The sequence below is a fragment of the Taudactylus pleione genome, unplaced genomic scaffold (genome assembly GCF_031769625.1).
Source record: "Taudactylus pleione unplaced genomic scaffold, aTauple2 ptg000108l, whole genome shotgun sequence".
In the NCBI taxonomy this organism is placed as follows: Eukaryota; Metazoa; Chordata; class Amphibia; order Anura; family Myobatrachidae; genus Taudactylus; species Taudactylus pleione.
This window is the reverse complement of record NW_028284510.1, coordinates 1,597,973-1,740,503: the sequence shown is the minus strand read 5'-3', so window position 1 is coordinate 1,740,503 and position 142,531 is coordinate 1,597,973. Positions and strand designations below refer to the sequence as shown.

Genomic DNA, 142,531 nt, shown 5'->3' with positions numbered 1-142,531 from the left:
AGTAAACCTGGGGCACAGGGTACAGTTAATTGTTAGCACAAGATAAGCATGCCTATTGATAAACATTCAATCTCCCCCCTGTAACTGTTTCTCAATATGTACGTATATGTTAGCGCTCATTATCAAAATTGTGGCAAATAAAATGATTTTAAAAAACTGCAGCGCTGTATTTAATCTGAAGATGAAATAAAAATATATTTTATTTAAACAGCAAGATAAACTGTGATTCTTCAACTTTATTTGTTAGTTAGCAGGGTCGGAGCTAAACTTTCTTTTACTCAGGGCAACTACCCCTCCATATAATCCCTTACAGACTGTAAATAATTTAAGACCACTGTTAGAACCTATATATATTATATGCCTAATGGGTGCAAAAATAGAGTCATAATATATTATATTTCATATAAACATATAAATATAATGTTGTCAAAAGTTTTATAAATACAGTACATCCCAGATAAATTGACATAATGTGTTAGTATTAGGGATGTTAGGGATCCATCCTATGGGATTCACCTTGACACGATGGTTGGTCAAACATTTTTGGCCAAACATGTACTAAGAACCTCATTTATACTCCATGTTAATTGTCGAGTTTATCAGGATTATTTGACTATCATTGCTCTTAGTACTAAGAGTGTGCACCTGTATTCTATGTCCCCTGCACTGCACAGTATATACATAAAGTGTATATGGTAGTATTGTGAAGTGTCTGTAAATAAACACGGCTCCATTATATTTCTACCCTAGAACAATATATAATAACAGTCATCCAGAGATGGATAAGATCCCACAGGAACTCAGGAACTCCAATTTCCAATATTATACAACAGCGTTTTCCAGGTCTGACTTGCTAGTAATATACACACTGGGTATATATATACATGCTGGGAGATGTACTACAGTTGTATAGCAGATGAGAAGGCAGAGGCTGCTTACTGTACCATGACAAAGGAATGCATTGCTTCAGAACTGAACACTAGAGGCACAGCCCTCTCCACACTGCCTGTCTGCGGACTGCTGCCCTGTAACCTGTGAAAGGAGCTCACCTTATTATAATCTTATTAAAGTCAGACTGAGCTTATACAAAGAGATAATGTTATGCTTTATGTTTTACACTTTTCTTCCAGTTTCAATAAATTGAATTAACCAAACTAACTGGTGTTAAAAGCAACTTTATGATAATTTTATTATTCAGCCCAGTTTATTGCAACTTTATGATCAATTTTTTATTCAGCCCAGTTTATTGCAACTTTATGATCAATTTTTTATTCAGCCCAGTTTATTGCAAATGTAAAATAAATTAAGAAAGCAAGGGTAGAAAATTACTAATTTCTGATTAATGTTGTAGTAAAAAAAAAAGGAAAAAGCAGGATCAGGATATCATTAGTATAAAACACTTCAGGCTGCAAATCTATGGTAAAGATTGGTTCAAGATACATTCATCAGAGTGTGCAGCCTACAGGGAAGTGGAGTGTGACACCTGCCCGTTGGATATAGTTTACTCACACAGGTGATTTCAGTTGTCTCCACCCTGAGAGACGATACACTATGGGCTGCCTAATGGGTGTGCAGGCACAACTCATGTGCACACCTATGGATCTACGGGGGTCTTTCAGATCCGGTCGCAAGCACCGATGCGCTCTCAAAACCGGGTCGATGGGTGGCCCTGCGCATGCGCAGCGGCCGCGCTGCTCGTGCGCAAGCCCTGGAGCGAGAGAGAAACTCTTTTGCTCCGGAGCTCGCTACAAGAGGGGCGGCTGTCGATGTTGATCGACAGCTCGCCCCTTTTTGTAGGCGGGCCGCTTCCAAAATGGAAGCGTTCCTTTAGGTGCGCCTACCGTTTTGTGGGCGGCCGCACTGACATCATCGGTGATGTCAGTGGGGAGATTCCTGCTCGATCAGAGCAGGAAGCTCCCTGGGGCTTGCGAGTGTCCAGACCCAACCTTAGGGTCTCATTGCAAGCCCCGATGGTCGCGATGGTGAACCACCACCATTTTCCCTGTAATTTTAGTTGCACTGCAGAGCAGCACTCTGGAGACTGTGGAAAGATAAGTATAACTAAATATGGTTGCAGGGTGTGTGGTGTGAGCCTCCCTGGACCCAGGGGCCCTGCACCCATTATAGATACACCCCAGGTTCTGTAGTAAATTAGAGTTAATATGACACATATTATAGGATAAGTATTTGTGCCATTTTGCCTAAAAGCCGAGGCCACTTCATAGCACATGGGCCATTGCCTCTCCCAGCCAGGAAGCCTCATTGCTCTTACTCATGTACATTACATAGCGGTCTCTTTGGCACCCCAGTTTCCAAAATAGTGATAGTAAGGGGCTATTCCATGAGAAGGTGAACCTGACCATTGTTTTTTCAGAATCATGTTCAATTTTTAATTATTTTGTTAGTAAAGATCTCAAATTTAATAGTCCATGAAAGAAAAGCAATTTATTGTTCTAAATTATGGTAGAAATTCATATGTATGTAGCTGCCTACTGAAGTCGTTTTGTTTCTAAAGTTGCCATCATTACATCTGCCTCAGCTGTTTATGTTCTGCAAGTTCTTAGGGAGTCTGGATATTATCTAAACTGTTTACTTCAAGTTTCATCTGAGAATTTGTTAGGTTTATGTATAGTATGTAACTTGCAAAACCAGAGAGATTTCAATCTCCTGGTCGTGACAAAAAACATACAAAAGTTTTTGTAGTGAGATAATGGTTTTGAGGTTAGGTGTATAGTTAGTTAGAATTAAGCTTTTGCTTAAGGTCGTTCCCTCTAAAAATCAGGAATTTAATTATACAGTTGCGTTATTGAGATTTTAACCTTGTTAAACTGTCCAACCCGTGACACATTGAACAACAAGACTGAGACCAACAGTTTTATTATCTCACTGGCTAAATTTATTGTCATGAAAGGAATTTGCCTTTTTATTTATTAATTCCTGCAAGTTAAACCTAAAATCAATACCATAGTTAATTAAATATCAGTATTGGTGAACTTAAAACTTAATTGTCGATTGCTCTTCATACTTTGAGGGTCAAAATCAGTGTTTGTTTTTGAACCAGAGACAGTGCCAATAAGCAGGCTGCCAGGCTATGGGGTATAGTTACTAAGCAGTGTAAGGAGACAAAGTGAAATGAGATAAGGTGCCAGCCAATCAGCTCCCAACTGTCATCTCACAGGCTGTGTTTGAAAAATGACAGTTGGGAGCTGATTGGATGGTACCTTATCACTTTTCACTCTGTCTCCTGACAGTGCTTAGTAAATAGACCTCTATGACTTTTATAAATACAACTTGGGGGTGATACAATGTTCTTTCTGGGACAGGAACACACACAAGGGAACTCAATGAGATAGCTACTAGGGCTGTCAAGGGAGTGCTACCTGATGGTGATAACACTTAAGCCATGCCTAGAATTTGGGAACAATATCAAGGAAGATATTAGAAACAGAGTTCAGGTCTGAGGCACATATTTAGTGTGTGTTTCCACTGTAGTGAATAAGATAATGGATGGTGGTGCACAGCGCCCTGAGTACAGAGAGACAATGACGAGTGCTATGCAGCACTGTATATGGGTTGGGTACGGGATGCCGGCCCTCAGAATCCCAGCACTCAGACTCCCAACACTGGTATCCCAACTGGGTTAGGATGCCAACACCTGCAGGTAAGTATCTTAACCCTAACACCTAATCCTAACCCTCCCTGCAGCCTAAACTGAACCCTCCCCACACAGCCTAAACCTAACCCTCCCTACAGTGCCTAACCCTAACCCTCCCCCTAAACTCAATACTTACCATTTGGATGCTGGCTGTTGGGATGCTGGCACCAGGATTTCGACTGGTGTCGGGATTCTGGTGCCGATATTCTGAGTGCCGGCATCCTGACTGCCGGGTTATGAATTACGTTCCCTGTATATCAATGGTGAGCACTGTACTGAAGAACACTGTGTACTGATGGTGAGTACTCACTAAGGAACACTATGTACTGATGGTGAGTACTCTCTAAGGAATACTATGTACTGATGGTGAGTACTCACTAAGGAATACTATGTACTGATGGTGAGTACTCACTAAGGAACACTATGTACTGATGGTGAGTACTCACTAAGGAATACTATGTACTGATGGTGAGTACTCACTAAGGAACATAATGTACTGATGGTGAGCACTCACTAAGGAACACTATGTACTGATGGTGAGTCCTATGCACTGAAGACACTGTGTGCTTGACTTAGAGATGTATGTTCATCCGATGATTAATGTATATCTCCAATAGTTAAAGACCGGCACCTGCACAGGACTCATTCTGTGCATGTGCAGAACTGGCCCATGCAATTATGCTTGCAGACCCTTCTCCAAGACACAGCATGAATGACATGCTGCAGCATTTGTGATGTGGAGCAGTGGCATGTATGATCACCATTCCTGGAAATGGAGGTGTGTGGGACATTGCTAGGGTCTACATCGGTGGTCCAGATTCCTGGCATCTAACATGACCAGCACCTGGTCGTGACCAAAGAGCACCCATCATGACCATCAGTTGCAACGGTGCTGACAAATGCAGCATGAAGGTGTCTGATTCCTCCTTCTACATTTACATTATGCGTTTAACACTTCCTTCTGAATTTGCATGGTCTGTGGGATTCCCCAAAAAGTTGGATGTTTCAGCAGAGTGAATAAATATGCTTATTATATAATAATTCCATCTCCTTCTGTTTCCGGACAAATAGGCAGACAGATATAGAATTGCAGTGTAAAATAAAGCTACCCAGTATTTGCATACAAAAAGTAGACAGTATTTTACCACATTCACAAAAAAGATACAAAGAAAATCATCACATCCCCTATATTGGAACATGTTCTTGTCATAAGCAAATTTGCTACACTGTTTTGCTTTGATTCTAATGCTACTGAATTAATATTGATTTCATTCAGATTTTCATTCATTTTTATGATCCTCAGTTACACAGACCCCCTGCTGCGGCCACCAGCTGTGTTACATGTAGAGCATAGACTGACATACTGTATAATTTGTCATTTTTTTTAAATCTAGAATTAGTGATGTTTCTTAAAATGTGTTTGTAAAAAATTCAGGGCATATATATGTTTTGTTTTATTATGTTTTAACGCAGTGGGCAATACATTCCTTAATATCCGTTTGTTTTCTTTACACTAAAAAATACTTTATCTTGAAACCTAAAAACTACCATCATTATACTTGAACTTCTACTGTACTGATCAGTGATTGCGAGTAATTAAATCTACCCATTGGTCAAGTTTGTTTTTGATTATTATTTTCATATAAGTTTATTTTTGTACTGTATACCAAACGCTTGTTTTGCATATCCTATAGAGGGGGGGAGATGTACTAAGCTCTGGAAAGTGATACATTAAATTACCAGCCAATCAGCTCCTAACTGTCATGTTGCAGGCTATGTTTGAAAAATGACAGGAGCTGATTGGTTGTAGTTTATCACTCTTCAATTTAGCACTTTCCAGACCTTAGTACATCTGCCCCATCAGGCTGAGTGTGTTCCCGGTCAGTTAACAGTGATTTTAAACCTTGAAAACCACTAAGTTCATGTCAGTCATAACTGTAGTACAGAAGAGGTTATTAACTTATTTACAACAATTTATAACAGACATCAAGCTGTTATAGCACATTTACACTACAAAGAGAGTAAGGGGTCTATTTACTAAAGTGAGAGTTTTTAGAAGTGAGTTTTAAAAGTGATGTTCCCATAGCAACCAATCACATTCTAGCTATTATCTTCTAGAGGGTGCTAGTTAAATGTTAAGTAGAATCTGATTGGTTGCTATGGGCAACATCACTTTTAAAACTCTCTTCTAAAAACTCTCACTTTAGTAAATTTACCCCTAAGTCTCTCACTATTTTAAAACATATTAAAAAGAAAATGAAACAGTAAAGATATACTGGGGGAGATTTATCAAAGCTTAGAAAGAGATAAAGTGGAGAGAGACAAAAGGTCCTTTTTACGAAGCCTTGAGAGATAAAGTGGACGGAGATAAAGTACCAACCAATCAGCTCCTAAATGTCACGTTACAGGCTGTGTTTGAATAATGACAGTTAGGAACTGATTGGTTGGTACTTTATCCCCATCCACTGTATCTCTCTCCAAGCATTGATAAATCTCCCCCACTGTGAGCCAGCAGAGCAGTAATGTGAGTATTTGCCAATTTAAGAAGTCTTACACTTTCTAACAACATATCCCTGTCACAGAGCTACCAATGTAATATGCCTTTAGAGAAGGTCCGTTCTGGCATCACATGTTATCAGCAGGAAGCTTGGAGGAGAGCCACAGGAAGCAAAGCATATATTGTATAATTAATAAGCTCAGTGGCTGAGAACAAATGCACTCTTTCAAGAGCAAAGATTGATATGTTATGTGGGGAGAACAGGGCAGGAATATTATAATGTGTTTGGCAAAGGCTAATATATTATGCAGAGGAGAACTGGGTGAGTATTATTTATTTACTAACAATTATTAACAGTTATTTATATAGTGCACACACATATTCCCCAGTGCTTTGCAGAGAATATTTAAGTAATTCACATAAGTCCCTGCCTAGTGGAACTTACAATCTATGGGCTTGATTCAGACCCGGTCGCTAGTTGCGTATGCAAATTCGGCTAAGTGACAGCAAGGCAGGTGATCAAACGGCAAGGCATTAGCACGTCCACTATGTCATGGCGTGCGATCGCTATGTGTATGCAGACGCCCAACAGCCTGTCTTAAGAAGCCCACTTGCACGTCATCTACAGCAAGTGTATGCAACCATTGGTACCATCGGGTACCATCAGAAGCGAATGCAGCACTTGTGGTTGACCATAACCTACCACAAGCATGGCGAGCACTTCAGTGTAATATTCAGCCAGGTGACGTGTGCTATGACACTCCATCTTAATTATGCAAGCCTCTGAAACAGAGTTGGGACGCTCAGGCACGCCTGTGTTCGCACCTCCACTCCACCATTTTCGAAGACCAACCCCTGTCACCACCCAGAAACGGCTTCTCCTGTCACTCATTTAGCTGGGCAGTCTATGTGCGGTGAGCGAACGCTTCCCGATCACTCAGACTGGTTTGCGCACCTTGTACACATGCGCAGATAGTGAAAAACGCCCAACTGCGTGCGAACACTTCCTAGCGTGCGGGTCTGAATCGAGCCCTATATTCCCTACAACATTGAAGAATACTGTATACACATTAAGGTTCATTTAATTTTTGGTCAGAAGTTGATTAACCCAGCAGTATGTGTGTGGTGTCTGGCAGGAAACTGGAGCACCCGATTTCAGGTTTATCTTTTTCACCAAGACTATGGGGTCTATGTACTAAGCAGTGATAAGTGACAGAGTGAAAAGTGATAAGTCTGTGATAAGTGCCAGCCAATCAGCTCCCAACTGTCATTTTTCAAACACAGCCTGTGAGAGGACAGTTGGGAGCTGATTGGCTGGCACTTATCGCAGACTTATCACTGTTCACTCTGTCACTTATCACTGCTTAGTACATAGACCCCTAAGATTGTTATAATGATGACAGCTCTTTGAACAATCAGATTAATAGGAGCGGTGCATCTGTATAGACAACTACAACTCCTTCATACAGGGGAATATACACATTTAGTTCTGTGCATGCAGTGTGAGTGTAATTGGGGACAGTTGGATGCAACTCTAATGTTAGCTCCAGTGTGTGCAGGTACATAATATTCATCATTAAATGCCAACTCTGTTCTCTTATTCTGATTTATTATTTCCCTTCAGAAGTGTCTTAGTGACCTAGTGACCACATTTCACATACTGTAATCTAAATCACGGACTCTTTCTGGAAATAATATAACTTACAGTAGCACATGCACACACGCACACACACAAGCACATATGCACGCACACACGCATGCACGCACATATACACACACACACACACACACACACACACACACACAGATGAACTGTGCAGTTTCACAACTTTAAAGAAAACAAACATTGTCAAATTACTAAAAAAATTCCTGAAAATGACAGACACAATGCAATATACCTGTACTTTATTACATTAATTGCCACCATAGTAAATTGCATATATCAGTTTTTAATAATACACGATAATGATCTACATACCTGATGCTAATTGGTGAGTCAGTTGCGGTATATGTTGCAACAGAGGTCCATATTAATTGCTTCTGATTTGGACAAAGTGATGATTCTTTAGCAATTTTGCCGCTGGATTTACAGGTGCAATCTTTTTTTAAAAACAATTCCAAAAACTGCAGTTTGTATTAGTATCCCAACACTTGAGGTTTTATTTCGAGATTAGGAGTTGCATGTACCTTACGTTAGCTAGAAATAAGTAAAGCATATGGATAGTGTCCATAGCAAATATACATAAGTCATCTATCTGGCATAAAGATGTATCTGAAGCAAAACTGTAGTTATAACAAATGAAACCTCTTCTACTGTATGACTTCTCCTCTCTGACTGGCTGAAACGTACGGCAATAGCAGAAACATGGCTTACACAGTCAGTCACTGACTCGCTTCTAGCCCCTTTACGTAGTTGTCTTCTCTTCATCCACATCTATAAGCCATCACTCATTTTCCCTCTTTTGAAGGACATACTAGCCCGATCTTTAACCCTTTATCTCTGCACATTGCTGTCATATAACACCCACTCGGACAACACAATTCCTTTAACATCTCTCTACCTGGATCCTTCAATTTTTATTCTCTTACATATTTATGGGTGATTTCAATATCTTTGTGGATTATCTGCATTATTTTCGAGCCTCCAGTTGACTCTCTCCAACCTCCTGCCTTGGCCACTCTCAGAGGTCCTGCTCTTCTACACATCATGATTTGATCCCAAAAATGAAGAGTATGTATTTACCCTGTTCTTCTCCTCCCACTTTATTATGTTTCCACTGGACCTTTTTTTTGCAGTAAAATAAATTGTTTATCTATCCAAAAAATACTCTACTGTGTTTGAAGCTGCTGCGCCCCAGGGAGACCTCTTTGTTATGAGTTTTTCCAAGTTATATATAAAAAATTTAGCAAAAAATACATTTTTTTCTGTTTAAAAAAAAAATATTTGCACTCTTTTCTAAATGACTTTAAAAATTATATTGTGTGCGTTTCAAGACGTTTACTCAGACGAGTGACACAAAGTATATTACTGTTCTGCCTCCCCTTTATCTGCACCTCAAAACTATTCTCACAAAGTCCTATTCTTCCAAGAGCATGAAAACATAAAATTGCAAAGACATTATTTCAAAAACATTTAAATAATGTATTATCCATCCAGTGTAAGTGACGGTGTGTTAAACAATTCTCACAAAGACCAATGTATGCAAACAATTGTCAGTGTTTATAAAACTAAGCCATTAGCGCAATAATATTTGCATAGTGTGTAATCTTTGCAGTCTATGAGACAGTGGGCCTGATTTAGGTTGGTATTCAAAGCTGCGTTCGCATGCAGCCAGCCGATGTTTGCATTCTGCGCATGGGTATGCATCGCAGTGCGCAAACCAGGCAGTGAAATCAGGAATACGATCGCAGCCAGCACGCAGACCCATCACTCATTGATCGGCAGGAAGTGCAGTTTGTGGATGATGATGAGGGGGCGGGCGTGCTAACGCAGGCGTGTCAGTGCGTTTAAAAGTCGTTGCAGGGGCATGCATAAATTAGTCACAGCGAACACATATGCAGTCTGAGTATTCACTGGGTGCAGGAAGTTTAGAAATTTCTGCAGCAGGGTCATGTCAACCACAAGTGTGCGTTCAGCTCCGATGTTACCGATGATTTCACATACTTGCACGTTAGTATGGATGTGAGAGGAGGGTAATGGGGCTTCATTATGTAGTGCTGTGATGGCAGTGCAAATGCATTCATTAGCATATTTTCACAGCGGCCGGTTGCGTGCAAATGCAGCACTGCGATCCAACCTGAATCAGCCCCAGTGTGTGCAGTAGTGTCCCCTCAACATCTTCACCCAAAAACAATTCTCTCAAAGATAACACAACAATGTCTCCTGCTTCAATTTCTCTGGCAAATGCTGCTGCCAGGAAAAAAAAGACCTTTCCCAAGAGACCCACTGGTGAGGGGGAAGAGTCAACTCAGAGCACCAGAGTGAAACACCATTAATGACATCTGGTCAGGATTAAAAGAATTGCCCAAAATGTTGACACCTCTACCATGACTCAACGTGATACAGTAAGTATCACTACAATGGTGGAGGATTATTTTTATGACACTGTACAGTTTAGCATGTCACACAGTCCCTTTGAATAATGGGAAGAAAGGGAATTTGTACAAACTAGTTTTGCTTTACTTAACCTGTCCAGCCTCCAGTGTGTACTCTGAAAGAGTGTTTAGCACAGCCAGGAACCTTGGGAGGCTATTTACTAAAAATGTGAAAAAACTGTTGTTCATAAAAATGAACTACAAATTTTATGAGGAAGACCTTTGTCTCCAATTACAACAAAGTACACAGACTTATATAATGGTGGGTTCCAATGGGGATGAACAAATATTGTGTGATGATAATATTAAAAACACTGATGAATGTGCATGTAAGAATGAGGATGATAATGACATCTTCAAACTGTAGATATGATTAATAACAACATCGTTAGCTGTCTTAAACTCATTAGTAGCTTGTTTTGTGGGGGTTAAAACAAAAAGCACTTCAGCCAGAAAAGTGGCAGTCCCTGTCGCTGAAGTTCTTGGTTCATTAAACTGTGCTTATCCTTTTTAATATACAACATAAGGGTGCGTGGGAGGGCCAAAGAACAATTCCATCATGCACCATTTTTCATCATGGACTTTGCCAATATTGTTTGACAGGCAGTGTACTGTATTTACTCTACTTTACTGGGGCATTTATATTCTTTTGTATCTTGCAATGCCATCCATCATCAGATTCTCATCCAGGCAAATAGGCACTATTTCCTGTAGCTTCTCAGCAAATACAGACTAGTATCATAAAATCATATAATTAATAACTAATTATTCAATTTGACTAGGCTGTTACTCTGACTTAAATCCTGAAGAATCAATCTCATTGGGGTCTTAGATGCATGTTTTTAGTAGTGTTTTCCATTTCTCCAGTTTACTTTCTTTTATTGTTAAATTATTAACACTAATCAATCAATCAATCAATTATTTACCTGGCTTCCACTAAATATTATTCCACCTCCTTTTGCCTGTTCTGGCCTCTGATCTACAGCAGTTCTTGATTAATGAAAACATTCTAGAGCATTGTATGCCATCCTGTCTGTCACTGCTGTACCACTATGCTTCCTAGATGCTCTACTGTATATTCATTTTTAAACTGCCTTGTGTTTGTGCCACTGCCCTGTTGCTTAGTTTAGCCCATCAGCTTGCTGCAGCCTTTGGCCAATATGGTTGAAAACTGAAAACAATATTGTGTGCTGTGAGGTGGTCAAAATTGACTGTAAATGACTGGAAATTAATGTTATTGGGGCTTTTAATACTATAGGAACAAAAACAGGCTCAAATTACATGATTTTAGCTGTTTTTATCAATTTTTTAAGTTATTCAGATCCAAAACCAGAATATTTGAGGCTGGTTTTACTAAACCAAAACCAAGACCCTTGAGGGTGGTTTTGTAAAACCCAAAACACGGGGTCTGCGCTCATCTTTAATATATACACAGACATAGAAGTACACACAAATATTCCCCAAGATTTACGGGTTACAAGAAAAGTTGCAGCAGATTAGTGATGTGGGCTCTGTAAATAGAAAAGGGAAATAGATGACCAAAGGATAACACATGAGAGCTGCTAATGTTTCTGACAGACTGAAGATACAACGTACAGAAGAAGAAAGGGAGTCTGATTTGTGAGTAGTGCTGATTAAATTTTTAATCCCAAATTCCACATAATAGTATGGTGCCATTTAATCACAGTGATGTGTTTGCAACTTTAGCAAACCTGATCTAGTCCTTGCCCAATATGAAGCATAACTATCATTCTGATAATCTATTATCTTATTGCTAGAAGGGATCCGATTGTCCTGTTGAAGGAATTAGTTTGGAACAAGCTAAAGATGTGTGGTTTGGTTCTTTGTGAATTCGGATAGACCTGAGTCACGGTTCTAATCTCCTGAGGCAATCCAGATATATTCGAGTTGTGGTTCTTATCTTCCAGCAGTTCAGAATTCAGATTTTAAATCAAAATTTCGGGTTTTGGATGGCAAAATTGACACGATTTTAGCTGTTTATAAAAACTTTTTATTAGTTTTTTTTGTAAAAAAATAAAAATCCAGATCCAAAACCAAATGATTTGAGGGTGGTTTTGCAAAACCAAAGCCCAAACCAAAACAGAAAGATGAATCCAGATCCAAAACCAAAACATGGGGGTCAGTGCACATCTCTAGATCAAACAGACAGGGCAAAATGTAGGTCTGTAAAGGTGGATACACACTAGAATATATGTTGTGCAATCACGCGGATCAGGGCGACATATCGGGTACATCGTCTAGTGATATCATTAACAATCCGCGGAAGAGCCCATGATAAGCGCTCTTCCGCGGATCGTTAATGACATCACCCATTAGTCCTACTGCATGGCTGACAGGGTATGTCGCTAATGATGTCACATGCAGCATGACACGTCCCAACCCCCTGTCGGACGCGGCTTCGGCAAGTGTGTATGCACTCGCCGATGTTGGTGCCATCACTGGCGATATCTCACTTGGGTACACATTGGCACAAACAAGATGAACTCTTTAATTTTACATCAATAACACAATACTTACAAATCCTGTAAATGATATTACCAATATTTTTATCGCTGGGATAATTAGATTTGATAACACACTCCCAATATAGGAAAAGGGGCATCTTATAAACTACTCTATTGATTGGTTGCTCTGGGTAATGCCACTATTTCCTTTGCACCAGTTTTCTGAAATGTCCCCAATGCTGTACACACTTCTATTTATCTGTCAGACTTGCACCTATATAAAGCAGTGAAAGATTATAATTGTAAATATTTTTAGATTAATCATAATAATGGATATTAAGGAATGTTGGTGAGCAAAACAGTTTTGGCTGCTTTCTAATGAATAACACCAAAGTGCAATAACGTTACTTAAAAAATGTAGTAAGAGGTCATTTATCTTGGAATGTCTGTTTAACAATTGTTTAAAAGTGGAAAATAATAACATTAAATATTCACCCATCAATAGCTAAAAGCGTCAGGGTATCTGCTTTGCAACAGAGGGGGTGTCCTATCGCAGAAGACAGCTTTATTGTCATACAAAGGGTCTCTGGAGTGAGCAGTTAGTAAGATGTATGGGGACACTGGTCATTTGCCCTTTTGTACTGCCAGGCTGAGTAGCTTCCTACATGAGAATAATTGTGTGTCTCCATACAGTCATTAACCCCTGGTTGAAAGGACAGAGGTCTTGTGACAGTCACACCGAGAAGGTTAAATTACACTGCACAACAATGAAAATGTTTCCGATGTGAAAATAGTTACTTCTAATTGATTTCAGCATGCAAAGAATGAATATGCATTTAGAACTCTCAGCTAGCTCTGAGTTCCGAGATATAGCCCATTTATGACGATGTAGGGGTATTCCTAGTGACGTGGGCAGAATGGAGAGAATCTTACCAGCAATCTGCGTTCTGTGCAGAGGGGGTGGGGCCTAATGACCCAATTAAATGAATCAGTTATTTGTCCCCTCCCCTTTTGAAATATATGCGATTCACGGGATTACCCACACAAGATAAGTGTGGTGCACTGAGTGACAGCATAGGGAGCGATTCCACCAAGACATCTCAGCAATGGCACAAAGATATCAGGGGAGGTGATCACTACTGTTGGACAGTGACAAGAGATGCCCCAGAAGAGGAGTACAAGCAACAAGCAAAGAGAAAGCACCCCCATGAATAGGCCACTATATTACATAGTACTTTCCTATGCTGTATGTTTGTTTCGTATGCTGTATGTTTGTTTCCTATGCTGTATGTTTGTTTCCTATGCTGTATGTTTGTTTCCTATGCTGTATGTTTGTTTCGTATGCTGTATGTTTGTTTCCTATGCTGTATGTTTGTTTCATATGCTGTATGTTTGTTTCGTATGCTGTATGTTTGTTTCATTTGTGTTTTTATTTGTGATTGATTGAAATAAAACAACTGTTATTTATTTTCTATCAAGAAAATATCAGATTATTTTAAAATAGCTTTTCACTATGACTATATTACTAATGTACATACAGTATAGTGCAAGTAGTGTAGCTCAAAAAATACAACTAGTAAAAACATCAAATCATTTTAGTTTCTTTTGACCTCAAATTAGTAATGTATGACTGTTTTTAGAAAGGCAACAAATTAAAAGTATTAATTTGTTGTACAGTGTTATTTCTCACTAAGAGATGACCAACAAATAGGGTTTCAAAATATAAAGAAGCGCTTGGATTCTTGAAATGATGATGTAATGATATCTGTAATACACCATGATACTGACAATAAAATAAGAATAAATAAAAATATTATTCCCTGTAAATGAAAGTACAGAGTTGTAACTATTTGTATTCTAGTATGATAGTAATGTTTGCATACACAAAAACATTCAATACATAAATTAAAGCAACATGTTTATAGCTCTTTGTGTGTGATAATGAGTGTGTATTACTTGTTCCCCGGAACTGACCTATACGGCTGGTTCAGGAACGGCAATGATAGTCTCTTGAGGGGGGGAGAGGGGGGGTAGGGCAAGAGACTATCCTAAACCAGCCTTAATTTACATATTGAATGTTTTTGTGTATGCAAACATTACCGGTCTATCATACTAGAATACAAATAGTTACAACTCCAAACTTTCATTTACAGGGAGTAATATTGTTATTTATGCTTATTTTATTGTCAGTATCACGGTGCTTTACAGGTATCATTACATCATCATTTCAAGAATACAAGCACAAGAGAGTTTTGTCTTAATGTCTGCACACTGGTAGTGAGACAACTATTTACAAAGTAAATACAAAGATTTGGCACATAAGACAAAATGCCTGAGATTGCATATCAGTCCAATTGCAAAGTGCAGCAGAGTATATATACTATATATATAATCGCATGTAGATGGGCACTCCACATAATTGTTTAAATGCCGTGGTGCCTTCCAATATGAAGTATGTAGCAAACAAATCTTCCAAGGACAGAAGGAGGCGGCACTCATCCGGACTCATTTAAAAAATAAGGTGCATATTTAATAAGCCGACGTTTCAAAACCGGAATGGCCTTGTCATCAGGGTGTAAAATGTAACAGAGTACAGTGAAAGGAGCTTACCTTATATAGGTTATCAATCAACAATAATAAGGTGCAGTGATTCTCGTGTTCCCTCTAGCCGGGCGGCGCAGGACTCCGACATCATCAACCCGGGACCTAGCGCAGAGCTCTCTGGACTGGTTGCCAAGGACGCTGTCAGGTCCCGATACTGCCACTGCTGCATAGCAACACTGGCCAGTGCCACGGCTGTGGGATTAAGAGAAATAAAAATATAGATGTGACTAAAACCTGAATACTGTATACACTTATTCATAACAAAAATTAATGACAGTGACAATAATAAAACATGAAGCAATACATAAGAATCACACACATATATCACACTTGCATTGCTCTAAGAGGACCCATAGAAACAAATGATCTTATAACAGTTTTGTGGGACATAACACCTCAAATATGGGTGACTTTAATCTACAGCGCTAGAGAAAATGTACAAACTAAAGAAAGATTATCGCACTAATGGTTCAAGTCCATGTAGATCACAAGAAAGCAGACCATGTAATTTTATCATTAAGACCTTTCGGATAAGTGGTCTCTAGAAAAGAGATCCATTTAGATTCCATACGAAGAAGTCTGTTGGCTCGGTCCCCTCCCAACGTCAGGGGAGGTACGTGGTCTATGATCTTGTACCTAAGGTTAGCAAGTTGGTTTGCTTCTTTAAAGTGCCTCGCCACGGGTTGATCAGATTCTCTCCCTTGGAGAGCTAGTTTTATGGAGGAGCGATGGACAGCCATACGCTCCTTGAACATATTAATGGTTTGTCCAACATAGCTTAAACCACACAGGCATGTCAAAAGGTATATCACATATCTAGAAATGCAAGTCAATATGTGTCTGATGTAAAATTTCTTGCCTGTGTGAGGATGGTAAAAATGTGAACGTGGGTCCGGGTATCCGCATGTCACACAAGATGCACATCTATAACATGCCGTTTTTTTGTAAATAGTTCCTGTTTGATGTTGGAGCATGGGTGTGATATCCATCTTCATTAATATGTTCTTAAGATTCCTACCCCGTTTGTAACTAATAAGGGGGGATTGATCCTGGACTATTGGCAGGTCCTTGTCAGTCCGAATAACGGGCCACAAAGCTTTTGCAGCTTTAGATACTACTGGACTGGCCAATGTATATTCCGTAACAAAGGGAATCCTAAGATCCATGTTCCCTTTTGGTTTTGAGGCAAGAAGATGATCCCTTGGTATTTGTAATACCTCTTGTTTTTGTTGTAACAATGCCTGTTTATTATATCCCCATTGTAAAAATGTCCAAAGCTTTATCTACTTCCTCTGGTGTACTTATAATGCGGGCAGCTCTCATCATTTGTGATTTGGCTAGGCTCCTTTTTAGAGCTGGGGGATGGAAACTGTTGGAAGTAAGTAACATATTGCGATCGGTTTCCTTTGAATACAACGAAGTGTTAATTCTACCTTCTTTAAACGTAACTCTGATGTCCAAAAAATGTATTTCCTCCAAGCTATATTTAGAAGTCAGCTTAATTGGGGAGTCCATCTGGTTGATATTGGCAATTGTTGAGTTGAGGAGGGCTTCATCGCCTGTCCATATCAGGAAAATATCATCTATATAGTGAGTATATGTTAGGATATGTTGTGTAATATTTGTATCTAAAAAGAAGAATGTTTGCTCTTGATCAAACATATAAATGTTTGCAAAGTTCGGGGCTACATTCGAACCCATCACACATCCCGTTCATTGTCTATAAAATGACCCATTATAATAGAAGTGATTACGGATGAGTGTGAGACGTAATAGCTGCACAAAAATATCTCTGTCACACTCATGAAATGAATTGACCTCAAGGAAACGTACCACTGTTTGAAGACCTTCTTGTTGGGGGATCACCGTGTATAAGCTTTTAACATCTAAAGTGTATAGAAGTGCTTGGTGCAGGATATCAGTAAGATTTTTAAGTTTTAATAAAAAGGATGTGGTGTCCTTTAAAAACGTAGTTTGTTTCATCACATACGGCTGGATTAATAAGTCTAAAAACTTTGAAACTGGTTTGAACAGAGAACCCCTGGCAGAGATGATTGGCCTTCCAGGGGGCTTTTTTGGTCTTTATGTACTTTAGGTACTGTATATATAAGAGGAACTCTAGGATGCTCTGTGCGAAGTGCCTTTGATGTTTTTGCATCCAAGTGTTTATTTAATTCCATCCTATTTAATGTATCCTCTAATTCTTTTTTATATATCCCGGTTGGATCCTCTGTTAGTTTCTCGTATGTGGAAGTATCTGATAGTTGTCAGTCAAGTTCTTCTTTGTAATCTAACATATCTTGTACTACTACTGCCCCGCCTTTGTCGGCGGGGCGAATGATTATATCCGTGCGTTTGGATACATTTTTGAGAGCTATCTGTTCTTTAGGGAGCAAGTTATGGAATATCTTCGTTTGTGCCTGGTTGTACCTATACACTGAATCGTCCATGAGACGGGAAAACGTTTTTATGGATGAGTTCACTGATGAAGGATCAAAAGTTGATGAAGCTCCAATCTTGGAGTTAAGCAGTGTAGGGTCTAGAACACTGGCTATTGTTTTATATTGGAAAAATTCCTTTAATCTTAATTGTCTGGCAAACTTGTAATTTTCTACTTTCCACTCAAACTCTTTGTGTTTATTTGTAGGAAGGAATGTTAATCCTTTGTTTAAAAAAGCCAATTCAGATTCGGTTAATGGTTTAGAAGACAGGTTATACACTAAGTTTTCTTTTTGTTTGCCATTGTTGTTCCTTTTAATTTGGCCCCCATGTCTTGTAGGTCTACAGGTGGGGTATCCAAACGCGCTCTGGTGGCAACCCCTAAAGGGACTTGTCTTCTGGAGGAGGGGTCATCAGTCCACAACATGGAAATCACTGTCACTATAAGAAGTAGATCCCTCCTTATGAGTTGCTCTCTGAGATCTTATTGGCTGGGTACTGTTCCCCTCTGCACCACTCAACCATCTATAGACTGTATTGGTCTCATAGTCATTATCAACTTTATCTAGTTTATTTTTCTTAAAATTTAATTTTTTTGTATTGTTCATATTGGTTGGAAAGTTTGTTCCAATATTTTTCTTAAATTTTAACAGGTTTTTTTTGTATTGTTCACATTGGTTGGAAAGTTTGTTCCAATACTGTTGATAGGTTGTGTCCTCTAGCATATTTTCGTGAGTCATAGTGTATGCCTCAATCTTAGACCTGACACGTTACAATTCTTTACCTGCTTGTTCTATTACAAGGATCATTAAGTCCAGGCTGCACTTATTTAAAATCGCTATCCAGCGCCTACAGAAATCAGCATTGTTTCTGCCTATTGTAGGGCAATTTTTTACCCTAAACCCCCGTGGTACCATTTTTGATCGAAAGTAATCCGAGAGGGTGCTCCCATGAAGGAGATAATCTATCTCTATCTCTTTAGCTTCATTAAGCCATTATAGATATCTTCTACGGTATTGTATTCCAATGTGGGGTTCTCTGCATCTTTAAAAAGGATAGCAGAGATTTGGGCGTCTGTAAATGATAAAGTCTCTCCTTTAGGCAATTCTAGGTTTATAAATGACAAGGGGTCTGATCTTCCAGACCCTCCCTTCATTGTAAAGAACAAGTTAGAAATACTTATACACAACCATTAGTGCGATAATCTTTTTATAGTTTGTACATTTTCTCTAGCGCTGTAGATTGAAGTCACCCATACTTGAGGTGTTATGTCCCACAAAACTGTTATAAGAAAATTTGTATCTATGGGTCCTCTTAGAGCAATGCAAGTGTGATATATGTGTGTGATTCTTATGTATTGCTTCATGTTTTATTATTGTCACTGTCATGAATTTTTGTTATGAATTAGTGTATACAGTATTCAGGTTTTAGTCACATCTATATTTTTATTTCTCTTATCCCACAGCCGTGGCACCGGCCAGTGTTGCTATGCAGCAGTGGCAGTATCGGGACCCGACAGCGTCCTTGGCAACCAGTCCAGAGTGCTCTGCGCTAGGTCCCGGGTTGATGACGTCGGAGTCCCACACCACCTGGCTAGAGGGAACACGAGAATCACTGCACCTTATTATTGTTAATAACCTATATAAGGTAAGCTCCTTTCACTGTACGCTGTTATATTTTACACCCTGATAACAAGGCCATTCCAGCTTTGAAACGTCGGCTAATTAAATATGCACCTTATTTTTTACATGAGTCCAGAAGAGTGCCGCCTCCTTCTGTCCTCGGAAGATTTGTTTGCTATATATATATATATATATATATATATATATATATACAGTGCCTTGCAAAAGTATTCACCCCCCTTGGCTTTTTACCTTTTTTGTTACATTACAACCTGTAATTTATTAATTTTTAAAATCTAAATAGAGAGGGGGGGTTGGAAGGTGCACTCTCCCTGTGGGTGCAGTGGTTATGTGAGTGTCTTGGAATATGTTAGTGGTTGCTAGCGCGCTGGGTGTAGTGCGGTGAGGTGTGGGAAAAGAAGAAGCAGACAAGTATGGGGGGGGCAAATACTTTAATGGAGTAGTCACAGTGCTTCTCCTGTATAGTCCCGGGCACAAGGGGATGGAGTGATGGTGGGTGTGGGAGAGACTGGGGAGGTTGGTAGACCCTTTCATGGGGCTCCTTCTGTGGGGTTCAATAAACCGGCACATTGCCCCTGCTGGACCTTTGGTCAACAGTGTTAGGGAGTCTCAGATAGTGGGAGGGTGGTGATGGGAGGGCAGCAGGTGTAACGAGTGGGGGTGTGCAACCTGGCTGCGTCCCACGTGGTGGTAAGAGTATCGGAGTCAGGTACCTACCAGTGGGCTTTGGGGTGATGTTGGTGTGGCCAAAGAGGTATGAAAGTTGCTGCAGGTGGTGCTGCTTGAAGTGAACTGCTGCGGTTGCAGAGGTAGGTAGCTGCTGATCGTGGAGGACACGTGGCCCGTGGAGGTCAGCGACCGAGTGGTGCGCGTGGGGTGCTGGGTCTACTGCGGCTGTGGAGTCTGCTGCTGCTGCCGGACCACTGAGCTGGTGGGGGGACTGCTGTGGGAGCCAGAGGTGGGTGTACAGGTGGCTGGGTGGATGCCACCCCTGCACCAGGGGGTGGTCCGCATGGGATGGGCTGGATGAGGTACACTCTAGGGAATGCTGAGCTAGTGCAGAGCCGGACAGGATGGTGTGCTCGGTGCTGGAAACAGTGTGTGTAGGGGCAGGGAGCTAAGAATGGCTGTGGACACCGGTGGTCCCCGTGGGGATGGGGAGCATTGGTGGAGGCAAGCCGTGGTAAGGAGTGTAGGGGTCGCTGATGCGTTTCGGTAGGGGTTCTGCTTTCTTCAAGGAGGTGAGGCCCCTCACCTCCTTGAAGAAGGCAGAACCCCTGCTGAAACACTTCGGAGACCCCTACACCCGGTCCGGCTCTGCACTAGCTCAGCATTCCCTAGAGTGTACCTCATCCAGCCCCCTGGCAACTGCAGAAGCTCACTTCAAGCAGCACTACCTACAGCAACATTCATACCTCTACAGCCACACCAACAACACCCCAAAGCCTACCAGTAGGTACCTGACTCCGAGACTCTTACCACCACATGGGATGCCCCCAGGGTGCACACCCCCACCTGTTATACCTGCTGCCCTCCCATCACCACCCTCCCACTACCTGAGACTCCCTAAGACTGTTGACCAAAGGTCCAGCAGGGGCAAAGTACCGGTCTATTGAACCGCACGAAAGGAGCCCCCTGAAAGGGTCTACCAACCTCCCCAGTCTCTACCACACCAACCACCACACCATCCCCTGTTAGAGTGGCCAGAAAAAAGCCATTACTTAGTGATAAAAATAAGAAGACATGATTTGAGTTTGCCAAAAGGCATGTGGGCGACTCCCCAAATGTATAGAGGAAGGTGCTCTGGTTAGATTAGACTAAAATTGTACTTTTCCGCCACCAAGGAAAATGCTATGTCTGGTGCAAACCCAACACATCCCATCACCCCAAGAACACCATCCCCACAGTGAAACATGGTGGTGGCAGCATCATGCTGTGTGGATGTTTTTCAGCAGCAGGGACTGGGAAACTGATTTGAGTTGAGGGAAAGATGGATGGTGCTAAATACAGGGATATTCTTGAGCAAAACCTGTTTCAGTCTGCCTGTGTTTTGAGACTGGGACAGAGGTTCACCTTCCAGCAGGACAAGGACCCGAAGCATACTGCTAAAGCAACACTCAAGTGGTTTAAGGGGAAACATTTAAATGTGTTGGAATGGCCTAGTCAAAGCCCAGATCTCAATCCAATTGAGAATGTGTGGTCATACTTGAAGATTGCTGTTCACAAGCGGAAACCATCTGACATGAAGGAGCTGGAGCAGTTTTGCCTTGAGGAATGGGCAAAAATCCCAGGGGCAAGATGTGGCAAGCTCATAGAGACTTATCCAAAGCGACTTGTAGCTGTAATTGCCGCAAAAGGTGGCTTGACAAAGTACTGACTTTAGGGGGATGAATAGTTATGCACGCTGAAGTTTTCTGTTATGTTGTCCTAAATGTTGTTTAATTCACAATATAAAAAAACACAACTTCACAGAAGTAGGCATGTTATGTGAATGAAATGATGCACACCTTCAAACAATCCATTTTAATTCCAGGTTGTGAGGCAACAAAACATGAAAAATTGAAAGGGGGTGAATACTTTTGCAAGGCACTATATATACAACCTGCAGAGTAACGGCACTCAGAAATAGCAAGTAGGCAAAATAAGTAGTGTATATTAGATCAAACTTTTTCAGGGCCTCAGCCCCGTCATCAGGACCACACACATTACAAATACATCCTGATTCTCTACTATATAAAGGCGAATATTTATCCATCTGTCTTTCTATAAAAATCCACAGTTTACAAGCGAAGATCGTGAAATTTTACATGCGAGCGTAATAAAACACGGCCGAGGCAACTAAAAAAATTTGAAATCGAAATTAATTTCTGTTCATTTTTAATTAATTAAAAAACATAATTTTTGCTTACAGTGACTGCATTGGGAATAGCATTCGCCATCTATAGGTCAGGTACGGAATTAGAAAAGAATTTAGCTTATCTATCTTCTATCTCTTCTTTTACTATATAAAAGCAAAACTTTGTCCTTTTGTCTTTCTATACAAATCCACAGTGTACAAGCGAAGATCGTGAAATTTTACATACGAGCGTATTAAAACACGGCGGAGGCAACTAAAAAATTTTAAAATCGAAATTAATTACTGTTAATTTTTAATTCATTAAAAAACACAATTTTTGCTGTACGCTCATTGTGAGGCCTCACAGCATATGGGTAGGGCCTTGGAGCGAGCGTTTTGTGTTGTCATGTTTTGTCATGATCTTAATGTTTATTATCGAAGAGAGCTTTTGCAGGTTTTGCCAGCATTCTCAGCTCTCTGACTATACCAAATTACGCAACAACATTGACTTCTTTCTTAGAACTGTGTCAAAATTATTACTTTGCAAGGACCCTGCTGTACTGTGAGCTGCCAAAATATTACACATGGAATGGTTCTCGAAAAGTTTTTATGCACTGAAAACAGGGAGTCGCTGTAGATGGTCATCCTGGTATCAGAGCAACAGAAGCTCTTGGCCTTGTTTATACTGTACATCCAACAAATTTTGAATGCTTCTATCTCCAAAGTTTGCTTTACACTGTTACAGGTCCTGCTTCCTTCGAAGACCTTAGAACTGTTGATGGGGAAGTTTGTCACACTTTTCATGAGGCCTGCCTAAGGAGAGGTTTGTTGGAGGATGATGTGTAAACAAACATTCTTAAAATCCCGGGCAACGCCGGGTACTCCAGCTAGTATATATATATATACTCTATAGTGCATAAGTGTATTCATTCACATTCATATAATGGTTAAAACACAGTTAACAGCCAGTAAGGTGAACTCATACCAAACAGCAAACTGTTGTGGGTTGGTTGCCACATGGTAAATTACAATCAAATCTAGGCAAACTCCATCAGGTCTCTCCCACACTTCCGAGCACAAAACCTGCACCGCTGATCATCTCACGGTAGCCGCATCATGCCGGGTCCACCAAATTACACAAGAGCAAAGGGAAAGCCGGATCACTCAAACACAACTTGAACAAGCCAGACCCTGATGCATTTCGTCCTTAGACTTCATCAGAGGACAAATGTAGGTAGGGTGCTTGAATACTGTATATACAGTCCAGCTCACACAGACTGATACACAGTCACTTGTGGATTTTGCCCAGCACTAGAATCCATTTTCTTTATAAGAACCGCTGCTTCCCTTCTTTCACACTTCCTTTAATCTCACAGAAGAAGTGAAATCTGTCAAACAAAGATAAGGAGGGTGCGCTCTAGAGTGCATAAATGTATTTATTTACAATCATACGTACTGTAGTTAAAAATCAGTTAAAAGCCAGTAAGGTGAAGTTGTACTAGTACATTCTCCCACTAGATGTTATGGTGCTACTGTATAGCAGATAGGACTTAGGGCCTGATTCAGAGCCGGACGCTATTTGCGCTCGCTCGTTCAGAAAAAGGGGGTGCCTATTTAAATTAACCGTCCATTCTTTGCAGTCTGTTCACGCCTCTATGTCTGAACGAGCGAACAAAACATGCGAACGTAATTTTGAAAAAACGCCCCCTGGCCGCTCGCATCATACATCATGTCCGCTATTTATTAGATTAATCGAGTACATCGGACAGCGTATGAACTGCTCGCTATTCTTGTGGTTTGTTTTTCCTACCGCAATCATGCGAGCAGTTCTGACTATAAAACAACCAAGTGACGTGGTCGATGACGCTGCTTTATTAATTATGCACACCCTTAAAACACCCGTTTTGACATTTAGGCACGCCTGCGTTCTGATCTCCACTCCCCGTTTTCAAGCACCTTCCCCTGTTACCACCCACATACGCCTCATCCTGTTACTCAAAATAGCAGGCATTCGCTATTTAGCGAGCACACGATTTTCGGCCGCACTGACTGGTTCGCGCATGCGTATTACAATCCGTACGCATGCGCAGTTGTGCGAACATCGCTCGGAACGAACGAGCGGCCGCTTACGAGCGGCTCTGAATCAGGCCCTTACTCTTTTAATGCATAGAGTATACAATTTATGATATCAGAATTACTGTATGTTCTGTGGGTAGCACTGTCACTCAGCGGTGCTTTGGATCACATATACAGTATTTTCACATTGACAATACAGATCATGGTGGAAGGAGTATACAATTAGCTATTCATAGTTTGTAAACACTTACATTCCTTTCCATTTTTATACATTTTTACACTCAAGATTGCAATCAAGGTTTCTAGAAATAGATTACTATATAAAGTGGAAGCGCTAATATCCTGAATGTGTATATGTAAATAAAATGTATAAGCAGCAATAAAATAAAAATAAAACTGAATATGAAAATAAACATAAACAAAGCAGCAATAATGAATAATGCTTATAGATCTATTTTTAATAACTGGTGCCTGCTGGTCCATGCAGGTTAGCTCTGCCTACTATCTTACCCTTTTAACTGTCATCCATCTGCCGACTGCCAGCTTCCATTTCTCAAGTAAATATGAGCGGTGGTGCGGCTGGTGTGTGGTTCCTTCTTACAGTACAATTGATCCCTTTGAAGACCTGCAGATGTTACTTGATCTCCATGTACGCCAGTGTGTGGGCAGCAGCAGAAATATGTGCGGCACCGGCTCTCTGATTACCTTCAATGTAATAATAGTCTGATAGGCCGGTGACAGCATGTCTGGCCCCAACGCGTTTCATCTATTAAAGGCTTTTTCAAACATTTTGTTCATAGGGAGATTTGTAGAAAAATACCTCCTCACAGCTGGTTATAATTAAGCCCATTAGTCTGCTGACGCGTTTCATCCTATCCATAAACTGCTCATAATTTATATATATATATATATATATATATATATATTAGAGATGAGCAGTTCGGATTCTGTGGAATCTGAACCGCTCTGAACATAGGGGATCCGAGTCCACCCAAACCCTGTTCGGGTGTTCCCCACCTGACTCGGATCCCCGTTCGGGGCCGAACGGCGGCCGCCTGATGTTGGATTCTCGCTAGAGAATCCGACATCAGGGCTCCTCGAGTGTAGGCCAGACCGCTGTGATAGCGGTCTGCCCTACACAGAACAAACACACAGCCGCCAGCGGCAGCTGTGTGTTTGTTACAGCAGCCAATGAGAGTCACACAGACTCTCATTGGCTGCTGCATGGAGGGAGCCGGCTGGAGCTCACTCTGGAGCTCCGTCTTCCGGCTCCCTCCTCGTCGCGTGGCAGCAGAGCGGACGGTGGCTGGAGCGGGGATACAGGTATGTTTTTTTTGTATGTGTGTATGGGGGCCTACTACTGGGGGGGCCTACTACTGGGGTGGCCTACTACTGGGGGGCCTGCTAATGGGGGGCATACTACTGGGGGGGCCTGCTAATGGGGGGCATACTACTGGGGGCCTACTACTGGGGAGAATACTACTGGGGGCCTGCTAATGGGGGACATACTACTGGGGGCCTGCTAATGGGGGGCATACTACTGGGGGGCCTGCTAATGGGGGGCATACTACTGGGTGCCTGCTAATGGGGGGCATACTACTGGGGGGCATACTACTTGGGGCCTGCTAATGGGGGGCATACTACTGGGGGGGCATACTACTGGGGGCCTGCTAATGGGGGGCATACTACTGGAGGGGCATACTATTGGGGGGCCTGCTAATGGGGGGCCTGCTAATGGGGGGGCCTGATAATGGGGGGCATACTACTGGGGGGGCCTGATAATGGGGGGCATACTACTGGCCGGCATACTACTACTAGGGGGGGACACTGCATAGGGGACCCTACTACTAAGGGGACTGATAATGCTGGGGGCATTGTGTAAGGGACACCAGTGCTGGGGGCATTGTGTAAGGGACACCACTGCTGGGGGCATTGTGTAAGGGACACTATTGCTGTGGGCATTGTATAAGTGGCACTACTGCTGTGGGCATTGTATAAGGGGCATTACTACTGTGGGTTTTGTGTATAAGGGTCACTACTGTAGGCATTGTGTAAAAGGGGCACTACTGTGGGCATTGTGTAAAAGGGGAACTACTGTGTGTCATAACATAAATAATATACACTACTTTATGGTGTAATGTGAATCAGGGGCACTATGTGTGGTGTAATGTGAATAAGATTGTGCACTGTGACTCCTTGGGCCATAGCCCACTTTGTAAACAAATACTGTGATTCTGCTGGCCGTACCCCACTGGGTGGGTGCACTACTTTTAATTTCTGCCACTGCTGTGTGGCAATGTGTCATAGATGTGCTTTATACTGTGGTGTCTGTGTCATTATGCCGCTGCTTTGTCGCTTAGTAACCAGTCAGCTCACTGCAACCTTTGGCCAATAATGTTGAAAACAATATTATAAGCTGTGAGGTGGTCTAAATTGACTGGAAATTGAGGTTAATAATACTCTAGGAAGAAAAAAAAGACCAATTTATGTGATTTTAGCTTTTTTTGTCAATTTTTGTAAAAAAATCAAAATCCAAATCCAAAGCCAGACGACGAATTAGAACCAAATCCAAATCCGGCAAAAATGGTCCGGCGCACATCCCTAATATATATATACATATATAATATATATATAATATATAATATAATATATAATATATATATATATATAATTCTTGTTAAAATCTAGGTGAGTAAAGTTCAGTATTGATGAGTGAGGGAAACTAGCATCTTTCACAGCATTTACAAATGAGTGCTAACATTAGCATTCACTCCCACTCCCTTTAATTACATGACCCTTCCAGTCCTGATCAAATTCCCTTAGTCACAGAAAGTCATGAGTGAGGCTTGAGGGCTTGATTCAGAGGTGGTTGCAAGTCCTGTCATCACTGTACACAGTGGCTGTGAGAAAATATCTCAGCCTCTGGGGTTTGTATTGAGACTCCCACTAGCAGCATCTCAAAAACACCACCTGTGTACAGAGGTGCACCATCGGTCACACAATAGAACTTCTGAGCACCCCTATGCTTCCACAGAATGTCCACCTGAAGTAAGACACCGGGGCCAGTGAAGCTGCATTCAAGAACACTGTCACTGACTGCGATACACCTGAGTTGAATCTCCCCACTTCCCCCTCCCCCATTAACTCTCACTAACGGTAACTTCGGGGTATATTTACTAAAGAGCGGGTTTTTAACAGTGGAGATGTTGCCCATAGTAACTAATCAGATTTTACTTATCCTTTAGGTAGCACCTTCTAGAATATAATAGCTAGAACCTGTTTGGTTGCTATAGGCAACAACTCCACTTGTAAAAACCCACATTTTAGTACATATACCCCTTAATATCAATCAATCAGTGTCTAAATCCTCACTGTGATTGTCATCTCTAAGCTGTCGGGATGCATGCGCTGTGTAAATCAGTAGCATATACAGTACAAAAAAAATCAGCCAACTGCGCAAACACCGCTCTTGCGTCCACCTCAGAGACCGAATAAAAACACAGGGGAAAGAGGTACATGCCTAGTGCAAAATGTTGGAAGTTGAGACAGAAAAATGACTCCACTTACACTTGCAATTGGCTCTGACTAAGCCCAGTGTGTGATAAAGAGATACATTTAAAAATGGTTGTCATGGCTACAGACCAGTAATTTATGATGATATGTTCTAGTACGCCTGGTATTCTTTAAATATATACACGAGTGTTAGCGCCGGATAGAAGACCCAGCTTCAATCACCATTTATTTTGTTTGATAATAATGTATGTTTGATCTGTTTGTTATTGATTTTTTTGGAATAGTGGCGCCGCGTCACTTCCGGTTACTAGGAACCTTGTTGCCTTCCCCGGAACTTGGTCGTGGTCACATTGGTTCCGCCCGCCGGCGTCCAGCATGGCGATGAGCGGCTGCTGTGTCCAGACTTTGTGTCTGTTGGGAGCGGGTTTCCTTTGTGCCAGGTGACGCGATTATTTGGTGAGTCTCAGTGCTCATGTGTTGTCTATTTTGGTAATGATTTTTGGGTATATTTGCTGTTGGTTTGTAAGGGCATTTTACAGCAGTCCCCTGGGGAAGGAGGATCCGAAACAGCTGTTGGGGCTTCTGAATGTTGGGGTTCAGAGCATGGCACCCCCTATGCATATCGATACCTGATGCTAAGTACCATTATACTTTTTGAGTGTTATTTGATGGCTTTTCACCCCGCTATGGGATATTAAAAATAAATAATATTCTTTTTCAAACGGTGTGCTGGCTGGATTCCATTTCCGTTTAGGTAGTGGTTATATATCTGTTACGTTTTTTTGCCCTGCACCCATATGGCATTTTGACTGATGTTTTGTGTGCGGTTCATTTTCATTGATATATATATATATATATATTTTATTTTTTTCTCTCTATGCTTTACTTGACATATTTTGGTATTACTTGTCTGGACTACAACAATGACAGGCAATGTGTTTACACATGTGTTCAAAAGATGCTTGATGAGATCACATAGGTAAGGCTAATTTGTTTAAGCCTCAGACTTAAATACAATGGTTTATTTAGCTTAACCACATCAGATACCAGGCCTACAATGGCTAACGATAGCTTTAATGCCTAACAATTGTTTCCAAATTCACTCTGTCTGAGTATATTAGTGTCTTTTTGTATTCTTAAATATTTGTTACAGACAAATCTACAAAACCTGTCTTGTCATCACTGAATATTTAATGTAAGGATTTTTTTAGTTGTAGCTAAAATGGTGTTTTGCGACCAGTCGCAAAATGGCGTCTTGCAGATCTTGATTTTAAACAGATTCTGTCTCAGCCAATTATCCAGCTTCGACAGTCCACCCTTTGATAGCCAGTCAAACGCTATAACAACCTATTTTGAATCTGTTTAGCCATGCATGAGAATATACCGTTTAATGTTATTATGGTATGACACAGGTTGGTCATTTGAACCATTAGATAATGCATCTCAAGGAGGGTAAAACAAACCTTATACGCCATCTGTGGATCCTTAAGGGATCATTGGCAGGATGTGGGAATTCATCTAACCTATAAAGGAAGTTTTGAGGAGGAATTGGGACAGTACTACCTAGGATGTTTTAAAATAACATTATCGATATATATTCATGCACAACCATACAAAATCTGGATTACATTATCATAAGGTACATTCTAATTCAGGGTTGTAATACAGCTCTTCCTTAACCTTGGTATCCATATCTCCATCACTTACCACCAACATCTCAATTTCTCGGTCCGCCCTAGTACATTTCCTGCACATCAACACATTAGGAACACATCTGACACACAAGCCAATTACTAAGATGACACTGATTATGAGGATCAGAAGTTTACCCACTGTAGCAACCAATTTCTGGACCCACTCTCCTAGACCGAGAACCATTTCAAAGGGTTCAACCATGTGAACCACTCCTCTACCTGTTCCTCAACTTCAGTCAATGAAGCATTATGGTTCTTTCAGAATTCCCATTTTAACTGCAGAATTTCGTCCATCTTCCGGTCTATCACCTCCTTGGGATCACAGGTGTTATTTGGAAAGTACGTGCAACACTTTACACCAAACTGGGTGGCCTCCTGTGACAGCTGTTAAGTAATTTAACACTAGTCTATGTTGCACAAGTCCTTTCTTATAGGTTTTTAACTCTTTACCTGTATACCTAAATGTGTCATCATACATCTCGGTGATATTATCTATTAATTTTCTTGGATATATCTAAAATTTAAAGCACCCCGAGTGATCCTGGTGGGATCTAGCGCTACCAACACTTGGAAGCCAGTTCTATCACTAATCAACTGTGTAGCTGCATGTATGTCACCAGGTATCATGTTTCTTCTGTCACGATGTTCATAATGTGTATGAAGATATGGAGATGGGGTGATTTTGTGGATACCAAGCATTTCACCATGTGTAAGGGTCATAATTTCTGGAAGTATTCTTCCCAAATAACATAAACCTTCTGAACTCGGGGAGAGCCACTTATATGCTTTTCTTCCACATATAAAATATACATCGACAGGGAGAACATAAGGGATTGAAAACATCATAGTCATTAAACACATTTCTCTTGCATATAACCCTACTTCAGGTTCTCCCATCTGGTCAAGACATGTCTCTGGTTGTATAATCTTGGCACAATACCCTTCTGGTACCATACCAACCATCTCTTTAGTATCACAAAGTGTATACCGATAGCTAAAGTGTCTCCCGTTTGATCTAATTGTGCGTAACAGTTCATAATCCATTGGCTCATTATCAGCTCTTAGCGAGAAGGTCATCGTCTGGTTATTCCTCATCACTTCCCAACTCCCTGGTTTATTGGGGTTGGTTATGTTCAAACATAAAAGTGATCTATCTACTTGAAATTGATGGAGTTTAAAATGAGGCGGCTTGGATGAGAGGAATTTTCCATCCAGCGTTTTCCCTTTTTGCAATTCTAAAACTTCTGAAACATTCAATGGAAATGGCACCAACCCTACATTATGCTGTCCCTGAGGCACGTGTGAGCACACCCAACAATCAGTTTGATTTAAAACTTTGCCTACCATGTTATGATAAACCTCTAAAGGATACCCAGCCCAATACGGGTTATATTTAGGCTGGCACCGTTGGATACATTTTTCATCAACTAGGGACCCACAAAGTTCACAAATACAGAAATCTTCAGAAAATAAACCTTCACACTATCCCCGAGTTTCAGGTATCACAGATCTCTTAACAATTACTGTACTAAGATTGGTCAGACACTCCCCTGTTTGGCATAGCACTCCTCCTCTCGACTCCACTCCATCAATATTGCCATCAGCTCCCATCTCCTTTATCTGTCCTCCGTCACAGAACCCAGAAATCCCCGAACAAACCAGGATGATGGAAACTCTGGAAGAGAATACAAGAATGAACACAGCAGACCAGTCCATTGCTGTATCAAGGATCTACAAATTTCTTTACCTCAGATATCTCACTGCAACCTTTTAATCCTCCCGGAACAAGCTCGCGATCAACAGGTCCATGTTATCAGCCTCGTCTCCGCCTTTTATCTCAACTGGTTAGTTGACCTTCCTGCAGTGAGTGGAATGGACCCAGGTATCTCTCTCGGCCACCTTCAAGGATGTGGTACTCGTCAACAACACCTGGTATGGACCTTCCCACCGATCAATCAGACAACCTGAATGCAAGAAATTTCTGATCATAACAAATTCTCCAGGTTTGACATCATGACAGTTTGCATCAGACATGTTAGATAATAACACTTTCAATTTCTGTTGTTCTTACTCATCTTCGTGAGACACTGCACAGTACCCTCATTATCATATTTTCACATGAGGCTGCCTGTCAAACAGTATCTCAAAGGAGGACAGATAAAAAAATGGTCTGGGGTGATCTTGATATTATTAATACCCACCAACTTACACATGATTTTTTTTTAAAAGACATCACCTGTGAAATGAGTATCCCTATACTCTATGGATACCGTATCTGTATACAACCCTCTGTACAATTAAACACTGTCATTAATAGCTACTGCTCTAGTTAGTGACTTAGCCCCTTGGTTTGGACAGTATCCCAAGTACTTGACCTTAGCTTGGCATGGCTGCATTTGTCCTTAGCAACCTTGTGTCCTGTGTGTGAGAGATGAAGCACAACAGTTTAGTATCATTTAAACATGGCATAAATGAATCAGGGCACAACAATAAATTGTCCACATATTGTATCAGAACAGATCCATTGGCAGATTGAAAAGATTGTAAACAGTTGTATAAGGCCTGGGAGAAGATACTGGGGTTGTCTATGAAACCATGGGGCACTCATGTCCATGTGTACTGTACACCTCCCCCTATGTGAAAGCAAAGAGGTACTACAGTCAGGGTATTAGGGAACAGGGAAGAAAGCAGAACAGAGATTGGGTATCAGCTACATTAATTACCATTACCGGTTCTTCCCTAGTATCCCCAATTAACCTGGCTGGCTGTAGACTACAGGTGTGACCTAACCCCTAGAGCTGATTGTCTTCTTCTAAGATAGCATTCATGGTCATGGTGCTAGCAGGTGAATGTTGTGGGTGTCCCTCCTGTTTGTACATAGGGATTCCCTGACCTACTTTACAAAACCTAATTATGTGACCCTCCCTGTTACATCTAAAACACCTCCGTATGTGACATGTGTTGAAAGGTTATTGTTGTGTGGGGGAAGAATTATGAAAAGATTGAGGTTGAAAAGATTGAGGTTGAGTATGAGGATATGAGTTTGAAAGTTGTGTGGGGTTGTGTATTTTGGCCGTGTGTGTTAGAAGCATTGCGGTGGTTGTTGTATTACTCCTAGTGCTTGAATACTAATGGCCATTAGTTTCTCACTCTGCATTTCTCTCTTCTTAAGGATGTTTTTGTCATGCTCAATTGCAGCTTCCCTGAGGTCTGAACCCTGCTCTTAAGGACGTCTTTAAGACCATCCATAAGTACTGTGACTGTCATTTCCCTGTAATGGGTGTTATCTTTAATATCTTTTATGCCTGTATATTGGGTAATAGTCTGCAGGGCTCGGTTAAAATAGTCTCCTGCAGACTCACTCTCCTTCTGTTTAATTGTAAAAATTTTACTTGAATTAACTACTAAAGGGGAAAATATGGCCAGTTGATCTACAATATGAGTTATACTATTTTGGTTGCCTTCATCAGTTATGGGACATTCTCCATCCAATACACAGGCTGTGACAAACTTTTTCACATTGGTATTGTGTGGAAGACATGCCCGTAATACTACTCGCCAATCCTTGTTGGTTGGCTCATGAACATTACCCAATCCTTTACAAATTTTTGGCAACTTGTTAAATCCTTCCTAGGGTCTATCATTATGGAATGTAACTCCGCCCTTGTCCATGGACAATGCATTGCTACATCCCTTGTGACCACTACACCCTGTGTGTCCGGATTCCCATTGGGAACAGTTATTGTCCGGACAGGGTGAATGCCTAATGCACCACTACCTGTGATTTTATTACCTTGTGTAGGGTTCAGCCTCTGAATACTACATATGGGATTAGCAGTTTCTGTAGCTGCGGAAGTTACAACATGGGAAAGAGCGGACATTACAACATGTTCGTTATCTGCATCATAAACATGTTTCTTATAGTTACTCAGAAGAGGGTGCAAATTGCTTGTTACATTTTTATGATTTTTGTGATCGACTGTACCTACACCACTATCCTCATAGGGCGGCAGTGGTGCATGTGCATTAACAGTACTTTTGGCAACGCTACTTTGCAGTGCATGCATGCTGTTTTGCATTGTGCCAGCACTCCCTTCCGCCGTGCACGCGGCGCTGATTTGCATTGCATGCACTCCGCTTTGCACATATTCCCTTCACACTGCCACAACTTCAAACAATCATTGAACTTTACCCTTTTGTTTAGAGACCTCGCCAAGCAAATACTGTCTCCAACATTGTTCAAGACTTCCACATCAAAGCTACCTATCTTGGGAAAAGGCTTTCTACATTTCTTGGTAATTTTGACCCATATGTTACAATAAGCCGTAGCATAAGCACCATATTTTTTAAACATTACATACCTTGCCGACCCCTGCGGCCCTTCCATCAGGAGCACTTCATCGATCATTACTAGAGACTGCTTAGTACCCATATTAAGAACAATGCTATGCAATTTCCGGAAAACGTCGACCTGTGAACGATTTTGAAAGAGCTACGTTCACACGCTCCCTCCCGTTATGCACAGCCAACCTTTCTAAAGTTCACAGTCAGCTTTGCACAACGAGCAGCAGAATAAACACCTATTGTACTTACCCTACTTGCGGCTGTATTACCAAGCTTCAGCCGCTCGCTTCTGCAAGCTTATACACCGCTTTCCTGCCCATTTGTATAGCCAAAACGTGAGGAAAGAAAACAACTTGCTTTGTGAGTTATTTCTTTTTCCTCATGATAAATCACCTCAAGCTTTACCACATCGCTTCCTACTTCGAGTTTACTCCCGTTGGTAGCATTTAGAAATTCCAATAACCCCTAACCTTGCCAACAGTTTCACTCCCATGACACCCACTTCACAATCACTGTTTACACAAACTATGTGGTTCAATCGCTTTGCCAAGGAACCTAACCGATCAATGGACTTTGCAATTAATGGGTGTTCGGACCGGGAAGACCTTGTTTCCCAAAACCACGATGTACCTGCTTTGTACAGTTGCCCAGTAGTTTGCTCGGCCTTGTCAGGCACTTACTGAGTTTACACTTTGAGGTTTGACCAGACAGTAACCTCCGCTCGGCTTAACTAAACAGTAGCTTTAGCTTTTTGGGCTTAACTAGACAGTAGCCCTCACACACATACACACTTCAATCACATACCCTACTTCTGCGCAGAACAATAAAACCTTTTCCCAAAACACAGTAGTACAATTCAGAAGTTTGGACATGTAATCACACTACAAAACACAATGACCTTTTTGAACATGCAGCAGCAATACAGAAAACATGCAGACGCTAATGTGCGACTTACCCCCTAACACACTGTTTTAACACCGAAGGAAAACACACTTTTCCTTCTTCGTCCCTGGTTCTAATCAGCACTCCTTGATCTTACACGGTGACAGTAGCACTCTCTCAGCAACCAAGTGGTAGCAGGTTTTTGAAGGCAAAGCGTTCTTTCCCGCTTATGGCGCCTTTCCACTCTTTTGATGAGAGATCGCTAACCGTGTGTTACCGTGTAAGTGGTAACGTGATTTCACTCTGAGCCCCCAACTATGGAATCCTATTTAAACCTCTATAGAATCCTGCCTATAACTTCTAAACCTTAGATGACGCTAAATAGCATTATGAATAGTCGCACACAGCAATAAACACTTTCAGACTTTGGTTGTTGTTCCAACGCACAAAAAGTTATTATTCAGCATAAAAGAAAAAGGTACTTAAATGCACATGACAATATCCAAAGGTTACAATATGCAAAGGTTACATTCAATATAGGTACAGTCGATACCATACATACGTAGGCTCTCTGGATCCAGATCCTGGATCAAAGATGAAGCCTCCGTCAAGAAAAGAAAATGACTGACTAGCTGAGCCTGACTGTATACCCGAACAGAGATAAGCAATACAATGGACATGAGCTTGCATAATTTCATTGGTTCTTCTTCTTGAATCTTCTGTTACGATAGTTCATTGGTCTGTTTGTACTTGAGTAGTTCAGCCTCCCAACAGCTCTTTGTGTCCTGTAAACAAATCTAATCTAGCTACTTCATTACAGCATTTCAATGGATATCTCTCAATATTTCATAATTTGCAGATGCATTTAGCGATCTCCCCACCGATAGAACCGGAGATCTGCAAATAAACAGCGGATCAGAATGGCACCAAACATGGTCTGCTTATCATGTACTAAACCATAGATATCATATAACATGCACTTCACAACATTGCTGATATAAATAAAACCCTGAATATTAACCTATAATACTGCGGAACCTTTTAATGTAATTGTGTGTATATTTGCACGCATTGTGAATACACATGTGATTGTCTATGTGCATGCATGTATTTATCATGAATTAATATATATATATATATATATATTTCTTTATGCTTTACTTTACATATTTTGGTATTACTTGTCTGGACTACAACAATGACAGGCAATGTGTTTACACATGTGATCAAAAGATGCTTGATGAGATCACATAGGTAAGGCTAATTTGTTTAAGCCTCAGACTTAAATATAATGGTTTATTTAGCTTAACCACATCAGATACCAGGCCTACAATGGCTAACAATAGCTTAAATGCCTAACAATTGTTTCCAAATTCACTGTCTGAGTATATTAGTGTCTTTGTGTATTCTTAAATATTTGTTACAGACAAATCTACAAAACCTGTCTTGTCATCACTGAATATTTAATGTAAGGAATTTTTTAGTTGTAGCTAAAATGGTGTTTTGCGACCAGTCACAAAATGGCGTCTTGCAGATCTTGATTTTAAACAGATTCTGTTTCAGGCAATTATCCAGCTTCGACATAGTAGTCCACCCCCCCGATGCAGTGCCCCCAGTATAGGTTCTCCCCAGTAGTGCCCCCTGTAGAGGTACCCCCCAGTAGTGCCCCCAGTAGTAGTCAACCCCCCCGATGCAGTGCTCCCAGTAGTGCCCCCTGTAGAGGTACCCCCCAGTAGTGCCCCCAGTAGTAGTCTACCCCCCCGATGCAGTGCTCCCAGTAGTAGTCTCCATCCTGTCCCCAACAAACACAGAAGTAAATAAAAGAAAAAAATACCCTTACCTGAATCCACGCTCTGTGTCCTTCCGGGATGGCGCGCTCTGCATTATGGGAGAGACGTCATGACGTCTCTCCCATTACCCACTGTAGGAGCTGGAAGACGGGAGCTCATGATTGAGCTCCAGCCTGGTTCTTGCAGTGGGCGCCGCGGCAGTCAATGAGAGTCTGTCTGACTCTCATTGGCAGCTGATTAACACGCACATCGCCGCCATGCTGGCGGTGATGTGTGTGTAAATACACAGCCTGAGCCCACCTCCGACCCTCCACCTGGCACTATTGGGTAAGCGCTCAGGGGGAGGGAAGGGGCTCAGCTGTGTAGCACAGGACCACCACTTGGCACAGGGAAGTCTAGCGCCAATCCGGTCACAGTGCACTGCGTCACTACAGTACACACGCCACAGTACACACACTGGGTACTTGAAGCCATTAAATACAGGGCTCAAATCGGCGCCAGGGCACATGCCTCGCTCGCCCTGCCCTGGTTACGCCACTGATTTTGACCACTAGAGGAAGAGTTGGGCCCTTAGGAAGTGGGGCAATTAGGAGGTTAATCTAATGGATACTTAAGAATAGGGATGTGCAGGCTCGGATAGGTTCGAGTTTGCACGTTGAGTTCGGATTTTTCCCTCCAAAAAAACGGAACTCAGAAAGAGGCAAAACGTCATCTTGCATGGACGAACATCATCATTCCTGGACTTTTGTCCAGGAATGATGATGTTCGTCCATGCAAAATGACATTTTGCCTCTTTCTGAGTTCCGTTTTTTTGGAGGGAACAATCCGAACTCAATGTGCAAACTCGAACCTATCCGAGCCTGCACATCCCTACTTAAGAATGACTGTTCTGTATTTATGATGCTTCAATATTATTATTGGAGACTCTGATGAACCATAAATGTTTTTATAGGAAAAAATAAGCTTTTATTCCTCAATCCATATGCAACCCCCCCCCAAAAAAAAAATAAAAAAAAATAAAAGAGAGTTATCATCGCTTCCAACTCTATAAGAACAAGTATACCACAGGGAAATCAATGATTTATCTTGCAGTCCCTGTATTTCTGCTGTGTACTGCTCAATTTAACAAGCATTCAGAAGCAAAGCTGTCTGCCGCTATGTAATGTTCTCTTCAGATGGTGTTAGCTATAAACAGCAATGTGGCATGTGTGAAGCTGGAAAAACTCAGCCTAATCCCTTCCAGGTGTAAAGGGATGGTTTAAAAGAGGAGCAGGCCTGTTTACAGTCTCCATATGGCCCTTCCCTCTCTCGACAGCACAGACTGGCAAGGTAGACTGGCATTGTGCCAGAGTCTACTGTGCATGCACAGGTCTCCAGAATCATGGCGCATGCACCATGTTTACTGGTGATTTCTCTACTATGCAAGCACAGGTCTTTGGCAACATGGCGCCCGCATAATGTGACTTCTACAGTTCCAGTGCCAGACTCCGGAGGGGTAAGTATAATGTATGGGTGCAAGGTGTGTGGTATGGGTCCCCCACCTTGCACCCATTAAAGATATGCCTGTCTGGTCAGGGATTCTGTCGAGCTCCAAAAAAAGCCCATGTTTGGTAAATTTCAGTCTGTATTGCCACGATAATACAGGAATTACAATAATGGGAAAAGTTTTAATAACAGCTTTTTATCAAATTCTTAGTATTTGGGGTATTAGCGACAAGTAAAAATTTTATAATTATTGAGGAAGTAGAATATAACCATGAAAAATAGAGAAGGGAGCGAAACTGGTGAAAAGTTTTACTGTTGCATTTGCTCAATCAGTACCTAAATACTTCCTGTGACAGCTCCCGCACATAATTCTGTCATGTCAAACAGTAGACCTGTTACCTTGCACAATTTCCTTGCACCTAGACTAACTCATGCAAGTCATCTCCATGGCCCCAAGACTGAAAAGAGTAGGTCATGCTTCTAGCAGTGATAGTAGCCCATTACCAGCCTACCCTATGCAATGATAGCGTTACTAAGGTCACAATTCATTGAATATAGAATATGAACAAAATGGCAAAAAATAGGAAGTGGACAGAAAGAAATAACATAGTTTATAACACATGAAATGTTGTGAATGTACAACAGGTCAAGAATTACAAGAATAAAAGAAAATAGGAAGTAATGTGGTAAAGATAGCTTCTATATAATCAATGAGTGAGGAACTTCAGCTCTTGTAATTGTAAGTTATTAGTAATAAAAAATGGAAAGTACAATAAAAGTAAATAAATACAGAGTAGGTGATATCTATCTCCTTAAGATTGGATTAAAATTGGTAATTACAATGAACATTATATTTTGAGTAGTTTACTAAGCAAATGGCATCTCTAACAGGGAGGTAGTTGAAATCCCAGCTGTCAGGATGCCGGCTGTCAGGATGCCGGCTGTCAGGATGCCGACACTCAGAATGTCGCAGCCAGAATCCCAACACCAGTAAGAATTCCGGCACCGGCATCCAGAGGTAATTAGTGGGGTTAGGGGAAGGGTTAGGGGTTAGAATTATGCACAAGGGGGAGGGTTAGGTTTAGGCACTAGGGGGAGGTCAGGTTTAGGGTGCGGGGAGGCGGTTAGGGTTAAGATACTTACTGACAGGTGTCAGTATCCTAACCCTGTCAGGAGACCGGCATTAGGATTATGACTGCCAGAATCCCGAGTGTCGGCATTTTGTACCGAATCCCTCTATAAATAGAAATAAGGTTACTTTAGGTCTTACATGATTTAGTGGTGAGTGCAGGAAAGTGAAACATAACTGCGATTGCAATACAAATTATATTATATGTGTCCTGCCTAGAACTTGAAGTCGGACTTTGTAAATAGAGATTATCTAATATATAAAATTCATTGGTCTGTTTGTTTGTTTGTCTGTGATGCCTAATGGAGTGGTGGGGTCTTCACAGCAGAGTGTGCTAGGCAGAATTTTGACCCAGGGAACCAGTTCTGGGCCTTCTACTGGATGATTTGGACAACATCACATAATAAAACTTAATAACTTGAAGATTTAAACTCAGGCAAGGCCGGGTACTTCAGCTAGTTATTATTAATAATAATAATAATAATAATAATAATAATAATAATAATAAGGGTTTAGCCTAATGCTCCCGGACCAAACCCAGGATTGTTCAGGTGCAGTGGGGCATGAATTGGGATACTCAGCTGTCCTTTGCTAAATTAGAGACGCAGTTTAATGAAGCAGCCCTATGTCAGGTAAAGACATTTTATTTTGAAAATATCTGTAAAATTTTAAAAAACTGGCCAACCCCCCCAACTCCCCACCCCCAAACAGCGGCAGCATGTCAATCCTACGGTAGCTTAGGGGGGACTGTGAGCGTACTCCCAGATAGAGAACTGCCCATACATAGGTCTCTAACAATTGGACTTTTCTGAAATTGGCCCCTAATTACTATGATTTGACCATGAAGCATGTACCGTAGAGTGAGCAAATATATATGTGTAGGATTATTCTCAGTTCTTAACATTTACATTTCAGGAGTTCACAGATCATATATATGGCAAACACTGTGTTCAACTAAATATCAGGAAGTAGCTGAGAAAAGGCTGCGTCATGTGCGTCTGTCATGTGATCATCATCCTGTCCCTGCTCTGTAAAGGTAAGTGTGACATATTGACAAAGAATTGTCCACAGTGCATGCAACCTCCTCCAGTATATAATACTGTAATAAATACATTGGGCTTAATTTCTGAACACACAAGTGCCAAAATGGTGTTTTGTAATATCATGTACCTATCAGTTTTTGCACAAGTTTCCTTAGATTCCTACAAAATGTCAGAGTCAATGAGCGTTCTCCTTGGTCTGTTGCTTGCTAGATGGGGAGTGTGTCAGTAGAATCTGTCAGAGAGCGTGACTACACCCCATCTGTACTCCCGGGACTATGGAAAGGCCCAGGCACTTTGCACCCATTTCTCCCCTCTCTGTGCCCCTACCAAGGTTTTAGAATCTGGATTAAGCACACTTAAGAAACACCTGGTAATGGGATGTAGTTAGGTGACCGACAGTCTAAATCCCGACAGTGAATGCCGGGCGCGCGTATTAAAATAGGCATCGAAATACCGACGCTTATCTTAATCCTGTCACAAGCCATGGGAGCGGCTTGTTTCCCACCGGCTCAGGACCTACACTGACTCAGAATCCGTTTCCGCTGATTACCAAGCACCGGGGATTGTGCAGAGAGTGACTCATACTCCATATGCTGCTGAATGGCTGCTCCTCCTATTTGTAGCTTCCAGATTCATTCCCCCTCGCCGGTTATAGAGTTTCCTCCTACAGCTCGGTCTGGTTGTTCAAGCTATCCTCCATGATTGTCTACACTTCAGCCGCTGCTTCTATTTACCATTCTCCGTCTCCCTCCATACTGCCTTCCAGGCTTCAGCAGATAGCTCAATTATTCAAGACTGTTGTTCCAATCTGCTGAATGCTGTTAGCTTGCTGTCTGTTTTCACCATCCACATGCTGTGCTCAGTGTATGCAGGCCCAAGCCTTTGGGTCCGTGGTTCCTCTGTGTAATCAGCAGCTACAGCTTTCTCAGCCCTACTGTGTGTAATCAAACTGTACATTTAAACCTGAACTATTCACCATCCACATGCTGTGCTCAGTGTATGCAGGCCCAAGCCTTTGGGTCTGTGCTTCCTCTGTATAATCAGCAGCTACAGTTTTCTCAGCCCTACTGTGTGTAACCAAACTGTACATTTCCACCTGAGCTATTTTCAGCCAAGTTATCCTGCCCTCCTGGAACTCATCTAGCCAAGAAATCCTGCCCTCCTGACAGGCAACTCATCTAGCCAAGAAATCCTACACTCCTGGCAGGCAACTCATCTAGCCAAGAAATCCTGCCCTCCTGGCAGGCAACTCATCTAGCCAAGTTATCCTGCCCTCCTGGCAGGCAACTCATCTAGCCAAGAAACCCTGCCCTCCTGGCAGGCAACTCATCTAGCCAAGAAATCCTGCCCTCCCGGCAGGCAACTCATCTAGCCAAGTAATCCTGCCCTCCTGGCAGGCAACTCATCTAGCCAAGAAATCCTGCCCTTCCGGCAGGCAACTCATCTAGCCAAGAAATCCTGCCCTCCCGGCAGGCAAATCATCTAGCCAAGAAACCCTGCCCTCCTGGCAGGCAACTCATCTAGCCAAGAAATCCTGCCCTCCTGGCAGGTAACTCATCTAACCAAGTTATCCTGCCCTCCTCACAGGCTACTCTACAAACCAAGTTTTCCTGCCTTATCTGGTGAGACACTTTTCCATAACAAATGCCAATGATGGGATCCAGCTAGCTGAAATCCCGAACGAGGTAAGACCGGCCAGACTAGCTGTTAGCCATGGAGGGGGGGTTAGGTTTAGGCACCCCTGGTGGGACTTATGGTTAGGCACTCCCTGGGGAGGTTAGGGTTGGGTTAGGGAAAGGGGGGTTGGGTTAGGTGCCACTGGGGGGGAGGTTAAGGTTAGACACCTCCTGGGAGGGATAGGTTTAGGGTGCGGGAAGGGGGGGATAGGTTTAGGTGCCCCCAGAGGGACTTAGTGTTAGGCACCTCCGGGGAGGGTTAGGGTTAGGCACCCCTAAGGGAGGGTTATGGTTAGGCACCCCCAGGGGGACTTAGGGTTAGACACCCCCGGGGAGGGTTAGGGTTAGGCACCCCTAAGGGAGGGTTAGGGTAAGGTGGGGAGAGGGGAGGGTTAAACTACTTACAAGCTCCAGTCGGGATTCTTCAGGTTGGGCTTCCGCTGTCGGGATTTGAACAGCCACCGGTATTTCGATCCCATTCTCTGTTAATGTTAGCTCTGGTTGCTTCAGTCAGATTCCTGGCAGCCAGCAAGCTTTTCAAACTAGGCATCTCTGGGCTGCAGTGTGATTCCTGATCAGGGGCCCTCTTGCAGCTGGGCTCAGCTATTAGTGATTGGGCTGCTCAGACTTTATTGGGCTTCCTCTCTGACCAGTCTTTGCTGGTTGTAATCATTCTGTTCCTGTTTGTCCTAGTGAACCCTTGAACTCCTGCCCAAGCTTATACCTGTTTGCTTAATAAATATTCACTAGGTAAAAACGAGGGCACTTACAGTAAAAAAAACTATCATAGGAGTTGTGTGTACCCTCCAACATGACCCGTTCATACTGTAAATCACTGCAACATATCGATACAGTTTAATAACATATTATACTTTTTCATGTACTTTGGTTTTGGTTAAACCAACCAGCAAAATGTTGAAAAGTATAAATTTGGTTAAATAACAGTGTAACACCATTTTTACAATATTAAACAATAACATTTTTTTATTTAAAAAATATAATATAACTGTCACTATAATGGTAGTATTTTAAGTCAGTAGGGCTAACCTAATGTGATGGAGTAGTTGGTACATAATGTATCATGCTACTGTAGATGGTACTATGATTGGGTGTGGAAGACTGGCCACCATAGCTGTGTGGGGTATGCAGCATTGCTTGTTTTTGTGTAGGGAGGCTGTATTGGACTATTTGTATCAGGCTCAGAGATGATTATTACCTGACTTTTTTCTTCAAGGTGCCCAGCTAGACCCTTTGACATTGTGTCATAAACATTGCGCTCAGTGTGCACCCTCTGCTCTAGACTCACACGCCACATCTTAAATGCCATACTAGAACCAAAAACATCCCTCTCATCTGGGGGCTTTCGCAATACTTCATGTGCACTTGTTAGGACTTGGGTTGTGCTCTGGTAGTTTTCATCCTTTTTATCCTCAACCACAGTTTTCTTCTTATTGATTTAGCCTTCTTTGGTGGCACTGGTTTCGCATCGACTGTAGCTTCACAATCCAGCTGCTGGTTAGTCAGCTTGCTTCTGGCAAAAAGTTGATAGGTAGTTCAGGTGCTGTAGTCTGTAAAATATTAAAAATATGTTCACATGATGATTTTACAATAGTTGACATGTATTCTTTTAGCTCTAATTCCCTACAACTGTGGAGGAATGGCAAAGTATTGCTGAAGATTTTGATGGACAATGGAACTTCCCAAACTACGAGGGAGCCACCAAACTATGAGGGAGCCATAGATGGCAAAGATGTGTGGTTAATCCCACCTGCCAACAGCGGATCCTTTTATTTTAATTACAAGAGATTCTTTAGCATTGTACTAATGGCTGTGGTCAATGCTAACTAAGAATTAATTTTTCTGGACATTGGTGAAGGTGGGTATCCACTACAACGTCTGAAAACGACTGCACGATTACGACGTAATCGTTCAGTCGTTTGTCAGTCGTGTGATAAGTCTGCACTGAATGAGCAGTTGTTCAGTGCAAGGTCTTCAATCATCTGGAAACATGCTAAACCTGACGATATCGTCAGGATGACCAGCATGTTGGAAAGACGATAGATGTCTAAACGACCAGCGGGCACGCGCATCGCTGGTCGTTTTAGACACTTTTGCAAATGATTTTCAAACGATTGAACGATCAAATGCTCGTTATCATTCAATCGTTCAACTAAATTGTCTAGTGGATACCCCCTTAAGAATTGTAGATCTTCTGTTGGTGGCTCCTTTAAGCAGACTACTTTCTACCAGAAGCTGATGTCCAAAACCCTCAATATACTGTCTTCTGAGGAAACGAAGCACGGCCTAAATTTTGTCTTTGTGGCTGATGAGGACTTTGCACTACATGAGAACATCATGAAGCCATATCTATAAAAGGCACTCACAAAAGAGAGGCAAACTTACAATTACAGACCTTTCATGTGCATGCCGGATTGTGGAAAGTGCCTTTGGGATTTTAAGTAACAGATGCAGGATCTTACATGTGGCTATCAATCTGTATACTGACAAGATTGACTGAGTCATCATGGCATGCTGTGTACTGCATAATCTTCCATGGCGGATAACCCACCAGCAAATTCCAACATGCACAGTTTTGCCAGATGAGCCAGAGTACGCAGACGAAATGGATAGATGGACATTGGAGGCAGCAGGAGTTGCTTACATATTTTAATGGTGTCATGGCTGGATAATTTCATTAAGTTAAAAAAACTGCAATATTTTATACAATATGTACTCTTGAACATTCTGCAAGGTGTGTGCTTGGTGTTTCCACTTACCAAATCATTGCTGCTATATTCTTCCTTGTCATCATGCTCATCTTCACATAGTTCTGGATTTAACAAGCTCAAAGATGCCCTCTGTGGCTCCTGATCCAAAGTGAAGGTCATCATATTGTAGTACCACAGGGTTGGCACATGCAAATCATCCGCTCCTGCTCCCGATCTCCTGGATGCCTTTGACTTTTTGTGTTCTTTCATGAAGACGGTCCTAAAATTTTGGATTTTTTTCTTGACCCGCTCGGCATCAGCTGACCTGTGGTAGTGTTTGCTGATGGTGACCAGGGATTCTGTCACCACAGATCTTTTCACCTTATTGGAGTAATCTTTGAAATGTTTCTGCCACAAACACTCATTCACCATGCTGATTTCCAGGAATATTGCTGTAATGATCAGCGGCGGAACTCCCAGAGACATTGGAGTCAATTGCCGCCGGGCGCCAGCCCTGAAGGGGGCACCTGGTTCCGTTGTCCCCCGGCCGTTCTGGGCACTGCTGAGGAGCTGCATGGAGAAGGAGTGCCGGTGATCGGCGCTCCACCTCCAGTGGCATAACTACAGGCGGTGCAGGGGGTGCAGTCGCACCCCCTGCACCCTCTATTTGCCGGGCGCCCGCTGAGTGTGTTACCAGCGGGTGCACGCTCCTTCTTCCCTCCCTCCCACTCCATGGCGCCATCGGCAGCCGGAGCTCACTCCTGAGCTCCGGCTTCCGGGTCCGCAATGCACTAGGAGTGGGCGCCGGGGATGGACGGCAGCAGCACTGGAGCGGGGTTTAAGATAAGGGTTTTATTTATTTTTTTTGTGTGTGTGTGCGCGTGCGGGGGGGGGGGTGCTCACTACAGGGGGCTTTACTGGGGGCACTACAGGGGCTTACTACAGGGGGCATTACAGGGGGCCTACTACTGGGGGCACTATTGGGTGTACTACTACTGGGGGCACTTCAAGGGGTATTACTACTGGGGCAGTGCAGGGAGCATTACTACTGTGGGCACTACAAGGGCATTACAACTGGGCACTACAGGGGCCCTTACTACTGGGGCACTGCATAGGGAACAATTACTGGGGGGACCATTTCTGGGGGGCACTACATAGGCGGGCACTGCATACGGGGACCTCTACAGAGGGCACTGCACAGGGGGACCACTACTGGGGGAACTGCATAGGGGGGCGGCTGTGGCAGCTGGGGCTGGCATAGGTGCTGGGGGGGTAATTTTAATTTTTGGGTGGGGGGCACCAACATTTATCTTGCCTCCGGGCACCTGGGATTAAGTTATGCCACTGGTGCTGATTAGAGCACAGATGCTGCCAGTTCATTAATTGATCATTGATTACTTTAAATATATTTTACTGTATCTCAGCATCCACTACTCAGTGTACATTTTGCTTTCAATAATGACCTCATGTGTTTATTATTAATTAACAGCAAACTTGTGGTTAGCCATGATAAAATATAAGACATACTGTATGAAATATGCATTTTGGTGTGTAACCCTAACTTAATGCATGGAGAATACAGTACACACAGCATAGACTATGCAATGGTAGCAAAACTGACCAGATGGTCGTTACACTTGTTAACTTTATGTCCCTGCTAAATTAAGCAAAAAGCAGGGATCTCATTGGAAAGACCCAGCAAAAATAACAATATGGGGACACTTGGGGGGCTTTAAAAATAAATAATGTCATACAGGGGCACCCACTTGCCCCCCACCCCAATTCTGGGGCCTATGATGTCATATAAGGCCATGAAACATGCATATAGCCTGCGGCAGGTAAGATACACAAACATTATACATGTCAGTTCCTGAAAGTTCTATAATACTACATCTAGGCGAGTCTGTCACTTTATATATGTCTCTCATTGTGTATATTATGCTGTACTGCAATGTATTATGTCAGTATGTGAGTAATCACTTAGTACATCTCTCCATAGATACCACATGTAAGGAGCCGCCTGGTTATTCAGTCCAGCTGAATGGTGACGTCACTGTACAGGAGGGTCTGTGTGTCACCATCCCTTGTACTTTTACTGCTGACAATACGAGGACATTCACACATTCCACAGGATACTGGAAGACAAGTGATAAGGAGATTGTAGCCTCTAATAATAAATCTGCTAAGGTGGTAAAACCAAACTTCCATCTGACAGGAAATCCAGACACCGGAGACTGCTCACTGACCATAACTGCTGCCAGGAGAAAAGATGCTGGGACGTATTACTTTAGATTTGAAGAATCAATAGAAAGTCCAATCAAATGTAATTATGTAACAAACAAAACCGTTCTGACTGTGACAGGTGAGTGTCTTATATAACTGTTATATAAAACATACTATAATTACTGTTAAAGCTGGAAGTGGAAGAGAATGATAAAACTAAAGCCACCAATAGATTAGGCTGTTTATTTCATAAAAGATAGAAGAAACCAAGTTGAAACTTTTCACGAACAATGCACAGTATACAATATATACGGCTAGATCAGTATTTTCCAACTCCAATCCTCAGGGACCCGTAATATTGAATTTTTTACAGATCTCCTCAGTGAAATAATTAGCATCGTCTGTGGCTCTTTTAAAGTCTGATCCAACAAAGAGATCCGTAAAACATGTACTCTGCGTCCCTGAGGCTGGAGTTGGGAAACACTGAGCTAGATGAATACATTTAAAATTTTACTTTTATTTGCTTTATTTAAAATAATATTGCAACAATTATTGTGGCAGCAAATTATACAAAATAAGAGTTTACAGTCAGAACAAATGGTGTTTCAAATTGAGGGGTCTATTTACTAAGCCTTGGATGTAGATAAAGTGAATGGAGATTAAGTACCAGCAAATCAGCTCCTAACTGTCATTTTTCAAACACAAAAGTTTGGTATTCCTGTGCACTGGAGTTTAGTGGCCGGGGTATGCAGTACTTAGATAAGAGGGTGCCAGCCCTCTTGGGGGATAATATTAATAGTGTAGTATCTATTGTGCTTCCCCTTGTGGTGTAGTGATGGTTTCTAGTGGTTAATGGATATTCATCCCCTGGTGGTGTATGGATATATTCTTACCCTAAGTTGAATGAGGTACTACATAAATTGAGCTCCACTGAGCGATATGACAAATGTTTAATAGGGTATAAACATAAATGTAAATCAGCTTCACAATACACACAATGGTATGCTGCAATGTGGTTTTAACAGCACAAACACTATGGATGGTGTGGTCACGTGATCAGTGGATGAACAATAACCATACAGTGTTAGGCACAAGTGTTCAGTATTTTATGGTCCCAACGCGTTTCAGCCCTTAGCCCTTCCATACCCCTGCCGGGAACACCGCCAACCCTGCTGTACCGACCATGGACCAACGTTTCAGGTAGACGCCCAGCGAACCACCAGGACCAGGTGAGCCGTTTGCTGCATCCCTGGCGAGAAGCCCAAACTACTCCAAACGGCCAGCAAGCAGAAGTCCCCACATACCAGGTAATCTGCACTTGTGACCCACATCACCAAGTGCCAGCATCCACTGTAAAAGACTTGTTTTTTGAAGAGGAAGCCACCAAGAATGACTTACACAGGTTGGGACGCCACCTGTCACTTCTTATCAGTGTCTGAACTCTTTCATACCACTATTTTTTAGATTGTACTGTATCCCACTGTGTGTAACCATCCATAGTGTTTGTGCTGTTAAAACCACATCACAGCATACCATTGTGTGTATTGTGAAGCTGATTTACATTTATGTATATACCCTATTAAACATTTGTCATATTGCTCAATGGAGCTCAATTTATGTAGTACCTCATTCAACATATGGTAAGAATATATCCATACACCACCAGGGGTTGAATATCCATTAACCACTAGACACCATTACTACACCACAAGGGGAAGTGCAATAGATACTACACTATTACTATTTTTCAAACACAGCCTGTGACATGGCAGTTAGGAGCTGGTTGGTTGGGACTTTATGTCCGTTGACGTTATCTTCATCCAAGGCTTAGTAAATAGACACCCTAGACACCACACTGCTGCTAGATATTACAGTCTCCAGTGCATTCAATTGCTCCTTTAAAAAGGCCTTTAACCAGAGTAGATAGAGTAATATATTTATTTTGGCATTAAGTTCAAAACACTTCTAACTGGTATATGGCAATTTTCAAAGGTGTGAGAGATATATCATAGAGAGGGGCCTATTTACCACAATACGCATTTAAAATGCTTAGTGGTGTGATATATTTGTCTAAATTCACATTGCGAATTTAGGAAATATCACATGAATGTAGGGATGTGCAGGCTCGGATCGGTTTGGATTTTCCCACCAAGTTCGGATTTTTCCCGCCAAATATCGGGTCTCAGAAAGAGGCAAAACGTCATCTTTCATGAACAAACATCATCTTTCATGGACAAAAGACATCTTTCATGGACTTTTGGCCATGAAAGTTGATGTTGTCCATGAAAGATGATGTTTTGCTTCTTTCTGAGACCCAATATTTGGCAAGAAAAATCTGAGCTTGGCGGGAAAATCCAAACCAATCCAAGCCTGCACATCTCTATGTGACTGTATTAAAATTTGTATCAACCTTTTTTATATTGCATAAAGGTTTTTAACATTGCATAAAGTTTTATTTTTCAGCTTCTAAACTGTTCGAGGCTCTGAAAACCACATATGGTTTATTTGCAAACCACACATAATTGCTGCTTAGTAAATCACCCCCGTGATCCATTAAGGGTCTTTATTTCATCTTTTTGTCCAGCAGCTTCCATCCATAGCTAAATTATCTCTGTTGGGGAATTATTGAGGTTCCATTTTCCAGTAATATCTGGTTTTGCCACAGGCTATACAACTAGAGATAACCTTCTAAATGGGCTGTAGTTATGAGGCCGGCGGCAGCATGGGCACCGGTCTAAATCCCGACAGCGTAATCCCGGCAAGGGATTTAACATAGGCGTCAAAATACCGAAGACTCCGGACCGATTGTCCTCTCTGCCAGGTAAGTATACACTTAGGGCCTGATTCAGACCCGCTCGCATTCTAACTGATTCAACAGCGCTCGCAAGAGGGTTGATGGTCCCACACTGCGCATGCCGGAGCCGGCTCCGGCATGCGCATGCGCGAGACCTGCCCAGCGACAGGTGCTCCGTCGCTACGGGTCTCGCACCAAAGCAGGCGGCTGTCGATTATGATTGACAGCTCGCCCCGTTTGGAGGCGGGCAGTGGGGGTGGCTACACAAACGGAGGAGTTCAGGAAGGAACGCCTGCCATTTGTGGGAGGCACCACTGACATCATCAGTGATGTCAGTGGTGAGCTTCCGGCTCTATTTAGAGACGGAAGCTCACTGGGGCTTGGGGGAACGAGACCCTACCACAAGGGTCTCGTCGCAAGCCCCGATGGTCGTGATGGTTGCGACCATCGCGACCATCACCTTGCCGCTCACAAAAGATGTGGGTGGTCACCCACAGCTATGCGTGCGGCCAGGAGGCCGAAATAGAACAAAACAAAAAATACCCTGATTCAGAGCGAGCTCTCTGAAAGAGCGTCCGGTTTTGAATCAGGCCCTTAGTCCGGAGATGGGGAGGTTAGGATTAAGGACCCCCAGGGGTATTTATGCTTAGTCACCTCCCAGGGAAGGTTAGGGTTAGGCTAGTGGAAGGGGGGATTATGGTTAGGCAGCCCCCGGGAGGGTTAGGTTTAGGGTGAGGAGAGGGGGGGTTAGGTTTAGACACCCCTAAGGAAGGGTTAGAGTCAGAGGGGGGAGAGGGGAGGGTTAGCATACTTACCACCAGCCATCGGGATCTTCAGCTGTCGGCCTGTCACTGTCGGGATCTTGAGCCGCCAGTATTTCAATCCCATTCCCTTATAAACACTACAGAATATTGCATTGAGTTACAGTGGGGACCAATGTATGTAGTAATATCAGTTAATTGTAGGAAGTGAATGTGGTGAATTTGCAATTTGAAAATACCAGAGTAACAGTCCAAGATGAGAACATTATTGAGAATTCTAGAGCAAACAAAGCAACTGAAATGTTCTGCCTTTGATTGACAGTATATTGTAATGTTAATACAGCAAGATGACAACTTTAAATTTAAATAGAACATTTTTACAAATAGTTATCAGAGTTAATTGTATTTATTTCTAAACTTTCTTATGTTTTAGAAGAAAATTGTGTGCAGTATTAATTCAGTTTATCATTCAGGTCTGACATGGAAGCCACAAATATCAAATCCCGGGAAGTTATTTTCAGGTCGAGAGGTGACACTGACCTGTTCTCCTACTGATAACTGCTCTGGAGTTTCTCTAGTTTTCCAATGGACAAAGAGCGACCAGGATGGAATTTGGAAAACCTCAGCAAATGTGACATTCACCCCATCTCCGAGCGATCACCAGCAATCAATAACTTGTAAAATGATCCTCCCACCTGCAAATACTTCTACACAGGAAACTATACGCCTAGATGTGTACTGTATGTATATACATTTATTCTCACATGTACTACTGCTCCAATTAATGCCTTACATATTGTTTACTAACACATGGATTCTTTAAGATGTACTCCACTCACAAATAACATTGTATATTTTACATGATGATGCTAATTACGGCAATCACTCCTATTATATAGAACATCTGCCTGAAATTCCCATTTAAAAAACCAAACACCACACAACTGTTATATAATTATTTTATTCTAGAGCTGCTTGTTTTAAAGAAATCAGTAACACAAGTGAAATAATTACCACAGCCAGTAATGATTACACCTGTGCACCAACTATGAGATCTAGAAAACATGCTCTGTTTGGGGTGCACTACTATCTATAGCAGGGATGGGGAACCTCCTGTCCGGGGAATCATTTGGTCTGTCCCTCTGAGATTTTTTCTGCTAACCTCATCTGGCTAGCAGGGTGCCTAGAATGGCACCCTACAGCCAGAATCTATGCTGCAGTGCCGCCTGGAGCATCCTTAGGATGCTGCAAACAGTCACACCGCTGCCCTTATAACTCCTGAGGATGCTCCAGGCATTGCTGTAATCACCGGCGATTGTAGCCATGCCCCGTGTGACATCATGTGGAGAGGGCGTGGCCTGCACTGGGCCCGCAAATAATGTTATATAAATCAAAATGGCACTTAGCAGAAAAAAGGTTCCCCATCCCTGATCTATAGGGATAATTATAATTCCTTTATAACATACATTATCTACATACAGTATAAATATATGTCCAGGGCAGTTTTAGGTTATTTTGCCACTCCCCCAAACTCTTGGACTTGCTCCAATGCTCTGGAATGGTGCCCACAGTTGAAACATACAGTGACGTGCTGTGAGGTAAATGGCTGGGGTGGCACTGGCTAGTATCAGAGCCAGAGTTACACACACATATATGAACCCGAGGGTTCATGTGAGCATTATACAAAGGTGCAGCAGTATATAGTGCTGGAAATTTGGTGAGTTTTAAATAGGTATGTATGGAAAAGGTAGACAAGGGTGGCAGTGCCTCACCTGCCATACGCTTTTTACTCCAGAGATTTGACTATAAAAATTATTAAAATAATACAATTATTTTTTATTATAATATTTATAGTGAAAACTCTGGAGTATACTGAAGTATGACAGGAAAGACTCACCTGACCGCACATCACTGAAAATAAAAACAATCAGCTCAGACGGTCCTACTGCCGCATCTAATGGCTTACTGTGATCGCTAGTCCTGTATATGCTGTAATTATGTATGACACACAGGGCCTTATTCAGACCCGCTCGCGAGCGCTGTGCGCTCGCAAGCGAGTCGATGTTGGCCCAGTGCGCATGCGCACGATGGAGCTGGCTCCGTCGTGCACATGCGCGAGACCCGGATAGCGACGGGCAAGCCGTCGCTCTGGGTGTCGTACCAAAGGGGGCGTGCTGTCGATGTTGAGTGACAGCACGCCCCCTTTGGTGGGTGGCCCGGGGGCGTGGCTGGCCAGACGGAGGCGTTCCCATGGGAACGCCTACCATCTGGGGCAGGCCCCACTGACATCACAAGTGATGTCAGTGGGAGTGCTTTCGGCTCTGATAGAGCACTCTAGGGCTTGCGGCAACGAGACCCTACCACAAGGGTCTCGTCGCAAACCCGATGGTCGTGATGGTTTTGACCATCGCAACCATCTTTCTGGCCACTCGCTATAGCTGCGGGTGGTCACCCACAGCTATGCGAGCGGCCAGGAGGCCGCTCTAAAAAACCAGAGGGCCGGCCCTGATTCAGAGTGAGCGCTCTGTCAGAGCGTCCAGCTCTGAATCAGGGCCAGAGGGCCTGATTCAGAGACGAACGCTCTGACCAGAGCGCTCGCTCTGAATCGGTGCCCTCCTACCTAAAAATGGAGCGGCCTCTTGGACGCTCGCATAGCTGTGGGTTACCACCCACAGCTTTAGCGAGCGTCCATGATGATGGTCGCGATGGTCAAGACCATCGCGACCATCGGCTTGCGACGAGACCCTGCGGTAGGGTCTCGCTGCCGCAAGCCCAGGAGCCCAGGAGTGATTTTGGCCAAAATCACTCCCACTGACATCACTACTGATGTCAGTGGGGCCGGACCCAGACGGTAGGCGTTCCCATGGGAACGCCTCCGTCTGGCAGCCACGCCTCCGGCACGCCCACCAAAGGGGGAGTGCTGTCAGTCACCATCGACAGCACGCCCCCTTTGGTGCGAGACCCGGAGCGACAGCTTGGCTGTCGCTCGCCGGGTCTCGCACATGTGCACGACGGAGCTCCCTCCATCATGCGCATGCACATTAGGGCACCATCGACCCGCTTGCGAGCATCCTACGCTCGCGAGCGGGTCTAAATTAGGCCCACAGTACACTATGTATGACACATATAATGGGTTGCTGTGATCGCTGGTCCTGTATATGCTGGAATTATGACACACACTGAACTTTGTATGACATATATTATAGTTGTTTAAGTGCTAATTATGCCCTCTTGATGGGCTAGTCACACTCGCTCTAAAATTAAGCACTTAGAAATCCTGCTTTTGCCCCTGGGTATGTTAGGTCCCGTTTTCTGGGTATGCTGAAGCCAGTGGCCCTATGACTGAAGAGTAGGTTTTAGTGGTCCTGACTGACATCTCATTCCTTGCATGCCAAGCCTTGCTGGGATTTTGTTGTCCCACAATAGTACGCAATATATGTTTCACATACAAGTATTGCCAAGTAACCCACCAAACGTGGGGTATCATTTAGAGTTATGCGCAATGCCAATGTTCTCACCAATCAAGTGAATCAAATCAAGTGAAGTCAATATTTGCCGGATCTGCATCCGATGCTGCGTATGTGTACGAAGTTGCAAACAGCTGCGATGGCTTTGGTGGGCGTCTCAGTACAAGTCCCGGTTGCTGCTGCATCAGCAATAGCGTACACCTCTGCGTTAGGCCAATGGATACTCGTTAGGGATTTCAACCCTCTACTGACCAAGCTGTTGTATTTACGTTATGACAGAATGTCCCTATGTTCCATGTCTACCTGCTATAATGTGACCAGCCCAGCCTGACACCTCCTGGCACTGGCTATTGGTTTATTTAATGTGAACCAACAGCCATTTCTCCCCTGATTTAGTGGTACCCAGTCCTAGACTTTTGGACTCATAAAATGTGATATTGTACATAATTTTTTATCACCAATTTTAAATCATGCACTTAATTATCATCCATAAACCTTTAGCACTTTCATAAGTTTGATCTGATTGGTGTCTGCGGGCCTTATAAAAGGATCTGTTGTCTATTATTTTGTCCACTAGTTATCTTCTTTATTATAAGTACTGTAAAATAATTAAAAAAGGAAAAAAAATTACATTTTATAAATATTCCACCGATGTTGTTTCATTACAGACCCACCTAGACAACCAGATGTCATCATTTCATCATCTCTAGGTACTGTATGGTGTATTGTGATATATTTGTTTTTATACAGCTTTAATAATGTAATAATCATTTTAAACTACATTCCACATTCACTGCACAGTTATTGGCTTCTCCTTGTCTCTGAGTTCCAGGGCTTTCCTAGAGTTGAAGGGATACTGGCCCTGATTTAGAGCCGGACGCTCTGATAGAGCGCTCGCTCTGAATCAGGGCAGTTCTTTTTTTTTTTTTAGAACAGCCTCCTGGCCGCTCGCATAGCTGTGGGTGGGTGTGAGCGGCCAGGAAGATGGTCGCGATGGTCAAGACCATCACGACCATCGGGCTTGCGACGAGACCCTTGTGGTAGGGTCTCGTTGCCACAAGCCCTAGAGTGCTCTATCAGAGCCGAAAGCACTGAATCAGGCCCACTGTACATAACTCAAATCTTAGCCCATCACTAAAGATGGCCTCCCAAACCTGACATACACCCCAGTCATTTGTTTATACATTCAGGTCCAGCGAATACAAAAAAAAAAAATCACTTTTGAGGTGAAATGTACCACAAATAGACCTTATCTGCATTAATGAATGTTGTCCTGTCAACAACTTAACAGATGATTAATTAAAGTAACAAAACAGAATAATGAAATACTTTTTTTTTTCATACAACCTTTAAAAGACCACAACATAATGAAAAAAAAATATCCAACCTCATAGGTCTGTGTCTGCATGATTGCCTATTGGGCTTGATTGTGAATCGCATGTTATGCTGATATATGCGCAAACAGACATTTTTTTTTCACAAGTGCATGCATTGAGACGCACAGCATAGGCGCCCTGATGGTGCCCGTACAGAGACACAGTACAGATTGCTGTTTGTACAGAGACACAGTACAGATTGCTGTTTGTACAGAGACACAGTACAGATTGCTGTTTGTACAGAGACACAGTACAGATTGCTGTTTGTACAGAGACACAGTACAGATTGCTGTTTGTACAGAGACACAGTACAGATTGCTGTTTGTACAGAGACGCAGTACAGATTGCTGTTTGTACAGAGACGCAGTACAGATTGCTGTTTGTACAGAGACGCAGTACAGATTGCTGTTTGTACAGAGACACAGTACAGATTGCTGTTTGTACAGAGACACAGTACAGAATGCTGTTTGTACAGAGACGCAGTACAGATTGCTGTTTGTACAGAGACGCAGTACAGATTACTGTTTGTACAGAGACACAGTACAGATTGCTGTTTGTACAGAGACGCAGTACAGATTACTGTTTGTACAGAGACACAGTACAGATTGCTGTTTGTACAGAGACACAGTACAGATTGCTGTTTGTACAGAGACACAGTACAGATTGCTGTTTGTACAGAGACGCAGTACAGATTGCTGTTTGTACAGAGACGCAGTACAGATTGCTGTTTGTACAGAGACGCAGTACAGATTGCTGTTTGTACAGAGACACAGTACAGATTGCTGTTTGTACAGAGACGCAGTACAGATTGCTGTTTGTACAGAGACGCAGTACAGATTACTGTTTGTACAGAGACACAGTACAGATTGCTGTTTGTACAGAGACGCAGTACAGATTACTGTTTGTACAGAGACACAGTACAGATTGCTGTTTGTACAGAGACGCAGTACAGATTGCTGTTTGTACAGAGACACAGTACAGATTGCTGTTTGTACAGAGACGCAGTACAGATTACTGTTTGTACAGAGACACAGTACAGATTGCTGTTTGTACAGAGACACAGTACAGATTGCTGTTTGTACAGAGACACAGTACAGAATGCTGTTTGTACAGAGACACAGTACAGATTGCTGTTTGTACAGAGACGCAGTACAGATTACTGTTTGTACAGAGACACAGTACAGATTACTGTTTGTACAGAGACACAGTACAGATTACTGTTTGTACAGAGACGCAGTACAGATTGCTGTTTGTACAGAGACGCAGTACAGATTGCTGTTTGTACAGAGACGCAGTACAGATTGCTGTTTGTACAGAGACACAGTACAGAGTACTGTTTGTACAGAGACACAGTACAGATTACTGATTACTGTTTGTACAGAGACACAGTACAGATTACTGTTTGTACAGAGACACAGTACAGATTGCTGTTTGTACAAAGACACAGTACAGATTACTGTTTGTACAGAGACACAGTGCAGATTGCTGTTTGTACAGAGACACAGTACAGATTTGGGTACAAGGTCTATGAATTATATTGAGCATTCCTGGGAATGACTAGGAGGTAACAGGCGTGAGGCTAATCAGACAGACACAGATGTTGCACTTTATGGGAGCGTCGTAGTCTTGTCTCTGAAACCGGCTCCATACAGAGACACACAGACGCTGACCTAGGAGGCCATACTCAGATGGAGAAACTTCACCTACAGTACTATAAGGCTGGTGCAAGGTTTCAATGGTGTGACTGATAGCACAAGCGGACGCACATTTGTACACCTGGGAGGGGCTTTGTAGTGGCACTAGCATAAAGTCACAGACGCAACTTGGGCAAAAGATGCAAAGACAGACGCAAATGCGTCTAATATAGAATAGGGCCCTTTATATCCCAGGAGCACGCCTATTCATCAAAACCATTCTGCATCCCTTATTCATTTAAACATTTAAATCAAGGGGTATTCAACATGTGACCCTCGAGCTGCTGTGGAACTATATATTCCAGTATGCCCTGCCAGGTAACCAGGAGTTCAGATGCCAGCAAGCCCTTGATGTCCAGTCATGCTGTCACTTGTGGTTTGACAAGTGCCATCATGTCCGGGCAGGTTTGATGAAACTTGTAGTCCACCTGCAAAGAACGATATTATAACTTTTTTTAATCTTACTACAGTTTCTCTGTTTTCAGTAAAACTGATGCTTAGTAAGTATACACCTTTATTTCATATACTGTATAAGCACTCCAGTTTTCAAGAATGAATTATATATAACCTTTGAAAAAAGGGGTGCACTCACCAGTCTTCTAAAAAAAGTCCTTTATTCCAACAATTAAAAGTAGATACAGGATCAACGTTTCGGTCCCAACCTTGGACCTTTGTCAAGATAACAATACAAGCAACTAACACCCCTTATGTACCCTCCTTACTGATTGCTAAATCCACCCACCTGCGGTGGGAGTGTACCTATCAGGATATACATCAGTTGCTGACCCTACAATACACATTATACAAATATCTATATTACAGGCTCCTGTGTGAGTAAAGGAGAGACTCCTTACCTAGTCTAAATTCAGCAGTCTCTATACGGTGGATCCATCCTCCCCGCTGTTCTGGGAGTGCAATGGAGACTGTCAGCATGCGTTCCACTGACTTCCCACTTCCTATCAGTTGGAACGCACGCGTGCGTGTCATCATAGCCGCTCTATTCTCAATCACAACGAGCTGCGGGATCACGTGGTGGTTGCTAAGCATCCCCCATGTACTCGCTATAATGTTAAGACTTGTTAATGAGGGTGTTAATCTCTGGGGTCAATAACTGAATAGCAGTAGATAATTAATCCTCAAATCTCAATCAGGGGAGCAAGGGCAAGTCTTGAGCTCACAGGCAGCCTGTTCTTAAAGAGAGGTTATAAATATGTATATATATATATATATATATATTTATATTTATTTTATTACCAGTTATTTATATAGCGCACACATATTCTGAAGCACTTTACAGAGAATATTTGTCCATTCACATCAGTCCCTGCCCTAGTGGAGCTTGCAATCTATATTCCCTATAACATGCTCACACACATACACACTAGGGTTAATTTTTTTTGGGAGCCAATAAACCTACCAGTATATTTTTGGAGTGTGGGAGGAAACCGGAGCACCCAGAGGAAACCCACGCAAGCACAGGGAGAATATACAAACTCCACACAGTTAGGGCCGTTGTGGGAATCGAACCAACGACCTCAGTGCTGTGAGGCAGTAATGCTAACCATTACACCATCTGTGCTGCCCCATGTATACATATATATAGTGATTTTAGACTCCGGTGCTCCTTAAATGCCATTAGTCCCTCCACAAGCCCATTATATGCCATCAGACTCATTTGACATGTTTCATATATTCCATGAGACCCCTTCACATGCTCCATATATACGTCAGACTCCTCCACATGTTCCTTATGTGTCATCATCAGACCCTTACAGATTCCCCTCATATACAGTCAGGTGCATAAATATTGGGACATTGACAAAATTTTCATATTATGGTCTCTATTCACCACCACAATGGCTTTGAAATGAAACAAATAAGATGTGCTTTAACTGCAGACTTTCAGATTTAATTTGAGGGTAATTACATCCAAATCAGGTGAACCTGATTTGGATGTAATTACCCTCAAATTAAATCTGAAAGTCTGCAGTTAAAGCACATCTTGTTTGTTTTATTTCAAAGCCATTGTGGTGGTAAATAGAGGCCAAAATATGAAAATTCTGTCAATGTCCCAATATTTATGCACCTGACTGTACCATTAAACTCCTTCACTTGTCCCTTACAGATTTTTAATGTGCATTATATTATTTTCTTTTTGTGTTTTCTAGTTTTGTCTGATTTTGTGGGTGAGTTATAGTAACAAGGAGAATTGATGGGTGATGGGGACATTAGAGGATAATGTGTGGTGCCAGGGAGCAGTGGTGAGTTAAGTGTATTTTAGTGGATGATGTATGGTGCCATGAACTGTTGGTCAGTGATGGGTATTACTGTGAGACATGGTTTACATGTGAATAGGGAGTATATCAGGTGTACAAGATTGCATTTGAGGTTACCCTGCATTACAGCGCTGCTGGAATATAGGCTTTGCTGAGCATTCAATTGGCTGGATAAGGAGTTTGTTGCTGGACTTTGTTTTCCTGCTGAGTTTGACTGACTTGATTGAACTTTGTAGCCAAGCATTGTGATATGCGACTCTGGACATCCATTGACCCCCTAGGTTTGGGTTTGTTCCTATAAGTTTAGGGTTTAACCTTCCAAATATCTGGGCTTAACATCTGATAATATAATGGGCAAATACTATAGTCAGCTATGGCAGTAAACATTCTTTTGCATTTCATCCTTAGAGTGGAGCACCATTACAAGAAGATTAAGGGCCATATTAAATATGGGGCGAAAAGTCTGTAATTTTCACCTATTTCCAATATCCCCGTATTCAATTACATTGACTTTTCGCTGGTACGAAAAGTCAATGTTAAAAAACGGGGATAATTTTTCACCAGCCTTTTCCTGGTGAAAAAAAGTGCAGAATTGGGGTTTATGGTTGCAGACTTAAAAAAAGTAGCCTGCACCCTTGGGAATGCCCCCCTAAAACGATCTGTGTTAAAACAAAACAAAAATAAAAATAAGGACACCCACAAAAAATGTATTTCAATTTGGGGTTTAAAAAAAATCAATAGGGAAGACACTTCTAAATTAGCGGAATTGAGTCCAGAGGGGTTCCCTTATATGCGGCAGGGGTTTTCTTCATTGCAGGAGTAGCGGCAGGGGTTTTCTTCATTGCAGGAGTAGCGGCAGGTGCATTTTTGCTGAATTTTTAAAAATAATTTCAGGGACTTAAAAATATGCTTGCATCCATTTTCAAGTACCCCAAATTTGATGACCATAGTTATTTTTTTTAAAAAAAACCTTTCTAAATGCTCTTCTGCATCACCTTCTTCAAAGCCGCATGTATGCACCTGCAGCGGCTATTTAAAAACCCATCTTCCTTCTGCAGGCAAAAACGGGGGTACCCATAGTGATCCCCCATGTCTGCACATCCTTAGGGGGGGTCCTAGGATTATTTCCCGAAAATTCACGTATTTTTTCGCCGATCCAAGTTTCGCCATTTCCCGATTTCGCCTACTTTGAAACTGAATACGAGGAATAGCGGGCACGTGCGTGATACTTTTCCGCCTGGAAAACAGGCGAAGGAAGCGAAAAGTCCAGCAGGCGAAAAGTCTGGACTTTTCGCCTCAAATTGACTACGGGCCATAGTGTGAGCTCAGAGAAGACTTTTTAATAAACTAACGTTCACACTCTGATCTGTATAATTGCATAAAACAATCTGAAGTGTTTTTGTCGTTTCTGTTGCCATCATATTTTATATTTTATTTTTTTTATTTCATATGTTTCTAGATAGAACAGTTGAAGCAAGTCTGTCTGTGACTATAAATGAGGGGGAGACTCTGACTCTAAACTGCACAGTGGACAGTAACCCAGCAGCTACTGTGAGATGGATAAAGGGAGACGTTACTGTAGACTTGAACAACTCGATTGGTCAGGAAGTGGTGAAAGTAACATCCTCAGAGGCTGATACCTACAGGTGCTTTGCATGGAACAGACATGGTGTCAGTGAAAAACGTATCCAAGTCATCAGTGAACAAGGTACAAATTATACTATTACTACAATATATACCATACACAACATGAATTGTTTAGATATGAAAGTGACATTATATTTATATTCTTCCTAAATTACATAATTTTTATAGAAGTGGGCTTTCCTTCTTTTATCTACCTGCTGAAGGCAAAATACATTTCATGGTAGCAAAACTGATGGGATATGTTACATAGGTTATCTGGGTTATCTGTACTACACAATTCCATACACCGTGTATGCAGTATGTACAAATTATGGATTGGGTGTGAGCAGGTTACTAGAGTCCCGTTAGGGAAATACAACTTTATATTTTTCAATAAACAAAAATTAAATTCCAAGTATACTAACTAAAATCTACTGCATGAGGGGATGCAGTCAGTATCGTACACAGGAAAACAGTATTACTCATTAGAGTCATATAGATAATGTCCAGAAGTAACAGGCAATACAGAGGACCTGGTTCTGAGTTAGGAGTGAAGCAAAAAAGAGTAAATAACTGTACATTGGTAAAACCATGCTGCACTGCAATATTTAATGATGAAGATAAATTGTCAACAGCCATTACCACACTCATATTATTGCAATAAAAACAAAAAACACTGTTTTGTAAAGCATCTGCCCCATAATTTCACTGCCAACACTGGCCCTCATTCAGAGCCGTACGCTCTGAGCAGACCGCACGCTCTGAATGAGGGCCGGCCTCCATAACTATGGAGCGTCCTCCTGGATGCTCGTATAGCTGTGGGTCACCACCCACAGCTTATACGAGCGTGGAGTTTGATGGCCGCGATGGTCTTGACCATCGCGACCATCGAAACTGCGAGCCGGAGCCTGCGGTTGAGGTTTTCAACCGCAAGCCCCGGAGTGATTTTGGCTCTATCAGAGCCAAAATCACTCCCACTGACATCACTAGTGATGTCAGTGGGCCGGCTTCAGACGGGAGGTGTTCCCTTAGGAACGCCCCCATCAGGGAGGCACGCCCACCAAAGAGGGCGTGCTGTCAATCAACATCGACAGCACGCCCCCTTTGATCAGACACAACGAGTGAAGGAAAGTCCTTCGCTCGTCGCGTCTGGCGCATGCGCACGACGGAGCTCCCTCCGTCGTGCGCATGCTCAGTGCATGAACATCGACCCACTTGCGAGCGGACAGCCGCTCGCGAGTGGGTCTGAATCAGGGCCACTATTGGGACCTGTTAAATCAGTGCCATATTATGTATCCTACCTGCTATAGCCAACTGCACTGGCCTACTACCATTACAATATTTCCCTTGAAGGTACAGGATACCCCAAACCCCTGCTGCAGCTGTAAACAATTACAATGGCAACTCACCTCCTTCACACCTATTTTATCAGTGGTTAGCTGTGGAATTTACTATAGAGCAATTGTGGTACCCCAGACCCTAGGTGTGCCTACTGATGCTGGATCCTATGTGAGATATATATAGATTTATGTATATAAATTGTTGTTGCATATTTACTATGTTGGGGTGACCCAATGCCAAAAGAGGAAGAGAGAAGGTGTGAGTAATGCAGTGGTGAGCAGTAGCAGGTCACATGACGGAACAAGCTAGAACCAGCGGCAGGTGGCTGAGGTGGACAGTTAGGGCAGTTACAGGGAGTCCTGAGGCGGCAGTCTGAGGGAGCAGACCTGTGCAAAGGACTCTGTGAGAGAAGGTGTGAGTAAGTGGACCTGCGCTGAGGCACGGTACCTGTGTCCTGAGGTGCTCGCTGAAGAGACAGTCCAGGCTGCAGAGGGACAGCTAACTACAAGTGTGGAGCCATATCTGAGTGCTGGAGCTGGCACCTCAGTTAGGGGATGTCACAAACCATGCTAGAGACATCTGCCTCAGACCCCTGCATCTTCCCATATGTCTGTGCCATCTCTGCCAGCTGAGCCATCACCCTGCTGTTCCAGTGATTTTTGAAGCGGGCCTCTGCTTGAGGATCGTCTGCAGCATCCCCGCTGTTGCTTGAGTCTCTCTGCCGCAGATCCATGCGCGCACGGCGCGCCAGCATACAAGTTCTCTGAAACATGGGTGCTGCCATCTTGGGCCAGGTCAGGTGATACTCGTGCATCCAGTCAGCAGCAGTCTCAAGTTGCTTCAGCCAATCCGCTTCAGCCTGATGGTATAAAAGACCTTCCTGTAACACATGCTGGTTGCCAGTGCAACAATGTCCATTGCTGCAGCGTGACCTATGTTCCTGAGCTTCCTGTGTGAAACCTATGCTTCCCAGCATAACAAAGCAATTACAGATTCTTCAGTTCAATCCATGTTACTCCAGTCCGGAGACAATTACAGATTCTTCAGTTCAATCCATGTTACTCCAGTCCGGAGACAATTACAGAGTCTTCAGTTCAATCCATGTTACTCCAGTCCGGAGTCAATTACCAATTCTTCAGTTCAATCCACGTTACTCCAGTCCAATGTCAATTACCAGTTCTCCAATTCAATCCACGTTACTCCAGTCCAGAGTCAATTACTAGTTCATCCAGTTCCAAGACTACAGTTCCTTTTCTCAGTACAGAGACTATTCAGATACTTTGACCTACAGTTCTATTCAGCATCTTCTAGTTGCGCTATCTCTGCCCAGAGGACTCTAGTATTTCCTCCTGTGTTGCATCCTCTCTTATTTCTACTGTATGGGCAGAAATGATATTAAACCATCCAGTTTCAAACCATCTACTGATCCTGGTGTCTCTGTCCAACACCCCAGTTCGGGTACACAACTCCAAGTTCCTCAGTCCGTGACAGGTTAGTGCAGAGGTCTGTTTGAGGCAATGGAGCTGTGCGAGCAGTGTGACAATGAAGGAGGATGGCTGCAGCCCCTCTAACATGGACTGAATGTAAATAGTAGAGAACTTTGGCCTTCCTCTGCCCTGTAATCAGCATTTCCAAGCAGAGAGAGCCAGTGTTCACTGATCACCTGAGGTCCAGACTGTCAGGTCTGTAGTAACCCTTCTGTTACCGCCCCACCTCCAGGTTATAAACTGCAGACACATGCATATAAAAACTGCACAAGATAGGTAAAGAGCCTAAAGTAACCCTCAGCCCTCCCTATAGCAGCAGTTTAGGGCTTTCAGCTAAGAACTGCATACCTTCACAACAGGTGTGCTATAGACTTATACTGAGCAGGACCAAGTTACACATCATCCTGCCTCAGTGCATTAACCCTATAGAACCAGCTGAGAATTACATATCACAACAGACTGTATAATAGTGTGATAACAGGCCATCATACACTGTATATCGCTTAACCCTTAACCCTGTGTCGGGCACACCTCTGGGACTCCCAGGTTCGGGCGCAGTGCGCCTGACAGGCACCTGTTATATTATCGTCATTAGCACCAAATTAACTAAATTCTAACTCTCTTAAAGTGATCAGTGACCTTCATTAGGATGTACAAAGAGAGAATATATGGAAATCTGATTCACAAAACCACATTTATTAACCTTAAAGCAAGTAAAACCAAAAATACTAAAATTTAAGACCCACCAAGACATTGCCTTCAGTTTTCATGACAAAAAATCAAATGAACATTAAAATTACTAATAAAACTCGAAATATAGGCACAGTAGAGTAAGTCTCACTCGTAATCACTGTTGGAAAGGTCAACAATATAGATGCATTGGCACAGTGAAGTGCAAGTTTGGCAGACCATATTTGCATTGGGGCAGGCAGATCGCTTTGTGACATTTATGGCATTCATAATTCGACATCCTTCTGTGGCCCGTTTCTGCAGTACAGGTGATGCATCTATGTCTTTTTGGAGGATGGAGTGGGGGGATTTCTCTCGATCATCGATGGGGTAAAATCTTTTCAAGCGTGTTTGCAGGCTGCAGGGGATTCCAGACATATTCAAACTTCTTCGGCTTAGCTCTCCAATCATCAGTTCATGAGCCAACCTTTTCAGGTACACTCTTCTACAAAGTGGTTTGAGTTTATTGCCGAGGTAAATGATTTGAGAATTGATGCCACCCACATTGAGCATTGCGAAGAAGATGACCATTGGCCAGTGCTTAATGTTTCGGCTTACGTTGTAAGTAGCGCACATTCGATCTGCAGTATCAACTCCACTTTTGGATGTATTATAGAAAGTGATCACCTCTGGTTTCCTTTGCTCTCCAGAATCAGCATCAATGGCATAGTCATCATGAAGCGTAGATACAAGAATGACGTTTTTCTTCTCACGCGGGACGTAGGTAACCAGAACCTTCCCATTATTGAAGCAGAACATACTGCTGTATTGTGTTTTTCCTTTCACATTCACAAAATCTGGTGGCAACTCTTTTTTATTTTTTCTAATAGTTCCAACGTAGGACAGCTTTTTTTTTTTTTCAAATCATCTATGAGATTTATATCAGTAAACCAGTTTTCAGCTGTAATGTTGTGACCAGATCCAAATATGGTCTCGGCCATTCTCTTCACCACATCACTTGGCTTGTTGCTGACACAGTAAGGTCCTGCTGGCTGCTTTCCAGCATAAATTTCAATATTGACTTTGTAAATCATCCTGGCATCAACTAGTCAAAACATTTTAGACCATATTTGTTTGGTTTTAAGGGTATGTATTGTTGAAAAGAACATATACCTCAAAAACCAGGAAGCATTTAGTCTATAGTGACATTCTCCCCAACGCAGTAGCTCTTCTGACAATTATCCATGAATTTTGTAAAAACGTGACGAATTGGAGGAAGCCGGTCACATTCTTTTCGCTGGGTTCGGGTAGTTCGGTCGTCAAAATGAAGGCAACATATGAGGGTCTTGAACAGTTTCAGATTCATTACAAGACTGAATTTTCCTACGCTGTCACCTTCTCTCCCCCAAAGTTCCTCCAGATGATTTCCTTTGTACGCTCCTGCTAGGTACAACAAACCAATGACAGCCGTTTCGTTCAATGACATCCATGGGTCTGATGTCCCTCTCTCTGGCAAATTGGTCCTTGATAATGTCAATGTACTGGTTTGTAAAGCTAACAATTGTGTCAAGGATATCGTCAGTGAATAAATTATTCCAACAATCGACTGCAGTTTGAGCATTCTTAGCATTTCCTCTGACTCCAGGAAGGTGAGTGATAATGTTGTGAGCTCCCATACGACAAACTTTCCTGGGCGGCCTTTTGGACCATTTGATCTTCTTATGTTTTCCCCAAAAAAAGGTATCACCTGTTTCTTCTTCATCATCATCATCATCTTCTTCACTAGACTCCTTACAATCTTGCTCCGTTCCTGATTCACCTTCTCATTCCTCCACCTCATCTTGAGAATCAATGTCACTCTCGTCCCCCATATCCTCAGTGACTGATGGGTCTCCCTCGTCGTCATTCTGCAGCAAATCTCTTATTTCTTCAAGGTGACTCTGGATAGTCAAATTGTAGATTTTATGGGCCATTTCGGCAGAAAATGTGAAGCAAAAAAGAGAAAACACGAACATGAGAACAAGTTTGGTCGCGCTGTGTCTAAGAGGCCACCCTGGACAAACCTACATATTTCTGCAAAATACCCACAACCTTTGTAATTCTCATTCATAAAATGAGCAAAATATACAAAATAGTGAGAAAAAAAAAAGAAATACGTACCTTCAAAAGTCGGACGAGTTCGGGTGCAATGAGCCTGAGAGGCCAGGAAGGTCACTACTGCACTCCACGCAGGGGCCGGAAAACTGACTAGGGGGGATTCAAACAGCACCTAAAGATAGGAAAGTACTAGGAGGGGCAGGCCCCTGCGCCCCCTTGCGGTGGAGAGGTGAGCGAGAACAGCTTTGTGGCGCCTGTCAGGCCAGCTGCGCCCGATGCAGGGTTAAGCTACAAACTGGATTAAGTGTGTTAGAGCAACCACTTCCCTTAGGATTTTTAAAAATACTAAAATATTATAGAAGAATTAGTAAACCATCATATGTGCACCACCTCTACAGACCCAGCTGGATAAGGATGTATTAAATGTACTAATATATTTCCAAAGTGTAATGTAGTGATATAGGGATCTATTTACTAAGCAGTGTTAGGAGACAGAGTGAAAAGTGATAAGGTTCCAGCCAATCAGCTCCTAACTGCCATCTCACAGGCTGTGTTTGAAAAATGACAGTTGGGAGCTGATTGGCTGGCACCTTATCACTATTCACTCTGGGCCTGATTCAGAGCCGCTCGTTCACTCCGAGCGATGTTGTTACAACTGCGCATGCTTATGGGTCATAATGCGCATGCGCCAACCAGTCACTGCGGTCGGAAATTGTACGCTCGTATAACCACGAAGGGCTGCTAATTTGATTGACAGAATGTACCGTTTGTGGGTGTAACAGGGGAAGGTGCTTGAAAACGGGGGAGTGGAGATCTGAACGCAGGCGTGCCAAACGGTCAAAACGGCGTTTAATTGGTGTGCATAATTAACAAAGCAGCGTCATCAGCCACATCACTTGGTTGTCTTTTAGCCTGAACTGCTCGCAGTGATTGCGGGAAGTAAATCCTACCACAAGCACTGCGAGCAGTTCAGATGCCTTTCGATGTTCCCGATTAATCAAATAAATAGCGGAGATGATGTGTGATGCGAACGGCGGGGCGTCTTTACAATATAGCGAGCGCATTTTTCGGACGCTCAATTTAAATATCCGGCCCCTTTTTCAGAACGACCTTCCGCAAATAGCGTCCGGCTCTGAATCAGACCCTCTGTCTCCTAACACTGCTTAGTAAATAGACCCCATAATCTGTTACAAGTACTTGTCTTTAAAGTGTTTAGGTTATTATATACTTTGCATAGGGTGTTAAGCACAGTTTTAGTTCATTTATGCGAGCCTGCACATCCCTAGTTTGAATAATAGCCATATTGTACTGGGTAATGTAAAAGTGTGTTGCAAGAATATTAACCTTTGCATAGCTGAATCAGTTTGGTGTTCCGGGTCAGACAAATCCAATGGGTGGTCATCGGAGGATGATCCCGCTGAATTCCAGTACAATAAATCATTATATTGTCATGTGTATGTTACTTACCTGGAGATGCATATAAATGTACTATCCTTTTTAACCATTGTCATGGTGAAATAATTAGCACTATTCCATCTTGTTAGAAGAATTAACTCTGTTAATAAATCTAAACTTTCTTGACAATAGTCGGTATGACACATTGGACCTCATTCAGAGTCGGTCGCAAGCACCGATGCACTCGTAACCGACTCGATGGTTAGTCCTACGCACGTGCAGTGGTCGCACTGCGTGTGTGCAAGCCCCGGAGCGACAGAGAAACTCTGTCGCTCCAGAGCTTGTTACCATGATTTCGTTCGTTCAAGAGTGATTTCGTTCAGTGCCGGGTTCCCTCCTTCATCCCCGAACATGTTCAACCTGACATTATCGTCAGGTTGGACAGGAGGTTCAGGCGATGAACATTAACTACCAACTACAAACGGGAGCATGCATTGGTCGTTATCATTCATTGTTTTGGGGTAAAAACTGAATGATTTTTTTTGACGACTGAAATATAATGATATCGTTATTGTTCAGTCGTCCAAAAAATCACTGCGTGTGTACGCACAATTAAGGCATAATTATCAGCGAGTGTTATCATTCAAAATTAGTGATACAACGTGTTGTATATGAATAAATGGTGCTCCAGCCAATCAGCTCCCAACTGTCATTTTTCTAACAGATGACAGTTGGAAGCTGATTGGCTAGAGCACCTCTATCATATGAAATGAGTTTTATCACTCGTTGTGAATGACAACACTCGTTGAGAAATGAGGCCCTGAGTGTATGGTTCAGAGGTGGACGGAATGCTGATGCTTGCACATTTGAACAATTATTTGACTGCAGCACATGCACAAAAAGTCCTGAAATCCCAAATGGTGCATTGTGCACCTCTGAGTGTATGCAGAGTCCACTATTGTGTACGGAAATATTAGCATTAGAACCGGTGAGGGAAATACATGGGTGTTCCAAGGAGGTGACTGGGAAATGGTCTGGAGTGAAAGCAATAAAAGGTTGTCTCACATGGGCATGTTATGTGAGTGTCACAGGTGTGTTATAGGAGTGTCACGGGCATGTTACGGGAGTGTCACGGGTGTGTTACGGGAGTGTCACAGGCATTTTATGGGAGTGTTATGGGCATATTATGGGAGGATCATTGGGATGTTATGGGAGTGTCATGGGCATATTATGGGAGAATCATGGGTGTGTTATGGGAGTGTCATGGGAGTGTCATGGGCGTGTTATGAGAGTGTCACGGGCGTATTATGGGAGTGTCATGGGCATTTTATGGGAGTGGTATGGATGTATTATGGAAGTGTCACAGGGGGATGCAATCGGAAAACCGACTGTCTTAATCCCGACAGCCGGCTTCCTGATTGCTTTATCCCAGCGTGGGATAAATGACCGGTGTCTATATCTAGACGCCTGTCATTTACCCGATGCTGGGAGACCGGCGCCCGGCATCCCGATCAAAGAGATGCTGGGCGCCGCCAGCGGACAGCCATGGGGGTAGAGGGTTAGGTTTAGGGCACCCGGGGGGGACTTAGGGTTAGGCACACCCCCTGGAGGGTTAGGGTTAGGCTAGGGGGAGGGAGGGTTAGGGTTAGGCACCCCCGGGGGGGACTTAGGGTTAGGCACCCCCCCAGGGGACTTAGGTTTAGGGAGCGGAGAAGGGGGGGGTTAGGGTTAGGCACTTAGAGGGGGGATTAGGGTTAGGCACTTGGTGGGGGAGGTTAGGGTTAGGCACCCCTGAGGAGGGTTAGGATTAGGGGGTTAGGTTAGGTTAGTAGATACTTACCTATCCACGATCGGGATTTCCAGCGCTGTAGGGCTTCCGCTGCTGGGATTTCTGCTTTTGTCGGCCAGGCGCTGACGGGATTCGAACTGTCGGCCACAGGGCCGGCGGTATTTCATACTGATTCCGTCACAGGCGTGTTACGGGCGTGTCTCAGGCTTGTTACGGGAGTGTCACAGGCGTGTTACGAGAGTGTCACAGGCATGTTATGGGATTGTCACCAGCATTTTATGGGAGCGTTATCGGCATATTATGGGAGTGTCACAGGCATGTTATGGGAGTGTCACAAGCGTGTTATGGGAGTGTCACGTTCGTGTTATGGGAGTGTCATGGGCGTGTTATGGGAGTGTTATGGGCGTGTTATGGGAGTGTCACAGGCGTGTTATGGGAGTGTCACAGGCGTGTTATAGGAGTATAATGGATGTGTTATGGGAGTGTCACGGGCATGTTATGGGCATATTATGGGAAGATCATGGCCGTGTTATGGGAGTGTCATTGGCGTTTTATGGGAGTGTCACAGGCATGTTATGGGAGTGTTATGGGACTGTTATGGGAGTGTCACAGGTGTGTTATGGGAAGATCATGGGTGTGTTGTGGGAGTGTCATGGGTGTCTTATGGGAGTGTCACAGACGTATTATGGGAGTGTTATGGGCGTATTATGGGAGGGTCATGGGTGTGTTATGGAGATATTATGGGAGGATCATGGGTGTGTTATGGGAGTGTCATAGTTGTGTTATGGGAGTGTCATGGGCATGTTATGGGCGTGTTATGGGAGTGTCACAGGCGTGTTATGGGAGTGTCACAGGCGTGTTATAGGAGTATAATGGATGTGTTATGGGAGTGTCATGGGCATGTTATGGGCGTATTATGGGAAGATCATGGGCATATGGGCATTTTATGGGAGTGTCACAGGCGTGTTATGGGACTGTTATGGGACTGTTATGGGAGTGTCACAGGCGTGTTATGGGAAGATCATGGGTGTGTTATGGGAGTGTCACAGACGTATTACGGGAGTGTTATGGGCGTATTATGGGAGGATCATGGGCGTGTTATGGGAGTGTCATGGGCGTGTTATGGGAGTGTGACGGGCATATTATGGGAGTGTCACGGGCATTTTATGGGAGTGTTATGTGCGTGTTATGGAAGTGTCACAGGCATGTTATGGGAGGATCTTGGGTGTGTTATGGGAGTGTCATGGGTGTGTTATGGGAGTGTCATGGGCGTGTTATGGGAGTGTTATTGGTGAATTATGGGAGGATCATGGGTGTGTTATGGGAGTGTCATGTACATGTTATGGGAGTGTCACGGCGTATTATGGGAGTGTAGCGGGCATTTTATGGGAGTGTTATGGGCGTATTATGGGAGTGTCTCAGGCATGTTACAGGAGTGTCACAGGCATGTTACGGGAGTTTCACAGGCGTGTTGTGGGAGTGTCACGGACATTTTATGGAATTGTTATGGGCGTATTATGGGAGTGTCACAGGCGCGTTATGGGAGTGTTACAGGCGTGTTACAGGAGTGTCACAGGTGTGTTATGGGAGTGTCACAGGCATGTTTAGGGAGTGTCACGGTCATGTTATGGGAGTGTCACAGGCGTGTTATGGGAGTGTAATGGATGTGTTATGAGAGTGTCATATGCATGTTATGGGAGTGTTATGGGCGTATTATAGGAAGATCTTGGGCATGTCACAGGTGTGTTATGGGAGTATTATGGGCGTGTTATGGGAGTGTAATGGACGTGTTATGGGAGTGTCACAGGCATCTTATGGGAGTGTTATGGGCGTATTATGGGAGATCATGGGCGTGTTATGGGAGTGTCATAGGCATGTTATGGGAGTGTCAGAGGCGTGTTATGTGAGTGTAATGGACGTGTTATTGGAGTATCACGGGAGTGTTATGGGCGTACTATGGGAAGATCATGGGCATGTTATGGGAATGTCATGGGCTTGTTATTTGAGTGTCACAGTAGTATTATGGGAGTGTTATGGGCGTGTTATGGGAGTGTAACAAGCATGTTATGGGAGTGTTATGGGTGTGTCACAGGCGTGTTATGGGAGTGTAATGGATGTGTTATGGGAGTGTCACGGGAGTGTTATGGGCGTATTATGGGAAGATCATGGACATGTTATGCGAGTGTCAGGGGCATTTTTTGGGAGTGTTATAGGCGTATTATGGGAGGATCATGGGTGTGTTATGGGAGTGTCACATATGTGTTATGGGAGTGTCACGAGCATTTTATGGGAGTGTTATGGGCGTGTTATGCGAGGATCATGGGCATGTTATGGGGGTTTTGTGGGCGTGTTATGGGAGTGTCATGGGCGTGTTATGGGATTGTAATGGACATGTTATGGGACTGTCACAGGCATCTTATGGGAGTGTTATGGGTGTATTATGGGAGGATCATGGGCGTGTTATGGGAGTGTCATGGGCATGTTAATGGAGTGTCATAGACGTGTTATGGGAGGATCATGGGCAGTTAAAGTGGCTGCGTTCCCACATTAAGAGCCATAGCCACAAAGGCCTTGTCCAGAGCAATGTCAGTAAAAGTCACTGTGCCAGTGGTGCAAGTGCCAATGATGAATGCAATGGTGGAGTGTTTTGCAGGGATTCGGATGGAAGATCTACAGTGTCTAGATAGACAGTCAATAGGTCAACACCAGATGTTCAATAGGCAATAGGTCAACAGGGTCAAAAGGTCGACTGTTAAAAGTTTAATATGGTCTTAGGTTGACAGGATCAAATTGTTGACAGGGTCAAAAGGTCAACACACAAATGGTTGACAGAGAAACGGTCGACACATGCTTTTTCATGATGGTTAGTGTTAGGCACTTGGTGGAGGACTAGTGTTAGGCTGCGGAAAGGGACGGTTAGGTTTAGGCAGTTGGCAGAGGGTTAGGTTTAAGCACCAGGGTTAGGGTTAAGCACTAGGGGGAGGGTTAGGGCTAAAATAGCAAAAAAAGTGTTGACCTTTTCTGTATCGACCATTTGTGTGTCAACCTTTTGACTCTGTTGACCTTTTTGACACTGTTGACCTTTTAAATGTTGCCAATTTGACCCTTTTGTCCATTTGACCCTGTCGACCTATTGCCTGTCGACCATCTGGTGCTGATCTATTTGTTGTCAACCTAGAATCTGTCAATCTTTTATACCACACTCTGTTTTGCACTGTCAATGGACATAGAAAGTGGGCATCTCAGAGCTTGCACTGTCCGACGAACACTAGCACACAAGGGGTAGACTGCATATTACCACCACTGAAAGTCCCAAAAATTTGCAACCGTGTCAGCACTAGCGTCCGTCTCTGAAACAGGCCCTGTGTGAGTGGCTGGAGTCAATTTTAAATATGGGCCTCAGGCACCATGAAAAATGTAATGAAAAATGTTATGACAACATAAACTCTGCTTTAGTATAAAGGATACTTTCTGATAATGCTGTATACATAGATATTAAGAATGATTGTATTAATCACATGTTATAAATTATGTGTAATTTTATATCTTTATAAGCAAATCTAACACATTACAAGAAACTACTCCTCCCAACACCTGCAGTATGATTACACTTTTAGTGTGTTTGATATGCGGTGTTAGTGTTGTGTCCCCCCCACCCCCATTCGTGGATTTTAATTTAGTGTTAGTCATATGATTGTTTATTATTATTATTATTATTATTATTATTATTATTATTATTATTATTATTATCATTATTTTCTCATCGTTTTCAGCATTTCTGCATATAAATATTATGTGTAACTAATGTATTCAGTTCAGTTTATACTATGGCTTTCAAAGCTTGTTCTCTAATTTCATTGGAACAAGCATAAATATCGGAAGTTGTGATGTTTTTTACATTTTTATACTGACTTATCTCAGTTTTGCAAATACTTTAACTAGGAGCTATAATAAATAAGATTTGTCAAAGTGGGTAAAAGGGAATAATTTCTCTAATCATAAATTTATGTTCAAATTTGATATGTAATAACTTTAAGCTAAGTGAATTAAGAGAAAATTTCTGCTGCATCATTCATTCCCGCTAATGTGGATGCCTAATTAGCTACTTATTAGTAGAGATGAGCAGGTTCGGTTTCCTGGAAACGGAACCCACCCGAACTTATCGGTTCCGAATAGATCCAGGTCCCGGCTTGGACCTTCTCGCCAGCTCTAGATCCAAACACAGGGCAAAACACCTTCCTCGTGGTGTCGGATATCCCATGGTCCGGAGTGCCAGAGCAATATAGATAGCATGACATCAATATTCTCTGATAGAAGGCTCTTCTGGATGCTTGGAAAAATAAACGAGTCTCCCAGAAGCCACTGCAACCGCCACCCAATCCAGAGTACAGTGAATGGTTTTGGGCAACTTGCTGATGCAATTCATGCTGAATCCTGTCATCATAACACTACACCCACTTCACAATACCCAGAATCGTGACCTGGTATAGTGGGACCACAATGACGCAATTGTGGTGCCACGCCCCTCGCTTTGCCCACATGTATGCATCAAGCTCCTCTTCTATCCTTACCTGGCTGCCCCCATCATACAGGGGAAGCCAGGATATCAGCTTCTATGATTGAATACATTTCCTCCACTATAGAAGTGCTAGTTTGTAGCAGGGGACTTTTGGTAAAGAGACCACACTGCTTGGACTGGTATTAGCATATTGAACACATATAGAATACTGTATGCCCTTGTAAACCAAGGAGAGAGAGCATTTAATTTTTTACCAATACAGGCATGTACTTGCTAAATAGTGACCTATAGTATAATAGAGAGGCCAAGTCGTATTTAAAAAAATGAAAGAGGAAACTTCCTTTTTAAACCAAGTTCCTCTTATCTTTCTAGGGTGCCAGCTGACCATTTTTTAGGACTTTAAATATTGATATTCCATTAGTATGTATTGTAATAATAGGCCCCATAGTGCTGGTAGAACAAAAATTTCCCCATATTTAGTTCTGTTTTATTTATAATTGACTCTTTGTTTAAAGTTCATGTATTGTAATCACAAGCACTGTAAATAAAATGTACATGTTCAATTTGCAATGCTCAGTTATTTCCCTAAATAGCTTTGAGTTGTTAGCAATTAAAGAAAACTTCCTTGCATAATGGGACCTATTTATTATTAACAGCATTTTAGACCCGATAATTATAACTTCTTATCACTGCTTATCACAGCAAAAAGAAGTTATGTATCACCGGATTTTTCACATAAAGAGAAAGGGGCTTTAATAGGTGCCCATCCCTGTGATGTGTAACTGGATCGCTAAGGCGTTTACTTTAATATCAGTTTGGGGGCCGGCTGCGCTATTGTGCATACATGGACTTTTTTTTCATTTTGTTTGTGTTTTAAATACCTGATTTTCTGCTAGTTTTTTACTAGTGATGAGCGTTCAGTTTTTCTCGGTAGTAGTCTGTTACAGTATGTTCAGATCTCAAAAACGGCATCATATTGGCTATCCGGCTTTAACGTGTTTTGGATAGCCAATTAGATAAAGCCGAACTAAATCCAAACTTGCGCTAATTCGGCGAAATCTAACCGCTCATCTCTAGTTTTTATGGCAGTTTACAAAATGTCAAAACCTTGCATGTTGATTTGGAAAATACCAAATTTTGCCTAAAATTCCCATGTCCAATAATGCCCTAAATAGGGCTGTACTGTATATTAGAGATGTGCAGTTCGGTTCTCCAGAAATTCAAATCCACCCGAATTTCGTGACTCAGGGTAAATCCGAGTCGCGGTTCTGATCTCCTGAGGAGATCCGGGTAAATCCGAGTTGCAGTACTGATTTTTCTGTGGTTCGGAATTCGGATTTTAAATCCGAATTTCGGGTTTTGGATTGCATAAATGACATTATTTTAGCTGTTTTTAAAACTTTTTATCTATTTTTTTTTTTAAAATCCATATCCAAAACCAAAACCAAAACACTTGAGGGTGGTTTTGTAAAACCAAATCCAGATCCAAAACCTTGAAGGAGATACAGATCCAAAACTACGTACATGCTGCGTGTGTCAACCAAATTAATATTTCTTCTGACTGACTGACATCCTACCCAAGACTATTGTAATGCAGTCATTAATTTTAACCTCCTTTATTATCTAGCATGCAATTCTAACAGATAATGAAGGACATAGAAGTTAGAAATGTGCGCAGATCCCCGTGTTTTGGTTTTGGTTCTAAAACATTGTCAGGTTTTGGTATTGTTTTTGGAAAAACTACCCTCAAGTGTTTTGGTTTAGTTTAGGTTTTGGATTTCTTTAAACAAATATATAAAAACAGTTAAAATCAATCATTTCCAGTAATTTCCTGTAAATTTTGACCAATTTTGGCACCTGAAATGACAATGGAGAGACTTACATGCAATCCAAATCATGCAAAATCCATTGTTTAGATTAGAGATCCAACTTGTGGAATGACCTGATCCGGGACTGTTCTACTCGAAACCCCCATAGTGATCTGAGCCAGGACTCTGTTCTACTCTGAACCTTCAAAGTGACCTGAGCCAGGACTCTGTTATTCTCGGAACCCTCAAAGTGACCTGAGCCAGGACTCTGTTCTACTCAAAACCCCCAAAGTGAATTGAGCCAGGACTCTGTTCTACTTGGAACCCCCAAAGTGACCTGAGCCAGGACTCTGTTCTACTTGGAACCCCCAAAGTGACCTGAGCCAGGACTCTGTTCTACTTGAAACCCCCAAAGTGACCTGAGCCAGGACTCTGTTCTACTTGGAACCCCCAAAGTGTCCTGAGCCAGGACTCTGTTCTTATCAAAACCCTTACGTTCTGGTGTTTTCAGCAGAACCAAACTGCACATCAATTATAGAAACAACATATTTAATTCAGTAAACATTTTGTAAATCCATAATCCTTAGTAAACAAATTTGTTAAACTAATGTTTTATACATGTGAAAAATAAAAACAATGTGGTTAAATGTTGAATTGAAAACATTTTACAATTTAAAACTTTGCTTTTACCTTTGATTTATAGATGGGAATTCCACACTCCGTGATATAATGATTGGAATCATGTGTGCGATGGGCATTGTCCTTGCTGTACTTCTAATAACAAAAATCACAAAGTAAGGATTAATATGTTTTATATGTCACTTACAACATGGTTATAATTGTTTCTGTTTACAGCATAAGTGGAATTATTATACAACATGCATGAGAGAAATACATGATATCTAATAACTGAATACATTGATGAGTGATGATAAAAGAATTGTATAAAAACTGTGGATAACAACATAGGAAGTGCAGATTTCTGAACTCTCATTAAAATAATCTAGTTTAAAGTTTTTTTTAACTGGTACCCTGCTACTTACATTGCTTGAAATGCACCAACTTTAAGCTGTGCACAACTTCTCCCATCTGCAAGTACAAGCTGCTGCTCCTCCACAAGTGCTGCTGTGTTGCTTCGCAAACCTAAGGACCCTGTTGCAAACTGAAGCACATACTGTAGTGAAGGATGCAGTCAATATAACAACCGCAGGGATTACAGTGCTCAGAATCCCAGAGCCGGAATCCTAACACTTGTTAGAATCCCGGTGCCGGCATCCAGGCCGGAATCTCAGAGGCAAGTAGTGGGGTTGAGGGAAGGGTTAGCGTTAGGGTTAGGCACTAGGGGGGGGGGGGGGTTAGGGTTATGCACTAGGGGGGAGGGGAGGGTTAGGTTTAGGGTGCACGGAGGGGAAGGTTAGGTTTAGGCACTATGGGGGAGATTAGGGTCAGGCACCAGGGAGGGAGGGTTAGGGGTTAGGATTAGGCACTAGGGGGAGGGTTAGGGTTATGCACTAGGGGGGAGGGATAGGTTTAGGGTGTGGGGAGGGGGATGGTTAGGCACTATGGGGAGGGTTAAGTTTAGGGTGCAAGGAGGAGTAGGATAGGTTTAGGCACTAGAGGGGAGGTTAGGGTCAGGCACCAGGGAGGGAGGGTTAGGGGTAGGGAGAGGGGAAGGGGAAGGGCTTGAATACTGACCAACAGGTGTCAGTATTCTAACCCTGTCTGGATACTGGCATCAGAATTCTGACTGCCGGGATCCCGAGCACCAGCTTCCCTTACCCATCCTGGTGGATACAAACCTGCATTTACTTTATGCTTTGCAGCTCTAGATTGTAAATGACTTCAAGAGATTGTATTGTAGATTACATGCATTCACATGGGGTGTGCAGGGTGTGCACCCGCACATTCTTTAGGGAGATTCAACCCCTACCTAAAGCATCTCCTCCTTAGCTCCAAGCAAAGTAGCAGCCATTTTTTTTAATCCAAGATGGCTGATGTGAAAATGCTGCATCTAAATAATGTAGTTTTACATCTGCCATCTTGGATGGAAAATGAGACTTCCTCCTTCCTGGAAGCCTTCACCAGTGGGGAGAAGAAAGTAGCAGAGACCAAAACCTTGGCCAGGTGAGGAGTGTATGTCCTAGGGGGGGATTGGTAGGGATGGTAGCATATATATTCCAGGGTCGGTGCAGAGGAATTGTTGTTTTTGTCCAAGGGAGTATAGTATAGCAGATTGCATATGTCCCAGGAAGGATAGGATAGGAATTGTAGTGTATGTCATGGGGTGCTGGGTAGGACAGATAATGTATATTCCGGAGGGGGTTAGTCTATGTCTGGGAGATAGCAGGGGAAGCATACCCCTTGCCATGGGACTGTGCATGCTTATGCTGTAGATGACAGATAGAAAGTGGGTGGGATGAACTATTGCTGGGATCCTGAAAATCAAATCAAACTTTAACCGAGTTGCTGAAAACAGTGTTTCTTGGCTTGTACATATCTGTGAACACTAAGATGATATTAATCTAACACTTGTGTGCAATAAAACAATGTTAGACATCAGTGGTATGAATATGGATAGACTCCATTTATACTTTCATACTTTCAGGCTCCTTGTTTTGTTAAGGTAAATAATGTTCTCAAACTAGAAACCTATGTAGATGGGAGAGTTATGTGTGGTAGTGATACTGGGTATCCGGCATTGGGTGTCAGTGGCCTCGTATTAGTAAAAATTAAATAAAGAAAATTTCATATTAACCAAAAAGTTATAAACAAACAAAATAAAAATTGCAATTTTGACAGCAATGTATCTTACTCTAAATGGTACTGATCATTGATATGTTCTATTGAAACATCCCTTTCATTGGCAGGAAACAGATGTCTAAGAAACCAAACAATGACCCCACTGCGGAATCGCCCAATTTTGGTGACCCCACTGTGGAGGATCCCAACCAGTTATACATGAATGTTAGAAAAATTAAGCAGAGATCTATGGTGAGTAGTGTGGTGGTAATTAACAGTATTTACCAACTTTTTGAATCTATTTCAGGGCTCAATTACAGGTGGATGTACATCTGATTATTTTTTGCATAAGATAAGCAAACTTGCATTGCACATGCACGCCAAAAATACATATTCATTACATACAGATATGTCCTTCCTCGTCTATCTTCCCTGCATTATGAGTCAAGTTACACAGTACGTGTGAGAGCCGCCAGCTCCTGTGCGACTCAGCCACGCCGTGCGTCTTTTTAGCCTCAAATGCATCCTCTTCGCAATGTGGTGCGAATAACACGCACAAGCAGACTTTGCTGATTAATATGATATGTGGCATGTGTATGTTCTGTGTGCGATCAAGTTTGTAAAATCATCACAATGCAACGTGGTGTGGAGTACAGCTGCTGACACTGTAGGGTAGCATTTCCTATACAGATACAGCTGCAGTCACAGACGCCTATCTTTAGTATAGAGTCAGGCTTCCAGCGTCGGTATTCCAACGTCCGGCATTCCGGACGCCGGTAAATAAACTGCATCCAGTAATTATATATTCCTGGGAGAACCTCATTATACTTAGAGCTCCATCTATCTGCTAACTTATGTACTGCAGTCACGGTGGAAATATATTAGTGTGTGTGTCAGTATAATTATTGAAAGATACAACTAATGATAAAACATCTTTCTGGTGGCTAATTATTTAATGCTCCAGCATACAGTAAACTAAAGTATATCAGCAAACTGACCCAGAAAACACAGAGTTTCTTTCCTTTTTTTACCAAATATTTTACACAGGCATTTGTGCCAATTATTTTACACAGGTATATGATGATTACAATATAAATAAAATACACCTAAAGGCCTACCCAATGTGGAGAAGGGTTTTCGATGACTCAGATACTTTGTTTGAATATACAAGAAATAAAACTGAAAATAGGGGCGCTGTCACAGGGAATTTCAGATGTAAAGATAAATATAAATGTCAATACAATAAAAATTAGTAGGCCTAATAAGTATCTAATTCTACACCAGTTGCTGCCTATATAATCAAAGTAGTTACCTTAAAATATAGTATTTTGTTTGAATATGCTTAAATAATACACAATATCCAAGGGCAGCGTTTCCCAAACTTTTTTGAATTGCGGCGCCCTAGTGTATCAGAATTGTTTTCACGGCACCCCTAAGCCAAAAGTTTGTTATTGAGAAATTCAGAAGAAAAATGTAATAAAGTAGTAAAGTGTAGTAAATTGTGCTGACTTGTCATCCCTAGGTTCAGTTATGTAGTGGGTGACAGGATTGCGCTTCTGTTTGTCCACATATTTACATTACATTGACCATAAATAAATTGATTTGGTGCTGGGCCACCAACCTGAAGCACCCCTGCAAGTGTCCCGAAGCACCCCAGGGTGCCGCGGCACACAGTTTGGGAACCACTGTTCTAGGGGTTATTCTGAAAATGGATTTCACTTAATATATACACAGTAACAATCTCTCTACTTTAAACAAACAATATACAGTGGTAAACAGCATTATTTCTAATATGGTATACATTTTGAATTCCCAGTTAATAAGGGATAATAAATATAATTAAGAATCAGTATTTTACCTGTGCTAGTACTATATAGGTCTAGTAACATACCTGAGATATCTCCTCATTTTCTATCTCCTTATTTCGGAGAAGAACTATAAAGTGTAATTCTAACACTAATATTGCATATATAGGGCCTGATTCATTACCGATCACAACTGCTATTACGCACGCAGTCAGCCGATTGTTGCATTCTGCAAATGCATCGCAGTGCTCGTGCGCGAAGACTCCACTACGATTGGACTGTGATCGCAGTGACTACGCAAACCCAACACAGAGTGATTAACAGCAAGTGACCGTTTGGTGGGTGGTGAACGGGGGATGGTCAGAGAAAGGCAGGCGTGCCAGTGCATTTGAACGCAGTTACAGGGGCGTGCATAAATTAGCCACTGCGATGCCATACGCAGCTTGAGTACTCACTGAGCACCGGAAGCTTAGTAATTTCTGAGTAAGGTCAGACCTTGTGCAAGTGTGCGTGAGGCTCCGATGGTACTCGATGGTACCGATGGTTTTGCAGTCTTGCAAAGTATTACGGATGTGTGTAAGATAAGGTGGGCGTTTTTATGTTTGGCTGTGACGGCATAGCGATTACAATCATTAGCATATTTTTGCAGTGAGACTGCGTGCATATAGCGATCCATAATGAATCAGGGCCTTTGTCCGTCTATATATTATAAAAAAGAGACCCACTCCCTCATACATTCACATGTAATATATAAATAGTACGATCAGTTTTTTATGTCACAAACTTTTTTTTTCCACACAATTATTTTATTTTTTTATTTTATATAGCTGTTTTTAAAATATTCATATTTATAAAAGTCATGTTTTATGCTTCATAAACGTACCCCCCATATGACAATCCCCTCTTACTTTTTGGATTGTGTTTTTTCAGGTGTAATAATATATGCAATGATGATGAGTACTATTAGCAGCACTCTAGGTGCAAATTTGTACCCGGGAAACCCATATAGCAATGTAAGATGTGCAAATGCCAATATGTCAGGGAAATACAGTACTACCACCTTTTGGGTGCAGCCCACAAATTCTGGGCATCTTAAATTTTACAGTTAAACTATGATTCACATATTCTCCAACTCTAAAGCCCCTCTGCAGTGCAACATATTTTTCCAACTTTCAAGATGTACTATTATCTCTAATGCACTTCCTTAAGTATGTATTCATAATGCTGGGTACACATTGACAGATATATTGGCCAATCAATTGATCGGCCTGTAGCATGTTGGCCAGTGTGTACCTGTGATATGTCTGTGAACGTCGTCGTTCACAGATATATTGCATTGGCTGTGCTGCACAGTCGATGGATGGATGGATATGTCTGTAGACATATCTGTCCATCGGCAAGAGTGTAAGGGCGGTCTACAGACTTCCCGTACACACACAGCGGCAGCCACCGGGAGGGGGTCGGAACATGCCCCCGACCCACCCCCCCCGGTCACCAGGCACAGATGATGTCCATTCAGTGTGTATGAACCACCATCATCTGCAGATATACCTGTATAGTGTGTACCCACCTTAACTCTAAACTATGCATCGACTCTAAAGTTTGCCCACTGAGTTATTTTGAGGATTGGAGGGTCACATCAGCCTGCAGGACACTAGCCATAGTGTGGATAGTTTAAACTTTAATGTCTTGTTTAAAAATGTTTCCTAGGTCAAACAAACCAGTATGCGAGTAGATACAAGAAGCATCGTCTCAGACCAAGATGAGGAGTTGAATTATTCCAACATATCTTTCCCTACTGAACCCTCAAGAGTCTCCATAGACCAACCAGAGTCTGAATATGCACAGATAAAGCCAAAAAGGGTCATTTAGATTGTGCCAAGAATCCACCACTCACAATACTTCTCTTCCACCATTTTGTATGGCTACACTTTCTATTCGTTGTTTTAGTTATTCATGATCTAAAATATCACCTCTAAAATCTTAATTATATGATATTTGACATTTCTTAAAAAGTAATATTACTTAATGTCTTTGAATTAACCTGCAGTGAACTAGGTGGGGTGTGACATACCCCAAAAAGATTTAAACACTTATAACTTTTTAAAAAATACTGCACACAAGTTGACATTTTGCGTAGCTGGAGTTGTGACATTGCCAGTTTGCGTAGTGATGGTGGTTTAGTGCAGTGAGCGCTAGAACATTGAGTACATGTGCGTAAAGTGCGTTTGGACATCTCATACCCCACCCAGCTCGGCACCTCTCAGCAAAGAGTGACCTCATTCATTTAAGACTCAGACTAAGACTGAGGGGTCTATTTACTAAGCAGTGTTAGGAGACAGAGTGAAAAGTGATAAGGTGCCAGCCAATCAGCTCCCAACTGTCATCTCACAGGCTGTGTTTGAAAAATGACAGTTGGGAGCAGATTGGCTGGTACCTTATCACTTTCTTGTCACTTTTCACTCTGTCTCCTAACACTGCTTAGTAACTAGACCCCTAAGTTGACTATGTTTTTTTTTAATTATTTCTAATTGTTAGAAAGTTTAATTTTTACTAACTTTTGTGATTAAAACATGTTCCAAAGATCTTTTGCAAAAAAAGTTGATACTAGAAGACTTAATTTATAAGTTTAGTTTGTAAAAAATAGTTTTTTTTGTTTTCTTGTTTATCCCTTATTATTATTTTGTTTTATTCCTAAAACTTAAAGGACAAGAATCGATGTTACAGTTATGTCCTCATTCGTCCAGTCTCAATATGCCATGCAGCACGATTTGCCTGGTGTGAGTGATCGGCCAGGTCCCATACTACTCTTAAGTCGCAATGCAATGTGACTAGGACACACCAGCAGACTGGGCTGATTCATTTGATATGCAAAACTTGTATCCTGCTGGGACTTGTGTCACACTGGTTTCAGCCAGTTCTGAGCTGATGGCACTGCTGGACATCTTCTGATTTTGAAGGGAAGTAAGCAAGATCTGTCTTTCATCTGAAGTTTCAATGGCTGATCACTGTGTCTACGGTCATCAAAACTTTGCACAGTACTATGGTATATACTGTACGCAGGATTTCTAGAGGGGGTTTTCCAAAAGCCTGATTTTTAGAGTGAGTGTGGCCAGTCCATGAAGAGGGTAGAATTAGCACTTAACCAGCTTTAATATGTGTCATACAAAGTGTATTGTGTGTCATCAGTCCAGCAATAGAGGACCAGCACTGTAACCCATTAAATGTGGCAGTAGGGCCATCCTGCCTGAGCTGAATGGTTTTAATTTAGATGTGGGCACCATTCCAGAGCATTAGAGCAAGTCCGGGAGTCTGGGGGAGCAGAGGAACCTAGCGCTGCCCTGGACATATAAGTACATATTGGGCTCTATAGCAGCACATCCTTAACAGTGAATGTTTTCCAGATCTCCTAGTTGGTGCACAGGTGTATTTATTACTGACTGATACATGCTAAAAGATCCACAGGTGGTGCTAATTATTTCATTTGTGATACTGTGAAGAACGTGCAGCACTAGTAAAATTCTATTATATTACTATTTCTATTGTGGTCATGGTGTGGGCTGGGGAGGGGGGTTTCCAGGCAGACGGAAACCCGCCCCTGCGTTTGCTTATGCCAAGCCGCACCAAACTTCTGGAATCCAAGTCTATCTGAGCCGCGGCTCTGGTGTTCCCGCCAGACTCAGATTCCAGACTGAGGCAAAACGGCATCCTCCCGGCATTGGATTCTCGTGGGTTTTGGATTTGATATATAAGGGGGCCACGGCAGTGACTTGGCACCATTTGACTCCAGTTCAGGCACGCTGCTGTGCTCTGCTCTGCTGAATTGGCTGTGCTAAAGTGGCTGTACTAAAGTGGGCTGCTGACGTGGCTGTGCTAAAGTGGCTGTACTAAAGTGGGCTGCTGACGTGGCTGTGCTAAAGTGGCTGTACTAAAGTGGGCTGCTGACGTGGCTGTGCTAAAGCACAAAGGACCTCATTCAGAGTCGGTCGAAGCGGCCGCACGGTCGTATGGGAAAAGGGGCCGGATATGCAAATGATTCCCTCGCAAGTTGCGTCCCTAAGTTCGGATCGGTAGCTGGCCGACCAAGGGAAGGAAGCGGCTGGAATACAAAAAAATACACCCCCTTCTCGTACACATTACACGTCATCTCCGGGCATATAAGGATTAATCGAGACCATCGGGAACCATCGGAACTGGTCGTAGAGCTTAAGGTTGACCATACCATCTCTTAAGCTCTACGATCATGTCAGTGTAAAAACCTCCCATGTCACATGTGCCATGACGCTACTTTGTTAATTATGCACTCCCATAAACCGTATGTACTCCCATAAAACGCGTTCGCATAATTAGGCATGCCTGCGTCCGGATCTCCACTCCCCCGTTTTCAAGCACCTTCCCCTGTTACCACCCACAAACGCCTCCATCTGTCACTCAAACTACCGACCTGGCTGTGTTCAAGGAGAGAGAAATTTCTGATCGTAATAGCTAGTTTGCGCACGCGCATTGCGGACGTTACGCATGCGCAGTATAGCGAACATCGGTGGCGCTTCGACCGACTCTGAATGAGGTCCTAAGTGTTTTAAAACTAGAAGTACAGTATATGTCCACCTCTTTCTGGCTATAGTATAAATACACCTCATTAACAGATATAGAAGCAGGAGATATATATGGAGTGGCACCAATCCAGAGAGGGCTCCAAAATATACAATAATATGTGTATGTATGTATATATATATATATATATGTATATATATATATAATCCCAAAACTGCCGGCACTCAGGAAATATTAACACATCTGGCCTCGATGTCCAATGTCAAGAGATGTATGTTAATCCAACAAAAACAGACAGGCACTCAGAGGCACGATTGAAGTTGCAGAAAAAAGTGTATTAAACATCTACGTTTCAGGGCACCAGCCCCTTCGTCAGGACACACTAAATAACATACAACACGAAATGAACATTTAACAACAATAAATACCTGAGGGAAAAGCTTGCAGTGAACCAAATCCAGCCGAGTGCAGCTCTGCTTCCACGAGACACACACTTCCGGGCCCCACCGGTAGGCGTTCCCTAGCAACCACACACAGCTTACGGTCCAGCCAGAGAGACACACACATCACCACAAAGACAGCCAATCCACCAGACGGCCGGAAAACATGTACCAGCAGCCTGTCGGGTCCGCTCTCCGTGGCCAACTAAGGGCCTGATTCAGAGCCGTTCGCTATTTGCGGTTGTTCGTTCAAAAACAAGGGGTGGCTATTCAAATGATCCGTTCGCAAATTGCAGTCTGTTCACACCTCTAAGTCTGAACGAGCGAGCAAAACATAAGCTCGTTTATTTGTTAAAAACGCCCCCTGGCCGCTCGCACCATACGTCATGTCCGCTATTTATTAGATTAATCGAGTACATCGACCAGCGTTTGAACTGCTCGCTATTCTTGTGGTTGGTTTTTGCTACCACAATCTTGCGAGCAGTTCTGGCTATAAAATAACCCAGTGACGTGGTCAATGACGCTGCTGTATTAATTATGCACACCCATAAAACGCCCGTTTTGACCTTTAAGCACGCCTGCGTTCTGATCTCCACTCCCCATTTTCAAGCACCTTCCCCTGTTACCACCCACATACGCCTCATTCTGTCACTCAAAATAGCAGGCATTCGCTATATTGCGAGCACATGAATTTCGGCCGCACTGACTGGTTCGCGCATGCGAATAACGATCCGTACGCATGCGCAGATGTGCGAACATCGCTCGGAACGAGCGTACTGCCGCTAGCGAGTGGCTCTGAATGAGGGCCTAAGTGCGAGTCACACTAACAGATCCCGCAATATGTGTGTAACCAGGCAACAATACTAACTGCGGTCCAACAAGGGAGGGTATCCCGTGTAATACCGCATACATCAGACTGGCAGGTATAGCCACAAGCACATTAAACACATGCACAGTATAATAAAGCTGTATACACAAAAGAGGAGTCATACATGGGTATATACATACAGTTATAGCTATACCAAGGAAAAAATTAAGTATATATAATTACCAAAAAGCATGAATCAATATTACTATAAACAATTTCAATTTATCTTTTCATTCAAGCCTTTAGGAGAGACACAGTCCAACCTAAAGATCCAGCGTGCTTCAAGTAGAAGAAGGGCTTTAGCACGATTACCTCCTCTCGGGGAAACTGGGATATGATCTATGATCTTATACTTGAGTGCTGAAAGAAAATGCCCACAAGACTTAAAATGCTTAGCCACAGGCTGATCTACATCTCTACCTGAAATGGCTAAATTAATCGCCGACCTATGTAAGGCCATTCTTTCACGGAATTTTCGTGTGGTTTGACCTACACAATGCAGGCCACACGGACACCAGATAATATACACCACAAAGGAGGAAGTGCAGGTTAATACATGACGAATAGAGTAAGTTTTGTTTAGATGAGGATGTTTAAAAACTTATCTGCAACTAGATAACGACAAGTAGTACAATTGTGGCAACTGTAGCAACCTGGAGGCTTAACATATACATTAGGAGGTAATGTAACACCTCTCCCCGTGATGTCAGTAATCATAAGGCGATCCTTTAGATTCCACCCTCTACGAAATGCCGCAACAGGTCGCAAATCTTTAAAAACTGGAAGGTCAGGGTCAGATCTCACAATGGGCCATAATGCTTTGGTCGCATGTCTGGTGACAGGACTGGCGACCGTAAAGTTACTGGACCAAGGGATAATATTGTCATGGTCCCTACTTTTAGATTGTAACAATTGAGATCGTGACATCATCATCACCTTATTTTTTTGCTCTAATAAATCATGAAGTACATAACCTCTAGCCACAAATTTTTCAATTAATTCATCTAAGCGGGCAGGGATCTTAGTTCTATCACTCATGATGTGCGTTATTCTCATCATTTGAGAGAGCGGTAAACCTTTTTTAAGAGCAGGTAGATGGTGGCTGCTATGCATAAGGAAAGAGTTCTTCTCAACATCTTTGCAGAACACATCAGTCATAATAACACCATTGTCAAAATAAATATGCACGTCCAGAAAAGATATAGATTCATGACTGCATGCATACGTAAACTTAATAGTAGATTCAAGAGCATTAGTTTCTGCAATGAGAGACTCAAATCTTTCCAGGCCCCCAGTCCACAACAGAAATACATCGTCTATATATCTAGTATACAAATAAATGTATTGTTTAACCTCCGGATGATTCAGGAATATGAAAAAGGTGAATATCAACATGTCATATGATCCGAATGTTTGGTCAAAAAAGTCCTCATTGCCGCCAAACCCCCTGAGTGGGGAATTAAGTGGTATAAACTGCAAACATCCAGGCAGCATAAAAGAGTCCCATTTGGCACAACTTTAAGATCCATCAGCAGTTTAAGAAAACTGTTAGTATCCTTCAAAAACGATGTTTGCAATGGTAGTATTGGCTGTAGCATGAAATAAAGAAATTGAGCAACGGGCTGATACAATGATTCACAAGCGGAGATAATAGGTCTCCCGGGTGGCTTAATATTATCCTTATGTAGCTTCGGCAAAGTGTATAACACGGGTACCTTCGGATAGTCACTAAATAGCCTGACGGCTAATTTAGTCGCTATTTTATTATCCGCCATCGCTGTATCAAGAATATTCTTCAGCTCAGATTGGTATTGTTTAGTGGGATCAGATCATAATGCCTTATATACATCAGAATCCGCTAGTTGCCTCTCAATTTCAAGATGGTAGTCCTGGATATCTTGAATGACAATGGCTCCGCCTTTGTCGGCAGGGCCTAATAATGATATCATGGTACGAGCCCAAGTGTTGTAGTGCTAATGATTCTGCCCTTGAGAGATTCTTTTGGACTTTACCAGGTGCAGCAGTAAATCTAGTGAAGGCGTTATCCAGCAGTCTATTAAAGGTCCTAAGAGAGGAATTAGTAGAGATTGGGTCAAAAGTAGACCCTGAACCCTGTTTAAGGAAAAGGTTTATCATAGTTAAATCGGGCACTACAGGTTTATATTGAAAGTGCTCCTTAAGATGTAGATTCCTAGAAAATCCCTCCCCACCCTGCACCCTAACCCTCCCCATCCTGCAATCATACTCTCCCTGTTACTGCCTAATCTTAAGTATACCCCCTTTGGTCTAAAACTAAACTCTCCCCTCTTAGTGTCTAACCCTAATGCCCCCCAGTGTTGCCTAACCCTAAATCGCCCAGGGGTGCCTAACCCTAATGTCCTCCCCCAAAAACATAACGCTAACCCCGAAATGCTACCTAAACCTAACCCCCCGCCACTGCAGCTAACAGCTTAGACTCATTCGGGCTGGCGTAAGACTGTGTTCCGGCGTTGGTATTATGTATATGGCCATGTATAATTATGCATCCACCTTCTGTGTATATAATAAAGTGCATCAGTGTCTAAATGTGTGTTATTTAATATGGTAGCAATAATAATAATGTATAAATAACAGTTTAAATACACAAGAGTGATACATTAAATAAATAAAATTAAATGCCACCATCAATTAGAATAAATAAATCAATAACAATTTATTCTTACATATAATAGACAAATAATTGATATAGACACAAAACAAAATAAAAAATAGTCACAGTGAAGTTCAATTAACCCCTAGGCCACTTATCTGCATATAAATGTACAAAAATGTAAAAAGTGCAATGTGTTGTGCAAAAACACATACAGTTATTATATACTGTCCATTTTAACTGTAATTGAACTAGGGGTGTGCACCGGCCACTTTTCGTGTTTTGTGTTTTGGTTTTGGATCTGGATCTTTCTTCGTATTTTGGATCTGGATTGGTTTTGCCAAAACCACCCTTCCGTGTTTTGGGTTCTGGGTTTTGTGTTTTGGATCTGTATTTTTTTTTTAAAAAAAGCATAAAAACAGCTAAAATCACAGAATTTGTGAGTTTTTCTGCTCCTATGCTATTATTAACCTCAATAACCTTGATTTCCACTCATTTCCAGTCTATTCTGAACACCTCACACATCACAATAGTGTTTTTATGTCCAAAAGGTTGCACCGAGGTAGCTGGATGACTATGCTAAGCGACACGAGTGGGCGGCACAAACACGTGACCCATCTAGCAGTGACACTGCAGTGGCAGACAGGATGGCAGTTTGAAAAACTAGGCCCCAAACAGTACATAATGCAAATGCAAAGAAAAAAAAGAGGTGCAAGATGGAATTGTCCTTGGGCTCTCCCACCCACCCTTATGTTGTAAAAAGAGGACATGCACACTTTAACAAACCAATCATTTCAGCGCCAGGGTCTGCCACACGACTGTGGCTGAAATGATTGGTTCGTTTGGGCCCCCACAAAACAAGCTGGCAATTAATCTGTCCCTGCACAAACTGTCTCTACGGAGGCAAGATGTCGTCCTCATCCTCCTCATCCACCCATTCCTCACCCTCTTCAGTGTTGTGTACATCCTCATCCTCACAGAGTATTAATTTGTCCCTGCTGGAATCTACCACCACAGGTCCCTCTGTACGTTCTGGAGGCTGGTCTCCCTGGAAGAGTTGATAATTAATTTTTATGAACATCATCTTCTCCACATTTTGTGGAAGCAACCTCCTATGCCTTTCGCTGACAAGGTTCCCGGCTGCACTAAACACTCTTTCGGAAGTACACACTGGAGGGGGGCAACTCAGGTAAAACAGAGCCAGTTTGTACAGGGGCCTCCAAATTGCCTCTTTTTCCTGCCAGTACAGGTACGGACTGTCTGACATGCCTACTTGGATGCTGTCACCGATGTAATCCTTTAACAGACAGACGCACGCTTGTCGCTGCTGCTTTGAGGATGCAGGTGTGGCTACAGCCCACACAATTCACAAAGACAGAAAAAAAAAGAAGAATTTTTTTATTGTTTGTGGAGCGCACTTTGAGGGTTACAACACCCTTTAACGGACAGATGCACGCTTGACGCTACTGCTTTGAGGATGCAGGTGCGGCTACTGCGCATACATTTCACACACAAACACAGAAAAAAAGAAGATTATTTTATTTTGTTGGAGCGCACTTTGGGGGTAACACCACCCTTAAAAAGACAGACGCACGCTTGTCGCTGCTGCTTTGAGGACAGTATCATATGCAGTGACAGTAGACTTGTCAGAAATTGTTGGCACTTCCTTCAGTCCGGACCAGATGTCCAAACCGGCCCTTGACTTATGACACAGGCGCACGCTTGGCGCTGCTACTGTGTTGATGCACGTGCGGCTACATCGCACACAAGTCACAAACACAGAAAAAAAATTGTTTTTTATTTTTTGGAGCACTTTGGGGGTTACACCACCCTTTAACAGACTTATGGGACACAGGCGCACGGTTGGCGCTGCTCCTTTGTTGATGCACGTGCAGCTACAGTGCACACAATTCACAAAGACAGAAAAAAAAGATTTTTTTTATTGTTTGTGGAGTGCACTTTGAGGGTTACACCACCCTTTAACAGACAGACGCACGCTTGTCGCTGCTGCTTTGAGGATGCAGGTGCGGCTGCAGCCCACACAATTCACAAAGACAGAAAAAAAAAAAAGAATTTTTTTATTGTTTGTGGAGTGCACTTTGAGGGTTACACCACCCTTTAACAGACAGACGCACGCTTGTCGCTGCTGCTTTGAGGATGCAGGTGCGGCTACAGCCCACACATTTCACAAAGACAGAAAAAAAAAGACAAATTTTTTATTTTGTTTGGAGTGCACTTTGAGGGTTACAGCACCCTTTAACGGACAAGCCAGCCGGCCCTTTACTTATGACACAGGCGCACGCAGTCGCTGAATGGCAAAAGTGGCCAGAAATTTTTCGGGCCACCCAAAGCGTCTCCTGCACGCCCGTCGCTTTACAGAAAATTCTGTACCACCAAGTTTATTGTGTGAGCAAAAAATGGGACGTGCTGGAATTTGCCCAGATATAATGCCCGCACAATATTGGTGGCGTTGTCAGATATCACAAATCCCCAGGAGAGTCTAAGTGGGGTAAGCCACTGGGCTATGATTTCCCTCAGTTTCTCTAAGAGGTTGTCGGCAGTGTGCCTCTTATTGAAACCGGTGATACACAGCGTAGCCTGCCTTGGAACGAGCTGGCGTTTCTGAGATGCAGCTACTGGTGACGCTGCTGTTGTTGCTGCGTAAGGTGATACATTTACCCAGTGGGCTGTCACAGTCATATGGTCCTTAGTCTGCTATGTTCCACTTGTCCACATGTCCATGGTTAAGTGGACATTGGGTACAACCGCATTTTTCAGGACACTGAGGACACTTTTTCTGAAGTTTCTGTACAGTCTCGGTATCGCCTGCCTAGTGAAGAGGAATCTAGACCGGATTTGGAACCGGGGACACCCTACCTCCATCGATTGTCTAAATCCCACTGCACTAATGGCGGATACTGGACGCACGTCTAACCCCAACATAGCAGTCAAGGCCTCAATTATAGGTTTTGCTTCAGGATGACTGCTGTCGTACTTCATCCTCCTTGCTAAGGACTGTTGGAGGGTCAATTGTTTAGTAAAAGTAGTGGTGTGCCTACTTCCTCCCTGCATTGATGAACAACTCCCAGCAGCAGCAACAGCACTAGGAGGAAGTGGTTCTTGATCTTTCTCTATTTTATTTTTATCGGAGAAAGTTTGGTCCTCCATTTATGTTGTATTGATATATACGTGCGGCTAAGGCGCACACAAACACAGAAAATAATTTTTTATTTTTGTTGGAGACTAGTGCACTTTGTGGGTTACACCACCCTTTAAGAAATGAGCCAGCCGGCCCTTTACTTATGGGACACAGGCGCACGCTTGGCGCTGCTCCTTTGTTGATGCACGTGCAGCTACATCTCACACAATTCACAAACACAGAAAATATTTTTTTATTTTGTTTGGAGTGCCCTTTGGGGGTTACAGCACCCTTTAATGGTCAAGCCAGCCGGCCCTTTACCTATGATACAGGCGCACGCTTGGCACTTCTTTGTTGATGCAAGTACGGCTACTGCGCACACAATTCACAAACACAAAAAAATATATATTTTTATTTTGTTTGGAGTGCCCTTTGGGGGTTACAGCACCCTTTAGCGGTCAAGACAGCCAGCCCTTTACCTATGGGACACAGGCGCACGCTTGGCGCTGCTCCTTTGTTGATGCACGTGCAGCCTCAGTGCACACAATTCACATACACAGAAAATATATATTTTTTTTGTTTGGAGTGTACTTTGGGGTTACAGCACCCTCTAACGGACAAGCCAACTGGCCTTTTACTTATTGGACACAGGTGCACGCTTGGCGCTGCTCCTTTGTTGATGCACGTGCAGCCACAGTGCACACAATTCACAAACACAGAAAAAAATTTTTTATTTTGTTTGGAGTGCGCTTTGGGGGGTTACAGCACCCTTTAATGGACAAGCCAGCTGGCCCTTTATTTATGGGACACAGGTGCACGCTTGGCACTACTTTGTTGATGCACGTGCGGCTACTGCGCACACAATTCACAAACACAGAAAATATTTTTTTATTTTGTTTGGAGTGTACTTTGGGGGTTACAGCACCCTTTACCAGTCAAGTCAGCCGGCCCTTTACTTATTACACAGGCGCACGCTTGGCACTACTTTGTTGATGCATGTGCAGCTACTGCGCACACAATTCACAAACAGAAAATATTTTTTTATTTTGTTTGGAGTGTACTTTGGGGGTTACAGCACCCTTTAACGGTCAAGCCAGCCAGCCCTTTACTTATGACACAGGCGCACGCTTGGCACTACTTTTCTGATGCACGTGCAGCTACTGCGCACACAATTCACAAACACAGAAAATATATATATATTTTTTTGGAGTGTACTTTGGGGGTTACAGCACCCTTTAACGGACAAGCCAGCCGGCCCTTTTCTAATGGGACACAGGCGCACGCTTGGCGCTGCTCCTTGGTTGATGCACGTACAGCCACAGTGCACACAATTCACAAACACAGAAAAAAATATATATATTTTTTTGCACTTGAGGGGAGCACCCCTGATGGACAGAGCACCCCCTGGACACCACTACAGCACCCCTTTAGGACTGGGACACTGCACAGGACTTTTGAGTGGACACAGCCCCTATGGACAACTGACTGCACAACACAGTCCAGCCAGCCCCTATGGACTTTGAAGGAGTGGACACAGCCCCTATGGACATCAGCAGCACAGCGCAGCACAGCACAGCACAACACAACACTACACTGAACTACACTACACTACACAGCCCAGCCAGCCCTAACTCCCACCCTCCCTCTTCACTGTCCACAGCCGAGTGAAAAAATGGCGCCGACGCGGGTACCTTATATAGGATCCAAAACCCGCGAGACCCAGAAGGCGGGATGATGACGTTTTGCCTCGATTTCAGATCCGAGTCAGGCGGGAAAAGTCGAGCCTGACTCGGATCTGCCTCGGATCGGGGGGGCTCGGGGGGGTTCGGATTTCAGAAATCTCAACCCGCTTATCCCTAAATTGAACCAATGCACTTAGTAAGCAATAATTCATAAATTCATAAGACTAAAAGCAGAAAGAGAGATTTTTATAAAGATTTTAAAAACAATAAGTATTTCTAAAAAGTCAATGCTTATCTAAATAAGGTGTAAGTAGTTCATGAGGCAAGAGGAGCAGCTTCCCAATGTGTTTCATCCACCTAGGACTTCATCAAAGGGTCACTTGATGAAGTCCTGTGTGGATGAAATGCTTTAATTATTTACCTACACATAATAAAAGCTTTTTAAATTTGCCACAGTTTAAGTTGAACGTCAAAGTGAACAATATATTGTTCTATTTTTGTACTCTTCTTCTGGTGCACTGTACCTCTGTGCATTTATTAATTTAAAGTAAGTGAAAGTAAAGTAAATTAAATTCATCAACAAGTCAATCCTTTCTTTCCCTGACTTCAACTACATACATACTCTTCCTCCCTTGGGCCACTGATCAAGTTCTTCATAGTTACTGCCACTCTGTTTCCTAGAAGTGCCATGTTAACAATTGAACTGCCACAGCCACAGAAATCTTTGACATGTGCTTGCTGAATGGCAAAATTGTCCAGAACTTTTTAAGCCCACAGACTGCATCTCTTGCATGCCCCTTTAATTAAAAAAAAATTCTGAACCACCAAGTTTATTTTGTGAGAAAAACATGGGACATGTTCACCCATGCTCCCCCCCCTCTGCCTCATAAATTTGTTTTGAAATAAAAAAATTACATAAAATTTACAAACGAATTAATCCTTCCTTTCCGTAAGGCTTCTTGATTAATGAAAACATTTGTTTCCTGATGTGCCATGTTGTAAATTAAACTGCCATGTTTTTTTGTGCTGCCCACTGCTGTCACTTAGCTTAGTCAGCCAGCTAGCTCAGTGCAACTTTTTGGCCTAAACTACATGTGAGGTTGTGAGGTGCTCCAAATTGACTGGAAATTAAAGGAAATTAATGTTATTCAGGTGAATAATACTATAGGAACAAAACAAGGCTCAAATTATGTGATTTTAGCTTCTTTTTGTACATTTTTGGAAAAAAAATCAAAACCATAACCTGTCACAATGGTTTTGCAAAATGAAAACCGGCTGATGAATTGGAACCAAAACCAGCAAAATGTGTACAGATATACTGTATATATATATATTTATATATATATATATATATATAGTATTACGGAATAATATAGGATCACTAATTGGTTGCGTATAGAAAAGGGGAGCATTAGTCTTAATTGAAACTAACACAGTAAATATTTTAGGTATAGGATTTCACACAGAAAATATGGTAAGATTATCTGTGGGCAGTGTTAATTTTGTCGACGAACATTTTGACTAAAAGTAATCATCAATGACATTTTTTTGAGAACTAAATTGTAATGATAACAAAAATATAAATAATTTGAATAACAAAATTACAACAAAATCTGTGTTCAATTTTAAATAAGCGACTAAGACTAAAACTAAATTGAAATTCCTTGTCAAATTAACACTGGTTCTAACAAACTTAAGGCATTAACACAGACAGTGTAATGATTAGCATTACTGCCTCACAGCACTGAGGTTGTGGGTTCAATTCCCACTTTGGCCCTAACTGTGTGGAGAATGTATATTCTCTCTTTGTTTTCGGTGGTTTTCCTCCAGGTGCTACGGTTTCCTCCCACACTCCAAAAATATACTGGTAGGTTAATTGCGTCCCCAGCAAAATTAACCCTAGTGTGTATGTGTGTGAGCATGTTATAGGGAATATAGATTGTAAGCTCCACTGGGGAATGGCCAAATATTCTCTGTAAAGTGCTGCGGAATATGTGTGCACTATATAAATAACTGGTAATAAATAATAAACATTTGTATAAAACATTCTCACTAATCCTACTGAACCTAAATTACTAAACATATACTGTAGGCAAAGTTATGCTGACTTCAAGTTCTCAAAGGAATTTTAGAGAAAAGTACTTCAATAAAATCCATTACAGTATCATTAAATTGTTTGCAAAAATTATGGCTATTACATTGACTAAAAATAAACTAAAATAAAATTGATTTAAAATCCTTGTCAAAATTAAAACTGTCTCAGTTGGCCCCTGTTAGACACAGGTGTAATGTTCTTTCTCTCTAAACAGAAAGAACAAAGTTTTAGAAAAATATAAAAACACTTGTGTAGACTTGGATTTGACCTGTGAACTTCAGGTAATAACCTCTATACTATCTCCCAGCTCAATAGAAACATGAGATACGTACAGTACAAAGATACAAATATTATGCAATAATTATTGGTAATACCTTAAAAAGTTTGGATTAGAACCCTAGATCCTGAATAGTAGCTGACAGATGGTGAAATTGAAAATGAAACATGGAGAGATTCAAGAAGTAATACTCATCATTCTAGGAATGCAATTTAATTGATAAACAGTGCAATAAGTGATTCAAAAAGGCTTTGAAGATATGAATCTATATAAAAAAGCACTATTATGGATTTAAATAGTCTTATTAGGTCACCAGTCCAGCTAATTGTGATATATTTAAAAGTAAAACATAAGCTGACAGGGACAAAACAGGAAGTAACAGAATACACTGGATAAAAGGATAAAAAGATAAAAGGGAGGCTTTTCATCCCCTCCAGTTATTCACACCCTGACAAGGAGTTGAGAACATCCAGGATATATATTGGGGATATTGCATTAAGAACCAGAGTAAGTACAATATTATAATTACAGGTTGAGTCTCCCATATCCAAATATTCCGAAATATAGAATATTTTTAGCATGACTGAGAAAGTGAAACCATTGCTTTCTGGTGGTTAAATGTACACAAACTTTGTTTAAAGCACACATTATTAAAAATATTGTATAAAATAACCTTCAGGCTGTGTGTATAATGTGTATATGAAATAGGGGTGAGCGGGTTCGGATTTCTGAAATCCGAACCCCCCCGAGCCCCCCCGATCCGAGGCAGATCCGAGTCAGACTCGACTTTTCCCGCCTGACTCGGATCTGAAATCGAGGCAAAACGTCATCATCCCACCTTCCGGGTCTCGCGGGTTTTGGATCCTATATAAGGTACCCGCGTCAGCGCCATTTTCTCACTCGGCTGTGGACAGTGAAGAGGGAGGGTGGGAGTTAGGGCTGGCTGGGCTGTGTAGTGTAGTGTAGTGTAGTGCAGAGTAGTGTTGTGCTGTGTTGTGCTGTGCTGCTGTTGTTAATAGGGGCTGTGTCCACTAATTCAAAGTTCATAGGGGCTGGCGGGACTGTGTTGTGCAGTCAGTTCTCCATAGGGGCTGTGTCCACTCCAAAGTTCTGTGCAGTATCCCAGTCCTAAAGGGGTGCTGTAGTGTTGTCCAGGGGGTGCTCTGTCCATCAGGGGTGCTCCCCCCAAGAGCTAAAAAAATAATATTTTTTCTGTGTTTGTGAATTGTGTGCGCAGTAGCCGCACGTGCATCAACAAAGTAGTGCCAAGCATGCGCCTGTGTCATAAGTAAAGGGCCGGCTGGCTTGACCGTTAAAGGGTGCTGTAACCCCCAAAGTACACTCCAGTCCAAACCAAAAAAAAAAATATTTTCTGTGTTTGTGAATTGTGTGCGCAGTAGCCGCACGTGCATCAACAAAGTAGTGCCAAGCGTGCGCCTGTGTCATAAGTAAAGGGCGAGCTGGCTTGACCGTTAAAGGGTGCTGTAACCCCCAAAGTACACTCCAAACTAAATAACAAAATATTTTTTCTGTGTTTGTGAATTGTGTGTGCAGTAGCCGCACGTGCATCAACAAAGTAGTGCCAAGCGTGCGCCTGTGTCATAAGTAAAGGGCCGGCTGGCTTGACCGGTAAAGGGTGCTGTATCCCCCAAAGTACACTCCAGTCCAAACCAAAAAAATATATATTTTCTGTGTTTGTGAATTGTGTGCGCAGTAGCTGCACGTGCATCAACAAAGTAGTGCCAAGAGTGCGCCTGTGTCATAAGTAAAGGGCCGGCTGGCTTGACCGTTAAAGGGTGCTGTAACCCCCAAAGTACACTCCAAACCAAATAACAAAATATTTTTTCTGTTTGTGAATTGTGTGCGCAGTAGCCGCACGTGCATCAACAAAGTAGTGCCAAGCGTGCGCCTGTGTCATAAGTAAAGGGCCGGCTGGCTTGACCGGTAAAGGGTGCTGTAACCCCCAAAGTACACTCCAGTCCAAACCAAAAAAATATATATTTTCTGTGTTTGTGAATTGTGTGCGCAGTAGCCGCACGTGCATCAACAAAGTAGTGCCAAGAGTGCGCCTGTGTCATAAGTAAAGGGCCGGCTGGCTTGACTGTTAAAGGGTGCTGTAACCCCCGAAAGTACACTCCAAACCAAATAACAAAATATTTTTTCTGTTTGTGAATTGTGTGCGCAGTAGCCGCACGTGCATCAACAAAGTAGTGCCAAGCGTGCGCCTGTGTCATAAGTAAAGGGCCAGCTGGCTTGACCGTTAAAGGGTGCTGTAACCCCCAAAGTACACTCCAGTCCAAACCAAAAAAAAAAATATTTTCTGTGTTTGTGAATTGTGTGCGCAGTAGCCGCACGTGCATCAACAAAGTAGTGCCAAGCGTGCGCCTGTGTCATAAGTAAAGGGCCGGCTGGCTTGACCGTTAAAGGGTGCTGTAACCCCCAAAGTAAACTCCAGTCCAAACCAAAAAAATATATATTTTCTGTGTTTGTGAATTGTGTGCGCAGTAGCCGCACGTGCATCAACAAAGTAGTGCCAAGCATGCGCTTGTGTCATAAGTAAAGGGCCGGCTGGCTTGACCGTTAAAGGGTGCTGTAACCCCCAAAGTACACTCCAGTCCAAACCAAAAAAATTTATATTTTCTGTGTTTGTGAATTGTGTGCGCAGTAGCCGCACGTGCATCAACAAAGTAGTGCCAAGCGTGCGCCTGTGTCATAAGTAAAGGGCGGGCTGGCTTGACCGTTAGAGGGTGCTGTAACCCCCAAAGTACACTCCAGTCCAAACCAAAACAAAAAATATTTTCTGTGTTTGTGAATTGTGTGCGCAGTAGCAGCACGTGCATCAACAAAGTAGTGCCAAGCGTGCGCCTGTGTCATAAGTAAAGGGCCGGCTGGCTTGACCATTAAAGGGTGCTGTAACCCCCAAAGTACACTCCAGTCCAAACCAAAAAAAAAAAAATTTCTGTGTTTGTGAATTGTGTGCGCAGTAGCTGCACGTGCATCAACAAAGTAGTGCCAAGCGTGCGCCTGTGTCATAAGTAAGGGGCCGGCTGGCTTGACCGTTAAAGGGTGCTGTAACCCCCAAAGTACACTCCAAACCAAATAACAAAATATTTTTTCTGTGTTTGTGAATTGTGTGCGCAGTAGCCGCACCTGCATCAACAAAGTAGTGCCAAGCGTGCACCTGTGTCATAAGTAAAGGGCCAGCTGGCTTGACAGTTAAAGGGTGCTGTAACCCCCAAAGTACACTCCAAACCAAATAACAAAATATTTTTTCTGTGTTTGTGAATTGTGTGCGCAGTAGCCGCACGTGCATCAACAAAGTAGTGCCAAGCGTGCGCCTGTGTCATAAGTAAAGGGCCGGCTGGCTTGACCGTTAAAGGGTGCTGTAACCCCCAAAGTACACTCCAGTCCAAACCAAAAAAAAAAATATTTTCTTGTTTTGTGAATTGTGTGCGCAGTAGCCGCACGTGCATCAACAAAGGAGCAGCGCCAAGCGTGCGCCTGTGTCCCATAACTAAAAAGCTGGCTGGCTCATTTCTTAAAGGGTGGTGTAACCCACAAAGTGCTCTACTCTCCAGCAAAAATAAAAAAATATTTTCTGTGTTTAGCCGCACGTATATATCAAATCGATATAACATAAATGGAGGACCAAACTTTCTCCGATAAAAATAAAATAGAGAAAGATCAAGAACCACTTCCTCCTAGTGCTGAAGCTGCTGCCACTAGTCATGACATAGACGATAACATGCCATCAACGTCGTCTGCCAAGGCCGATGCCCAATGTCATAGTAGAGGGCACATACAATCCCAAATGACAAAGTTCAGGAAAATGACCTTGAAAAAAACATTTAAATCATCTGAAGAGAAACGTAAACTTGCCAATATGCCATTTACGACACCGAGTGGCAAGGAACGGCTAAGGTCGATCCCTAGTATGTTAATGACTAGTGATTCAGCTTCACATGACGATGGAAGCCCTCCTCCCACTAAAAAATCAAAAGAGTTAAGCTGATGAAAGCACAGCGAAGAACTGTGCTTTCTAAGAAGATATCACAAATCCTCAAGGAGAGTCCAAGTGTAGTGGTGGTTGCGATGCCTGACCTTCCCAGCACTGGACGGGAAGAGGTGGCTCTTTCCACCATTTGCACGCCCCCTGCAAGTGCTGAAAGGAGCACCCACAGTCCACTTGCTGATATGCAAATTGAAGATGTCACTGTTGAAGTACAGCAGGATGAGGATACTGGTGTAGCTGCGCGATGAGGAGGAAGTTGGCGAGGAGGATTCTGATGGTGATGTGGTTTGTTTAAATCAGGCTCCGGGGGAGACAGTTGTTGTCCGTGGGATGAAAAAGCCCATCACGGTCATGCCTGGGCAGAAGACCAAACATTCCACCTCTCTGGTCTGGCAATATTTCTATCCAAATCCGGACAACAACTGTCTTGCCATATGTACCATATGTAAAGGTGAAATAAGTAGGGGTAGGGACATCAACCACCTAGGAACATCCTCCCTTATACGGCACCTGCAGCGTGTTCATAAAAAGTTACTGTCAAGTTCAGAAACTTTGGCTAAGACTGTAAGCAGTCCAGGGACACCTAAATCCCGTTGTCCTGTTGTATCCAAGCGCCTGCAAACCTCACTGTCAACTCCCTCCTCGTCAATTTCCTCCTTAGTCAGGATCGGAAGTAGTCCTGCAGGCCATGTCACTGGCATGACTGACTCTCCTATCCGGGATTCCTCCAGAGGATCCAGCATTGCTACGCCTCCTGCTGCCGCTGCTGCTATTGCTGCTGCTTGGAGTCGTTCATCATCCCAGAGAGGAAGTAGGAACACCACTACTTTTACTAAACAATTGACCCTCCAACAGTCCTTAGCGAGGAGGATGAAGTACGACAGCAGTCATCCTGAAGCAAAACGTATAACTGAGGCCTTGACTGCTATGTTGGTGTTAGACGTGCGTCCGGTATCCGCCATTAGTGCAGTGGGATTTAGACAATTGATGGAGGTAGTGTGTCCCCGGTTCCAAATCCCGTCTAGATTCCACTTCACTAGGCAGGCGATACCGAGACTCTACAGAAACATCAGAAAAAGTGTCCTCAGTGTCCTGAAAAATGCCGTTGTACCCAATGTCCACTTAACCACGGACATGTGGACAAGTGGAACAGGGCAGACTAAGGACTATATGACTGTGACAGCCCACTGGGTAGATGTATCACCTTACGCAGCAACAGCAGCAGCGTCACCAGTAGCAGCATCTCAGAAACGCCAGCTCGTTCCAAGGCAGGCTACGCTGTGTATCACCGGTTTCAGTAAGAGGCACACCGCCGACAACCTCTTAGAGAAACTGAGGGAAATCATCGCCCAGTGGCTTACCCCACTTAGACTCTCCTGGGGATTTTGATATCTGACAACGCCACCAATATTGTGCGGGCAGCACGTCCCATGTTTTGCTCACACAATAAACTTGGAGGTGCAGAATTTTCTGAAAAGCGACAGGGGCGTGCAGGAGACGCTTTGGGTGGCCCGAAAAATTTCTGGCCACTTTCGCCATTCAGCGACTGCGTGCCGAAGACTGGAGCGCCAGAAAACACTCTTGAACCTGCCCCGCCATCACCTGAAGCAAGAGGTTGTGACGCGGTGGAACTCAACCCTCTATATGCTTCAGAGGATGGAGGAGCAGCAAAAGGCCATACAAGCCTATACATCCACCTATGACATAGGCAAAGGAGGGGGTATGCACCTGACTCAAGCGCAGTGGAGAATGATTTCCGTGTTGTGCAAGGTTCTCCAGCCCTTCGAACTTGCCACACGTGAAGTCAGTTCAGACACTGCCAGCTTGAGTCAGGTCATTCCCCTCATCAGGCTTTTGCAGAAGCAGCTGGAGAAAGTGAAGGAGGAGCTAAGATGGTGCGATTCCGCTTGGCATGTGGGACTTGTGGATGAAGCCCTTCATTTGCTTTGCCAGGATTCCAGGGTGGTCAATCTGATGAAATCAGACCACTACATTTTGGCCACCGTGCTCGATCCTAGGTTTAAAGCCTATGTGGTGTCTCTCTTTCCGGCCGACACAAGCTTGCAGAGGTGCAAAGACCTGCTGGTGAGCACACTGTCAGCTGAAGCGGAACGTGACATGTCAACAGCTCCTTCTTCATTTTCTCCCGCAACTGGGGCTGCCAGGAAAAAACATAGGAATCCTAAGCAACCCGCTGGCGGTGATGCAGGGCAGGCAGGACCAAGTTTGGACATCTGGTCTGGACTGAAGGACCTGGCAACAATTTCTGACATGTCTACTGTCACTACATATGATACTGTCACCATTGACAGAATGGTGGAGGATTACATCGGTGACAGCATCCAAGTAGGCATGTCAGACAGTCCATACCTGTACTGGCAGGAAAAAGAGGCAATTTGGAGGCCCCTGTACAAACTGGCTCTATTTTACCTGAGTTGCCCCCCCTCCAGTGTGTACTCTGAAAGATTGTTTAGTGCAGCCGGGAACCTTGTCAGCGAAAGGCGTGGGAGGTTGCTTCCACAAAATGTGGAGAAGATGATGTTCATCAAAATTAATTATCAACTCTTCCAGGGAGACCAGCCTCCAGAATGTACAGAGGGACCTGTGGTGGTGGATTCCAGTGGGGACGAGTTAATACTCTGTGAGGATGAGGATGTACACAACACTGAAGAGGATGAGGAATCGGTGGATGAGGAGGATGAGGACGACATCTTGCCTCTGTAGAGCCAGTTTGTGCAGGGACAGACTAATTGCCAGCTTGTTTTGTGGGGGCCCAAACGAACCAATCATTTCAGCCACAGTCATGGGGCAGGCCCTGGCGCTGAAATGATTGCTTTGTTAAAGTGTGCATGTCCTGTTTATACAACATAAGGGTGGGTGGGAGGTCCCAAGGACAATTCCATCTTGCACCTCTTTTTTTTCTTTGCATTATGTACAGTTTGGGGCCTAGTTTTTCAAACTGCCATCCTGTCTGCCACTGCAGTGTCACTCCTAGATGGGTCACATGTTTGTGCCGCCCACTCGTGTCGCTTAGCATAGTCATCCAGCTACCTCGGTGCAGCCTTTTGGACATAAAAACACTAGTGTGAGGTGTGAGGTGTTCAGAATAGACTGGAAATTAGTGGAAATTAAGGTTATTGAGGTTAATAATAGCATAGGAGCAGAAAAACCAACACATTCTGTGATTTTAGCTGTTTTTATGCTTTTTTTAAAAAAAATACAGATCCAAAACACAAAACCCAGAACCCAAAACATGGAAGGGTGGTTTTGGCAAAACCAATCCAGATCCAAAACACGGAGAAAGATCCAGATCCAAAGCCAAAACACAAAACATGAAAAGTGGCCGGTGCACACCCCTAATATGAAACATAAATGAATTTCATGTATGTACACAAACTTTTTCTGATGCACAAAATTATTAAAAATATTGTATAAAATTACCTGCTGGCTGTGTGTATAAGGTGTATATAACATACAAATGCATTCTGTGTTTAGATTTGGGTCACATTCCCAAGATATTTCATTATTTTATGCAAATATTCCAAAATACAGAATATTCCAATATCCAAAATACCCCTGGTCCCAAGCATTTTGGATATGGGAGACTCAACCTGTATCAGCCTTTTTTGACTATTGCTAATGCCCATTTTGTTTTTCTTTTGCTAATGGGCATTGTTGTTGGAATTTGGTTGAAACAAGTATGTTATATAGAAAAAAGCATTTGATCTGCTAAAGATAACATTATAAGTGCGTTCAACAAGAAATGCTATTGAACAATAAGGTTATGAAACATATATTTTGATAAATCTATTGATGGATATTGTTAAAATAATAATTTAAAAATTGTAATTTTAAAGAACTACAATTTATATGGGCAGTGGTATATTTATACCTTAAGATAAAATTCAGAAAAATTGTATGTACTGCTTATATAATTTTACAAATTAAAGTGTTCTTATAATCTATGAGACTCATATATTTTAAGATATACCCCAGAGGAAGTTTATTTGATGAACCAGAGTGGGTACTAAGCGCAAGTGTGATCCAAACGGGCAAAAACCTACTGTCAAGAGCTCAAACCCCATAACGGGCAAGGACACCAAGTTCACATTGTCTACCCCATAACAAGGCCACATTGCACGTGTCATGTAAGAAAAATATTTATAAGCATAAATATTTCTCATATGTTTTAATAAAGCAATATTAAATACAATGAAGCTGATTGGTTTGTTTATTTCGGGTGTCTCTGGTGGGGTCTCATTGTAGAAATAATTTTAAGAAGGCTTCTTCATCTGTCTGTCCTCCGGTCCAAAAAGAGGGAGTTCTCAAGGACACAGAGAGGTCCAAAGAAAAGAAAGAACATACTTCTATAGCAATAATCAATTTGGTAAACATTTGAACTGAGATTAAACATTCTATACTGAATTTTTGGTGCACCCTAGAAAAATTATTACTTGGTTCTGTGCTGAGAAAGGATCATACCTGGGGAAGCAGCCAATCCAATATATATTATTATTGAGTATATTGAATTTAGTTTTGATTGATACTATATGTGGCACTCACAGGACTTAACTTAGTGTTGATGCAGGTGATAAACACCTATTCACTCCATATGTCCATAAAAATACAATGTTTAATTTTATTACAATATTTCATCAGGACAAAGACATAAAAACAAATGCTTACCTTTACACTAATGAGAGCCTCCCCATGTGCCACCTGCCTTGCCCCGGTGATGTTACCACCAGTGCAACATATGCTCCCTGGCGCTACCCAGGATTCATTGCGTTGGCCTGCAAACAGTGCGAAAGTTGAGGAAAGGCACCAACTGTAATATACAAAAGGGCCACAAGATGGTAGCAAAAGATGAAAGGATACTGTATATAAAGATTAACACTTAGAAAATAAAATACACAATAATGTCCTATTAATCTATTACAGTTGAGGATTGGACCCTAAATCCAGACAAGAAAACAATAATGGAGATGCCACTGTAATGGACACATACATATTTCCTAAATAGAGTAAACCACTATATATCAATGTTAATTTCACTATAAGTAAATCACACCAGACTAGCATATTATTATTATTATTATCCTTTATTTATATGGCGCCACAAGTGTTCCGCAGCGCCTTACATAGTACATAGAACTAATAAGTGAACAAGAAACAAGTAACTTACAGTACATTACAGTGCAGGACAAGGACACAACTTATATACATTGCTGAAATAGTGATTAAAGCACTCACAATAAGCTGCCGGGAGTTGGCGGTCCCGTGTTAGGTGCCCTAATGGGGAGTAGAGAGTAGAAGAAAATGTAAAGAGAAGCACATGAGGGAAGAGGTCCCTGCTCATGAGAGCTTACATTCTAAGGGGAGGGGCAGACAGACAGGCGTGACACAGAAGGGGAAACAACCGGTGTGAAAAATTCTTAACCGGTTAGGTTTTGCTGAACAGCAAACATACCTGAACTTTGGGGATCCGAGGTGAACCAAGTCCTGGCTTGAATCACTTTTATGGTTCTGAGTAGAACAAAGGGTCTACCTGTAAATTGGGAACTCGGATTTAGAAAACGAATCTTGCATTTTGGATTGCATGTAATCAGGTACAAATTACATGATTTTAGCTGTTTCAATCAATTTTAAAGAGATCCCAAACCAAAACAAAATAAGACAGTTGACTGTAGTTTTGCCAGAACCGAAACCAAACCATTTATGAGTGATTTTGTCAAAACAAAAACAGCGTGATCTGCACACATGTATTGAGAGATAAATATGTTTTATTGTGCAAGTCAGCAATGCTTCAGGCACAAATAGCCCTTTCTTAAGTCTGCTGTCTATTTTTTGGCCTTTCTACATTACATTAGACTTGGCACCAGGACCTTGGTTCACGCACACTCACACAGCAATCAGACCCATGTGGTGCAGTTGTGTTTTAAATGTATCCAGCAGGGAACAGCATTATCTATATCCCTGTCTATTCTTTGCTCCTTGAAATGAGTCATGCTCTTTATAGAAGAACATGGCAAAAAATCCTCTTTGCTACATATTAATAAAAGTTTAGTTTTTCTGTTTTTGTTTTTTCAATATTACATTTTTATAAAAATTTTTATTACATTTTACAATAAACATACAACACATTAGTAAAAGTATATAAAAATCAATAAAGTTTGGGAATCGAAAAAAAAAAGAAGAAAATAATAGTAAATTAGAATAAGAAAACAAGTTGGAAAGGGAATACAGAAGGGTTCATAATTCAAAAACAAAACATACATTTTAGATCTATATAAAAATTATTATATCATAGATAATACTAGTAGCGTAGTAAAATTTCATGAGAAAAGACTTGTCAAAAGACATATGCTACAGGATAGAAGAGGATATGTTTAGAATGGTGAAACCGTAAAAAATAAAGACAAAGGGTCTAACCACAAAACAACATACTAGAACCAGGTAGGCCGCCTTGAGGTAGAGAAGACCCTCTCCATGTACCGGACAATTTTGTTACTCAATATTCAATCCACCCAAACCATTGTATAGAGGGATCTGAGGCTGAGGGAGAATACAAAGACCCCGCAACTTCAAATTCATAATGGACCTGGACATTGAATTCTACTGAGTCTATATTAGGAGTAAAAGATGTACTCCAATGTTGTGCTATGAGAAATCTAGTTGTTATGAGAATATGCCCCATAACATAATGTTCATTATTAGAGAGATTTCCCGATATACATGAAATAGTGCCAAAAGTCAAGTCAAGTGAGTATTAAGAACTGTGGAGATCAATTTAAAAACTGAGGACCAATGTCCAGACAATGATGGACAGGACAAAAAATATATGTAAAAGGGAGCCAGCATGGCCACAGTTACACCAGCATAAGTTAGATGTGGATGGCCATATTGTATGTAGCAAAACTGGTGTTAAATATAAATGGTGGAGAAGTTTGTAAAATTGTTCTATATGGGAAATACATTTGAACAGGTTAAAGCATGTCAGAAAAACAGAATTCCACTCATCTTCCGAAAGGGAACAGGATAAATCGGCTTCTCACTTCATTAAAGAAGAGAATTTTAGAGGCTTCATGGATTGGATTAAAAGGGAATACCACCACAAAATACTACCTTTGCTATCTTCTTTATGGAGTTTGTCCCAAATAAAACAGGGTAAAGAAGACATAACATGGGGGGATTGTGTAATATTAAACAGCCAGTGACGTAATTGATGAAATTTTTAAAAATCACTATGAGGAAGTGAGTACTGCCTTTGGATCTGGGTGAAAAATGACAAGATACCTGTCGATGTAACCTCAATCAGGGAATGGACTACATTGGCTGTCTAAACATCAAACTTTAAATTTGGTATAACGTGAATCAATCCCTCCAGGGAGGAATCTGTGGAAGGGAGAGAAACGTCCTCAGATGGGTAGACAAATTCTAGCCACGCTTTGCGGGAAGCATGGACTGTGGATGAACACACTATATGTTGTAAATTAGTATTAGGTGGTAACCATAGAGTATGAGTCAGAGGAAATGAGGACACCATTCCTCGTTCAAGAAGAACCCATAATTTAGGATTGTCATTAGTAAATCACGCGCTGATCTAAGATAAAATCTAGTTAGTTGATAGTTGTGTAGGTCCGGGAATGCCAGTCCACATCTCGTTTGGGGAGGGACATCGTTATCTAGCTAACCTGGGTTTCTTGCCCTTCCAAATGTATTTAAGGAAAACTGTGTGAAATTTCTTTAAAATATAATTGGGGACTAATATGGGGATGGTTACAAATAGGTATAGTAATTTGGGAATCAGGACCATCTTCAGTGCGGTAATACGGCCCATCCATGAGACACTCTGCATCATCCAGTCGGACAAAATTAGAGAGATCTCATTTATAATTTCCTCTAGTAGCAGGAATGTCATATAGACATAGGTTGCAGTAGCCAGGTGGGAGGTGATGAATAAATGGGTAAGAGTGTATATTCTGGCAGTACTTCAAAGGCTGCAGATTTTGAAGACTAAGGGAATATATATTTATATTGCACTGGCATACACACTGTGCTTTGCTATTGGGAATAAATAAATTAATAAGGCAAGACTCTAATAATAAAAAAAGACAACATAATAAATAAAGAATGGAGTGCGTTAAACCACAAGTATAGGGGCTAGCTTGCAGTGTATCATGTGATTAGTTTGCTATTGTTTTTGGAGGTATGTTTTATTTAAAGCTTTATGGGTTGACACAAAGCCTCTTTGTTCCTGTCTTCCCATCTTCCCTCCCCTATGTTAGTTGTTTTTCAGTTGTGGTTTTGTCGTTGTCTGTTTATTGAGGTGGGAAAGAAGGACAGATCTACACTCCAGCTGCAAATTTTGTTTAAGTTGTTTGAATATTATAATGTTTGGGTCCGCTCACATTCATTGACTTGTTAGTTGGCTAGAGCACTCTGATGGGGGCAGTGTCATGACCTTACCAGGTGGGTGGTCATGTTTGAAGGTTGAGTGGATTCCTTTTGTTGGAGCTGTTTATCCGTTTTGTTTACTGTATGTGCACCTTTGGCATCATCCATCGGCAATGCATTTTGTTGGTTGTTTAGTGCATTGTTGGAATGGGCTGATGCTCCTTTGCTTACTACCATACTTTACTTCCTGTGATAGGATCACCAGAGAGTGTGATAGTGAGTCATGGGTTCTTTGTGGGGGCTGAGGAATCCACCCACACAGGGTAGAAAAACAAAGTTTTCCACATATAGAGGCTGCCCTTTGAACAGAGCCCAGGTAGGGCAGGCGCAGTCAGACAGTCCAGGACAGACTGCAATTGGAGACCAGTGTGTGCTGGGATGCCACTGGTGGCTAGGAAGCTGGGTTTCAGATCTACAGGAGGTAGAGAGAACCCTAAACCTCTAAAAGACTGCGAGTTGAGACTGCAACAGGTAGGCTGTGGCAGCCAGCCAGCTAAAGTCCAGGCCAGAGCCTGTGTCAGGACAGCTGATAACTGAGAAGCCTGAGGCTAAGCCAGGCCAGATTAACTATCCCAGTGTTACTCTGCAGTAAGCAGAGTGTGAGACTGAGAGACTTTGGACTGTATTTGCAGACTAGCAGCCCAAGGTTAGTCAGGAGGGAGGAAGTGAGTCAGTGCCCTAAATGCCCTAGGCGTTTATTATTTTCTTTCTATACTGACAGTAAAGCACATTTTTGTTTTTTATAACTTGAAAAGCTATGTGTGGACCCTGATTCAAGCACCTTACACTGAACCACTGCCACTCTACCAAGCTAATTACCCCAAGTCATCACATTCCTTTAAATATATTTAAATACTATTGTGTTTTCCAAAAATATTTGTCAAATTTTATTCTGCCAAATTCATGTCTCTGAGTCTTTATTTCTAATCATTGTTTATTTATGATTATATTAACCATATTAAATTTGCAAAAGACACCCCTCAGCGTTGATAGCAGAATCATCGATCCCGTCCACCAGCTGCTCAGACAGGACGCAATGTGAGACGGGCTGTCTGCCGGCAGACTCTCAGCATCTAGGCACCTACTGTTGGGATGCGGGAGGTTCCATAGAGGTCCACACGGAGACTTCATAACAGAGGTGACGAATGGGTTACAAGGATATAAGGTAACCCTCACACCTCAGACCTATACCTTTGGATATACCAAACGGGTAACCCAAGATATTGATCCACTTGTTGGAATCGCATCTCACACAAAGTGATAGAGTGCTGTGGACTATGGGGGTCATTCAGAGTCGGTCGCAAGCACTGAGCGCTCGCAATTGACTTGATGTTGCCCCACTGGGCATGCGCACGATGGAGCCGGCTTCTTGTGCGCATACGCTAGACCCGGCTAGTGACAGACGCTCTGTCGCTAGGGGTCTCACAGCAGATGGTGAATGACAGCTCATCACCATTTGGGAGGCGGGCAGGGGGCCTGCCTGCTCAAACGGAGGTGTTCCCACCGGAAAGCTTGCCGTTTTGGGGCGGCCCCACTTACATCATTGCTGATGTCAGTGGGGAGCTTCCTGCTCGATCAGAGCAGGAAGCGCCCTGGGGCTTACGAGTGCCCAGACACAACCTTAGGCTCTGGTCGTAAGCCCCGATGGTCACGATGGTCTTGACCATTGTGACCATCACCCATGTCGGTCGCTAGAGCAGTGGGTGTTAATCCACAGCTTAGCGATCGACAAGGAGGTGGTCGTTCAGGATGCAAGCGGCCGCCCTGATTCAGTACAACCGCTTGCAACTAACGACCACCTCTGAATGAAGTACTATATCCCTCAAAATAAGTTTATTACATTAGAACCATTTTACTTATAGGAGGGATCAGAGTGTAAAATATGCCAAGGCATACCACTCTGGAGTTGCACTGAGGGATTAATACCAGCAGTACCAGAGTTTAATAGACGCTGAGGTATATACCTTTAAGTGCTATTATAGATGCACTTATAATTTAGGAACTTCTATCTGTTTTTACACACATAGGGCCTCATTCAGAGGCGGTCGGAGGATGCAAGCGGTCGCTCAGAAACTGGGCGGCCACTTGCATCCTGACCGCCCACCTCTGTTGCGGTCGTTAGGCTGTGGGTTAACACCCACAGCTCTAACGACCGCTCACTTGTCGTAAGCCCCGGAGAGCTTCTGGCTCTGTCAGAGCCGGAAGCTCTCCACTGACTTCAATTGTGATGTCAGTGGGGCCTCCCCCAAATGGTAGACGTTCCCATGGGAACGCCTCCATTTGGGCTGCCACCCCCCCGGCCCGCCTTCCAAATGGGGCGAGCTGTCAATCAACATCGACAGCTCGCCCCCTTTGGAAAGAGACCCGCTACGACTGGCGCTGTCGGTCGTAGGGGGTCTCACACATGCGCACGACGGCGCAGTTGTGCGCATGCTCTGTGAGGGGGCCATCGACCCGATCCGAGCGCATCGGCGCTAACTACCGGGTCTGAATGACCCCCATACTGTCTTGTGTCTATTTGTTTGTTGATTTAGTTTTTGTTTATGTTGTATATCAGTATTAGGTCATTCACGACTTTGGAAGACATACAGGGTTTTTAATACTTCTGTATACATTATACAAGTGTAAATAAATGTATTCATTCTTTATTACTATTTTATTCATGTGTAATTCATTCTTCAAGGGCTACGTTGCGCTGAGCACTACCCATTTTTACTATATTTTACAGGCTGTGTTTGAAGAATGACAGAAGCTGATTGGCTGGTACTTTATCTCTCTCCACCTTATCATTTCACCCAAGTTGTGTGTGTGAAGATAGATCCAACTGTTTGTTTTGCTCGCAAATAGAGAAAATAATCATACAATCGGAGATCAAACTAGTTCAGCACATATACTGTATGTATCTAAATGTGCTAAAAATGTCCACCTGTTTTCACATTGACCACAAGGAAGTCAAATTGTCCTTTATACTATACGTAGTCCTATTTTTGGTAAGAGAAGTTACAGATGGCAGATTTCTGGTTGATTTAAATGATGTTTCCATAAGGAACATAAAAGGGAAAAAAAATAACAGTGATTAGCATGTCAGCTATATAAGAAACACACCCTTAGTGTACTGAAGGATATATGGTATATGGTTTTTTGGAAAGGATCTTCCCAGCATCCCAAGTGTAATGGTAGTCTCAACAAAGTAGAGGGGAAATCCCAAATTGGTGCTTACTGTACATAGATGCTTTATTAGAAAGAGAAAGAGTAAGGCTATTCTTGGGGCACACTTGTATATGAATTCTTAAGATTGAAATAAAATATAACTTTTAATATTAATAGTAAAATATATACCAGGTACACATAAGGTCATAGGCGAACATATTAAAAGATAATTTCTGCAAAGTACCCCACATATACAATTTAGGATAACAATAATTGTGTTAGAGTGCAGATATTGCAATAAATACCATAGGTATTGGTATATAGGCTACACAGTGCGCAGTCCTATGATCCCCATTAAGCAGTACAATATCTATCTACAGAACCTGGTTTTCCTGAGTGGTCCCCCACAACAGTACTAACCAGGCCTACCACTGGATCGCTTCCAAGATCAAACGAGTTTGGGCATAGTCAGTGAAGTATGACTGTAGATTATCGCTACTGAAAATATATGGGGATTCACTTATGCACACGGTCTGAGCCTATTTAAAAAATGTAGGACTACTCTCAAAAGAGAGGTCCAGTTAATAATCAGTTGCTATCAAGACAGGTGGTGCATAAGCATACCTTCCTTGTGATGCAATCAATTGACACATATAGCATAACCATGTATAGATTGTAACTTTAAGAGAGCATCACATAGGTAACTTATCACAAATCATACTTAGTTCCAAGTATACAGAATAGGAACTCTACACAATAACAAAGCCTGACAGAACACATAATATACAATCACCCCATAAACATAGAATATCAATTTTTTATATAAATTATGGTGGCTGCATAAATATGCTAATCAAAATGGTTCTCCTATTATCAGATATTTCTCTATCAATGAATATATTCCACCAGGAAATGCTCAGGACTTCCAAATTGGGCTGAAATTGAGTATATTAGCAGGCACCCTCATTAACCTGGTATATAATAGGAATCACAGAGAGTACAAAAGAAGGGGGGTTTTCTCAGCCATACATAGGAAACGAGCTGAATCACAGGAGTAGGTCATATCCCCAAAATGCTAAAAAGAAAAATAGGAGATAGCAATTGGAAAAGAAAACTGACAGGCTAAGCCTGAACAAATCTATCTGGCTGACCAGACACAATCATCTGTCAGCTTATACGTTACCAGTGTGAGGTACAGTGGAGCCCAGTCCGTGCACTGACTGGGTTATCCTTGACATCAGCAGAGTCTCATATGTAAACAAAGGACGCGCGTTTCGCCCGCTTTGAGGCTTGATCACCTCGTGTAATGATGACTTAGATAGTAATCCTTTTAAATGTGTGCAGAATACACGTCATTTACCCGCGACTCAGGTCGCGGCTCACAGCTGTGCCATTAGTCACAGCGCAATACAGTCTCCCTCAACTAAGCTTGATTCTATTGGTTATGGATGCGCTCGTGAGGTAATAAGCCAATCACCGGGTCCCGATTGGGAGAACTGCATATTGGGATATGTAGTTCAATACCCGGTTGGTTAAAATAAAACTCATGATACAATGGGCCAATCAAATAGTCCCAGTTAGACAGATTGCTTGTTCGGATATGTAGTTTAAAAAGCGATTAACTGAAATTAAAAATCACTAAAACCAGGAGGAATTTTATGTATATATGTGGTCCTAATATATTAAATCATACGCACTTGATCTGAAAATCATAATAAATACCCAGGGAAGGCCCCATAATCATAATGGGTGACAATGAGCATCACATTGTTCTTAAACTGAAACAAATAATGGAATGGTGCTTAAGAATACCACCATGACTATAGAGTAAAATTATCCATCAGAACAGAATTATTCAAGAAAATTATAAACTGAAATTAAATCATAAGCTACTAACAAATATCATAAAGTGTAATCACACAACGTCCACTCGTGTTACTATTTATAAACGAGTTTATGAACATATTCCTATTAGCCACTAGTAATAATTAGAATACCATTAAATAGCAATAAAATTATATAGTCATTGGATAGCATATATTCCACTAAAATATATATATATATACACCAAATTACAGTGTCACAATAAAACGTGAATTAATAAGATGGTACAAGACCAATATAAATTAAGATTATTATATTGGGATATACCCATACAATAAAAGTTACAAAAGTGAAATTGTGACCATAGAAAAATTATATAAAATATATGGTTAGATCTACCCATAGTGATTAAGTGAAAAATGTGAAAAAAGAAAAATATTATATAATGCCAAAGTAAATTAGTGAATAAACAGTGTACTCATTATAAATTATCTAAAAAATGAATTAAAAAGGATTTGAAAAAGATATATTGAATACAAAGATTTATAAATATAATTACAAAAATACGCTATAGTTAATATACTCATTCATCCCTCTAGGAGATAGTGCCGCTAACTTGAATGTCCAGTAGCTTTCACGTTTCATTAATTGCTGCATGAGATCGCCACCGCGAATCCCCAACAAAACTTTTTCCAGACCAAAAATGCGCAGATCATTAGGATTATCTTTATGGTATACATGAAAATGTCTCGCAACTGAAGTAAGTTTCTTAAATTTTGTTAAATCAGATCGAGCATTCCTGATAGTCCCAACATGTTCCAAGGTACGCTGTCTGAAATTCCTTGTTGTAATCCCTACATATTTCATCTCACAGCTGCACGTCAGGCAATACACAACCCCCACAGTGCTGCAATTGATGAAATCTTTGATCGAGGAAGTGTTGCCATATTTATCTTGGACCCTATCACATTTAACCATATACTGGCATGCTTTGCATGTCCCACATGGAAAAGAGCCATGTATTTTGTTATCCTTCTTGGGAAATTTGATGTAATGGCTTTGGACAAGATTATCACGTAGATTCCTAGATCTGCGCCAACCCATTGCAACTTTGGTGCCTAATACCTAATACAAATCTTCGTCCAGTAGTAGGACAGGCCAGTGTCTCTGGATAATATCCTGAATAGTCCTCCATTCCCTATTAAAATTACCAATGAAATGTACAGTTCCAGTTTCTTTATTGGTTCTTTTACCTCCAGGATAATGTTCCTCTTTTTTGAAAATCATAGTTTCCCTTTGAATGGAGGAAATACTGGCCTTGGCTTTTTTAATACTTCTCTTGCTATATCCTCTTTCTACAAGACGTTCGGAGAGTTCAACACTTTTCATCCTATAGGTTGATTCCTCTGAGCAATTTCGTTTAAGGCGAAGAAATTCACCTTTAGGCAAATTTTCCACCGTCGGTGGGAAGTGCGCGCTAGTCTGATGTAAAAGACTATTTGTCACTGTCGTCTTGCGAAAAAGTTCGGTATGAATCACACCCTCAGGAGTTTTATAGATTTTAAGGTCTAAGAATGATACCCAATCACTACTGTATTGATAAGTCAATCTTATATTGAAATCATTATTATTTAGCTCCTGAATGAACTCCAATAATATGCTTTCTTCGCCTTCCCAGATCATAAAAATATCATCTATGTAGCGCCACCAACCGCCGACAAATTGAGTATATTTTTCCATCATGTCACCAAAAACGGTTTCCCGCTCCCACCTGCCCAAGAAGAGGTTGGCATATGTGGGGGCACAGGTCGCCCCCATTGCCGTCCCCCTCGTCTGCAGGTAGAAGCGGTCCCCGAATGTAAAATTATTTTTAGTCAGAATAAATCTGAGAATATCCAGTAGAAAATTGTGGAAATCACATGGTTCCTCCATTCGAAGAAAATACGCAACTGCTTCAATCCCAAGGTCTTGTCTGATACACGTATATAAGGATTCAACATCTAATGTCACAAGGAAGTCGTGTTTGTCCATTCTTACATCATGTAATTTCCTCAAAATATCAGATGTATCTTGTACATAAGATGTCAGTCCAAGGACATGATGTCTTAAGTGGAGGTCAATGAATCTACTAGCTTGTTCTGATAGGCCTCCAATCCCAGATACAATGGGTCTCCCTGGTGGGTTATTAATATCTTTATGTACCTTAGGGAGTAAGTATAATGTCGGTATCCTGGGTTTCTGTACTTGTAGGTATTGATATTCCTGTTTAAGGATAGTGCCTTCTTTAAATGCTTTATCAATAATCCTATTGTAAATTGTAGTAAAATTCTCCGTTGGATTAAATAGCATTAATTGGTAACAGTTGGTATCTTGGAGTTGACGCATCGCTTCTTGATAGTACATTTCAATAGGCCAGATAACAACATTACCTCCTTTATCAGAAGGTTTTATGATTACTTCCTTCCATTGTTGAATGTCTTCCAATGTTTTCTTTTCTAGTTTACTAAGATTGCCCTGGATATTTTTCTTGCCACGAGTTTTAGAGTAAAGAATATCAAGATCTTTTGATACTAATTCCTGAAATATCAAGACTTCCGGACAAAGAGATTCTGGTGGGAAGAATTTTGATTTTTTCTTACAGATAATTCTTGTTTGATTAGATACAATGTCAGTACGGGAACTTTCTTCTTGTAGTTCTTCCAGTGCACAAATTGCTTCCATTTCATCGTCGTTCAATATTGGATCTTCATCAGATGTAATATTCGTAGGTAAATTATTGTTCTTCTGATTTGCAAAATACTTTTTAAGAAGAAGTTTACGTCCGAATAATTTCAAATCTTTTTCCCAGCTGAATCGGTTGAATGTTTGGGTTGGTGAGAACGATAAACCCTTACTGAGTATTGAAGTCTCCACGTCAGTTAGGGCTTGGTTGGACAAATTGATAATATTGAATTGAGTATCAAATATCCTTACCGCCTCGGGGTTCTGATCGGATATCTGGATTGTGGATGGCGATCCCAGTCTGATGGTTCCCCCGTATTTCTTCTTCCCCCACCTCATTTTCCTCTTGTGCTGTATTTTTGTCGTCTCCCTCTGCTTGGTCCTAAAAAAGTCGATGAGGGGTGCTCGTCATCATAGGAACCATATCTTTGACGGGGGTTGGGGTTTTCACTACTGTTAGTAGCTGGGATATCTTCACCACCAGATGATTCGATCTCTGATGATGTGTATGACTCCTGAGGTTTATAGTTATATCTGTTACCCGTCTGTTTACTCCATTTAAAGATATTACCTGTTTGAAAATCTCGTTTATCCCTATTGAATTTTTGTTTTTTCCTCTCAATGATCTCTAATTCATACATTTCAAGTTCTTTTTTATGTTTTTCAACTAATTTTTTTGGGATGGAATATCTTTTTCCCAGTTTTCCAGTTTTTTGCCCAGTGTTTCAATCTCCTTTTCACAGGCATCAAGGGTAATATGATTATGCTTGATTAAGATGGCCATTAGGTCTTGAGAGCATTTGAGCAAAGCTGCCTCCCAATCTTTACTCAAGTTTTCGGTGGCCAATTTAAAAGCTGGAAAAACTTTAGGACGTAGGCCTCTTGGAGTAATTTTATATTTCAAATAATTTTCCAAGGTGGTGATATCCCAGGATACCCTAGTTCTACGTTGTAAGTTTGATTTAAGTTGGAACAGATTCTCTTCCCAATCATCTCTAGTAGTATTAGATATTGAAATGTCATTAAAGATATCATCAAGATTGTCCAAGGTCCTCTTTTTTGTAATAAGTTCATTTTTAAGTGAAAATGTAGACATATTGTCAAAGGGAGAATAGATTGCTAATGGATATAATTGTAGCTTATATATCAAAATTATAGTTCTTTATTCAAATTATTGTACCTGTAAATAGAATTCAAAATTCTAAATGATTCGTGCCGGAATCAGAAACTGAATGGTTATCAGAAAATAGGTTAAATAGAAAACAGGGAAGATTCCGCACAGAACCATAACTAGAATTATTTTAACCAACCATCCATATCCATGAATAATTTATACATCATAAGTTTATGTTGGTGGTGCTCCCACAGCCTAAATATAACAGATTTATTAGAAAAATAAAGAGTAAGGCTATTCTTGGGGCACACTTGTATATGAATTCTTAAGATTGAAATAAAATATAACTTTTAATATTAATAGTAAAATATTGCAGAAATTATCTTTTAATATGTTCGCCTATGACCTTATGTGTACCTGGTATATATTTTACTATTAATATTAAAAGTTATATTTTATTTCAATCTTAAGAATTCATATACAAGTGTGCCCCAAGAATAGCCTTACTCTTTCTTTTTCTAATAAATCTGTTATATTTAGGCTGTGGGAGCACCACCAACATAAACTTATGATGTATAAATTATTCATGGATATGGATGGTTGGTTAAAATAATTCTAGTTATGGTTCTGTGCGGAATCTTCCCTGTTTTCTATTGTACATAGATGCTTACAGAGTAAGGGTGGTAAAAACCACATGAAGGTTTATTTTACTGTAACCATCTCACACTCCAAAGAGAGTGCTCTCCCAAGAACCTGTCCAACTAATGGAGGTGAACAATCCAGCTTGAAAAAGGCTATGGTCAGTAGCCAAAACACGTTGCTGCTCCCTCACTCGTGAACTGGAGATCCACCCTGGGCTTGTTACCTTACACTGACCATTACCCAACTGGCTGAGACTGGTGCTGTCTATTCTACTCCATCCTGAAATCCAGAGCGGCTGGGCGGCTTTGAAACGTGAGCTGTCCGGGTTCAGTGCCGTTATACATGGTCAGTGTTTCCAGCTCACTCCCCCCACACTGTGCCGTCTGTGCTGCCTCCGGTGCACCAAGACAGGTGGCTGTGAGTTTCCCACGGCGGATCATTGCACCTGTGCTGCTGTCATGTTTTTGAGACAAGAGCCGTGAGTGCCCTGTGGCAGATGAACTACACTGGACTTGTCCTTTCCCGCCCTAAGGTACAGCCTTGAATACAGGGTGTCAGTGAATATTCACTACTAATTATCTGCTGTGTTAAGACACAGATATATGGGACTTTACTGCATAGCAGTGGATATATAAGGATACAGACTCTCCTACAGGCGGCATCATTTTTGTCATTATATTATTGTCAGACTATCTCTAATATCAATAACCAGAGTAGAACTCATACGTTTATTTGTTTCAGCCATTTGGATACTTATTCCTTCATTGGATACATTCTTGACTACATTAACTCTGGACACTTTTTATGATTCTACTGATTTTTATTTATTTTTCTTTCTTTCTGAGTATTTCCTATAAGAGTCTGATCAATTGTTTTATTGCTGAATGTACTGTATTTATTGTTTCTCATGCTTTAACAGGATTTATTGTGCTAATTGTTTTTAATTATTCATTTACATTAAATGAATGTGATTTGTATGTTGATTTAGCTCTATTGAATAAATTACATATATACTTTTATATTTTTATTTTACGTGTGCTGTACTGATGTCCCAGCTTAAATATTAAGGTGCAGTGTTTTTAATTTTTGCTCTCCCATGAAGCCAAATATCTATATAATAAGTTAGAAAGTCTGTCTGTCTGTCTGTCTGTCTGTCTGTCTGTCTGACTTTCCATCTATTTGTCCTTTATGCATGGCCAGAGTTTTGGACCTAGTTTCACCAAATTGGGCATGGATGTATAGTTTGACCAGGATTAGTTTTGAACTCTGTCAGGGCCACACAATGTCACACAATCCTTTATAATGGGGACACTCTCTTAAATTACACAGGTTCCATGGCTGGCTCCAGTGGAAATTGACAGCTTGCCAAAAACCTGTGAGAAAGCAACAAAAGTATATTTTTCACCTCAGCCTGAGCAAACTTGATGACATATTAAATGCAGAGCCTCTGTGTTTGCATGTGGGCCACATAGCAAGATCTTAAAAGGGCCCCCTAGAGGTAAAAAAAACACATACATTTGCCCCCACACTGAATCCATTCAGGTTATGCCACACAGTAGTACCTTTTATATGCATTATGCCACGTAGTAGTAGTGCCCATTACACAGTATACCATACAGTAATGTCCTTTAAAAATTATGCCACATAGTAGCATATAACACATTATTCTACACAATAGTAGTGCCCCTTACACATTATGCCCCCCAGCACATTATACCACACTGTGATGCCCTTTACAGATTATGCCACATAGTACCATAAAACACATTATTCTACACAATAGTAGTGCCCCTTACACATTGTTGCCCCCAGCAACTCACCTCCTTGTGTCTTTCCAGTAGCCTTTCGCCTCCCCCTGTGTGCCATCAGCAGCTATCAGGTGTGGATTAGGGGCCAGGCCACCAGCTAATTACAGCTGGTGCATCAGCAGGCAGTGGCAGACATGGACAGACAGTGCCAGTACAATTTGAATCTGTCACCAATCTTGAGCCAATTGGGGCTTGCGGCCACCAATCAGGAGCCGTCACTGCTGACCGACTCATTTAGGAGTTGAATTTCCAAAAATACCTGCTTAATGGGTGCATACATCATGGAAGGCTTATACTCCCTGAATTACATGTTTCTAGGACCAGGAGTTTGGGCTGGGCAATGATGAGTCAGTGAGTCAGTGAGTCAGGACATTTGTTTATATATCTATATATATATATATATATATATATATATATATATATACAGTCAGGTGCATAAATATTGGGACATTGACAGAATTTTCATATTTTGGCCTCTATTCACCACCACAATGGCTTTGAAATGAAACAAACAAGATGTGCTTTAACTGCAGACTTTCAGATTTAATTTGAGGGTAATTACATCCAAATCAGGTGAACGGTGTAGGAATTACAACGGTTTCTATATGTGCCTGCCACTTTTTAAGGTGCCAAAAGTAACGGGACTATCAACTCAAAAGCTATTTCATGGACAGGTGTGGGCTATTCCCTCGTTATTTTATTATCAGTTAAGCAGGTAAAAGGTCTGGAGTTGATTCTAGGTGTGACATTTGCATTTAGAATCAGTTGCTGTCGACTCTCAGTATGAGATCCAAAGAGCTGTCACTATCAGTGAAGCAAGACATCATTAGGCTGAAAAATCAAAACAAACCCATCAGAGAGATAGCAAAAACATTAGGTGTGGCCAAATCAACTGTTTGGAACATTCTTAAAAAGAAAGAATGCATCGGAGAGCTCAGCAACACCAAAAGACCCGGAAGACCACGGCAAACAACTGTGGTGGATGACAGAAGAATTATTTCCCTGGTGAAGAAAAACCCCTTCACAACAGTTGGCCAAATCAAGAACACTTTCCAGGAGGTAGGTGTATATGTGTCAAAGTCAACAATCAAGAGAAGACTTCACAAGAGTGAATATAGAGGGTTCACCACAAGATGTAAACCATTGGTGAGCCAAAAAAACAGGAAGACCAGATTAGAGTTTGCCAAACAACATCTAAAAAACCATTACAGTTTTGGAACAACATCCTATGAACAGATGAGACAAAGATCAACTTGTACCAGAGTGATAGGAAGAGAAAAGTATGGAGAAGGAAAGGAACTGCTCATGATCCAAAACATGCCACCTCATCAGTGAAGCATGGTGGTGGTAGTGTCATGGTGTGGGCATGTATGGCTGCCAATGGAACTGGTTCCCTTGTATTTATTGATGATGTGACTGCTGACAAAAGCAGCAGAATGAATTCTGAAGTGTTTCGGGCAATATTATATGCTCATATTCAGTCAAATGCTTCAGAACTCATTGGACGGTGCTTCACAGTGCAGATGGACAATGACCCAAAGCATACTGCAAAAGCAACCAAAGAGCTTTTTAAGGCTAAAAAGTGGAATGTTATGCAATGGCCAAGTCAATCCCCTGACCTGAATCCGATTCAGCATGCATTTCACTTGATGAAGACAAAACTGAAGGGAAAATGCCCAAAAGAACATGCAGGAACTGAAGACATTTGCAGTAGAGGCCAGGCAGAGCATCACCAGTGATGAAACCCAGCTTCTGGTGATGTCTATGCATTCCAGACTTCAGGTTGTAATTGCCTGCAAAGGATTTGCAACAAAGTATTAAAAAGTGAAAGTTAGATTTAGGATTGTTTAGTTTGTCCCATTACTTTTGGCCCCTTAAAAAGTGGGAGGCACTTATAGAAACCCTTGTTATTCCTACACCGTTCACCTGATTTGGATGTAATTACCCTCAAATTAAATCTGAAAATCTGCAGTTAAAGCACATCTTGTTTGTTTCATTTCAATCCCAGCGGTCAAAATCCCAATGCCGGCATCCCAAAAGGGTTAGGATACCAACACTTGTCAGTCAGTATACTAACCTTCCCCCACTCCTTAACCCTAACCCTCCCTCCACGGTGCCTAAGCCTAACCTCCCCCCTAATGCCTAAACCTAAACCCCCTCTCCCGCAACGTAAAACTAACTCTCCCCCTAGTGCTTAAACCTAGCCCCCAACCCTTCCCCTAGTGTCTAACCCTAACCCCTATCCCTATCCCTAACCCTGCTACTTACCTTCAGGATGCCGGCACCAGGATTCTGACAGCGCCAGCAACCCGCATGCCAGGATATTGACCACATCCCACAGCACAGTATGTATAATGCAATAAAACGGCATTAATAGTAAAACTAACACTATGCCATAAAGGGGATAAAGTCAGGATTTTCATTAAGTCCACAAAGTATTAAAGTTTCCAACGGAATATTCAATGATTAACCCCTTCTTGTATATGATCAGACATTTTATATAATGAAATACACAAGTCATCATCACTAACATATACATTTGCACCAAGCTTATGAATGTACACCATATTATGCCTCCTAATAATTGCATATAAAGGTATTTTCAATTTTAAATAGGACTGAACTCAAAGAGACATGATCGCCACACAAGTGCACCACCCCCAGCCTCTTGTCCAGGCACATATGTATGTAACATGTGACTCTAAATACTGTCAGAAGATTTAGCACATACACAGTTCAGGGAAATGCATTATTACTGTATATTGAGCTAATAGACCTACATCTAACTGTAAATGTTCTCAGTAAGTCCAGGCCAGCTCAATTGTGGCTTCTAAGAAAAGATGCAGCAGATTAGGGGTGTTAGACTTCTCTGTAAATAGAAAAGGGAAATAGAGGACAGAATAACCCAGGAGAAATGCTAAATGTTTCTTATAGTCAGAGGACACCAAGTAGAGAGACTCGGATCCTGGTCTGTGAGTACAATGGATTATAGTTTTTAGTTCCTAAATTCCAGGTATTATTAGTGATGCATTTGTAGTGTATAAAGTATAGTATAGCTGATCTAGTCCTTACACAATGTGAGGTATTAGTATAACCATTATCATATGTAACTGTTTGCTATCAGAGAACATACCGTACTGTCTGAGTGCAGGAATTATGCTACAACAGGCAGACAGTGTAATATATACTGTAGGTCAGCAGTGGTCTGATCAGCAGAAATAGACACATAATTGTTTATTAAATCAATAATATTGTAATATTATAATCCCATGAATAGAATCACACAATAGAGATGAGCAGGTTCGCTTTTCCAAAAACTGAACCCACCCGAACTTTGCATATACGAAGGGATCTGATTGCCGACTCGGTTATCTACAAACAAGCTCAGATCCCAAAAAAAGGCAAAACTTCATCTTGTTGTCGGATGTTGTGGTGCTTGGATTGCAAATAAACGCCCCTCCCATGTGTTCTGCCACCATTTCACACTGCAGATCCAGTGGGGGAGGTGAGTAGGTAGGGCTCTAGTACTTGAAAGAGAAATGGCTAGTTTAGTTAGCTTGGCAGCAGTACTTAGCAACAGTCACAGAGTGTCCCTTGTCTGTATATAAGGCAGGGGCACTGTGTCTGTGTGGAGAGGACTCAGGGAGGGCAGTGGGAACTTTGTGTCACACGGTCTGGTCACTGTTGGTCACCTGTAAAATAAATTAAAAAAAACCACTTATTATTACTGTTTGTGGTGGTCACTGTTGGTTACCTGTAAAAAAAAAAGAAAAAAAATCCATTTATATTGTGGTGGTCACTAATTTAAAAAAAAAAAAAAAACTAGAATTTTTATTTTATTTTAAATTTGTGTTTTTTTTAATCTAGAATAGTGAACGCCAGGCAGGCTGTGATACAAAACGAATGTACAGTAGCTTCATGGTCACCGTGTTATCTGCACAGTGTGTCGCAGACAGTTTGTGCAGAGTTACAAAAAATCAAATTGTGTTTTTCTTGTTTGTAGCATCAGAGTCACTGTGTTAATAATATCTGTGTATTGTGTCAATATGGATCAGAAATTTCAATCGGTAGAACAGCAGGAGCAGCAACCAAGCACTATCACTGCAGCTGCTGCCACCAGTCATGAGGACATTACTAGTCCTACAATGTCATCTACTAAAGCTGGTGCTCAAGGGTATAGAGAGTATAAGTAAGGGCAACTGAAATCAAAACAATATTTAACATTGTTAAGAAAAACAAACACTTCTAATAAAGGGAAAGTTGACTGCTGAAAAATATAAATTTGCCAAAATGCCATTCATCACACATACTGGCAAGAAAAGCTCTGGCCTTTGCCTTTATCTCTCAGTGGTGGTCTTGCAACTACTGTCAGTCAGGCATCTTCTTCTGCCTCACAAAAATGAAAATTGGAAAATCAGTGCTAAAAAATAGCCCTAAGGCAGAACAAACTATGGACCTGATTCAGTACGGATCGCTGTTACTATCACTCATGCAGGTCTGCTGTGAAAATATGATGTTTGCAATAGCATAGCTATCACATGTCCAGCATAGAGACGCCCCAATACTGGTTTCTCACATCCATAATCCCCTGCAATCCTGCATATACATTGGTATCATCAAGGAACATTGGCCAGTCATGCACAATTACAGCAGCTCTGACCTGACTCAAAAATTGCTAACGAAAACCAAATAAACGAGCGCTAGAAAAGAATAAGAACCAAGCATAACATTTAAGAGACAAGTGTAAAATCAAAATGTATTGAAAACATATTAAAAACTCCATAAGAGTATATTGCCCTAATTGGGCAATATTTGTAGGAATGAATAAAATCAGAAATTGTTAACCTTGTTACATGCAGTACGTACTCAAGCTATGTATACCATCGCATTGGCTAATTTATGCATACCCGTGGAACGGCATTCAAACGGACAGGCATGCCTGCATTTATCCAACCACCAACCACAATTCTGTGCATACGCAAAAAAAGTAAAGTACGCACTATCGACTGATTTGTGAACGCAGTTGCAATTGCGATTCATGCTGAATCAAGCCCTGTGTGTTCTTCTGAAACATCACAAATACTTTAGAAGAGTCTAAGGGGTAAATTTACTAAGCTCCGTGTTTTTACTGTGTTTGTTCAAAATTAAACAAAGGTAGGACGATCAGACAGGGGTTGGGTTCTAAAGGAAATTTGGGAATATACTAAGCTTCCATGTTTGTCAGGATCGTGTTTTCTGATGGTGTATGTTATCATTTCTACTGATGTTTAATCCCCATTTTTCCCTAACCTAAACACTTCCAAACAAGCAACCTGCACATATCAGTGAGATACGAGCAGGCTGCTTGTGTGTTTAAACTAAAAGTAAGTGTTAATTTAAATAAAAAGACATGCCCCCCCCCAAAAGCATAACCAGCCCCGGGTTCTTGAGCCAGTCCTGGTTCTAACAATTATAAGGGAAAAAACATGTAGGGTTCCCCTGTATTTTATGAACCAGCACTGGGCTCTGAAAGCCGGTCCCGGTATTAAAAATAGGGGAAAAATGGCATGGAGTTTCCCCTATTTTTAATACCAGCACTGGACTCAACTTAGCCGGGGGACCCTTTCACCGGGTCACCCCAGCTAAGCATTAACACCCCACGCTAATCAGCCCAAGCTGAGGATCTCAGGGGAAGTGGGGACCCCCCAATAAAGTGGGTCCCCGCTCTCCTGAGCACCCCAGGCTTAGGTTGAAGCCTGAAGCTCTTCCCTGTACACCTGGCCGGCAGGCGGCCAGCACTCATACCCCCACTGTAAAAAAGATAGTAAAAAACACAGTACACAGACAATGTTGAAAGTACAGTTTTATTACATACAAAACACACTCACACATAATTACCTTCTGCCAGGTGATCGGTCCTCCTTTCCAGAAGAATTCCCAGGGCTTTTCTAAAAAAAAAAAAATACAATACTCACCTTTCTCCTATGGTAGCTTAGTCCTCTTCTCCAGTACACTCCCCGGGACTTGGCAAAATAAAAAAACAATTAGCGCAGACCCCTTGGACATAGGTAGATATATACTGTATGTGTTAGCACATATATTTCAACCCTGGTAAATGACAGAGACCGGGTGGTTTCAATCATTTGCTGGGCTGCAAGCCAATAAGAGGCCATGCTTGAGTAAGCTGCCGCTTATTGGCTTAGAACCACATGGATTTCAATCAACAGCCACAAGGGTCACAGCAAATCAATGGCCTCTTACTCTATTCTATGCTAACACATATATCTCTACATGTATGAGGGATCCGTGCAAATAAATTTTTTATTTTGCCAAGTCCCGTGGAGTCTACTGGACAAGTGGGCCGAGCTATGCAAGGAGAGTACTGAAATTTTTTTTTTAGTAAAACCATGGGAATTCTACTGAAGAAGCGGACTGATCACCTGGAAGAAAGTAAGTTTGTGAGAGTATGTTTTATATGTAATAAAACTGTACTTTCAATGGTGTATGTACTATGTACTGTTTTTTTTTAACAAAATTATAATAATTTGTAAAATAATAATAACAAGCAGGCCAGTATCAGCTACCAGCAGTTTGGACCAGCACATGCAATTTCCCCCACCAATGCCCTTAACATTAACCTCCTAATTAATGGATGGTGATGGTCCTTCCATAAAATTGTTTTGTTGGGGCCCAAACAAACCAAGGACTTCAGCCACAAAAGTCCTGTTGGTTTCAGAAACTGCGCATGTCCTTTTAAATATACAACATAATTCCAAGGACAATAACAATTCTATCTTGCATCACTTTTCTTTTCATTATGGACTATATTTTTGGGAACTGTCTTTTTGGATAGACAAATTTTTTTTTTGTTTTTTTGGCTGCTTGTGGACTAAATTTAGGGGAAAAACATGGTATTATTATCCCTCATGCTCAGACTCACTGGAGCACCTCATAAATGTACTACAGGCGTTTAATACCTAATTGGGGGTGGGTGGATATGGCGGGCAGGTCAGCCTTCTCCTAATATTTGATAATATAAGATAGGCTGATTTGGAGTTTGCTGCTCTGCAGTGCAACTATTAATTTTCTTGGCTTCTCTTTTAACCTTTGTGGAGAATCCCTGGCAATTGACATTGGATTCTTTTATGGCCTTCAATTTTATTCTCTTAATCAATCAATTATAATTACTCAATAAATCATTCAATTAATGCACCACTATCATCCATTTTGGGTGCTTGTTTTTTATTAGCATTTTTCACTTCTCTGATTTTTTTTTATTGTAATAATGATTGATCAATCATTTAATCAATCAAGCTATCTTCCACTACATAATCCACCTCCATTTCCCTGATCCAGTTATTGATTAATGAAAACATTCTATAGCATAGTATACTGTATTTTATATGAAACTGCCATCCTATCTGCCACTGCAGTGCCACTTTCCTAGATGTACCATACTTGAAGTTGACCTGTCACGTGTTTGGGCCACCCACTGCTGTCACTTAGCTTAGTCAGCTAGCTAGCTTGATGCAACCTTTTGGCCTAAACTGGATGAAAACAATATTGTGTGCAGTGAGGTGGTCAACATTAACTAGAAACAACTACCCATCTATTGTATAATAAAAAAAGTAATGCACAGTTTAAAAAACTAAGCACTTTAGTGACAGGGACTGCCACTTTTGTGGCTGAAGTGCTAGATTTGTTTGGGCCCCCTCAAAACAAGTTTCCAATGGGCATCTAACAGTGTTGTTAATCATGTCTACAGTTGGAAGCTGTCATTATCATCCTCAACCTTACTCTCATCGGAGTTGTTAATATCATCATTACACAATATTAGCTAATCTCCACTGGAGTCCACCATTACAGAAGTTTCTATACTTTCTTGTAATAAGTGGCAAAGTTCTTTCTAATGGAATTTATAGTATATATTTATGAACATCACTTTTCCTCATTTTTAACAGACTCGGATATGATTAACATTCTTTCTGGGTACACATTGAAGGGTAAGAAGCTTAAGTACAGCAATTGTTTTTTGAAACTACTAGTTTTTTTAATCCATTCTGTGATAAAGAGCAGCAGCAGATATACAAATATCACCCTAATCCTGTTACACTTTTACAGTAACATCTTCAATATCTATGTAACCATCATTACTTTTACTGATGCTCATCCTCACATTTGCAGAGAGTGTAGAAATAGTGGAAGGAGGCTTCTGTAAAATTACAATGTCACAAATGTCAAACTCACACATGGACACCATTAGACTCTCTTCAGGGATCTATGAATTTTGTGAACATAAGGTTTGTTCTTCAGTCTTTTGGCCTGATTCAGAGCCGCTCGCTTGTGCTGTGCGTTCGCAAGTGGCCCGATGTTCTTGCTTGCGCGCATGCGCAAGCTTCATTTTGTGCGTGCGCAAACTACACACTGTGATGGCAACCTTCTTGCTCACCCAGCAAAGGCAACCCAGGGTAATGAGTGACAGGAGAGGCCGTTTGTGGGTGGTAACAGGGGCTGGACACTAATAACGGGGGGTTGGAGATGTGAACGCAGGCGTGCCTGGGTGTTTCAATGCCATTTTAAAGGCATGCATAATTAACAGGTAGCATCATTGTACACGTAACTTGCCATTTTTTTACACTGATTTCCTCGCAATGCTTGCGGTAGGGTAAAGCTACCTCAAGCACTGCGTTCACATCCGATGGTGCTCGATGTACCAGTGTTTTAATACACTTCCTGGAGATGAAGTGTTGCTGGTGGGCGGCTCTGCCTGTGCGATTGGGCGTTCGCATACACAAAGTGGCCGCTCGCTAAGACATGGTGGGCGTGCTTATGCCTTGGCGAGCGATCGCTTCCCATGGCGTCACTTTGAAAAATTTGCATACGCATCTAGCGAGCGTACGCAGATAGCAAACGGGTCTGAATCAGGCCCTTAGTGTTCTTTTTGTGGCCTGATTTGCCTATTGGAAAAGTGACACCTCTAGACTCAGAGCGAGAAGATGATGCATGCAAGGTTACAGAAGATGTCTGACTGTGTTTCACCCTGACTTCTGCAATAGGCATTCTAGGGCATGAAACAGCAGTAGCAGGGCCAACACTTGCAAAAGAAGGCCATGGTCTAAGCCTTTCCGTGACTCTGCATTTGGCATGCTAGCAATTTTACGTTTTTCAGCAGTAAATTTTCCAGTTATTGTTAGAGGTGATTTTTATTCTTTAACAATGTGAAATATTGTGTAGATTTCAGGTGCCCATTCTTAAACCACCTTTAGTAGATGTTGAATATTATCATGACTGGCAGCAGCCACAGAACTAGTACTGAGTTGATGCTCCTGCTCTTCTAATGACTGATCCATGATTGGTTTTATTTTTGACTCCAGAAAAAAAAATTACACTTGAGAATTGTTTTAGGATGCAAGATGGGTCACTTAGCAAGGAAGAAAAACACACCATGGAAATGTTATTGCACTAATTTTTTTGTTTTTTTTATAAAAAAAACACACTGGCAATTGTTTTCACACTCTAGGACAAAAAGTTTTTTTGAGGGAATTATTTGGGGTGCAGATGATGGGGGGATATGACCACACACACCATCACTTACACAGAAAGGAAAACACACTATGCATATTTTTTGCACTAATTTTCTTGTTTTTTATACACAAACAAACCAATTGTTTTCATGCACTAGAAGGAACAGGTCTCCTTTGTGAGAATTGTTATGGGGTGTAGGTGATGGGGGGATACCACACAGGGCCTGATTAAGATATGTACGCTAACCCAATGATTAGCACACATCTCAGATGTTTTGGAAATTGAAATTGAAAATTTAAATTCAATTAGAAAAGGCTGCAGTTTTTTTTGTCTTAAATAATAACAGGAGACAACAACAGTTTAGACAACAAAATATTGGTTTTTGCATTTTTATATAGCTGGAAAAAAACTCAAAACAAAGAGGTATTCTTGGGATGCAGCAGCCTCAGACACAATAGATATTTTTTTTCGACAGATGAACAATATATATTATACTTTATTTATTTATTTGGCACCACAAGTGTTCCGCAGCGCCTTTCAAATTACACAGACAAATAAGTGAACAAGCAACAAGTGACTTATAATACAATACAATGCAGGACAAGGTTTATATACATTGCTACGTTAGTGATGATAACACTCAAATTAGCAACAGGGTGTAAGCAACCAGGTGTTAGGCACCCAAGTGAGCAGTAGATGACAGAATAAGGAGTAGCACAAGAGGGTAGAGGGCCCTGCTCATGAGAGCTTACATTCTAAAGGGACAGTTCATTTTAACAAACAAAAAAAAACAACCAACAACATAATACACAGACAATATCCTGTTTGTTTGCACTGCAGTGTGTGTGTGCAGTCAGTGTGTGTGTGCAGTCAGTGTGTGTGACAAATTAAACAAACACACTGACAATGAGGATACCTGCAGTCTCCATTTCCACCAGGCACCTACTCCAGCTACTACTTAAAAAACTACTTGCACTCCTACCCACTCCTCCCAGTCCTATTGGCATGCTAATGGTGCCCTGATGGCATGCTAATGGTGCTCTGATGGCATGCTAATGGTGCCCTGATGGCATGCTAATGGTGTCCTGATAGCATGCTAATGGTGTCCTGATGGCATGCTAATGGTGCTCTGATGGCATGCTAATGGTGTCCTGATAGCATGCTAATGGTGTCCTGATAGCATGCTAATGGTGCCCTGATAGCATGCTAATGGTGTCCTGATGGCATGCTAATGGTGTCCTGATGGCATGCTAATGGTGTCCTGATAGCATGCTAATGGTGCCCTGATAGCATGCTAATGGTGCCCTGATGGCATGCTAATGGTGTCCTGATGGCATGCTAATGGTGTCCTGATGGCATGCTAATGGTGCCCTGATAGCATGCTAATGGTGTTTTTGCTTTCAACACAATCCCACGAGCTCTCCCTCCGCTCACCTGTGTGAAATGGTGTCAGATCACCAGGGAGGGACTTTTTATATGCAATCCAAAACACACAAGATCCGATGCTGGGAAGATGACTTTTTGCCTCTTTTTGCTATCTGAACCCAGCGGGAAGACCCAAGCCGGGACATATAAGAGATAAATAGTATTCTCTGACCTTAATATATATATTATTCATCTTTTTATTATTATTATTGTCAGTCCAAAAGTCCGGCACTCTATGAGTGTGCAGCATTTACCTGGGTGCCTCTGCCAAACGATATACAAATTACAATGGTGTACTGCACGTGTACTAACCAGGCACTCTGAGCATTTTCCAACAAAGCTTGATGTGCAGATGTGCATAATATATCAACATTTCTAGGCTGCACAGAGCCCTGTCCTCAGGAATACAGCATAAAACAAAAGCAGAAAAAGCGCTTACCTTTTATCCCTTGCAGGCAGGGCCGCCATTAGGGGGGGAATGCCCGCGCGCCTGCCTGCCACTACCTCCTGCAGTGAAAGGCCCGGAAGAGGGGTCCCGGCCACTCCTACCAGTATGCTGCAGGCCTGCAGCAGCCCACGCAAGTGCCCACCGCTATCCCCACAGCCGGGCCTCTCCCCCCGCTGCACAATACAGCAAGTGAGTAAAGGACTCGTTGTGAGTCACTTCTCACCCAGCCCCAGCTGCGCCGCCATGCCCACTACCTTGCCCACAATAAAGTTGTTATTTTTTTAAAATTAAGCAAGTGCGGCGCAATGCCGTTAAATGAGAGGAGCCGCGACAGGCGGGTAGTGTGAGGAGCTGGCGTCTGGAGCATAGAGGCTGAAAGAGAGGGAGCGAGATAGGTAAGTCTGTGTGTGTGTGTGTCTGTCTATGTCTGTGTGTGTATCTGTGTCTCTCTCTCTTTTCTCCCAGACTCTGGCCAGGCCATTTTGATGGATGTGTTGTCCATGCCTTTTTTGTCAGTCCCGGGCCCCATCATTTCTGATGGCAGCCCTGCTTGCAGGGTTCTTATCAGCTGGCACCAGAGCCAGGAGCGGCGAGTCCGTCCTCCTAGAAGTGCTCCCAGATGCCGTCACCTCACTGCATCCGATCGTTATCACGGCAAATCCGGACGCTGTCTCCTGCTCCGGCCATCAGCATAAGAGAAAAAAACTACTAGTAAACATGGGAATGTGAAAAAAGAAAACACATTACAGGGGAACTCTCCCTCCAGAATATAAAACGCTAGTACACTATGAGGTCAATGTTATTAGCTGTGATGATCTCGCTGCTGCGAGTTATCACGGCAGTGGCCACACTTTACAGCAACACAGATTTGCTAAATTTTGCTTGCAACCCCATAGGGCTCCGAGCAAAATTCAGCGAATTCGGGCCTGGAGCGAGCCGCGAAGGGTGCAAGGTGCTGGTCCGTTGACGGCGTTTTGACGCTATTGCAACGGCAACTCGCACCCTTCCCACATAATAGGATTGACCCCCTAAGAGTTGCCCTCATATGCTAGTCAAAATGTATATGTAATAACATCATGTGCAAAACAATATGATTAAATATGATTAAATGCTAAGTCCTTCAATAAAAGGAAAAAACAGAATAAGTAGGCACACGGATGCCAATAAACTATCATGTGGACATAAAAAGTAATGCAAGAGCAGGATGATAGACTATAAAGACTATGCAATTATTATTTGATGAATAATATAAGAAATATGAAAAAAGGCATACTAAAAGAGACCTGCTACAACAAAAACATTAATAATAATAATAATAATTTTCAGCAAATATAAATGAATAGTAAAGATCATGTGAAGAGGGGAAGCAGAGAGTTTGGGGAAAGGAAGAATATATTAGTTACTTAAAATGCTATGAATGTAGGTCTAGGTTACTTACAGAAATAGGAAGGAAGTATTGTGGCCGAATACTCTGTGGTCTGAGCAGGTCAGTAGTGTGAAAACTAAATCTTCAGTATCTGTGAACAGGGCTGTAGAGAGCCCGGCCCGAGCCAAAAGCAAAATCTGCGGTGTTGTGAAGTTACAGGCTGGTGCCATCTTATCCCTCTGCCAGGGCCAGATCCGGGATGGGGGGTGGAACATCTAGTGGGGGGGATGCGATCAGTGCGTTCACTGCCCCCCCTCCCACCTCCTCAGGGCCGTATAGAGCTGGCCCGGGCCCAGGGAAAGAGGGCGTGGTCTAATCACAAGAGGTGTGGCCATGCCCTCTTAGAAGAAAAATATTTTTACAGTGATGAGAAGCGCTGGCGCAAATCTGGGGGGGGGGTTCAAGATCAGTGTGATTGCTCCTCCTCACAGGCAGAGAAGACTGCTGTTTAGCAGCTTGTGAGCAGTCTCCCACTGTAACCACAGCAATGTGTTCTGGGCTGCTAACAGGTAAGAGAGAGGGAAGGGCTGCTTCAGACCTGGGACCCCGCCGGCCCCTCCAGCAAGCAATGGCCCGGGTAATTAGTACCCACTCCCCCCCTCTCGGCGCACCTGCCCCTACTATCAGATTCAGGCAGAGGAGCCTCCCTGTACTCACTGCAGCCCAGCATGCAGCAGAGTGTGCGGGGTCCTTCTGCCGCTGACAACCAGCAAGCTCAGGGCCAGGTAATCAGTACTCACTCCCCCCCTCTTGGTGCCCTTGCCTGTGAATTATTAGTGAGACAATGATATGTACAGTGACAGTAAATGGTGAGTAGGTGAAACACAATCATGTTGTATCATCAAGGGCTGGACTAATGCTGCTGTTTAAATTAAGGAAGCAGTTAGGGACCACTCATTGGCCTTCTTAAAGCAATTACATTTATTTTACATTATTATACATTATACATTTATTTTACATTATTATACATTATTTTAAGCAGACATGTTCATAGACTTTTCAGGGCAAAGGTGCCATTTGATCCAATATAAAGTGTCCAAATATGAAATAAAATAAGGGTATCTCTTTGTACAATATGACAGCATAAACACTGATAGAGATGTAATTAATAAACAGCGGTCCCATACCAATAAAATTAAATCAGAGCTTACAGTACCTGATTAATCTGAGAGCAGCGATACCTGTTATCCCATCCATGCAGCATGTTTATTTACTATTTGCAGCATTTATTGTTATAGACTGAAAAGTGAAGCATCTTTGTACACATTTTATATGAATGTATTTTTTTCTGTAACTCCATTCACTAAATTATATTGGGAAGATTTAGGAAATGACAAATGTATAGAATGGATAAGTATATGATAAATATGTACTGTAGTAGAGTTGTTAGATTTAATATCATGTTTCAGGAGCTCATAGAACATATACAAGATAAGTCCTGTATTCAGCTACGTATCATGGAGGGAATGGGAAAAGGCTGCACCGTGTGGGTCTGTCATGTGATCACCATCCTCTCCCTGCTCTGGAAAGGTAAGTGTGACATACAGTACTGACATATAAGTGCTAACAGCAAGTGCACCTGCCAGGTGATTATACTGTATATTACTCAGATGTGCAAACAGTTGTGTCCACATACATCTTACTTCCTTGTGCGGTAAACAGCCCTGCTAGTTGTGCCATGTCATGGCGTGATTCGGTAGCACCGAGCATTTATTTATGCATTTTATTACTGTACCTTCAAATGTGTCTTATTCGCAAAGGACACACAAGCAGCTTCTGCTGATTAAAATGATATGTGGCGTGCCTATATTGTGTGTGCTACTGCGGCTGTATCTGCATGCAAAATGCTAATTTACACTGTCACAGCCTCTCTGACAGAGTCCTGTAAATTTTCAAAAATTCCAGAAGGTATGGTTTACTGCAGTGAAATTTTTTCTGTTGTATAATTTCTACCAATAAAGTATTTAAGACTTAGACACCAGAAAACAAAAATTGTAGTATAGAAAAAGTTCACATACTTGAATGCATGTAAATGTCCCCTTACGTCACAGAGAATCACCCGTTTGCTAATATGTTACCATTTTTATCAGTAATGTTTCTTTAGAATGAAGATTACTGTCCCAGACCCTTTTCATTCTAACCCTGCTAGTTGTGGATAATCTCCAGCTACTCTCCCCATTCTCTTCATCTTCATCCCCCTTTGTGTCTCTCCAGCTCCCCTGTGCCTCTTCAGCCTCATTCCGCTGTGTCTCTCCAGTGCACAGTGTCCCTCCATCCCCCACTGTGTCCCTTCAGCCCTGACAGTGTCTTTCCAATCCCCATTGTACCTTCCACCCCCACAGTGTCACTCCTGCCCAGTGTCCCTCTAGCCCTCCAGCCTCCATAGTGTCTCTTCAGTCCCCACAGTGTCCCTTCAGCTTCATCCCCCTTTGTGTCTCTCCAGCTTCCCTGTGCCTCTTCAGCCTCATTCCACTGTGTCTCTCCAGTGCACAATGTCCCTCCATCCTACAGTGTGTCCCTTCAGCCCTGACAGTGTCTTTCCAGCCCCCATTTTCCCTTCCACCCTCACAGTGTCCCTCCAGTCCAGTGTCCCTCCAGCCTCCATAGTGTCTCTTCAGCCCCCACAGTGTCCCTTCAGCTCCCAAAGTGTCCCTCTAGCCCCAGCACTGTCTCTCCAGCCACAACAGTGTACTTCCAGCTCCCACAGTGTCCATTCAGACACATCAGTCATTATATTAAACTGCTGTTACACAAACTGCAGAAAACCAGCCACAAAAACTGCCAAATAAAGGTGTGGCTGCAGCGACTGATACAGCTCATACCACCGAGGTCTTGGCTGAAGGTATGAAAGTAATATACAAAAAACACTCACTTGCCTTTATAAATGGCCCACTTAGGATTATCAGTCCCCTAAGAAGACCCACACATAGGGTTGACTAGTTCAAAGCGTAGTAACATTTACTATCTCTTGTACACCTGAATGGTGGGAACCAGGGTTTAAAAAAGTAAACCTGTCTCCTTAAGTTTAATACATCTTAATAATGTCCCCTGTATAATAATGTAATCTGTACCCTCTTATATTAAAAATTCAAATATCTGCCCCCCCTTTTAAAAAATAATTCAGATGTTATTATAATGAATAATGTACATTTTAATGTATAATACACACCTAAAATTTCTTTAGGTGTAGTGGATCTAATAAGGCTCTATTGTAATGCCAATAGTAATCAGTAGACTCCTGAGAAGTTGTGGATACAGTAAGTACAAATCTACAAAGAGAGTTAATGGAAGACTGAGAGATTATAAAGTATATATTATTTTAAAAGTTTGTGTTATTTTTTTGCTTTTACACACTGACTTTCTGGTGAGAAGCTGGCAAGGCCTATTTTTCAAAGGCTCATACCCTAAATCATGTGAAAACTAGAAGTTCTGTCAGGATTTAGGGCTAAAGCCAATATATCAAAGCTCCCCTGTAGGGCAAGCCTATAACCTGCTAGCGCAAGCAATAGTCTTAACCGGATGCATGTTTTTGGGTTGCTTCCCCATTCAAAGCATTGGAAATCCTATTTACCATGAATGGCTTGAAAAATGTATTAGACAAAGGATAAAACGCCTTAATCCGGTGCTCTATTTTGCTTTCTTTTGGCTGCCCATACAGCTGACCATCTGCATACTCAAGAGGCTAGTGAGTAGATACATCTGCCTAGGACCTTTTGCCGGCTGACAGGACAAAAGATGATGAGAGTTGTTATCAGTGAACCATTCTCCACACTCTATCCAGCTGTTAGTGATCTATATGGCACACTAACTATATCACTGGACCGTCTGCTTACTCCAGTGGCTTACGAGCATACACACCTGCCGCTGACCCTTGCCAGCTGAGGGGATGCGAGAGAACGGTGAGCTTTAAATGGATAAATCTGCTTCCACCCTCTATCCAGCTATTAGTGATTGAGATGGCACACCAACTATATTAATCAACCTCGCTAGCTCTGCTGTGGGTGCTGAACTCACTCTGTCTGTCTCTACATCACTTGGCTGCCGGAATTAAAGAAAGCCTAACATTGGTCTCCAATCCTGTCGGTTCCTGTCGCAGCTTGAAAAAACTCTACAGCTGATCAGTTGCCTACCTTCATGCTGGGTGATACAAGTGTTTGAGGTTTAGACACTCACTACCACCTTACCTCTCTTCACACATAGAGGACATCTCTCAGAGCCGTAACTAGACTTTTTGGTGCCCTGTGCCAGAGAGAGCATTGGTGCCCACCCTTCCCCATGGGCTGGCTGGCAACTTTTAGCCTGGGGGGCGAATGCATGCAGGTGGCCCTGGCAGAGGAGTAGCGTGTAGCCAGGGTGCCTGGAGCATGAGCGTGCTACGCGCCCCCCCCCTCAAGTGTTCCAGGGAGGAGGCGGGTCCATATGGTATTAAGGTAAAGTAAAAATAAAGATTAGGGGCAGCCCCCTGTAGTGGTGCCCATATGCAGTGCCCCCCTGTGCCCCAGGAGAGGACCCCCTTATGCAGGCCTCCAGTAGTGCCCCCAGTAGTGATTCCCCCCTATGCAGTGCCCCTTATACAGTGCCCCCAGTAGTGGTCCCAGCTGTGCAGTGCCCCTTGTGCCCCCAGTAGTAAGCCCCTTATATAGTGCCCCCAGTAGTGGTACACCCTTGGCAGTGCCACTTATATAGTGCCCCCAGTAGCAGTCCACCCCCCATGCAGTGCCCCCAATAGTGGTAACCCTTATGCAGTGCCCCTTAAATAGTGGCCCCAGTTGTAGTCTCCCCCCTATGCAGTACCCCCAGTATTGCCCTTTATATAGAGCCCCCAGCAGTGGTCCCCCGATGCAGTGCCCCCAGTGGTAGTCCCTTCCTCCCTATGCAGTGCCCCTAGTAGTAGTCCCCTCCAACCTATGCAGTTCCCCTAGTAGTAGTCCCCTCCCCTTGTAGTGCCCCTAGTAGTAGTCCCCCCCTTGTAATGCCCCTAGTAGTAGCCCCCCCTTGTAGTGCCCCCAGTTGTAGCCCCCCCTTGAAGTGCCCCCAGTAGTAGTCCCCAGTAGTGGTCTCCCCCTTGCAGTTCTGCCAGTAGTGGTCCCCCCCTTGTAGTGACCCCAGTAGTAGTCCCCTCCCCCTAAGAATGCCCCCAGTAGCGGTCTCCCCTCTTGTAGTACCCCCAGTAGTGCCCCCCCCAGTAGACACACGTAATAAAAAAAAAACACTTACCTGAATTCCCGCTTCCGCTGCCGTCAGCTGCTGCTCTGCCTGTCCTCCCAGGCCGGCCCGCTCTGCATTATGGGAGAGACGTTATGACGTCTCTCCCATTACCCACTGTAGGAGCCGGAAGATGGAGCCGCTCCGGCAGTGGGCGCAGCAGCAGTCAGTGAGAGTCTGTCAGATTCTCATTGATTGCTACTTAAAACAAACACACAGCTGCCGGCGCCGGCGGCTGTGTGTTTGTCAGTCACTGTGTAGCGCTGACCGAACTCAGTCCGGTCAGAGCTACATGCATGGCGCAGACAGCTGTGTCACAGAGACACAGACTGCCCACGGCCCACATGGCGCTGCAGCCCGGGGGGCACATGGCACCCTGCCCCCTGGCCCAGCCCACCTCTGGCCCTCCCCCCCATTTTTTAAATAGGACATAAGATACTGCACCTTAAAAAGGGCCATGGCCTCATGGGGAAGAGCCAGGGGAGAGATAGGAAAGGCCAGGAGATGCTGGGGATAAAAGAAAAGGAAGCTACAAGTAAGAATGATAATAAACAGCGCCCAAACAGTGCCCCCTGCCCTGCGGAGCCCTGTGCTATGGCACTGGTTGCTCCACCCTAGTTACGGCCCTGACATCTCTACAAGGTGGTGAGTTTGCAACATCTTACTATAATAGAGTCTCCGAAGGGAGACCTTGTAACACTTGAGACATGATTGTAAACTTTTTATTGATTTTTATTACTCTATAATCCCTTTAAAGTTTTTTTTAATATATATCATGATACTCTTATTTGAGACCGACAACTTAATTAGAGTGGCTTATTATTATTATTATTATTATTATTATTATTATTATTATTATTATTATGGTACAATACAGCAAAAATTATTTTTTATCTTTAGACATTGGTGTTTTATATATATATGTTTTTATATGTATGTCTGTGATATTTGTATTAAATGACATTTGTTATAAGGGAATCGGTATGTAATACCGCCGACCGCATGACCAGTGGATCAAATACCGACAGTGCTAGCTTGGCAGGGGTGAACATCCTGACTGGCTAAAAAGGTAAGTAACCCTAACCCCCCACCCTAACCCTCCCTTAGGGGTGCCTAACCCTAACCTCCCCCCAGTGCCTAACCCTAACCCCACTCTAAGTGCCTAAACCTAACCCACCCTTCCCTGCTGCCTAAACCTAACCCTCCAGGGGGGAGTCTAACCCTAACCTCCTCCCAGGGCTGCCTAACCCTAACTCCCCCTTCCCCTAGCCTAAACCTAACCCTCCCGTGGGGGTGCCTAACCCTAAGTCCCCCGGGAGCCCTAAAACTAACACCCCACCTGTCTGCACCCAGCTTACTTCCATTCGGTATGTCGGGCATCGGGCTCTCAGCGTAGGTCTATTGACAGGCGTCGGGATTTCGACGCCTGTCATTAGTACCTTGCCGGTATTAGACAGTCGGGAAGCCGGCGGTTGGGATTTCGTCTATCGGCTTCTCGACTGCATCCCGTTATAAGAGAAGCCTTCCTGTGGTCAATATCTGTGAACGGATTGTAACTTCCTCTCAGCATCTAATCAGCTTCCTACTGTAAACTATCCAGCCCAATGTCTGATTAAGAAACTGACGTATTGGTGATATTTATGCAGCTCAAACGATTGTTCGCTAATGCACATGTGTAAATGCTGGACTGCGCACGTGCATTGATTGCATTGCGATCATCCGGGCAAAGAGGACTCACAAAGTGAGTGACAGGCAGTCAGTGTCTGGGGTTGGTAATGGTGGGATGGATAGAAAACGCAGGCATGTCTTACCGTTTTTAAACGCCGTTTCGTGGGCGTGCATAAATTAGCCATTATGTTCTCCCAAGCAGCACGAGAGTTCTCTGCGTGTCAGGAGGGTATGCAGTCGGGTTAAATCCTGACCGTTGGCATCCCGACTGTCTAATCCCGGCAAGGGTCTAATGACAGGCATCGAAATCCCAACGCCTGTCATTTTACCTATGCCGGGAGCCCGGCACCCGGGATCACGATTGAAGGTATGCAGGGCAGAGACAGCCACGTGGGGGGGGGGGTTAGGTTAAGGGCTCCCGGGGGGACTTAGGGTTAGGCATCCCCCCAGGAGGTTAGGGTTAGGCTAGGGGAAGGAGGGGTTAGGGTTAGGCACCCCCCAGGGAGACTTAGGGTTAGGCTGCGTGGAAGGGGGGTTAGGTTTAGGCACTTATAGGGGGGTTAGGCACTTGGGAGGGGGGGTTAGGTGGGGGTTAGGTTAGTTTGTACTCACCTTAGCTGCTGTCGGGATCTTCACCTCTGCCGGGCTTCCGCTGTCGGGATTTGAACCATGCGGCCAGTGGTAAATCATACCGATCCCGTCAGGCGAGCCGCAGTGTTTGCGGCTGTTCAGACTTTCATTACATGCTGCGTAGCTGCACGATCTGCGTCTATGGTACCGTTATTTAGGCTGTTGCACGTCATCAGACGGATATGAGAAGGCAGCAGTGGGCGTCCCTATGATCGGCAGTGCTTTGGAAACATATTTTAGCAACTATGATCTGTGAGAGAATGCCATTGTAATTGCATTATCATCTGTCTCTGAATCAGGTCCACAGTCTGTAAAAACAGTTTGAAGCTAATTGGTTGCTATGGGTGACTTCTACACTGTGGGGTAATTTACTAATGGTCGATTTGGCATTTTGAGTGATTTGAGGTGCGATTTTCATTCGATTTGTATTCGATTTTGCTTTTGGGTATTTACTAAAGGCCAAATTGAATGTAAAATCGGACTTTAAATCAAATTTTTATTCAAATTGGCCTCAAATCGACCTGTACTCCAGCACTGGGCTATGGGAAGCAGGGCTGGTTCTGGATTTACAAGGAAAAATTAGCATAGGGTCTCCCTGTAAATCTCTGAACCAGCCCTGGACCCTTTCTAACAGGGGACTGATACCACAGCCAGGGGAGCCCTATCACTGGGCCCCCAGGCGGAGCATCAGCCATGACCGTTAGTCAGCCCAAGCCAGGTATCGCTGGGGAGTTGGAGACCCCTCCAATAAAGGGGTCTCCCTCTCCAGGGCACCCCTAGTCTGGCCTGACAGCCAGGGGCTAACCCCACCACCCCTGGGCGGTGGGTGGCGGGTTGATTGTGTGAGTGATGTGTAAAAATAGATAAAAATAAACATTGTCTTTCCAGTAGAACTGCAGGTCCCAGCAAGCCTCCCTCGCATTCTGGTACTTGGAGAACCACAAGTACCAGCATGATGGGCATTAAGGGCCCACTGGTACCTGTAGTTCACCTGTGAAGAAATGTTGAAAGAAACACACAAACACCTTACACAGTATAAGTTTAATACATACATACATACACACTCGCACATACTCACCTATATTACCTTGAGTGGTCCCCTTGTCCAGTAGGCATCCATGGGTTAAAATAAGAAAACGAAAAAGCCGACCCTCTCACTAAGTAATAATCATTCTATCCAGAATGATTATTACTAACCGAATGAAGCACTCAGACGCGGCTTCATCCTTTGAAGCTGCGTGTCTGAGTGTTCATTGGCTGAGAGAGGTCAGACCCCGCCTCTCAGCCAATGAACGGCTCCTCCATTTAACTCAATGGTGGGAACCACAGGATAAACTTTAGTTTATACTCTTCAAAACCTACTCAAATCGAATATGTTTTGCAAATCGCAAAACAAATCCAATCATAGTAAATGCAGTGAAAAAACATTTTTCACTGCATGCGATTTGAGTCGATGTGAGAAGTGCTAAATTACTCCTCAAATCGAGCAGCAAATTGACCTTTAGTAAATTTACCCCTATATCTCCAAAGTTTCATAAATCTCCCCCTGTGTATATTATGCTGTTCTGCAGTACATCATATCAGTATGTGAGTAATCACTCAGTATATCTCTCCACAGATACCACATGTCAGGTTCCTGGTTATTCACTCCAGCTGAATCGTTATGTCACTGTACAGGAGGGTCTGTGTGTCACCATTCCTTGTACTTTTACTGCTGACAGTAGATGGACATTCACACATTCCACAGGATACTGGATGACAAGTGATAAGGAGATTGTAGCCTCTAATAACAAATCTGCTAAGGTGGTAAAACCAAACTTCCATCTGACAGGAAATACAGATACAGGAGACTGCTCACTGACCATAGCCGCTGCCAGGAGAGAAGATGCTGGGACGTATTACTTTAGGTTTGAAGAATCAATAGAAAGTCCAATCAAATGTAATTATGTAACAAACAGAACCGTTCTGATTGTGACAGGTGAGTGTCTTATATAACTGTTACATAAAACATAGATATAATTATTGCTAAAGATGGAAGGAGAAGTGAATGATAAAACCTGAGAAGCCGATCTCCTCCCATCTTCCCCTAAAGTCTAGTTAGTGTCATCAGGATGTGATGGTTTTAGACAAAAGGGTCCTGTGGGGGCAAAAAGGTGGGATGTTTATTATGCACCATCAAACCTATAGTTATTATTAACCTATATCTCACATACTACAATTATTTTACTATGGTTACTGGAATACAGTCATGTCCTCAGTTTATATTCCTTGATTTAACACTTACATCTACATCTCTGCTGACAGGCTTCACATATGAAGGGCCTATTGTGTGCCGCTGCAGTGGTCTACCTAGCAGTGTGGGGCATGACTAGA

The 142,531-nt window shown here is 42.4% G+C and overlaps 1 protein-coding gene and 1 pseudogene across 1 annotated transcript; one reads left to right on the top strand and one right to left on the bottom strand.

The window, feature by feature from the left end:
• The first annotated feature begins 40,137 nt into the window (after window positions 1-40,137).
• Window positions 40,138-82,312, top strand: LOC148525424 (sialic acid-binding Ig-like lectin 13). Its single transcript, XM_088470929.1, has 9 exons — window positions 40,138-40,172; window positions 41,070-41,083; window positions 46,574-46,936; window positions 50,826-51,092; window positions 54,488-54,529; window positions 60,625-60,873; window positions 76,600-76,690; window positions 78,764-78,887; window positions 82,151-82,312. The coding sequence occupies exons 1-9, from the start codon at window positions 40,138-40,140 to the stop codon at window positions 82,310-82,312; spliced, it is 1,347 nt and encodes a 448-aa protein (XP_088327055.1).
• A 29,802-nt stretch (window positions 82,313-112,114) lies between these two features.
• Window positions 112,115-112,233, bottom strand: LOC148525423 (5S ribosomal RNA; annotated as a pseudogene).
• Window positions 112,234-142,531: the final 30,298 nt, after the last annotated feature.

Coding starts and splice junctions, on each gene's coding strand:
- LOC148525424 (XM_088470929.1), top strand. CDS start 40,138: ATGTGCGTCTGTCATGTGATCATCATCCTGTCCCT. Junction 54,530..60,624: donor CATCATTTCATCATCTCTAG/GTACTGTATGGT, acceptor ATATGTTTCTAG/ATAGAACAGTTGAAGCAAGT. Junction 60,874..76,599: donor CCAAGTCATCAGTGAACAAG/GTACAAATTATA, acceptor TTTGATTTATAG/ATGGGAATTCCACACTCCGT.